General features: G+C 33.6%; 4 protein-coding genes across 6 annotated transcripts in view; 2 read left to right on the plus strand and 2 right to left on the minus strand.

Moving 5' to 3' along the window:
- The first annotated feature begins 38261 nt into the window (after positions 1 to 38261).
- LOC143222513 (uncharacterized) lies at positions 38262 to 95243 on the plus strand. 3 transcript variants are annotated; one of them, XM_076449120.1, is made up of 3 exons: positions 70392 to 70587; positions 89677 to 89825; positions 90537 to 95243. In XM_076449120.1, exon 3 carries the CDS (start codon positions 91420 to 91422, stop codon positions 94102 to 94104), a length of 2685 nt encoding a protein of 894 aa, XP_076305235.1. In that variant the 5' UTR covers positions 70392 to 70587; positions 89677 to 89825; positions 90537 to 91419; the 3' UTR covers positions 94105 to 95243. The 3 variants fall into 3 exon arrangements, with proteins under 3 accessions (XP_076305234.1, XP_076305235.1, XP_076305233.1); XM_076449119.1 differs by lacking the exons at positions 70392 to 70587; positions 89677 to 89825 and adding an exon at positions 38262 to 38520; XM_076449118.1 differs by lacking the exon at positions 89677 to 89825.
- A 7682-nt stretch (positions 95244 to 102925) lies between these two features.
- Positions 102926 to 106403, minus strand: LOC143222515 (protein transport protein Sec61 subunit gamma-like). The gene is made up of 4 exons (XM_076449121.1): positions 106274 to 106403; positions 105549 to 105651; positions 104680 to 104782; positions 102926 to 103086 (listed from the first exon to the last, which is right to left on the minus strand). The coding sequence occupies exons 2-4, from the start codon at positions 105640 to 105642 to the stop codon at positions 103077 to 103079; spliced, it is 207 nt and encodes a 68-aa protein (XP_076305236.1). The 5' UTR covers positions 105643 to 105651; positions 106274 to 106403; the 3' UTR covers positions 102926 to 103076.
- A 3252-nt stretch (positions 106404 to 109655) lies between these two features.
- Positions 109656 to 127137, minus strand: LOC143222516 (uncharacterized). Its single transcript, XM_076449122.1, has 3 exons — positions 126566 to 127137; positions 123122 to 123314; positions 109656 to 113036 (listed from the first exon to the last, which is right to left on the minus strand). The coding sequence occupies exons 1-3, from the start codon at positions 126970 to 126972 to the stop codon at positions 112152 to 112154; spliced, it is 1485 nt and encodes a 494-aa protein (XP_076305237.1). The 5' UTR covers positions 126973 to 127137; the 3' UTR covers positions 109656 to 112151.
- A 10324-nt stretch (positions 127138 to 137461) lies between these two features.
- Positions 137462 to 144179, plus strand: part of LOC143222517 (lysM and putative peptidoglycan-binding domain-containing protein 3-like) — a 7281-nt gene continuing 563 nt past the window's right edge. Inside the window, exons 1-3 of the mRNA XM_076449123.1 lie at positions 137462 to 137580; positions 137866 to 138517; positions 141717 to 144179. The exon at positions 141717 to 144179 is cut by the window's right edge and continues 563 nt beyond it. Of these exons, the coding sequence (XP_076305238.1) occupies positions 138065 to 138517; positions 141717 to 142253 (990 nt within the window). The 5' untranslated portion in view covers positions 137462 to 137580; positions 137866 to 138064 and the 3' untranslated portion in view covers positions 142254 to 144179. The remainder of the gene's footprint in view (positions 137581 to 137865; positions 138518 to 141716) is intronic.

The raw sequence follows: 144179 nt of genomic DNA on the forward strand, positions 1-144179 counted from the left end.
CTCTTACTTTTATAGCTCATCCATGGTCCCAAAATGCGGAGGGCGTTTTTTGTGCCAATGAGTCGCAAACAGTTAACCCTTATATCATATATTTGAAAACTCTACGGTCTTCATTTATTCAGTGTGAATAAAGAACACTATCTCCCAATATAAAAGCATTTTGTTATGGGTTGTATAGAAACTTAAAGAAACTGTTTCTTAAAGCACGTAACCGGAGATGCCCAATACTTGAAAAAGGACTAAATACAAATGTTTGGTTGAACGAAAGTTAATCACAGTAAAGTGTCTTTATAAACAAACTATCAGCACTTCTTTGTCATTGTTGAAATAGATGTGTATTCTGCGCAGTAATTTCACCGTTTTACTCAAGTATTTAGCAGTTTAAATATAACATTAATCTTTGAAGGGGTGATAAAAACTAAGGTTCTAGAGTTTTACGTTGTATTTCTGTTTTCAGTTTTAAAATGTCTCAGAGTTTTTGCCTGAATAATTAATTCTGACCCTTTAAAAGAATTTTAATTAAGTAAAGTAACACTAAAACTTCCAAGTTTTTCATTTTCATTCATTTTTAAAATATGTACGTTCGATTAAGTTCCTAAATGACAGTGTTATCGTATGCGATGCTGCTATTTTTCTTATTCCTAGCTTTTATTTGCATCGAAAGAAAACATTTTACTGCTATATCATAAGATGTCAATCATATTATTATTATGAAAGAAGAATGTAACGCTCACAATGTTGGAAAGAAAATCACCATCCTTCAAAATGCTCGAGTTGAGAACGTAATGTTAAAGTTAGCCAAATCTTTTTTGTGTAGGTTTATTGTGATTGAATGAAACCGCCTAGCGATTAAAACACAAAATTACACAGTTATTTATGAGAGAGTTTATTAATATATATATATATATACTAATTAGAGTACCCATTACCTGAAAATAAATTATACAGATTCCTGATTAATGGATGCATATCTTGGGACATGAAAGTTGCTCCTCCTATGTGTAATTATAAAAAAAAACACACAAGAATTCCTATAAAAAACTCAAAACAAAATTCAAAACTGTAAAACTGTGTATATCTCCCCATAAATCTAATTAACCTCCATACCAGTTTTGGTGAAGATCCATGCGAACAAGTTACATAGGCATACAACAGACAGTACTATTATATTAATGTAGATAGCAACTTGTATTAAAAACGTCCATAACAAACAAGTAAATGAAATAAACTAGGAAACTACATTTTAAAAATGTGAATAATAATTTTCATAAATTTGTGCCTTTATGGTGTTTTTAATGTATTTAGCGTGTGTACTTCTAACATCTTTTTATCATAGTTAATTAACAAGTGGTTTTAAACTATATGATCAACTGTTCTATCAATTTTGTCTTTTCCCCAGATGTTTCCTGAATGGTTTTATATACCTTTATATTATATATTTTTGTATCTATCTATCTGCCTTTATATTATATATTTTTGTATCTATCTATGTACTTTTATATTATATTTTTGTATTTATCTATCTACCTTTATATTATATATTTTATATTTATCTATCTGCCTTTATATTATATGTTTTTTGTATTTATCTATCTACCTTTATATTATATCTTTCGTTATTTATATTGTATCTATATCTTTAGCTAACAATATCGTATGATACTCGATATTCATACTTCTATCTTTTAATTTTTAGATATCTTTATTTACAGGTATACATATCTTGCTAGCCAAACTGAAAGTTAATATACTTCTTAGCAACACACTGTTTATAAGCGCCTGAAACGCACAGATCTGGAAACAATGGAGATGAAATATAGATAGTTACTGTTTCTTCCCAAGTGAAGAATTACCTCCTTAATTGGTCCTCCAATCGATCAGATAGAAGACAGATTATCCTCTAAACGTGAGTCATTCCTGTACGGCTCATGATGTCACTAGAAGATTGGTCATTTATTGCTAATCTCCATCTTAACAGTCCGTACAACGAGACAGGATTCTAGTAATGAGACTCCAATAGTGGGAAAACCTTTGCAGAAAAAAATCTTTATCCCCACTTCAAATACCCGATATTTATCTCTTCCATTCTGTAGAAGGTCGCGCCCAGAAAGTATGCTCTTAAAATTTCAACTCTGAAAATACTTGTTTCCTAGTTAATATTTCAAATGAGGAAGTCGTGTGCACATCGTATCTTCAGGGTTAAAAATGTTTATATCTGGTCGTTGTCTTCACTCTGGCGCCATTTTTAAGTGAGTCGCGTCTAATTGTATTTAATATGGTCATGTAAGTTTTCAAATACTTTTAGCTCTGAAAATAGTTTTCTAAACTAACGTTTCAGGATTAGACGTCTTTGTGAACAACATTTCTTTCAGGTGAACATTTTTATATTTGACATACGTTTATTTAAAAGCAAAAAATTGAAACTAGTTGTTAAGGCTAGAGAAAACTTATCCTCATCAGAAGTCCCGTTCGACTCGTAATCTGAGGGTCGCGGATTCGAATTCCGGTCGCACCAAACATGCTCGCCCTTTCACCCGTGGGGGCGTTATAATGTAACGGTCAATCCCACTATTCGTTGGTAAAAGAGTAGCTCAAGAGTTGGCGGTAGGTGGTGATAATTAGATGCCTTCCCTCTATTCTTACACTGCTAAATTAGGGACGGCTAGCGCAGATAGTCCTCGAGTAGCTTTGCTAAAAATTCAAAACAAACAAACTTTATCAGATAATTGTTATATCAGTACTTAATGTTACGAGATTACGATGGGAGTTATTTTTAGACAACTCTTTCGTTCAACTGAATTTTATTGAGTTATGTTTACGAGTCGCGTTAAGTATTTTCAACTGTTTTACAAGACCCTTTGAACTGTGTGATAAGTGTGCTTGAGTAGTCAACAACTTACACCGCGACTAAATATTTTAAAATGAAAGCTAAACGTCAAAAAGATAAAAAGTGTCAAATGAAATACAAAAAAACATCAAAAATAATTAACATATATAAATCTGCTTTTAATATTAAGAAATGCGAGATTCCCTTTAAAAATAATTCCCTCAAATCTCTTAATAAATATATATTTAAATTGTAATTTTTAAAAATATTCTGCTGAAATTTGAATTTCAATATCAAATAGAACTAGGTGCGACATGCCAGTTAGCGTATCATACTGCGTATCTGGAAGTCTATGTTTAAGCCATGATCCGCACTTTCACCTATGTTATAGTTGTAACAGTCGGCCACATTATGTGGTTAAGAGTAACTGTGGAAATTCAAGCAACTTTACTGTTTTGCATTTTGTGTTTTGCAGTTTTTATGAGCGTTGTACATTTTTTTTAGTTACCTATAAGTGAAGCAACTTTTGGAAATGGCGTACGCATACCATAACAGTTCTTCTATCAAATGACTTATGTAAATAGTGTGTTGTACACTACTATGTTTGTTGTATCCCAGCCGGCTTGAAGAGCTCTGGATTTAGCGAAACGCGTCGTCGGTAATGGATGTGAAAAACATAGTGTCTTTAGAATACTACTGTCACCGACTTTTCTTGAAAACCTCTGAGTGTGTAGTTGAAGAATGTAGTGTTTAAAATATTAATTTTTGTTACATTATGTAAAAACTGGTTGTACCACTGTATAACTTAAATATTCTTAAGTGTTCGAGTTTTTTTTTTCAATTAATATTTCAATATTTGACCTTAAGTATATCGAAACATTAAATTTCTGTAAGTCATCATACAATTGTCGTCTGGCAATCTGGTTTTATTTTCCCTTTTTCTAGAGTACTCATTAATAATCATAAAGATTAATGAAATTTCTTTTCAGACTGAGCGACGCCACTTATGATTTATACATTAAAATTATGCCCAATAAAACATTTATATCTGAGTTCTTCTGTCAAAAAGGCTCAACTGTTCGATTTGTCTAATTCTTGAAAATTCAACAACTGTGAGACACGATGGAGAACTTTTACTGCGTGCTTGCTTATATAAAGTGTAAAATCGATATTAAACAAAGAAAGTGGAAAGTATATCTGATATATTGGCGTCCATATAGCTGGTAATTATTTTCGGCGTTTTCACTGTGCGCAACGCCTGTAGCTTAATAGCCGTCGATAACAAATATCTTAAGTTGAACATTTTTTCCCTGTAAATGTATTTGCCGTTGCTGAGTGCTATCCAATAATCTTTTCTTTTCTTTTATTAACATCAGAAGACAAGAAACAGTATTTCATGTGCGGAATATACGTCGGGAGACGATCACATGAGATGTTTTTATATCCAATATTTCAGCTTGAGAAATAATATAAGGACGATAATGAAAAATCTGAATATCTTTGAAGAGAGAACCTCTGAACTTTTGAAAAAGGTCAACTTCTTCCGGACGACTGAAAACAAATAGTAAATGAAAATGTTTCACTTCTTCAGCGAAACTTCCTCAGTTAATATTCTAATTAAAAACACATCCCACATTTATTTTTTACAAAATCAGTGATTTCCTTCCTAAACTCATTATAAGGCGTTGATCTCCACTCCTGCTGACGGCGTAAGCCAATCATCCTTTCAGAAGAATAAAATTGTCTTAACCAGAGCATCAGCCATCTTGTTCAAATCTTATGTTTGTGCTGTCTTCTTCTATTGACTTCAAAATTCAGCACAAATACATAAAGATATTTCTAAAAAAGTGTTTATAAATCTATCTTATAAGCTTCCAAAACATTCGATTTATTAAAAAACATAACGAACAGAATTATCATGTGCTTGGCTTCATCTTAAATGTTGTGTAAAGAACCAAACTTCATTTATTCTTGCTTTTTTTATCACTGTAATACTTGTTTACAGTCGGTGTTAAAAGCCTTGCAGTATTAAATTTACAGTGGGGAAAGCTAAATACTTCTTATAAACCTCCTTTTTCTTCTGATAATTCAATAAATATTAAACGTTCTTGTATGACATATGTTTTATTAATTATACGAAAACAAAGTATCCAAATCGCTAGCTACATTTACATTTAATAGGCTTTGTGAATTTCCAAAGAGGATTTAGTTTTTTTACAATGCTTCAACATTTCACAAAAATCGTTATTCACTCCAGTTGATCTCGTTTAGAATTTCATGCTTGCTTATCCAAGTTTGTTTTTACTGTTTATGAATTTCAACATGGTCATTTATGAATCTAATTGGTTATATATTTCTAAAACAATTTTCTCGTAAAGTATTTTAAATATTAATGAACGTCTTTTGTCTTTGAATTACTGTTTGAACATGTTATTTATGGTTTAGTGTTTGTAAATCCATGCTCCTCTGAGTTGTAAACACTCGCGTAAAGTTTGTTTTGTTTTTTTTTGCATTTCGCGCAAAGCTACTCCAGGGCTATCTGCGCTAGCCCTCTCTAATTATGCAGTGTAAGACTAGAGGGAAGCCAGCTAGTCATCACCACCCACCGCCAACTCTTGGGCTACTTTTTCACCAACGAAATTTTCTGTTTGTTTCAGTGGGATTGATCGTCATATAATAACGCCCCCACGGATGAAAGGGCGAGCATCCTTGGTGCGAAGGAGATTCAAACCCGCGACCCTCTGATTACGAGTCAAGTGTCTTAACCCGCCTGGCCATGCCGGGCCTTCGTGTAAAGTACAATGCTTAACTAACGTAAGATTGTTGCTAGGTTTATTTCCAGCTCGAAGCGAATACACGTAGCTCTAGCAACTAACCCTAACCATGAAGAAATAAGATTGTTTCAATGCAGAAAAGTGCGTGTTGAAAAAAAAATTGAAGCAAACAAAAAATAAAGAACTAAATTTCTTTGTAGCGTGACGTAAGTAAAAACAGAAGAAATTTGGCCAATAGCTGTTGAAACATTTGTATATGGTATGAGTGGTCTCAAGCACAGCTTCTAGAGGATGGTTACTAACATGAATAACAGTTTTCTGGAACAGACAGGGATACCTTAACGATTAAATTTCTCAAACACTTCTCCGTAACTATCTGCAGAAAACAATCTGGAATTGTAATATTTACGAAACGTTATTTTTAAGTGGGTCCTATATAAGTCAATATAATACATTTCATAACTTAGGTGAAAAAAGGGATTTATATGAAAGACTCTAGCTATGGAGAATGTATAATAAGTTGTCTTTGTATATTAACATTGTCATACGTGTTTTGTTTTGTTTTCGGTATTTACCTTTGACCATGAAACAATAGGAGAGTTTTATAAACATTTTATAAATCTATTTGTGCCTCTGAATAAATTAAATCTACTTAAGCGTTAGATCTTTAATTGATAACAAAATACAAGACTACAAATATTTCTGTAACTTATGACGTCATCTAACAACTCTGGGTTACCAGAGCGACATTACTGGCGATTTTTGAAAACACAAACAAAAGAAAGAACTCTCGTAAATAATCTGTTATGTTAATTTTTCTCTTCATAACGGGTGAGTTTCTTTTTCTTGCAGCTTCTTTGTTTTGCAGCCACAAAAGGATATCTGTAATGTGTCTGTCACAGGAATCGAACTCTTAGTTTAGAATTATAAACCCTCAATATTGTTGCTTAGCATCTCGGATAACTTATTTTATAGATTGTTTTATATATAAAAATATTAGAATACACATTATAACGAGCACCTTTAACCATTGAATATGTGTTAAAAGTCTTTAAATAAATCGGTATCGATTGATATTATTTTCTTGTATTGTATTATGTTTTTAAAGGAAATCATTATCAACAGTTGCTATTCTTATATGTATTTTCTACTTCACTAATATAGGAAACTGTCACCGAATGGTCGAACCACGTTTTAAATACACAATTACATGGGCCGAGTGTGGTCCGATGGTTAGTGCGCCAAACTATGGACCTGTAGTTCCGTGTTACCTCAAACAAAAATTTCGTTACACACTATAGGTCTGTGAGTGCATTATAAGGGTGGTAGCCAAACTGATGGTGATTCTCTGCCTCTCTTTATGGTCTATCACTTCAAAACCAGGAAAGGCCGGCGCAGATAGCCTTTGAGTAGCTTTACATGAAATTCCCAGTAAAACAAATAAACGTAATATTATTTATTTATATATATTTATATGTATAACTTCTTGCGTAGTTAATATATATTAGCTGAAAGTCTAACCATTAAACATGCTCTGATAACTTTCTACGCTGCTCTAATGTCGATATGAAAACTGCTTTTATTTTACAAAAACAAATAATAATGATTATAATGGAAATAAACGACCTTATAGGACCATAATGTTGTTATTATTTGATTAAATGTTCAACGTTTCGCTTTATAGCTTCTTCAGGAGCGTTCACTAAAACCCAAACCAAAACTGACAATACAGATGGTTTATATGATAAACCATTTATTATAATATAGTATTTATTATTGAAACCACTTGAAACTCTGCTGTCAGTTTCGGTTTCTGTTTTAGTGAACGCTCCTGAAGAAACTATAAAGTGAAACGTTGATTATATATTTAAATATAAACATCATTTTGGTGTTATAAGGTCGTTTATTTCCAGTATTAATGTATTCTATATACCAATATGCACTACAGAAATTAAAAACGACCAGCTGTTACAGACACTGTAACTCCGTCACTTTTTATAATGTCAGAACGATTTGAAGGCGTTTGAATACACTTCAATATCCTTTAAATATTGTGTCCAGCTATGCAAAACAGAAATATAGCATATCACACTTTTTACATTTCTGGTAAAACAATTTCGTAACGTTACTTGCAAAAATATCGTAAAGAAAAACGACTTTCAACGGTAATGGTGAAAGCTTTCTGACCGAAACGTCAATCACTTCTCTACCCTCTTCCCAGGAATTCTAACAGATATTTTACGGAATAGACTGTGTGAATTGTGTTTCTCTGTGCCTAAGTAGTTGTGAACCATAATATGTTATCATTTTAACAACGTTTATATATAGAGAGAGTGAAAACACTTTCGCATTTTGAAAACAGTTATCACTGATGGTAAACAGTACGGTAAAAATCAAACATATTCTCATCATAAACTAGGTTATTATTTTCTGGTTCAGAAACCGAAAATATTTCCACTAATAAAGGTTTTTTTCTTCTATCTTTCTAAAAATTACTTTTCCAAATATCGTAAAAGTTTATCACCGTCTGTGAAGTAAAAGCAGTCGCTTCACTGAACAAACTCTTCAGTCAGATTCACATGACTTCATACAGAAAGGACGTTAGAATGGTAGAAATCTGCTTCAAAGTTTACATTAAATGATAGAACTAAAAAACGCGCCAAATGTGTGTGTTTATAGACTTCAACTAAATATTGTTTATATGGTAAAAAGAAGGGGGGAGCGACAACAATGGATTAGTTTGTTTTATATTTAAGCACAAAGTCATACAAAGGACTGTCTGTGCTATGCCCATCACGGATATCGAAACACGACTTGTGAGTCCACAGACATACCGCTATGCCACTGTGAGGACTTCCAACCGTTACTTTCTTTACTTCTGTAAGTTATTTTATTATTACATTTAGACATGGCCAAGCGTGTTAAGGTGTGCGACTCGTAATCTGAGGGTCGCGGGTTCGCATCCCCGTCGCGCCAAACATGCTCGCCCTTTCAGCCTTGGGGGCGTTATAATGTGACTATTCCTACTATTCGTTGGTAAAAGAGTAGCCCAAGAGTTGGCGATGGGTGGTGATGACTAGCTGCCTTCCCTCTAGTCTTACACTACTAAATTAGGGACGGCTAGCACAGATAGCCTTCGAGTAGCTTTGTGCGAAATTCAAAAACAAACAAATAAACAATTATTACGTTTGTTATTTAAGTAAGTCAATCAATACGAAACATGTTAAAAACTTTAATTCTTTTTCAGTTAATTGATACAAAATTACCTTCTCAGTGTTTCTAAGAGACTGGAATAGAATAAAGTTGTTTCTGATTTTTCCTTAAAGTGTCCATGAATATGAAACATTTACCTCATTTATTGGTATATGGTTAGTCTGCGTAACATATGACAAAACAAACTGTTGATAGTTTTACGTCAACTTTTCATAATTAGTTTATTAGTTTAAACACGTTATGTTGGAGAGTCGTAGGACGACTCTTTAAATATTTTCTTTCATTTAATCAAAGTATTTTTATTTCAGATTGTAAAATTTGTTTGTTTGAAGTTAATCACAGTGTGCTCTGCCCACTACAGATATTGAAACCCAGTTGTGAGCGGTATGAGTCTGCAGACATGCTGCTGAGCCACTGCTACTTTGATTAGTATTCCTATGCTGATAGTTAAAATTAAATGGATATTGTTCTCATGCTATGATGAGTGACGATAGAGCTCTGTCACTAAGGCAACTTCTTGAGAAGAAGAGAAGTCCTACTTAACAGCAAAGAAAAAAATCAGTTATTTCTACCAAACTTATTATTGCTTAGCTTGGAAATGTTGATACAGTTCAAATAAACAGAACATCTACACATTAGTGGAACGATCAATACAAACCTATAGTAAACAACACAATATGATATTTGGCATTTTCGAAGTGAATGGCACTTTATGCGACATGTGTCGTAAGCAGCCAAGTCGGAAATCCAAGGTTGAAGCACAGTCATCAAACCCACCATTTATATGGCTATTTTTAACAGGAAATAATAAGATTGACTTTTCATCATTGTATCGTTTCCAAAGACGAAAGTATAGCGAGTTTTCAGCGGTTTATTGGGGGTTGAACCTTGGACCTTCAGGATTTATATCTAGTCTCCAGACCTAGCAAGAAGAAAAACTCTGACTGTCTTTATGTTTCAAGCACTAACGATAATTAATTATTTTAAAACTGTATAAAGAGCATTGTAATTGTAAATAGTATTGTAATATTGCTGTTTTTAAAGCGCTTTACTAGAAAAAGCTGCTGGGTTACTCTTCAACTCAGGTTGTAAGAGCGCATGTCTTGCGTCACTACAGGAATTGATTATATTGCAAAATTTGCAATGTGCCTTCACAATTAACACTGAACAATAGCAATAAGCTTGTTGGATTATTCTAGTTAATCCCATTTGAGGATGTTTTAGGCATTTTTCTTTCATACATTAATTATTGACTTGTTGTACTTCAAGCTACCAGTAGGCAGTTGTTTAAAAAAAAACAACTGAATCAAAAGGCAGAATTTATCGCATCTAGGCCAAACTTAGTTATAAGTAAAGTAAAAATATTCTTGAAAAACACGGATTTTATTCATTATAAATTTATCTTTGATGTTTATATAATGCCTCAGTCTCAGAAACGGATTTAAAATTGACTCTTAAATCAGTTTATGGATAGAATTATTCCTGAAATATTCCTTGACTATTTTATTATTGTTGGTTTTTTCAAACTAACGCCATAAAAGTAATCTAATAAGTTGAGTTTATTCTGACTTGCCTGAATGAGTGTATTTTTAAGTTCATATAACCATGGCCCGGCACGACCAGGTGGATAGGACGCTCGACTCGTAATCTGACAGTCACAGGGTCGAATCCCTGTCACACCAAACATGATCGTCCTTTCCGCCGTGGGGGGCGTCATAATGTTAGATCAATCCCACTATTTGATGGAAAAAAGAATAGCCCAAGAGATGGCGGTGGGTGGTAATGACTAGCTGCCTTTTCTCTTGCCTTTCGCTGCTAAATTAGTGACGACTAGTGCAGATAGCTCTCGTGCAGCTTGGCGCGAAATTCAAAACAAACAAAATCCTGCACTCACTTTTATAGCTTTTTTTTATATACAATTACATTAGTTGAGTCTGTTTTTCATTTAGATGGTCTTACTCTTAACATAATAGGTATATAAGATATAATGAAAAACAGAATTGACTTTGAAACTATATAAATATAAGTAATGTATATATAACTCTAGACTAGAGTGCAGAGAAACCTCCAACTGAACCTCTTCTCCCAAAGCTTAGAGTCGGAGGACTAGAAATGAACCATCTACCAAGTTAAATAAGCTCTACACGATCTAACTGGTAACAAACGTACAGGCTTGTCTGCTTTGGACAAGTTGGTTTATTGGCGGGTAATTTATTGCTGGCGTTGAGAAATTTAGATTGTTTTATTTCCATAATAGTTGAGTCAGAATTTTCTCCATATTTTGGGCATTTTACTATTGTGTTGTCACGAATAATTGAATATATCTTTCTACGCTTTCTCTAGTACACACACAACATTTGATAAAAAGTAAATGTGTTCAAACTGTTATTCAAGGTGTCAGTTATCTGTATATAGTGGCTAATAATGAATTTCGTATACAAGGACATTTATACTTAACGGGCATCGGTAAATAACTTCTAATAATTTCAGTACTATCGAGATAAAAATGATTTCAAATTTCAAATAAATTAACCTAAAGAGGGCGTTTTTCTCTGGCAATTTAAAAACCATTAAAAAAAGGTATAAAAGTGGTTATGAGAATAAAACTTCTGCCCTATTCAATTCCAGCCTGCTGTATGATGGTTCAATGTTTCTGAACGTTAGGACACAGCAATGAAACACTTTATAACTGAACTAAATAAAGCACGTGAGCACTCTCGTTCGAAGGGTTTCCTAGTGTAATTAGTGTAAACAGCCGAAAACAACTCAAAAGGGAGAACGCTTGTGGTTACCATGGAAACAGGAAGGAAAGGCATGTCTGTTAACATCAACTTACTTCTGTGAAAGTAGGAGAGTATCACACATTCCATACTTTGACTAACTGAGTTATAGAGTTCATAGATTCCCAGAATGGGTTCATAAAAGATGACTTGATGGGAGTTTATACTTTGGAGAATACTCATGTACTTAAGGATAAGAGTCACGAAAGGAAGTGTATTGGCATTTTATAGAAATTGTTATTACGAATTAAACGAGAAAAAAAAACTATCCTCTTATAACAACTAATTTATTCAGAGCAATACAAGAGCTAACAGGAATATAAGATATCACTTAAAGTTTTCTCAGATATTATCCGGAAAATAACTTCAGATATACAATTTCCAGTTTTCTGGTTCTAAGTACTATTTTTCTTACCTAATATTTCGTGTTTTGTACGGAGGGTCTACTTCTCTGTGCAGCTTAAGACGTTTTTTTTTTTATTTGAGGTTGTAACTCGTAATTTGTGCATTAAAGTATTGTGATAAAATTACTTTTTTAAGACTGGTTTCGAGAAACATGGATATGGTGTTATGTACCTATATGAAGACTGAAATAACGAGCTGAAGTGAATATACTTGTAGATAATAATAATACTAAACCTTAAATACACTATCAGTAGAAAAGCTTTCAGAACAAGTTGGCTTCCATCTTTCTTGATTCTACCGACAGTAATAATAGAGATGTATTAATACACCATTTCGAATTTCCTCGTTTATTTCTGAGATTCGCATTACCTTTTCTTCGAGATTAAGCTATATGAAACAGTTTATCTAAAAACTGTCTTTTTTAAGTTGTAATAATTTATCAAACTCCGCCTATTTAGTTTAAATGGACCTCTTAACATGCATAGCTTTTCAACTTTTTCCCTCAGATAGATAAGCGCTCGAGCTACTACTTCTTTCTCACCGTAAGCTATTGTTCCTTTGTGAAATAACATTAGTATTGCTTCTTTATATAAATGAACAGTAAAACTGGTAATCGCGATTCATCTTCTACGTCGCTGACAATCACATTTAATTTTTCAGTTTCACTTCTATGGAGAGAAGAAAAACAAAGTGAAGAATTTGATGCACGTGTTATATAACTGGTACTATCCAGCTACCCGGATTAATCGGTATTTTACATTTTTGTTGCTGTAATTTAATGAGCTCGTTGATTAGGCTTCTTATGACCGACTGAATTCGTAATGGCATTACGTTTGCTAGTCACAAGACGAAGAGAGAAGATTAAAGTGAATTGAAATTGATTTTCCAACAATCAGTTATTTTGCTTGTTAATTAATAGCTTTATACAGAAGTCGTTTTTTTAATTACGTCAAAACGTTGAAGTAGGAAGTACCTCACCCGACACTAGCGGTAGAAAAATTTACTCTCCACATTCGAAAGTATTTATTTCCCATCGATTTGTTATAAAAGAACACGCTCAGAAATGATATATATCTTTTCATGAGTTTGTCTGAAGTAGGAAGAAATCAAATATATTTTTTTTCATCAGTCATTCCATCAAGAGCTATGTGCGCTAGCCGTCATTATTGTTGAATTGATATACTAGAGGGAAGGCAGCTAGTCAATAGTATCCACTGCTGACCTTATGCCTATTCTTGTCTAACTTAATAGTGGAATTTGACTGTTACTCTTATAACGTAATCACGGCCCTAAAATGCAGAGTGCGATTTTTTGGTGAGGAGAAAGAATGGGACGCAAACAATGAATCCACAAATCTATAGCTTGGTACGTTAACTAGTGAGCCACGTTCAGCCGAAGTAAAATAGATTGATTATGCTATGCTAGAAGACAGTTTTCTGAAAAACTTTGTGTAAGTTAGCATATTGCATATAACCCATTATATAACTTTGTGCTAAAAAAACACAGCTTAATGTATTTTACCATTTTTATATCAAAATGAAATAGATTACATGTTTGTGAAACTTACGATTGCCTTATTTTCATCACTTATGAGATAATGGTAAGTTCGCAATATTAGAACAAGAAACAGGTTAAGTAAAACAAGTTATTTTATATCACTGAAACCAATATCAGATATTATAACGTCTAGATAAAACACAACGATATTACTCATTTAAATACATTGTTTTTTCATTCAAATATCTCTTTATATTAACCAACGTTACTTTATTTACTCATGAAATTATTGCAACAAAATAAATTTCTTTCTAGAGTTGTAAGTTGTTTGTTTTGTTCGTTTCTTCATCTTGTTTACTTCACTCTAGTCTACCCTGAATTATGGGAAATGCAACTTCTGTTATTTAAACTTCAATCAATATTCAAATAAGTTTTCGATAACTTTAAATTTATTTACGTTTATAACGAAATTTCTATTTCCGTAGTAGTTAGCCTAAACATCCACACGAATGTTAAACTGGAAGCGAGCAAGATGTGAGAGGTTCAGAAGTACGTAGCGAAAGCCTGAAGGCTGGTGAGTGTTAGATCTCCATATTACATTATCTCTAGTTTATCCATAACAGAATCTTTATTGAAACTTAAATTCGACTAAACCAGTAGTTGTTATTGAATATTCACGTGAATATCTAGATTTGAAAGTAAAATATTAGCGATAAATATAAAACCAAGCTTTCATCACCTTTCGCTTGAGGGCATTAGTAAGTAGGAAACAGATCAACAGGCATGGAGGCAGAATGACAGGAGGAGAGACTAGCTTATGAAAAACAGTTTCATTAATGTTTTTCTTACTCAGAAGATTAAGTGCTAATGACTGAACGAAAGATAATGCGATCCTAACGGTTTAATTAAGTGGGCAAAATTACTTTCATCGCATGAAAATATATATAATAAAAAGTCTTATTAGAATATTTCTTGAGATGTAACTAGAATAGAGTGATTAAACGTAAAGCTCTTTTCGTATATTGTACACTGTATGTCTCAAAATTAGCTTTCTTCAATTAGCCTTGACATTTACTTATATGTTAAGGCTTTTTACACAACTCAGATACATTCACTCTTCACACCTAACTTCAACTTTACTTTATGATACTGACATAACTTCAAAACTACAATAGAAGAAAATAATTCGTACTTAACTGTTATCAGTCAATAATGTTTATAACTGACTGAAAAATTCGAACATTTTAAGGTTTACCGATTCATATATTTACTGATTCACTCGTAAATATGTTTAACCTAACGAAACGTAGTGTTTGAGAAGAGGTTTTAAAACATATTTACTGGTTTATCTATTAATAAATAAATAACAGTTTATACGAGAATATTTCTCCATACGTTTTCCTATGAATCAATAATAGATATGTGGACCTACAACGTTATAATACTGGATTCGATTCCCCGCAGTGTACAAAGAGCAGATAGCCCATTGTGCAGCTTTGCTTGAAACAAAAGTTTCCTCTCAATTGTTAAATTTTTATTCTCGAAGTGTGAGAAAGATATTACTATTTGCATATGCTTTAAAATTTTACAGTGTTTTGGTCATTAGATCTAACTTTGTTTTTCCATTTACGATCTGGCATGATTTCCATTATAATCTGGCGACCAGCAGTATAATAAAAAAACATTACATTTAATTTTTGGACATTTTTTCTTCAAAGTTTTAAAACTGTAAGTTAGTTATGTTTAGGTTTTGTTCTTTGAAGATTATCATAACTGTTAAATATAAACGTCTTTGTGACCACATACGTAAAAATAAACTTATTTCTAGTTTGAACCGTAGTATGACTGTTTTTACCAAAGACATGGAGTCATCTTTCAACATTGATAAAAAAAAGAAGGAAAACGCAGAAAAAATTGTTAGTCAAAAATGTTCTGACAAATTTCACGAACTATAAATCCTTGATGTAAAACAGCAAATAAACAACAGGAAATCAAATCTCGATAGTCAAAAAAGTGTGCTTATTGATTTCTTTAACTAACACTTGTCTTCGAGTGAAACAAAACTTGGTCAAAGTTCTAACTTTGCAATTGTTTGAAATTTCGCGCAAAGCTACACAAGGGCTATCTGCGCTAACCGTCCCTAATTTAACAGTGTAAGACTAGAGGGAAGGCAGCTAGTCATCACTACCCACATCCAACTCTTGTGATTAACCGTCACATTATAATGCCCTCACGGCTGAAAGGCATGTTTGGTGTGACGGGGATTCGAACCCATGACCCTCAGATTACGAGTTGAGTGCATTAACTGCCTGGTCATACTGGGCCCTTTATAATTGCTTCAAAACTCTTTCCAATTATAGAGATAAACAGTTTAATTATATTTTATTATACAAATAAAAACTAAACGAACAGACCTAAGTGAAAATAATTCCATTCAAAGGCAAAAAAAAATTAAGTTCCAAAAACTAAATGGATGTTCTGATGACTTCCGAACAATCCCAGATTAACTTGTCCATCTTCTTCCGAACAGCAGCCCTACCTTAAAATTGTTTGAATTTTTCGTTTCAGAGATCACTAACTTATTATTGAACCTATACTGTGAGAAACTAAAAGCACAAGAATCAATAAGAACGATAAAAAATGTAATTATATTTAAAATCAGATAAAATTATGTAATTATGGATATTTCTAATTACCTCTGTAATATGGACAATATTTTAAATTATTCGGTTTTCTCTATTAACTTTAATACAAATTTAATTTTCGTGCAAGAATATAAACTAGAAACCTTCGTATTACAGTTAAATCTGAATGTCCAATTTTTCAATGAATTGTTTAATTTTTCATATGTTTCAGCTTCTCTTACTCCTCTTAACTTAATGATCTGTCCCTCACTAGTACAGCGGTAAGTCTACGGATTTAAAACGCTAAAATCAGGGGTTCAATTCCCCTTAGTAGGCTCAACAGATAGCTCCATATGGTTTTGATATGAAAAACACACTTAATGGTCTATTGTAGATTCATAAGATTTGTTACGTCCCATTGTTTTGGCTTATTAAACTTACAAAATCAGAATCTTGGAAAAATCTTATCTAGATAAAAATTAAAGGATCATTTTTCTTACAGGTAAAATTATTCGGTGGGACAGCGGTGAGTTCACGGAATTACGACGCTAAAATACAGGGTTCGATTCTCTTCAGTGGACACAGCAAATAGCTCAATGTGGTTTTGCTCCAAAATATATAAATAAACCAAATTTTGATTGGTAACTGCCTAATAATAGAGGAACACTTCTAGAAACACCTTGATAACTACATAGGAAAAAATTTGTTCAAAAACTAGTAAAAAGTGCGATATGGAATTCAGTATAAGGCTAGTTTGGTTTAAATTTTGCGCAAAGATACTCGAGAACTATCTGCGCTAGTCGTCTCTGATTTAGCAATGATAGACAAGACAGGAAGGCAGCAAGTAATCACGACCCACCACCAACTCCTGAGATACTCTTTTATCAACAAACAGTGGCATCCACCGTCACTTTACAACACCTCCATAGGAAAAGTGTGTTGATAAAGAAGATTCGAACCGGAGACCTGCCAGTATGAAACTGTCTTCTCTACTAGTAAAAACATTAGGTAAAATTTGCTGATAAAGACAATCCATGATAACCGCATCAAATTTAAAATCTCTGACACTTTTTATATAGGATAAACTGTTATATTCCAACAGGACTGAAAGAACACTTGTAAGCTTCCTCTTATGAATACAAACACAAAGATAAGTACAATTACATCTTTGAAGTTTTAGATGTTGAAATAATTGAAAATAGAACATTATAAATTAAAACTCTCCTTATTTAAACCAGCAACAAGTACTGGTTTAACGTAATAAACGTAAGATGTACGTTTATTTATACACATTCTAGGTTTTGTTTTCCTTATTAGACTATCGTTTATTTATATATATGTGTGTCTTAAAGTGTTGCAAACCACTGATTTCTATTTAAAGTGGCCTGGCATGGCGAAGTGTTTAGGGCATTCGATTCCCAATTTGAAGATCGCGGGATCGAATTCAGTCTTGCCCTTTCAGCCACGGGCGCGTTATAATGTAATCACTAAAAAGTAACTGAAGACTTGGTGGTGGATGGTGTTGGCTAGCTGTCTTTCCTTTAGTTTTAAAATTATAAACATCTAGCACAGAGAACACTCATAGTTTTGCGCGAAATTCAAGTATTTCACTGCATAGAAAATAAAACCGTTAAAAATAAATCAAATATAATATTGTTTTTATTTAGAATTTTAGCGCAAAACTACAAAGCGGCTACATGCTCATATCTGTCCCGAATTTTCATGTGATATACGACAGGGAATGTAGCTATTCTACAGCACTCACAGCTTCTGAGCTACGCATTACTGACGTAAAGGAAATTTTTTTTGTCTGTCGTTCTTATAATGAATTCACAGCCCCAAAAATGTCGAAAACGTTTCTATGACAACGAAACGCAAAATCACTACAAGTAAAGAATGGAAATATTTAGTGAAATGGATTGGTTTCTAAGAAACAGGGGATTAACTTGTTCAATAACACTTTCTGTAAGAGATTCACCTGTTGAATAACACTTTTGTAAAGGATTAACTTATTGAATAACATTTTATATGGATTAATTTGTTAAATAACGCTTTATAGAAGAGATTAACTTGTTGAATAACACTTGCATAGGGGGTTAACATGTTGAATAACACTTTCATAGGGGATTAACATGTTGAATAACACTTTCTGTAAGAGATTCACCTGTTGAATAACACTTTTGTAGGGGATTAACTTATTGAATAACATTTTATATGGATTAACTTGTTGAATAGCACTTTACAGAGGAGATTAACTTGTTGAATAACACTTTTTGTAGTGGATTAACTTGTTAAATAGCACTTTTTGCAAGAGATTAACTTGTTGAATAATACATTTTTGTAGGAGATTAAATTGTTGAATAACACCTTTTGTAGGGAATTAACATTTATTGAATAACACCTTTTGTCCAGAATTAACTTGTTGAATAATACATTTTTGTAGGAGATTAAATTGTTGAATAACACCTTTTGTAGGAGATTAAATTGTTGAATAACACCTTTTGTCCAAAATTAACTTGTTCAATAACATTTTTATAAGGATTAAAGTTTTGAATAACACCTTTTGTCCAGAATTAACTTGTTCAATAACATTTTTATAAGGATTAAAGTTTTGAATAACACTTTTTGTAAAACATTAACTTCTTGAGTAACACTTTTTCTATGAGATTAACTTGTTGAATAACGCTTTTGGAGGGATTAACTTGTTGAATAACACTTTTTAGAGGAGATTAACTTGTTGAATAACACTTTTAAGGGGAGATTAACTTGTTGAATAACACTTTTTAGAGGAAATTAACTTGTTATATAGCACTTTTTATGGCGGATTAACTTGTTAAATAAAATTTTTATACAAGATTAACTTGTTCAATAATGTTTTTATAAGGAATAACTTTTTAAATAACATTTTAATAAGAATTAGAGTTTTGAATGTAACTTTTTGTGGGGGATTAACTTGTTGAATAACACTTTTTATATGGGATTAACTTCTTGAATAACGCTTCTTATAGGAGATTAGCTTGCTGAACAATACCTTTAGTGGGGATTAACTTGTTAAATAAGGTATTTTGTAGGGGATTAACTTTTTGAATAACACTTTTTATAGGAAATCAGCTTGTTTAATAACACTTTTTGTAGGAGAGTAACTTGTTTAATAACACTTTTTATAGAAGATCAGCTTGTTTAATAACATTTTTTGTAGGAAATTAACTTGTTCAACATTTTGTAAAGATTAAAGTTTTGAATAACACTTTGTAGGGGATTAACTTCTTGAAGAGCATTTTTATAGGAGATTAACTTGTTGAATAACACTTTTTAGAGGAGATTAACTTGTTATATAGCACTTTTTATAGCGGATTAACTTGTTAAATAAAATTTTATACAAGATTAACTTGTTCAATAATATTTTTATAAGGAATAACGTTTTAAATAACATTTTAATAAAATTAGAGTTTTGAATATAACTTTTTGTAGAGGATTAACTTGTTGAATAACACTGTTTATATGGGATTATAAGAGATTAACTTGCTGAACAACACCTTTAGTGAGGATTAACATGTTAAATAACGCATATTATAGGGGATTAACTTTTTGAATAACACTTTTTCTAAGAAATTGATTTATTGAATAACACTTTTTATAGGATATTAACTTGTTTAATAACACTTTTTATGAAAGATCAGCTTGTTTAATAACACTTTTTGTAGGAAATTAACTTGTTCAACATTTTATAAAGATTAAAGTTTTGAATAACACTTTTTGTAGGGGATTAACTTCTTGAATAGCACTTTTTATAGGAGATTAACTTATTCAATGACATTTTTATAAGGATTAGCTTTTTCAGTAACATTCTATGAGGATTAACTTGTTAAATAACACTTTTTATAGGAGATTAATTTGATGAATAATACTTTTGTAGGGGATTAATTTCTTCAATAACACTTTTTATCAGGGATTAACTTGCAGAATAACACCTTTAGTGGGTATTAACTTGTTAAATAACGCATTTTGTAGGGAATTAACTTTTTAAATAACACTTTTTTTAAGAAATTAACTTGGTGAATAACGCTTTTTGCAGGGAATTAACTTATTAAATGACACTTTTTGTGAGGATTAACTTGTTAAATAACACGTTTTATTGGAGTTTAATTTGTCTAATAACACATTTTTGTAGGGAATTAACTTGTTTAATAACATTTTTATAAAGATTAAAGTTTTGAATAACACTTTTTGTAGGGGATTAACTTCTTGTATAACACTCTTTCTGAGAGATTAACTTCTTGAATAACGCTTTTGGTAGGAGATTAACTTGTTCAGTAACATTTTATAAGGATTAACTTTTAATTAAGATTAAATAAGATTTTTTGTAGGAGATTACTTTGATGAATAATACTTTTTCTAGGGCATTAACTTCTTCAATATAACTTTTTATAGGAAATTAATTTGCAGAATAACACCTTTTATAGGGGATTAACTTGTTAGATAGCACTTTTTGTAGTGGATTAATTTGTTAAATAACACTTTTTTTCGGAGATTAACTTGTTTAATGATACTTTTTGGAGGGTATTAACTTGTTGAATAGTATTTTTTGTAAAATATTATCTTTATAAATATATTTTTGTTGTGGATTAACTTGTTGAATAACGTTTTTGTAAGGGATTAAGTTGTTTAATAGCACTTTTTATAGGGGATTAAGTGTTTAATATCGATTTTTGTAGGGATTAACTTGCTGAATAATATTTTTGTGGGTTTATCTTGTTATATAACACTTTTATAAGAATTAAAGTTTTATATAACACTTTTTCTATGGTTTCAACTTGTTGAATAATACTTTTTATATGGGTTAAATTGTTGAATAACACTTTTTATATAAGATTAACTTATTGAATAAAACTTTTTGTAGGGAATTAACTTTTTCAACAACACTTTATGTATGGGATTAACTTTTTGAATGATCCTTTTTGTAGAGGATTAACTTGTTTAATAACTCTTTTTGTAGGGGGTTAATTTGTTGAATATCACTTTTTATATTGGATTAAGTCGTGAAATATCGCTTTTGGTCGGGAATTAACTTCTTGTGACGAGAAAACCCACTTGTAGAAAAAAAAATATGTATGTAAAACGGCTGATATGAGTTGAGGAAATGTTATGTAGAGGAGCGAACAACGTTTTGACCTTCTTCGGTCATCGTCAGGTTTACTTGCTAAATAACACTTTTTGTAAGGGATTAACTTGTTAAACAACACTTTTTATTGGGGATTAACTTGTTGAACAACACTTTTTATTGGGGATTAACTTGTCGAATAACATTTTGATAGAAGATTAACGTATTAAATAACACTTTTTGTAGGAGATTATCTTGTTGAATAACATTTTTATAGGGGTTAACTTATTGAATAATACTTTTTTATAGTATTCTGTTTTTGTTTTATTATTAAAGGAGTTTAATCAGTAATTCTTAACACCATGTCAATAAAAGTGCATCACCTTTTAATTACAATTCACTTATTTAGCACAGATCACACCATATCAACAGTTGTTCATTTATCGTTAGCTAAACATACCGGCTAAGACCTAGATTGATATGGTTTGTTTGGATTTTTCGAAAAGCTACAAAAGAGCTATCTGCATTAGCCGTTTTTAATTTAGCAGTGATAGACTAGAGGGAGGGCAGGTAGTCAACACCATCCATCGCGAAACCTTGGACTACTTTTTTACATCGAATAGTGAGATTGATCGTTACATTATAAGCCCTTATGGCTGAAAGAGTGAGCTTGTTTAATTGGATGTGAATTCGAACCTGCAGGTTGCGAGTCGAGCAACCTAACTACCTGACAATGCCAGCCTTGAAAGAAAGACCTCGTCAGCATTCAATATCGTATACATAGCATGGTTGATATGTTATTAGATCTTCTTTTCATTCACCCATACGTACTTAGAAATACCTAAATTATATCTGGTAACCCTTAAATAGTCTTTTCCCTAATGCAGTATTTCCAGCACTGGGTCACACCCGGTAACTGGCAACATTAATTTACGACTAACTTACAAAATGGCATTATAAATATCTACAAACGAAACCCGATAAAGTAAACAAACGTGTTGCAATTTAAATATGTATATACACGTAGAGTGATTCCCATTGGTAATGGGTAAAGCTTCCTTCCACGTTGAAATACAATGTGTAACGTTAAACAAGAGCAAATGTCTCCTGCGTTAGTCAGAAATACTTGTATTTTAATTTGACATGTTGTTGTAAGTGCCGTATGTCTCCTCTTAGGTATACCCTTTAACATTTTAGTTTCCGTCTTACTATCAGCTGGATTTATCTGGCAGACGTGAGCAAATAAAATGATTAAACACTGGGCTTTAATTTAAGAAATTAACTTTAGGAGCCGCTGTTGTAAACCATTATCTCACGCATGCTCACAACCAACTTCTCTCTCTCTTTCGATACCGAAACCTACAGTTGTGTAACTATAAACATTACTTTTACTTGTTTATAGTTAAGCACAAAGCTACATAATGAGTTATCTGTGCTCTGTCAACCTCCACCACACGTACCGAAACCTGACTTCTAGCTACGTACGTTCGCAGGCATATTGCTGTGCCCCTGGGGATGAAGAGCTACAAACGCTAATGATATACGTTCTTGAATGTGTTTTAAGTATTGCAGAAACATGGAAAGTGCTTTTAACAGGACCCAATCAAAACTGATCAAACTAATTTTGCTAATTCTTATAACATTCTATCGTGACAACTTTCAGTAATGTACAGTAAGGTACACTACGACACAAAATAAATGCTTTGTAAATTTTACTGAAAACTACCTAAATTTACTTTTTATTTTGTCTTGAAAGACGGGCCCAGCATGACCAGGTAGTTAAGGCACTCGACTCGTAATATGAGAGTCTTGAGTTCGAATCCCCGTCGCACCAAACATGCTCGCCCTTTCAGCCGTAGGGGCGTTATAATTTAACGGTCAATCCCACTATTCGTTGGTAAAAAATTAGCCCAAGAGATGACGGTGGGTAGTGATGACTAGTCTTACACTGGTATATTAGGGACGGCTAGCACAGATAGTCCTCGTGTAGCTTTGCGCGAAATTCAAACCAATCCAAGATAAGAAAGAAGTTCCAGAACAAGAAAGTATCAGAATAATGAAGAAATAACAATGTCGTTTACCATATAGTTATAAATATAACTCGTTGTTTTAGTCATCAAGTGTCCCGGAGTAACTTGATATAACTTGTGACGGCTCAGTAATCAAAAAACAGTTTAAACTTGATCATACAGCTTACATAATTCTGTCTTGCGAACCGTTAAGTTCCACCATCTGTGACACCACATCAGCATTCGTCTCATTGTCACTTCATAAAATAGGCCCTGTTAATAAGTAAAAAAATAATAAATTATATTTGATACACGTTCCAGTAAATTCGAACAAATATATTTTGAAAAATATAAATTAAGTACGTTAGCATTTTTTGTAATTTACAAAAATTTACAATTTTTTTAATTCGTGAAATAAGTGTGTTAATTAATCAGATGTACTTTTGCAATCCCTGATTTATATACCGTGAAAAAATAAACAATACTGACTCATTTGAAATTCAAATACAGTAATTGGTTGAAATGTCTCCTACGTAAGTTTAACTTTAAACGTAAGTTTAAAAAGTGATTTCGATATAATAAACATTTTTATCAATGTATAAAAAAAGGATATGTTAAGTGAAATTTAAAACCTGATAATAGGGGGTTTGGTGTGTGTGTGTTTTTCGTATAGCAAAGCTAAAAAGGGTTATCTGCTCAGCCCACCAAGGGTAATCGAACGCCGGATTTTAGCGTTGTAAATCCGGAGACCTACCGCTGTACTAGCGTGGGGCTAGAGGATTTGGAGGAAATCTGTTGTTGTTTTTAAAACTGTTAGTCTCGGTAATGCTCATATGACAGTTTCTTTGGTATTATAATCTGTCGTTTATATAAAGTTCAAGAAATAATTTCACCTTGTGACTTTAACCTTTATAACTTGAGTACAACAAAATAGAAACACTTTTGTGAAAGTAATAGTTGATGAAGTCATTTCAATCATATAGATTTTCCAAATGAAACAGTTTTAAACAACATTGCGGAAAATATCAAAAATCAAACACACCACTTATCGAGAACAAAATCACAGTTTGAATCCAGCGCAAACTCAGTAAAGAAAGTTCTGATGTTTGTTTGTTTGCTTTTGGAATTTCGCACAAAGCTACTCGAGGGCTATCTGTCCTAGCCGTCCCTAATTGAGCAGTGTAAGACTAGAGGGAAGGCAGTTAGTTATCACCACCCACTGCCAACTCTTGGGCTACTCTTTTACCAACGAATAGTGGGATTGACCGTCACATTATAACGCCCCCACGGCTTAGAGGGCGAGCATGTTTGGCGCGAAGGGGATGCAAACCCGCGACCCTCAGATTAAGAAAGTTCTGAATCCCCGGAAAAAATGCCATACATGAAATTTATAAAGCTGACATGTCTCCCGATAGTACAAACTGGATTAGTCACTGAAAGTTGTTTAGCAGAAATGAAGCCTAAATGTGAAAAGAGCAAATAATGTAACACAAACCCTGATGAATTCCAAAGTTACGTCAATCTTTGTCAAGACTTAATTTTGACAAAGCTGCTATTTGTGGACTATAAATGATCAGATGGCATCTGTAGCCCACTGTGAACATGTTGATTTCCTTCTTATGCACATTTTAGAAAAAAAAAAACAGCTTATTCTATACAAGGAAAAATATCACCATTCGAAACTGTTTAGATAAACGCAAACGTAGGAGGTGTAGAGGCCTGTAATTGCATAACTCCTTGGGGACCTTCCACGTCTCCTGATGATAAAGTTTATAGTACAACTGATGGTGAGTGGTTAGTATATAAATCATGTGTTGTCTACACCAGAATGTCTCTAATAACATTGGTTGTCTTGACAACCGAGAATGTTGGGTGATTCCCCCCCCTGCATCTGTAAATGTAATGATGTTTGGAAAAACGAAGAATTAATAGCGGCAGTAGTTTGTTTGTTTTTGTGTTTTTTAATCAAAAACGTTTCTCCTAGATGCACTACTCTCAGTAATGCTAAGAAACAGTCGAATCAGTTAAAAACGTGGTTGTTGAGTTAACCGCCATATTTAAATAGATTTGTATTGAAAAGAAACTCAAAGTAAGTGTCCTATTTTATAAATTTGCATTATGATTTTCTTTAAAATGTCTTTAGATATGGTTACTACGTAGTTGCTGACTTTGGCTAAAGTATTTTACAATGATGACCGAAGCAGATGATTTTCAAGAAGTAAAAAGGCTTAACATGAAAATATTACCACTCATAACCACTCTTGATGAAGCTCACAGTTTATATGTACAGCATTAGAGACTGTAAGGAAAAGCAATTATATTAATTGTTGGAAATTTGGTTTTAATTTATAATTACCCATAATTCAAGTGAAATAAAAGAACAAATTATCAAATGAATGTCTTTCATGTTTCCTGAAAATACATCAGTGAAGTTTTGTTTTGAATTTCGTGCAAAGCTACTTGAGGTCTATCTACGCTATCCGTTTCTAATTTAGTAGTGTAAGACTAGAGGTAAGGCAGCTAGTCATCACCACCCACCGCCAACTCTTGGGTTACTCTTTTACCAACGAATAGTGGGATTGACTGTTACATAATAACGCCCCCACGGAAGAAAGAACATGCATGTTTAGTGCGATGGAGACCGTGAAGTTAAAGGTCGACATAATCAGGTTTTAACTTTCAATTTTGGAGCACTTAAAACATTATTTAAGTGACCAGAATGAATGTCTGTTGTAAGAGTATATCAAAAGAGCTTTAACCATATAATTCAAGGTCGCTATTAAAACGAATGAAATTCATCAAATATCACGATTATAACAGATTTCAATAAAAGTCATTTCGTAGATTTCATAAAGGATTGCCATTTAAGTAACAAAAGTTTAATGAAAACAAGAAAAGGTCATCAAATGTAACTGGGAAAGAACAATGTATTTGCAAAAATGAATAATTGAGAAAACTCATCTTGTAACATTTTTTTTAAGAAATAGCACTAATGTTATTTTGCAATGAAAAATCCTCATGTTATTTTGGAAGAAACAATAATAGTGTTATTTTTCAAGAAAACAATTACCGATATTATTTTGCTAGGAATAGTACCATTGTAATTTTGCTAGGGATAGTACCATTGTTATTTCGCTAGGAACAGTACCATTATTATTTTGCCAGGAACAGTACCATTATTATTTTGTCAGGAACAGTACCATTGTTATTTTGCTTGGAATAGTACCATTGTTATTTTGCTAGGAATAGTACCATTGTTATTTCGCTAGGAACAGTACCATTATTATTTTGCCAGTAACAGTACCATTATTATTTTGTAAGGAACAGTACCATTGTTATTTTGTCAGGAACAGTACCATAACAGTAATCATTTTGCAAGGAATAATACTAACGTTATTTTGCTGATAACACTGATAATGTTTTTTTATTGCAAGTAACAGCATTAAAGATATTTTGCAAAGCAGTGCTAATTTCAAATTCCTAGAAACAGCACAAAAGCTGTAATAATTTTAGAAAGTTCAAACTGATGATTATTTAAATCGTTTCTTATAGTTTATTAGTAATTATTTTTGTCATTTTCTCTGAGAACTGATTCGAATAAAGTCTTTGTTTCTAGTAAAACTATATGAAAGTTTAAGTACTCAGTAGCACGCAGAATTTATTATTTTCATATAAAATACAAGTAGTTATTTTTGTTTTCTTTACGAAAACACAAAACTTAATAACGTTAAAAATAGCACAGTCGTACGAAACGTACACAACATTGCGATAAGCATCACAGTAAAAGAGATAACAATATTTCATTAAAATAACATAACTACACATTTTATAACAGACCAGTGTTTTCCCCATAAATTAGTGAGTAGTTTCGGCAAAATTATAGCAGCTTCTAGTTGAAATAAAGAAGTTCAGTTAATATCCGTAAGTTAAATTACTGGTAATAAAAAAAAACTGTTTTAATGGTTTTATTGCCACTAAAGTATGATTAAAATTGTCCGTTTGTTTGTTTTGAATTTAGCTCAAAGCTACATGAGAGCTAACTGCGCTTGTTCTCTCTAATTTAGCAGTGTAAGACTAGAGGGAGGGCAGCTAGTCATCACCACCCACCGCCAACTCTTCGGCTACTTTTTTACTAACGAATAGTGAGATTGATAGTTACATTATAATGCTCCTAAGACTGAAAAGGCAAGCATATTTGGTGGAACGGAGGTTCGAACCCGCAACCCTCGGACTACAAGTCAATTGATTTAACCACCTGGCCATGCCGGGCCTTAAAATTGTTTATGTCATCATTGCATAAAGATAGTAAATGTGTTGCATGTCGTGCACCAAATTATTATCGTTTTATTTGTTTGTAGTTAAGTACAAAGCAACACAATGAGCTATCTGTAGAATGCTCACTAGGGGTATCAAAACCCGAATACAAACGTACAACTATGCCTCAGGAAGGAGTACCTTTTGAAAATGTGTAGTAAGTTTTGTTTGTTGCATGTAAGCCTTATAAGTCTCTCTGCGCATTAATTACACTCAAATGATGGCGTTAGAAATTATACAATTAACCATTGAGCACCTGAAGAACAGGAAATAAATACAATTCATTTTAGCATTTTTATATAATAGATGGTTACACATTTTATTAATATTTTACGAAACTGTAGAGACAGAAAAATTCGAAAACATTTTATTATTGTTTGCTTTTTTTAATTTCGCGCAAAGCTACACGAGGGCTATCTGCGCTAGCCGTCCCTAACTTAATAGTGTAAGACTAGAGGGAAGGCCGCTACTCATTACTGTCAACTCTTGGGCTACTCTCACTAGCTACTCTAAATGACACGGCTGAAATGACAAACATGTTTGTTCTGACAGGGGTTCGAACCCGTGACTTTCAGATTACGAGTCGAGCGCCTTAACCACCTGGCCATGCCGCGCCCCTTTTTGTTAAATGCATCACAAACATTGCAGGATTTATACGGCCTCACTATCAGTTCTGGCTCGTCATGGCCAGGTGGTTAGAACGTTCGACTCACAACCTAAAGTTCACGGGTTTGAGTCCCCATCCCACCAAACATGTTCGCCTTTTCAGCTGTGGGGACGTTATAATGTTATAGTCAATCCCACTATTCGTTGGTAAAAGAGTAGCCCAAGAGTTGGCGGTGGGTGGTGATCACTAATTGCCTTCCATCTAGTTTTACATTGCTAAATTAGGAACAGCTAGTGCAAATAGCCTTCGTGTAGCTTTGTGAGAAGTTGAAACCAAACAAATCAAGTATATATTGAATGAACAAGAACATTTGATAGTCCAAAGCTTTGGTTAAAGTCTAGCTGAAAGTTTTGGTAGTAAACTTTAAATTTTCATCTTCTGAATTTACAAAACACTGATAAAAGCTATTATTAAATTTCCGACTGACTTGTTAAAGCTCAAAGCCTATTTACAATCAGAAACGTAAGAATATGAAACTTCTAAATTATACGTTGTCTATATTTGTTTACGTGGAACGTTTAACATTCTCTTCATACTCCAATATTTTCATGTTTGTTTGTTTTTAACAAAATAGTTATAAATAGGAAAAACTGCTGCACCATCATCCATTTTATAAACACCCATTATATACACGATCCTGCATCAGTGACTCCTAAAACATCGTGTCATTGATCCGTATTGGGACTAATACAACATTGTGTCATTGATCCGTATTGGGTCTTATTACGGTACAATTCATAAACCCGGTCTTGTATCAATGACTAATACAACATTGTGTCATTGATTCTCACTGGGCCCCCATTATGGTACCATAACCTTAGCAATGTGAGCATCTTCTTTAACGCTGTTCATGATATATCAGTGGTGCTAATTATTCAATATATTCAGTTATTATAAAGCTTTCTATATGAATTTTTGAATATATCAATAGTACTCGCTATTTATTCAATATACACTGCTGGCCAAAATCTTAAGGACAATGAACATAAAGAAAAAAAGATGCATTTTGCGTTGTTAGACTCAACCACTTATTTGACTAGAGCTTCGAAAGATGAAAATAAGAAAAATACATATTCAGCATTTAATAGGGAAAATGTGAGCACTATGAAATTAGCCTAAATACTAGCAGGTCAAAAGTTTAACCATACCAAAAAGATCATACTGAAACGAAGCGTTAATCGGTAAACACGTAACGAAATTTCGTCATTTGTGTTCAAGCATTAGCGTTGTCAACATATCCCACTGACATCTCCTGTGTTACATTGGGTAAAAACATGGCAAAGACTAAAAATTTGACAGAGTTTGGACGTAGTAGAATTGTCGAGCTGCATGTCTCTGTCAACGTGTCATCGCTGGTGAGATTTGGCGAAGTAAAACTGCTGTTGCAAATTTCTTAAAAGACCCTGAGGGATACGGAACGAGAATTTCAAGTAGTCAGCACAAGAAAATTTCGCTGGCGTAGAGCAGGACGATTCGACGGGTTGTCCGGCAAGACACCAGCCGATCGTAGAACCAGATTAAGGCCCTTACGGACGCAGAATGCAGCTCAAGAATAATAAGACGGCATCTACAAGAGAAAAGCTTTAAAATCCGTAAACGTCTTCAAAGGCCACGCCTCGTTCCACAGCATGAAACAGCTCGGTTAAACTTCGCTGAGAAACACCAAACATGAGACGTAAAAAATGGACGAAGGTTTTGTTCTCTGACGAGAAAAAATTTAACTTGGATGGTCCAGATGGCTTCCAACATTACTGGCACAATAAGGATATCCCACCGGAGACATTTCCTACACGACATAGTGGAGAAGGTTCCATCATGATCTGAGATGATTCCTCCTCCCATGGAACAATGGAGCTTCAGGTTATACAAGAGAGTCAAACAGCAGCTGGCTAAATTGGCATGTTGGAGAGAGCATCCTTGTTGACTGAAGGCCCTCGCTTGTTTGGAAATGATTGGATCTTTCAGCAGGAGAACGCTAAAATCCACAATGTCCGCAGGACAAAGAACTTTTCATGGGGAATAACGTGATTCTTTTGGACCATCCAGCGTTATCGCCCGAAGTGAACCCCATTTAAAATGTTTGGGGGTGGATGGCAAGGGAAGTCTATAAAATAGACGTCATTTCCAAATATTCCATGATCTTCGTGTAGCCATCTTCACCACTTGGAACAACATTCCAGCCAGCCTTCTGCAAACGTTTATATCGACCATGCCAAAGCGAATGTTTGCAGTTATTTGTAATGACGGCCGTGCAACTCACTATTGAGACCTCTTGTTTAGCATTTTCTGCCCTGTTAAGGACTTATTTTTGGTGTGATCTTAAGCTTTTGACCAACTAGTATTTAGGCTAATTTCATAGTGAAGCTCTACTCAAATGAGTGGTTGAGTCTAACAACGCAAAATGCATGTTTTTTCTTTATATTCATTGGCCTTAAGGTTTTGACCAGCAGTGTGTTTAGTTATTATACGGCTCTCTATAGGTATATTTAAATACTTTAGGAGGTCGCAACTTCAGGTCTGAATGTGGCCTCTGTAGTGAAGGCGAAATGTCGTCTCCCATTCTTTCAACATGCAGTTGCAGTCAATTAAAACTTTCAAACCTGTTTCGTCTACTCTGCCCAACATTCCACCGAAACAAGATATTTGTCGTGTATGGTTGTTCTAAATATTGGTTTCAGCAAAAAGTCAAAAACAGGAATGGTACTCACCTAATTCCTCTTACATCCTGATAAACATGTGACAACAGTTTTATTTGTTGGATTATCCATGAATGTGTAATAATAGTGATAATTTCTGATGTTTTTCCTGTCGTTGAATTCCAAATATTTTACTCCATTCCAACTATTTCATCTTTGGATACCGCATTATATTTACAAAATGTCTACAACTTTCTCTTAATACATTTAATTGTTTGTTTGTTTTTTAATTTCGCGCAAAACTACACGAGGGCTATCTGGGTTAGCCGTCCTTAATTTAGCAATGTAAGGCTGGAGGAAAGACTGCTCTTGGGCTACCCCTTTCACCAGCGAATACTGAGATTAATCGTCACATTATAATGCTCCCACGATTAAAAGGGCGAGCGTGTTTGTTTTGTTCTCAATTAGTTCGTTCAAAGTGACTTAATAAACCGACGCTTCCAGAAGAAACAGATGGTAGAAATGTCATCTGTAAAATTAAAGGAAACTCAGATTAGTGTCCGAAACGTCCACTAATAAATATATGAAATCTAAGGTAACTCCGTAAGAAGCAGTTTCAACGATCACTTGCAAACTCTCTTTGTTAACCTGAAGATGGCCTAGGAAGGTCGAAACGTTGTTCTCTGCTTACCAATAAAAGTGTTAATACCAGGCGTTCTAATATAGATTTTTATTTAAAGAAAGTGACAGTCATCAAAAAAGTAACAGTCAGCTTCACCAAAGCGGCACGTGATTATGGCTTGCTTGCAGTTCTAAACTAAAGATAGCTGTTCCTGAATATTGAAATGTTTAACGGTTTAACCCTTGTATTGCGTATGGTTTCGTTCAGATTAAAAATTTCGAATGTCATGCTATATATTCTCCAAATAATACATACGCTGTATTCTAAAACAAACATGACTGTATTTCACCGACTCACCCGGTGGCACAGTGACATGTCTAAAAATCGGATTTCAATACCGGTGGTGACCAGAACACAGATAGTTCATTGCATAGCTCTGTGCTTAACTACAAACAAACAAACTCGTTTTCTTTTTCCTGTAAAAATTAAAATTTCAACACAAAGTAACTCTTGCATCATTTTAGGCAAACATTAACAATGTCTGTCGTTATTTAACCAGTGGAACTGAAGTGGTCTCAAAACAGCACAATTGTTATTATCCAATATTTTGATGGAAATAATTAATTTCATGAAATATTTCATTTTGCCAAGAAAAGTTAGACATTGAAGCTCAGTTGTAGTTAAGATAAGTTTGTTTTTTAACTGTTGGCAACCATGTTATAATTTCAATGAACTTAACTACAGGGTTTTATTCATTTATAATCTCATAAGCAGTTTAACACATAATCCTCAAACTTTAATTGCTGTCCGCTTACACATATAATAACAGGCTTATCTGTAAGATATACTCTATTATAAATATGTCAAGAATACATCAGTTAAGGGTAAAAAACAGAAAAATCGACGCTACTGGCACTGTGGAAAGTAAACTATTTTTTACCACCTACAGTCGATTAGTTTCGGTAATACAGCTACCACTAGATGAAAGTAATTATTAGTTTATCTTTCGCTGGGCCAAGAAACGTCGGTTTTTGTGTTTTTACCCTTAATATAGTAGCACAATGCGCTTGAAAAGAAATTATAATACATCTGTTTACAGGTTGTCTGAATTCGGGTTGTTTCAGTGCGTTTTAGCAAAACACTAGATTATTATTGTGCCTGTATAAAGTGATTTGCGTATAATATATAAAGCAATTATGTTTGAGAAATAACCTTGAAATTCGTTATTTGATTGGAACCCCGTCTTTTCTGTATCAGTTAAGAAAGTTAAACTGATTGATTGGATTTAAGTACAAAGCTACACAATGAGTTATCTGTGCTCTGCCAATCACCGGTATCGAAACCCATTTTCTAGTAGTGTGAGTCCACAGACATACCGCTATGCCGCTGGAGGAAGGGTGTAAAACGTAATCGTTATCTGTTTGTTTGAAATTAAACACGAAGATACACGATGAGCTATCTGTGCTCTACTCACCACAGGTATCGAAACCAGGTTTCTTGCGGTGTGAGTCTGCAGACATACCGCTATGCTTCTGGGGCGCATGGAATTTAAATTGAAAACTGTGTCTTTTCAGTTTAGGAACTCTGAGATTTCAAAACCGTTTCCGTTCTATAACTTTATATGTTTACAACTTCTGTTTTAAACAAGGTAGATATATTAAAGCAGCGAGATATAAGTGATTTGTTTTCGTAAGACATTAAATATACTATTGAAACATCGAGGAAAATGAAGTTTTGACCTTATATCACAGTTGTATCACTTAAAAAATAGTAAAAAAAAACGCTTAATGCACAACTATAAGTCATGTTTGTTGTTATTAGATGGATAATAACAATGTAGCCAATTGTTTGAATTATTAGGTTATTGTGTTCTTTATAAAGACTTTTGGCAAAGTTTCTGTTTAGATCCGATTTTTTTAGAAAAGTAGAATAAAAGAGGTAAAGTTTTTAGTTTCTGTATCAGTTAAGAAAGTTAAACTGATTGATCGGAGTTAAGTACAAAGCTACACAACTAATTGTTTGAATTATTAGGTTATTGTGTTCCTTATAAAGACTCTTGGCAAAGTTTCTATTTAAATCCGATTTTTTAGAAAAGTAGAATAAAAGAGGTAAAGTTTTTAATTATTTTTTGGCAAAATATGCTTTAACAGACATCAAATTAAATCTGCCAAAACAATATCTTAGTAACCTTTATGTAATGATTCGTCATTAGACATAATATAATGTGTTAGATTTCGTGTTGATCAAAATGGATGAAATTGTTCTTTCGTAAAAGTTATGTAATTTTCATCTTAACATATTTGGGACCCGGCATGGCCAAGCGTGTTAAGGCGTTCGACTCGTAATCCGAGGGTGACAGGTTCGAATCCCACTCGCCCCAAACATGCTCGCCCTCCCAGCCGTGGGGGCGTTATAATGTGACGGTCAATCCCACTTTTCGTTGGTAAAAGAGTAGCCCAAGAGTTGGCGGTGGGTGGTGATGACTAGCTGCCTTCCCTTTAGTCTTACACTGCTAAGTTAGGGACGGCTAGCACAGATAGCCCTCGAGTAGCTTTGTGCAAAATTCCAAAACAAACAATTCATACGGTAAACAACAAAATACTGTCCTAGCGGCACTCGACAGTTGCACGTGAATTGGGAAAGGTTGTTTTGGTGGGGTTTTACAAGGGGGGACAGTCATCCTCAAGTAGAGGAATTCTCTGTGAACCGAAACAGTCAAGAAACTTCATTATAGAATACATCTTTTCATTCTTTGGATTTTACAAAAATGTTTATATAGTGTAGCAAATGTATCAGCAAAAGTCAGGAAATGTTTAGAAATAGCTCTTAGAAGAGCTACTAAAAGGCTAGGCCTAGAGCCCAATAAGAGAGAAAAGTTTTAAAAAAATAAATAAAAAATTAAGAAGTACAAATGAAAGCGCCAAAAAGCAAGAAAACAAGGTAGTAATGGACGGTATACAATTACAACACTTTGTGTTTTTTGACGTGGTGCAATCTCAAAGTGGGTTTAGGCAACATTCCACCCATTTCTACTTGTTTGAATTTAAACTTTGATTCAATTGTAGACATGAATTGGGTTTTATCAGTAGCTAATATTTTCTAAGTACTCAAAAATAATTTAAATGTCGAAAAATCAGTAGCTTTGATATATTCTTTTGGCACACCCCTTACCAGTCAGATAGCTATGATATCTTCCATAAGCAAAATATGACTATTGGAGCTTTTCATCTCACTTCCGACATCACCCCCCCCCCGTTATAATGCAAAAGTTTACGACAGAGAAATTTAGCTGTGTACATTCTCTTTTAATTACAACAATTACCAAGTTACAGAAACAGAAGTAGTAGGAATGGCCGGAACGATAGCTACACCCCTTTAAAATTGCACCGTGTGTAAAACAACAAGTGCTGTAATAAAATTCCACCCGTCCCTACCTTGTCTCCTAACTTGGCATCCTCTTCCGACTTGTTAATTTTTTATTGAAAAAGGTTTACGCTTGGATGCCTTAAAGTCCTGTATGTATGTTCCATGTATTTTTTATATTATTACACATGAGTTACGAGAAGATTTATCTAAAGCCATTATCAGAGCCCTAAAATAAGACTTATAAGAATTAGACTGCCTCAGGTGTAAACATGTATATCGTTATACGGAAGCTAAAACATTTTCAATAATGTTTGAATTGCCTGAGACGTAATTTTAGTCCTACAGTGAAAACTGATCATCTACAAGGGTTTTAACTGTAAAATATGGATTGGTAACATTTTGTTCCAATAACTTTGAATATTCACATTTTTGAATCTATAGCACAGCAGACGTAATAAAAGAAGCAAAGGTTATTTTCTATTACTCGGGTATTAAAATAAATCTAGTTGATTTTTCTTTCAAAATTAACAAAGGATCAGCACAGTTAACGTTTTGTGTTACGTTATATGAAATCTCAAAAATATATTTTATTTTTAAAATCACATTTATTTTAATTACAATAGTAAGGCACAATAAATTGGAAATATTATAATATTTTAACAAACATTATCATTTTATGTAAAGATAAGTCATCCACAGTTTCCATTTTTTTAGATGTTTTAATTTTTTCTTGGAATTCAAAAATATAGTTTTTGAAGTAAAACTACAAACTACTAACAAATTAAATAACAACTAGTGTAATTACCTTTTTACGTTCTTGAAAAATAAAATAGTCTTTTATCACATATAGTGTTAAAATAAATAAAAAGTCACAAAAAATCTAATTACGACGTACGGAGTGCATATTACATTTGCAGTACTTCAAAGTAACCCCGGAGACAGCACAATGTGTGAAAATATTATACATTTATAACATACATTAGAACACTTATTCTGTAGTAATGTTATAAGTTCTTATACATTTATAACATACATTAGAACACTTATTCTGTAGTAATGTTATAAGTTCTTATACATTTATAACATACATTAGAACACTTATTCTGTAGTAATGTTATAAGTTCTTATACATTTATAACATACATTAGAATACTTATTCTGTAGTAATGTTATAAGTTCTTATACATTTATAACATACATTAGAATACTTATTCTGTAGTAATGTTATAAGTTCTTATACATTTATAACATACATTAGAATACTTATTCTGTAGTAATGTTATAAGTTGTTATACATTTATAACATACATTAGAATACTTATTCTGTAGCAATGTTATAAGTTCGTGGAACATATTAAAATAATAACAGTGTGGAATTGTTATTAGTTTATAGCACATATTAGAATAGTAATTACGCGAAAATGTTACAAGGTTTTGCGAAACGAAAGTCATATGTGTCGTATTTTAGTCCTGTAGAATTGCAAATATATATGCACCATTAAGTCATATAAGTTTATAATTATTTATATATGTATAATTTATTCGTCGTTCTTTAATGGAAAATAATATATCATAATTTACTAAATATTAGATAATAACTTAGATCAAGAAACATAACAACTCAGTCAAAAAAAATAATAAAATCACATCGGTCAGAAGAATGAAATATTATATTAAATAACATGTACAACTAATTTATAAGTGGTCTGTACGTTAGTCCGGCATGACCAGGTGGTTAAAGCACTTAGCACCTAATCTGAGGGTCGCGTGTTCGAATCCCGGTCGCACCAAATATGCTCGTCCTTTCAGCGTTGGGGGCGTTATAATTTCACGATCAATCCCACTATTCATTGGAAAAGAGTAGCCCAAGAGTTAGCAGTGGGTGGTAAGGACTAGTTGCCTTCCCTCTAGTCTTACACTGCTAAATGAGGGACGGCTAGCGCAGATAGCCCTCGTGTAGCTTTGCGCGAAATTTAAAAAAAAGGTTTTAGTTTATTTTCGCGAAACTAAGCCTATTATTTAATAATTTCTACACAAATATTTATTGTTATACCTTCACAGCTCTACCTTGTTTATTGTTATTTTGCCAAAATGTTTGATTTCACTTCCTCTCACACACGTAACAAAGGACGTTTGAAAGTATTGCTTTGCTATTCGAGGGCTATCTGCGCTAGCCGTCCTTAATTTAGCAGTGTAAGACTATAGGGAAGGCAGCTAGTCATCAACACCCACCGCCAACTCTTGGACTACTCTTTTACCAACGAATAGTGAAATTGACCGTAACATTATAACGCCCCCACGGCTGAAAGGGCGAGCATGTTTGATGCGACCGGGATTCGAACCCGCAACCCTCGGATTACGAATCGAACGCCTTATTTTTGTCTTTCGTCATTAAAACGACCCGAATTGGCTTTTCGAGATGGGCATATCTTTAGCTGAACGGAGTAGCTTCATGAATTCTTAAATCGAGTAATGTGCTATGTTGTAACGATTTAACATTTTTTAGCACAAGTTTATTAGCTTACTGTAGTACCAGCATTATATCTGTATTGTATAACCTTGTGATAAGTGTCTAACTGACACGTTGAGACGATAGATGTAGTCTATTACAATACCATTATAAAACTTTTAAAGCTTCTAGCATTTTGCTCAATTAATTTAGAATTTCAAAGCCAATTTATGTAATGAATGAGTTAAGAAGTGTATTTTTCTCTCTCTTATGAATCTTTACATTACTTCTATACAACAGTTTTTCTGCTTAAACTCCTTGTCTGTCTATTATTATTTTCATTTAATCTTGCTTCTACAATATGCAGCACACACCGAAACAGAAATCAAAGAAGATTTTTTTTCAAAGTATTAAACTTTCTATGAAAGAGTTCTAACTCAGTTGATTCTCAGCCTGTATAATATAATTTTGTCTGATTGTAAAATCAATGAAATTCGCCAACGATTTCTCTATATTCAATTTCAGTTTTATCTTTCCTCTGCTATTCTGTGGTGAAATAGACAAAGCTACAAACTTTTTTATTTCCGTTTTCGTTTTGTTTTTTCTTCTTTATTCCTTTTGTGATGTGTAGAGAACTTCTGAAATGTTCGACATCAAAATAAAAAAAAATGAGAAAAGCCATTGTCTTTTTTTTTACTTTAAGATGCGGCGTAAATTCAATACATATATAGAATGATATAGATAGAATTCTGTATATTAAAACACACAAAGGATTGATAAAAATGAATACTTCTATGCATATTTTTATTTTACTCATTCTTATTAATGTACCTGTTATCTACGTTTTTTTGTTTGTTCGCTTGTTATTGTTTTTTGTGACATCGGACTAAAATAAAGCGTCCTCTAGTGTTCATTATTTAAGATCTGGCAGGTCAACAACTACAGCACCTAAATTACATAGCATATGTCTGAGCAGTGGTGAGGCATTAACTTATTGGTAGATACGAACTGCCACGAACTGGATGGTTGAGGTAAACCCTCTTGAAGATAACGCAGAGTACGTCTTCGATCTAACAACGATTGGAGAAAACTGTGGAATAGCAATCACTGCTATTCAGGACACTCACTTCTAAGAGATAGTCTTCATCTTTTGATTAAATTTCGATAGAAATAGAACGTGAATACTGTTTCTGACGTCTACGTATATTCTGCAAACAGCTTGGTCTTCAACGAATTGTAAGTATAAAATATTGTTTATATTTCCTGTTTCGTCAACGTAACGATACAGGCTGGATTAGAGGTTTAGCCGGTTCGAAGAACAGCGTATATTATCAGTAATTATTCATGATTTTCTAAAAACACGTAGGTGCAAAAAGTCTTCATAAAAGTAAAATAGAAACCCTATAACCCGAGCGCTTTCGAAAGGTGGACATTTCTTCTTCAGCGGCAAACTCCAAGTTTGATTAAAGGTCTGCCTTTCGAAAGCGCTCCGGTTATAGGGTTTCTATTTCATTTTTATCAGTAATTATATCATTCGTTTTCGTAAATTTAAAAATGGGCTTCCTATTGAAGTCTAGCTTATAAACGTGTAAGTCGAACACTAACTTAGGGTTTTTTTAATTATTTTTTGAAAGTTTTCAGTGCTGACTTACGGATGGAACAACTTTTAATGAACAAAAACAACTTCAGATAAATGTTGTTTTTACTCGACGTTTCGCTTACGCCTTTTTCAAGGCTCTTTATGATGTTCAAAGTTCTTTGTTTTCTTCATTGGAAGACGTTGTTTAAAAGTATTACATTTACAACGGGAAGATCAACTCTAGGAACCATGGCGTGGAACTCACGTGCTGAGACAGAATAAATAAAGTTCACACCATCAACTTTGCTCTGTTTCCTCAAAGTTTCATATAATTTCCGGAAGTATGGCTCATTCGAACTCAGTTTAAGCCTAACCTCTCATAACTTCATACTCCACACTGTAATACGCTGAATCACAAATGTTTTTTGTGGTTTTTAAATAATTGCTTTGCTGAATAAAGTATTCTGTCTTGAAACTTGAAGTCGTAATAACACGCACTGTTTGTTACAAAGTGAATCTAACTACCATGTTTTTAATTACTGTAATGTTGTATTTTTATAAAGAAAGTTTTTGTCTTCCGTCATTGTAACAACTTGAACTAGCTGTACAGGTCTTTTAGCTCAACGGGTTACATTCATGAATTTTTAGATCGAGTAATCTGTAGCTGTACAGGTCTTTTAGCTCAACGGGTTACATTCATGAATTTTTAAATCGAGTAATCTGTCATGCTATAACAATTTAACATTTTGAGCACAATTTTATTAAAATCAACATGTTCATTAGTTTGCTGTAATCGTTAATTTTCCTATATGTATCTAAGACATAGTTTTGTGTTACATAGACTATAAAACATTTTCGATCAAATATATGAACCTGACGATGACCGAAGAAGGTCGAAACGTTGTTCGCTCTTCTATGTAAAATATTTTCTCAACCCAAACGAGCCGTTTTTGCATATAAATTTCTCAACAAGTGGGTTTCTCGACATCACTGATTATAAAACATTTTATTGGGTCTTGTTTGGGAATTTCGCACAAAGCTACTCGTGGGCTATCTGTGCTAGCCGTCTCTAATTTAGCAGTGTAAGACTAGAGGGAAGGCAGCTAGTCATCACCACCCACCGCCAACTCTTGGGCTACTCTTTTACCAACGAATAGTTGGATTGATCGTCACATTATAACGCTCCCACGGGTGAAAAGGCGAGCATGTTTAGCGCGACGCGGGCGCGACCCTCGGATTACGAGTCGCACGCCTTACGCGCTAGGCCATGCCGGGCCTTATTGGGTCTACACTGCACTTTTCATTTGTTTGTAATAACGTTAGTTTTGAAAGTCGAAGTAGCTTTCTCTTTCTAATCTGATAACACAAAACAGAAACTGACTTGACATCACCATATATATTTATTTAAGTGCATTTCATTCAAGCCTGTCATTAACAGTAACGTTTATTGACTGAAACTGGAGGATATAATTAAATTATGAGACAGTCGTTTTTTCTGTTAGCATCTTTCGTAGCTGACAAAATTGTTGTTAGCGTCCATCAAGTGAAATTTTACCGACATGTCACGTGAAGGATGTATTACTAAACGTATAACTTTAACAAACTGAATTATTTGACTTTTATAGTCTACACGACAGATTAAGGCAACACTTTAATTGCACATTTGTGATGTTAATGTAACTGTTGATTAGTACACAACAAAATTTAGATAACTGCAAGTGAACACTTAAAATATCAACATATTAATTGGTTAACTTAGAAACATATCTATTACATTTCTAAGTATTGAGGTAAATATTGGTTAACATTCTTAGAAAGTCAGGCTTGACTGATATTAATACACTCCAAAGATCAAAATAACAATTGGGTAACACGTTAAAAATATTAAGAGAAGTGTTGGTTACACATTTCAAAGCTCAAGATGACAACGGAATAACACACCTCGAGAGCTAAGGTAATTATTAATTAACACACTTCAAATACGTGTCGTGATCAGTTAGGACTGTTTATAGAGTTAGCTGGTGAGATAAGGTGCACGGCATGGCCAAGTGGTTAAGACACTCGACTCGTAATCCGGTAGCCGCAGGTTCGAATCCCCGTCACACCAAACATGCTAGCCCTTTCAGCCGTGAGGGAGTTATAACGTGACGGTCAATCCCACTATTCATGTGTAAAAGAGTACCCCAAGAGTTGGCGGTGGGTGGTGATGAATAGATGCCTTCCCTCTAGTCTTACACTGCTAAATTAGAGACGGCTAGCGCAGATAGCCCTTGTGTAGCTTTGCACGAAATTCAAATCTTAGGTGAGTGTATTTTGTTTTTCTAAAGTATTCGGCACAACGGTAGTGTAACAGAGTAAAATACTATAAACGTTCTGAAGGCTTGGGTCAAATGTCAAGGTCAAGCAGTCCAATTAAAAATAGAAGAGACAGAAGATCAATTTAACTTGAAACTATTTATTTCTATACAAAAACAAACATTAATTGTTTTTTTACCATAAGTCAAAAATCATAGTTATATTTGCAACTCGAGAACGGAAAGAACTCAGAGAGACAAAATTAAGTTCACGGTTAGGGTTGTTTCCTATGTACAAGTAGAATGATTTATTTTATTTGACCTTATTACTAGCTTTAGAATGTGTATTGCTTTATGAAAGACACACACGGTTGTTTCCCATGTACAAGTAGAATGATTTATTATATTTGACCTTATTACTAGCTTTAAAATGTGTATTGCTTTATGAAAGACACACACGGTTGTTTCCCATGTACAAGTAGAATGATTTATTTTATTTGACCTTATTACTAGCTTTAGAACGTGTATTGCTTTATGAAAGAATGTTGTTTCCCATGTACAAGTAGAATGATTTATTTTATTTGACCTTATTACTAGCTTTAAAATGTGTATTGCTTTATGAAACACACACACGGTTGTTTCCCATGTACAAGTAGAATGATTTATTTTATTTGACCTTATTAGTAGCTTTAGAATGTGTATTGCTTTATGGAACCACACACACACACACAGAGAGATGCAAGTATTATTCTCTGTTTTGTTTTGCTTTATCTGGCTTATGTTAACTGCCAAAACAAAATGTTTTTGTCGCAAGAGTCAAGCAACATGGAAACTTATTAATAGTTAAAGTGCTGTGTTTTAATGTTAAATAATGTTCTACATATCGATATAGGTTATCAAATGTAATTTGTTCTCATTGTAAATGCATAAGTCACAAAGTGATTGTAATTTGGGAACCTCAATCACCCAATATCACTAACATATGTAAACATGACATCGCTTGAGGTGTTGTTGTTTCAGCGCAAAACTGCACACCACAGAGACTCGATATCTAGATTTTAGCATTGAAAGTCCTAAACTTACCGCCGACCTGTTGGGAGCCGTCTCTTAATTTGTTTTAATGTATTTTTATAAACTCGGGTAAGACATCGGCAAAATAAATATTTCAAATAAACAAACAAAATATTTTGTCTTATGAGATTTTTTGTGTATTTTTATACTTCGTCAAATAACTTGTTTTTTTCTGTATTTTGTATTTACTTGTATTTATGGCAAATCTGCTAAGGCCGTATTTTCCGCGGTGCATAATTTCAAACTACTGAGCAAAGGGTGAGACCGGATGTTTATGATTGGAACTAGGGTGAGACCGAATGTTTATGATTGGAACTAGGGTGAGACCGGATGTTTATGATTGGAACTAGGGTGAGACCGGATGTTTATGATTGGAACTAGGGTGAGACCGGATGTTTATGGTTGGAACTAGGGTGAGACCGGATGTTTATGATTGGAACTAGGGTGAGACCGGATGTTTATGATTGGAACTAGGGTGAGACCGGATGTTTATGATTGGAACTGGGGTGAGACCGGATGTTTATGATTGGAACTAGGGTGAGACCGGATGTTTATGATTGGAACTAGAGTGAGACCGGATGTCTATGATTGGAACTAGGGTGAGACAGGATGTTTATGATTGGAACTAGGGTGAGACCGGATGTTTATGATTGGAACTAGGGTGAGACTGGATGTTTATGATTGGAACTAGGGTGAGACCGGATGTTTAGGGGCTATATCCTCCTCTTCCAACACACACATTTTAATTTATAAGAAATAAATTGAGTTCTCAAAAATTGTATAGATTCACGCCATTAAACTTTAATACAGCACTTTACAAGTTTTATCGTGAATGCAAAATATATGTTAGCTCAGCAGCCCAGATCACGTATGTATATGTACTCTTTGCATACATTATCACGTGTTTTTCTTAACCATTTTATTTGTCACATTTCAAACAGGGCCCGACATGGCCAAGCGTGTTAAGGCATGCGACTCGTAATCTGAGGGTCGTGGGTTCGCATCCCCATCGCGCTAAATATGCTCGCCCTTTCAGCCGTGGGGGCGTTTTAATGTGACGGTCAATCCCACTATTCGTTGGTAAAAGAGTAGCCCAAGAGTTGGCGGTGGGTGGTGATGACTAGCTGCCTTCCCTCTAGTCTTACACTGCTAAAGTAGGGACGGCTAGCACAGATAGCCCTCGAGTAGCTTTGTGCGAAATTCAAAAACAAACAAAAACATTTCGAATAATTTCCTATTAACAACGACATATTATTATAAATAAATTTTGGTTATTTGAAACCACTGAGTAAACGTGAAGGAAGCACTTAACAGTATATCAAAGTCACATAGAGCGCATTGATAAGTAACTGATTAAAATCATATGCCTCACATTTCGTTGAACAGAATCTACCGAACTACTTTATACGCCTGTGCACGTACAATTATATGGTAGATGTTATGTTGCATATTTTCTTCTCATGCGTTCATTACTTTAAGGTGGCTATATACTCCATATTTAAAAACGTTTACGATCATGTTTTTTAAGTTTGTAGAATTCAAAGAAACTTCTAAAGCTCCAAATAAAAGGAAACGATCCTTTTGAATTAAAACTTTAGAAATTTGTTGCAATAGAAAATGTTTATTTTATAAGAAGTAGAACGGAATGCGTTCCTTCACTTGAATGGTCGCTTTGAGCAATATACTTAAGCCTCGTACAAATTCTTTAGAAACTGTGCTTCTACAAACTGTACCCTTTACTCTCTTTTTTCTTCAGAGTATAAATCGTCTCCACTTACTACTTCTTATACATTACATTAATGACACCTGAGAGTTAAATTCCATGCCTCAGCCCGTAGGCGAACATTCTTCATCCTTATGTCTTAGTTGGAATAAAGAGGCTTATGTTTTGGACCGATTTACCCATAACGTTTTGAAAAATTGATGAGAAAAGAAGGCGGAAATCATTATTTATTAAAGTTACTTGAATTTCGGTCTATTCACTGGAATAAATAAACATCGATTATTCAATATTCTTATCCAACGATTTTATTGATGGTAGCACACCATTTGAAACACAACAACCTGTTTGTTTTCGTTTCGTGCTTGTAAACACCAATAATATTAAAGAGCTATTTTGGTAGAGATAAATTCTTTTGTTACGTACATTACATACATTTAAATATGGTTTTAGACTACTGGTAAGTTGCAAAACTGGATGGTAATATAAAGCACGTATGTTACATACATTTAAATATGGTTTTAGACTACTGGTAAATTGCAAAACTGGATGGTAATATAAAGCACGTATGTTACATACATTTAAATATGGTTTTAGACTACTGGTAAGTTTCAAAACTGGATGGTAATATAAAGCACGTATGTTACATACATTTAAATATGGTTTTAGACTACTGGTAAGTTGCAAAACTGGATGGTAATATAAAGCACGTATGTTACATACATTTAAATATGGTTTTAGACTACTGGTAAATTGCAAAACTGGATGGTAATATAAAGCACGTATGTTCCGCTCTCGAAGAACAGAAAATAACTTGGTGTTTACATTTTCCAGATACAACACACGTGATGTTAACACTTTATTGCCTCTTAGATCAGTACGTTAAACAAATAGATGAGAAACATCAAAATATAACAGACATGATTAAAAGTACTGAACTGTGCTGTTAAAATAAGACAAAAAGCAATTTATTCACAAAGATTTTATGTTACTCTTCACCCATTTTACAACTTATATCCAGAATATTCCAAGTAACACAGTTTTTAGTTTTCCGAGCTTTATAATACCCATACGTTTGTTTTATCTATCTAATAAATCAATGCAAGATATATATTATTATAACGTTTCATTATCGGGTGATGCACAACGTTAAATATCTGATTATAGGTTCGCATCCCCGTCGCGCCAAACTTGCTCGCCCTTTCAGCCGTGGGGGCGTTATAATGTGACGGTCAATCCCACTATTCGTTGGTAAAAGAGTAGCCCAAGAGTTGGCGATGGATGGTGATGACTAGCTGCCTTCCCTCTAGTCTTACACTGCTAAATTAAGGACGGCTAGCTCAGATAGCCCTCGAGTAGCTTTGCGCGAAATTCAAAACAAACCAAACCAATCCACCAATAAGGAAAACCAGCGAATAAACCAAATAGCTACCGACCAATCAGTCTGACCAGCTGTGTTGGCAAAATTCTCGAAAGAATAATAAGTAATAGACTCTCCACATTTTTGGAGATAACATCAAAATTACCAGAAGAACAGAATGGATTCAGAAAATTTAGACAAATCATTTAATAAGATTAACCGAAACCATAATAGATAGTTTCAACAAAAAAGAATGTACAGTCGCTTGCTTCCTCGATATCGAGAAAGCATTCGACACCGTTTGGCACGATGGTCTAAGGTTCCGAATGAATGAAATGGAACTACCGCGAGGAATTATTCGCTGGTTATCTAACTTTCTGGAAAACAGAAAATGTAGAGTAAATGTTGAAGGAACATTTTCTGAATACTTTACTCCACAAGCTGGTGTCCCCCAGGGAGGGGTAGTTAGCCCTATACTCTTCATCATGTATGTAAACAATATGCCATTGAAGGATCCAAATCATGGATTCTCATCACAGTTCGCAGATGATGTGGCAATCTGGAAAAGTGCTGCAACACCCACGATAGCAGCTACAAACATACAACCACAATTAAATAGAATTAGTAAATACTGTGAAAAATATAGAATTAAAATAAACACAGCAAAAACTCAGCTGGTACTCTTTACGAAATCAACAAAACACAGAAAACAACAGCTAGAAATATATATGAATGGCACTCTACTCCAGGTTGCCCAATCAGCAAAATTTTTAGGTCTGACTTATGATTCAAAATTAACTTGGATCAATCATGTCAACGAAATTAAAAATAAAATTTGGCGAAGAACCAACTATGTTAGGAGTCTAACTGGTAAACATAGTGGAGCATCTACAGATAACATTTTGAAAATATACAAAACATATATAAGACCAGTAATAGACTATGCAGCTCCAGCATGGGTAACTGTAAGTAATAAAACAATCAAAACTAAACTACAAACAATACAAAACACACTTCTCACAACAGCATACAGAGTCCCGAGATCAACATCATCCAAATTCATTCACAATTACTCGAACATACCAACCATATCAGATAGACTCCTAAATATTACAATTAGATATTTTAACAAAAATTGGATGAAAAATGATTTATTATGCGAACTAGATAGGTACCTCATACATGATGAAGAAAATCCTAAATACCTCTCCCCAATTAACATATATTTTAAACATAAAGAAAAATAAAGTAAAGTAAAATATGTATGTATATAAAATTTAAATATTATATTTATAGTTTACATATTTATGTATTTTAAAATAATAATCAGATAAAAAAAAATAAATAAATAAATTGCCACCAGCTAGCTTGACTACTGTGAATAATAGACTATAAATGGACATTGCCCTGAAAAGGACCTAACATACAAACAGTTAGGGAAAATAAGTTCAGGAAGGAGGAAGAGGTCAAAGTGAACCTGACCCTCCAGGGCAAAATACCCAGATACCATTGGAACGATTGAATGAGTAATTAATTAGTTTGTATAAAACTGGACAAGATGGTTGGACGTGAGGTTTCAAGAAACGTCACGTGTCTCTTTATTGTTGTTTATATTAGGTAAAAAGTTGATCAAGTTCCTTTCGTTTATCTTAAAGATTTTAAAAGGATTTGTATATGATTTTCGTACGCTTTAACAGAACATATTTGTTAATTTTGAAATTCCAAGTTGAGTTTTCATTATTTCAAATAAATAACACGAAATAGAAACCGGCTTGTCATCATAATATGTTTATTTCAATACGTTTTACAGCAGCTTGCGACAAACGGAGAAGAAATGCGTGTGATTAGGTGTATAACACCTCACATAGCTGTAGTCGCTGCTCCCTTCGTTATCTTTTACTTGGCTGGCTTGGAACATGACTTTTCGATTACTATCAACTCTAATTCTCTCATCAATCTAAGCAAAACAAATAATCAAGTGTAAAATATATAAGAAATGTAATAGAAAAGAGTGATAAAGAAATAATCCAGATATCTTTAACTCCGGCTTTGCACAGCACTATTCTTAAAACTAGACGTGGAGGATTCGTGTCTCTTTCACTCTAGAGACGTTTCGAAATACCTATACTACGTGTTTCGTAATGTCGGTTTCAGCTAATGACCAGGTTAAATTCTGTCATGAGTGTATATTATTCTAAAATTTCTCATTTTTCACGTCCTTAAAATACGCTTTTTTATAGCGTCGGTAATAATAGAAGCAATATATGTAAAAACTCAAACACTGAAATTAAAGAGATGGAAAAACAATGGTTGAGTGGAGTCTATAGTTATTCCTACGCCATGTATACTTGAAGCTAATGTATAGGCTTTTTTCTGGGCAAGTAGAGACTGGCTTAAACAACCTTCAACCATTTTATCTCCCATAATATCCATTTCTTTTCCATAGAAAAAAATAAAACAAATATTCAACTCGACAATTGGCTGCATTCTTTATAAGAATGTGTTATTTGCTTATTGTTTAAGCTAACGTTTCCATTATCCAGCAGAACGTTTTAAAAATTCAATTTATTGCATACGTATCTTCTGTTAGTTGGATGGAAAAATCTTTTATTAACTTCAGCAGCGTTCACATTTTTTTCAACCCATTTCTCTTTTCTTCTTCCTGTTTAGCATGTATCCTTCCTTACATGACAGAAACGTAAACAGATGTTCATGTGTATTTTTGCAAGTGTGTACTGTCTTTTTAACAAATTCGTGAGAAACCCACTTGAAGTAAAAGAGTTTTTTTTTTAATTTCCCACAAAGCTACTCGAGGGCTATCTGCGCTAGCCGTCCCTAATTTAGCAGTGTAAGACTAGAGAGAAGGCAGCTAGTCATCACCACCCATCGCCAACTCATAGGCTACTCTTTTACCAACGAATAGTGGGATTGACCGTCAGCCCCCACGGCTGAAAGGGCGAGGATGTTTGGCGCGAAGGGGATGCGAACTTGCGAGCCTCAGATCACGAGTCGCACGCCTTAACACGCTTGGCCATGCTGGGCTTAAGTAAAAAAAAAGTATCTCAACTCTCTCTTTGTTAACCTGAAGATGACCTAAGAAGGTCGAAACGTTGGTCTCTACTTTATTTTAATATCATGTCTTAAGATACGTTTTAACAAATTGTTTATTTTTTTAAATTGTGTTAAAATAATATTCATTCCTTCTTTTGTTAATTTATTTTTAAAAAGACTACCAAGGGAAAAAATGAAAAGCTATAACGTCAACTTGTTTTCATTAATAAATAGATGGTTTCTGGAAATTCCAACTTCCTGAGTTTAGGCCAACTTTACGATTCAGATTTTATTATTTTCGCGAGTTGATATTAAGCCAACTGTCCATTTTTATTGTGTTGAAAGACCAATGTTAGGCTAACCTTACGATTAAGATTATAATACTTGGATAAGTTAGTATCAAACCAACTTTATAACTCAGAATTTATTTTCGTAACAGGACAATGTAAATACTTATTTGTGTTTTTGTAACGAACTCTTAGAACCAACCCAACAGATATAACTATTTTTTTCATAAAAAAGCTAATTCTTAAAAACATAAATACTTTCATTATCCTAACTGTAAGAATTAATTGATCTCTTATTCCACTAATTCTTAATAAAAGTTACTTAGTCCTAAAACAGAGCAGACATCCACAGTAGCTGTAGTCACTGCTTGCTGAGACTTTAGCTGCCTAAAGAACACGGCTTTTCGATTAGTGTTAATTCTAACGTTCTCGACAAGCTAGGTAAAAAAAAACAAAAAAACAACTCAAATACGCGAATAGTTTTTTTACAAGAAGTAACTTTTTATTATTTTAAAAATAATGAATGCTTTCATTTCACTTACTTTTAGCATGAAACTAAGTAATGGATACTATACGTTAGTGTCCCTTTATTTTCAGTGAAAGTTTATGTATATCTTCATGTTTTTTCTACTGTTTCAGCTTATTTGACTTTCCATTTTACTTTAGTTGAACAAAGCGGATGTCTTGGGTGTTTGTAAATAAAATATTTGAGAATTATTTGTTAATTAAGACAATAAAATCATGCGGACCAAAAGTGTATAATTGTCCTCAAACTTTTAGATTGATAATTCTATATAATTAAAACTACAGGTTAAAACTATTATTGGTATTTAACGTATTTTTAATACGAGTGGCACTTTATGCGGCAAATGAACTTGTTTTTTTGTTTTTCTTTTAATTTCACGCAAAGCTACACGTAGGCTATCTGCTTTAGCCGTCCCTAATTTAACAGTGTAAGACCAGAGGGAAGGCAGCTAGTCATCAGCCAACTCTTGGGCTACTCTTTTACCAATGAATAATGGAATTAACCGTAACTTTAACGCCCCAGGGCTGAAAGGGCGAGCACGTTTTGTGTGATGGAGATTCAAATCTGCGACCGTCAGGTTACGAGGATCGTTGGCCTTAACCATCTGGACTAAACATCTAGATCAAAAAAGTTTAAATTTCAGGCATAACCACCTCCAATTTGGAACGTTTGGCCACATAGCGAAAAAATAATCAACAACGCCCATAATTTTTATTTCAAGCACCCTTAATCGAATAGGTGAATTGACTATCATAGTTAAAGCGCTCCCATAGCTGAAAGTATAAAGGGTGATCAATGACATATCTTAGACCAAACGTTCAACCTCCTTATCTGTAGTCTGGAACTGTAACTACCAGAACGTACCTGGATCGACAAGCTTAAATATTCTTGCATTGCAAATACTAAACGAATGCGACTTCTTTATCCAGTGAAAATGGACTACACCATAGTACAGTTAATTTTTCAATATCTTATATTGTAATTGATTGTCATCCAACCAGTCGGAAAGTTTTACCCCTGTTTCAAGCTTATAAAAATACAAGATGTCATACTGTGCCCAAAAATAAACTCTAACAGAAAAACACCACTATTATCTACACGAGTCACATAAAACATTCCTGTCAGACATGCATTGACGCAGAGACAGCACCGTCACGACCACAATAGAAAAAGAGCAATAAAATAAACATACAAGAAAATAAAAGCCTAATTATAGAAAATCAACAATCAAAATCATTTGTAGTCGAACCAAACAATCCAGAAAGAAATCTTATCTTCGAAGTCGTTGAAAATAAATCGTGGATTTTAAAGAGAAGTACAGAAACCCCTAAACAGTACAGTCACTATCACACTCTTAATAGAAGTAGCCAAAGAACATTAGATACCCGTGGTACCATATATAATCCACATATTAATGAACCCCTATATTACACAAGCAAGTTATTAAATATATATAAAACTGAGAGAAATAAAAGTCCCCCATACCAGAACTTAACTTACATCAGTCATAGGATAAAATTCATGGACATAGCTAACGGAAAGAAGAAAAAACACTCCTACAAGCTTCTATTAAAACAACAACCAAGTAGAAGGGGAGGTTAAACTCCAGCTGACCCTCCAAAGAAACATATTTTGTCAAGTTGTAATTATGTAAATTCAGTAATGGATTCAAGTAGTGAAATATGGAATGACAAGCGTACAGAAATGGAATTTTTGGCTTGACGAGGATACTTCATATTTAAATTGCGCCAGGGCTCAAAGTTTCAAAACGAACTGTATGGGAGACACCAACGAGTACACGTGAAATTAGCACTATTAATAAGAACAGTGGTCGAAATAAAAAAGCTAAATTCTTTAAAAGTGGTATTCAACATTTCATGTTGTATTTACACAGAAGTGAATGTATTGTTTGTTTGCGTTTGTTTTTAATTTCGCGCAAAGCTACACGAGGACTGTCTGTGCTAGCTATCCCTAATTTAGCAGTGTAAGACTAGAGGGAAGGCATCACCACCCACCGCCAACTCTTGGGCTACTCTTTTACCAACGAATAGTGGGATTGACCGAAACATTATAACGCCCCCACGGCTGAAAGGGTGAGCATGTTTGGTGTGACGGGGATTCGAACCTGCGACTCTCTGATTACGTGTCAAGTGCTTTAACCACCTGGTCATGCCGTGCCAAGAGTTAATCTAACTTCGAAGGGATTGACAACAATCAACGCCAGTTCGTTTGAAATGGGAAAAGGTAATGGTATCATAGACAATGTATAACACTGAATCATGGTATCATAGAGAATGTATAACACTGAATCATGGTAAGGAACCATTAGAAGTTTACACCTGAGTCAATGGTTTTGATGGCTTTTATAAAATTGATGGGTCACCCTGCCTAATTATTGGCTGATTCTATCATTATATCATTTCTTCAGGAAAAGGGCTTGAGAAGCTAGGATTCGTTTCCAACAGAGAATTATCCCAAGCATACAGTAAATATGGTGAAACAATACTTTAAAGATCGTAAAACTTTATTTTAGCTTGCACAAGAATGGGATATAATACTATTAATACTGCATGGGCTCATGTAAACAGTGGATAGGTCAAATAACAGGAAGTAACGTGGATAGGTCATATAACAGGAAGTAACGAAGGGCATTTGAAACAATATTCAAGAATCATTGTGAAAACAAGGCATAATGTTTTGTGAAAAACAAAGGCGTTACATGCAAAATGTGTGTTCAGTGTACAACTAGTTTTCTTATTTTCTGTTTTATAATATTAATAACTTTGTCATCTTTTTGCCATTACTCGGTATTTGTAAGCCTTTTGTGTTTATCGCTTGTGGATTTCTATAATTAGTTCTATCACTGTTTTTATACGTATAATAGAATGAGGAACATCACGAAGAACGTAACTGTTCATTTCTTTCGAAATCTGAAAACATAAAGACCCAACTAAAAATAAAACAATTATAATTTCAAATACTTCCTTGACAGAAACTTATATATATAATTCAATTACCAGGTACTTTTGTGAGATATCTACGTGTATATGTGGTATTAATTACCTGACGAAGTTGACCACTCATCATGTGAGAGATAAAACAATAGGTGATTTTAATGTCAAATCGGAATTTCACGAGCGTGTGTGCGAGAGTTGCATACGTGTGTATATATTTGTGCTGACAGAAGGAAAATTTTTGAATAATGATCTTTTGATGATGTTTTATCAGTCTTTCCAAATAAATGCACACACAGTGGACGGTTATCCTCTACAGAGCTTCTCAGGTCGATTTCCCATAAGCATTCTAGTTGGTCGTGCATTTATAGATAAGACACGTTAAGACTGGAGAAGTTTCTGGAGATGTCCTCTACTTTTCACGGGTGAACAGTTTGTGACTATTATTAGATTAGTTTTCTCTTCATCAGGTGTGTTAGTATACATTAATTTTAGTACGAGAATCTTTATATATTTATTGAGTATCAAAGGAGAATGTAAACTTTCTGTTTCAGAAATTCTGGTGTTTAACGCCATCTGGTTGCATTTGAATACGGGGAGAGATTTTTTTAATCTTTTTTTCAGTTTTGATTATTTTTATTTCACATATTTTTAGAATGCCCTACTCGTAGCACAGCGTTATGTCTGCGAGCTTCCAACACTAGAAGCCGGGTTTCGATACCAATGATGGGCAAAGCACAACTAGTCCAACGTAGCTTTGTGCTAAAACATGAGAAAGGAACTATTTATCATATACTAGCGACCGCTGGGTACCAAGCTACAAAACTCAGCTAGCTTGTTTTTAATTCATATGTCCTCTGAGAGAAATCGAGCCCCTGGTTTTAGCTTTGTAAATCCGTAGACTTAACGCTGTCCCATCGGGAGACTTACCTTTGTGAGAAACTAAAACTAAATGTACTTCCCCAGGATCCCCAAAAATTGTTCTGTTTCAAGAGTAAATAAAACCAAAATTAAGAGTAACAAATATTTTTATTTCTTGCTTTTCAATTTCACACGTACTGCTGTACTGTAGCCTATAGAGTGTATAATCCTTCTCGTGATTTATGGCAAGCGAACGTTTCACTGGCATCATGATAGTACAAACTGGGACGCTTGGTGTCCCTTTCGTGACGTCATTTTAGTGTACACTGACTAACTAGCAGACAATACACTACTGTATAGTGGTGCGAGAGTTAAAACAAGTGACTCCTCCAGGAAAGCAAGCAATATGGAAGTTACTGTATATAAAACTTTCCTCTTAAAGTAAAAAAAAAAATGATCAGAACTGGGAATAGGGTTCAAATTTGAGTTCATAATTTAATCTATGAAAACATGATCTGTCCTTCACCTGATGATAAAGTAGAATTTTGAGGTAGCATGATGGGAAACAAGAAATTGCGTTAATTGTTTCTTGAAGGTATTGCATACACCATTGAAAAGTCCTACGTGATGATAATATATTTCAGTTGGGAGCTATGAGCAGTGAAAAATACATGACATTTGGGAGAGGTCAAACACGTTAATTGATTACCTCTTTATGTGACCTTCTTCATTGTCTGTTTAATTTTTAAAATATTCTGATCTGGTAGGAATTTCATTTCTATTATTAATTTTGTCCTTGTTAGCATGAAACCTATTTTTTGTAGCTCCACAGAATTTTTTGGTTTGTTTGTTTGTTTGTTTTGAAATTTCGCACAAAGCTACTCGAGGGGTATCTGTGCTAGCCGTCCCTAATTTAGCAGTATAAGACTAGAGGGAAGGCAGCTAGCCATCACCACCCACCGCCAACTCTTGGGCTGCTCTTTTACCAACGAATAGTGGGATTAACCGTCACATTATAACGCCCCCACGGCTTAGAGGGCGAGCATGTTTGGCGCGACCGGGATGCAAACCCGCGACCCTCAGATTATGAGTCGCACGCCTTAACACGCTTAGCCATGCCGGGCCGTTTTGGGTTTGACAGATGGACTTGCGTCAACAAGGACTGTCAAAAGACCCATCATAATCGCATCCACAGATGCTGCACAGGTTCCAACCTAAAAATTTTGGAACTTTGCTCACACAGCCAATCAAGAGAATGATACTGGTGGATGATGACGTGCCAAGAGTAGCAAATTTCAAAGCTCCAATCACGATCAATTGGGATTGAAGATACCTGATGAAGACCTGTTGGGTATTAGTTTGAAAGACAAATGAAACAACGGGCAAAGAAGACCCACATAACGGACCCGTTGATTACACATCAAGAATTACTGTCAATGATTGCGTTTTTACTGATGATAAGGTCAGTAATATCTTGATCAGTTTAAGTCAGATTCAAAAAGTGTAACTTTTAATCATTGTACCTTGTCGTATGCAACATCCAAATATATACATTTCACCAAGGTCGAATGAATTCTGAATTTTTTTATATCTTATCTCTGGCTACTTGCTTTAAAAAAGATAGTCGTGTAAATAACAGCATCACCTAAATAGTGAAAATTAGAGAAAAATAAATACATTTTCCCATCGATTCGGTTTATACATTTTCATGTTCTACTTGAAATCATCTAAAGATATTATGCGACGTTTCTTGTTTCTTACGTTTAATTCACAGCAAGTTTTGAAACTAATATTTTGTACAATATATGGGATTTTTGGAATGCACAACCTTTTAGGCACGTTATCGGAATTCAACTCCAAGTCGAGGGTACAAGGTTTTTTCATCCATAGATAAGGTAGTATTCTATCTTCTAGATCACCCAATAAATCTGATGCTTTGCTATGAACGCCAAAGAGTTCAGCCATGTAATCCATTTATCTCTATAGGGCACTCTGAAAATGTTACTTTCCTGATTCTTTGCAAAAACACTGAATTGTAAACGTAACCAATTTATTATCCTGCCAAAGGAGACGAGAAGTTTAGCTTTCAAGGGAGGAAATCCAAGTTTTTCTTTTTCCAAGCAGAATCTTAATCCTCTAAATGGTTTCTTTCCTTTTACTCACATCAGTGGGATTTGTTATTGGAACACATGACAAGATTTTATTATTATGCTGTTTTCAAATTAATATTAGCCTACGTTAGTGTTATTTGTTCTAATACAATCGTGTTGAAGAAAGGTTGGCATGAGTACCTATGTTCGTTTTAATCTGACACATGAGCTAACTTAACAGATGAATTCCAAGAAATCTGACACACAAGCTAACGTAACAGATGAATTTCAAGAAAAAAAACTCACCTAGATAGTTCTTTTGTTTACTCAAAACGAACTGTATTTTATCCACGAGAAAGCTCACGAATACTTGGTAAAAAAGTGATGTTCGAAAATGTCCTTATTTTAAAACTGAAAAAATTCTATTAGCAGTTTTATTAATTTTGTTAAATGTTCATTCTTTTTCATCCTGACGTTTTTACTAGAAGATTAAAATTCTATGATGATTAAAAAATAAGCCAATTAAGAACTTAGTTGGATTAGTTTTTTTTCTTCCTTAATGCAACTGCAAATTCAAACATCAAACATTTACACGTACTTTAGAGATTGAATAATAGGATTATCTTTGAAACTTTCTAACTTCTAGATTGTGCTTTATAAACGTGATGCGAAAGTGATTATTCATGAGTAATAGAATTCTATTTGAAGTATGTTAACGTTCAGATTTTTTTTACATGAAAAGCTACAGTTATTTATTAATCATGTGATTTTATTTAAAACTTGCTAAATAAATAAAATTATATTTTTAGTTGTAAAAAGTTTATTGAGCAAAAATAAGAATTAAAATTACTTAACTGATACAGAAGTGGTCATATAATTATTATTACTTAACTGATACAGAAGTGGTCATATAATTATTACTACTTAACTGATACAGAAGTGGTCATATAATTATTATTACTTAACTGATACAGAAGTGGTCATATAATTATTATTATTTAACTGATACAGAAGTGGTCATATAATTATTATTATTTAACTGATACAGAAGTGGTCATATAATTATTATTACTTAACTGATACAGAAGTGGTCATATAATTATTATTACTTAACTGATACAGAAGTGGTCATATAATTATTATTAGCCATATGTTCATATTTATTTATTTAATAACATAGAAAAGTTAAACAAACAAAATATCATGTTTTATAATATAATACGCGTTTTTCGTCGCCTATTGTCCAACGAACAGTTTGTTTGATGGTTTGAATTTCGCGCAAAGCTACATGAGGGCTATCTAATTTAACAGTATAAGACTAGAGGAAAGGCAGCTAGTCATCATCACCCACCACCAACTCTTTAGCTACCCTTTTATCAACGAATAGTGGGATTGTCCGTCACATAATAACGTTCTCACGACTGAGTATGTTTGATGCGACGGGAATTCGAACCTGCGACCCTTAAATTACAGGTCGAACGCCTTAACCCACCTGGCCATTCCGGGCCTACCAACAGAGTACTTTTCACATGTCTGTGTCTGTAATTAAAGCATGGATACAATAGTCTGAACAAATCATGTTCTCTGTATGTATAACTTTTGAAGGTCAGCACATTGTGACCGTAATTAATGTACATTTAAAAGAAGTCACAATTTCCAACATTTTCATGACGTGTGAGTCCAAAAACATTTGTGACTCAACTTTTGAAGTGAATTATTGAACAAAAAGTGGCTTCATACTGTCGTATACAATTCATTAAGTGTATCTTTGAACTGCGTATGTTATAAATTCGCTCTACTGCATACATGTGCATAATTTAGGTAATTTCTTAGACATTATATAAAGAGCAAACAAAAGAGCATATTTCAAGACTACGAGTTTCGTGTAATTATTCTTTCCGTCATTAGTGTAAATATTTTAAATGAAGAATACACTGCATATTTGTGCAGTAAAAATGGTATTTTTTGTTCTGAAAGAAGAACTCTTGTGTTACACAGGCTAACCAAACAAATAACAGAGAGACAAGTACAGAAACTTAACATACTGGATACTAAATACGCCACAATTTAATTAAAGTAAATGGTCCTCCTCTCGGCACTTACAAAAAGCTATTTACATGTAGATAAGACAAAGGGCGAAGCATGAGAGATTTTTCAAATATAATGTGCTTCAAGTATTACTCGAATGTCTGCAATTTACCTACTGAATTATCTGTGAAAATTATGTGATTCATACTTTGATACAGCCATACTTCATTTATTTACACATTGCTACAGCCATACTTCATTTTCTTCATACATTGCTACAGCCATACTTCATTTTATTTACACATTGCTACAGCCATACTTCATTTTATTTACACATTGCTACAGCCATACTTCATTTATTTACACATTGCTACAGCCATACTTCATTTTCTTTACACATTGCTACAGCCATACTTCATTTTCTTTACACATTGCTACAGACACACTTCATTTTATTTACACATTGCTACAGCCATACTTCATTTTATTTACACATTCTTACAGCCATACTTCATTTTATTTACACATTGCTACAGCCATACTTCATTTTATTTACACATTGCTACAGCCATACTTCATTTATTTACACATTGCTACAGCCATACTTCATTTATTTACACATTGCTACAGCCATACTTCATTTTCTTTATACATTGCTACAGCCATACTTCATTTTATTTATACTTCGAACCCGTGACCCTCGGATTACGAGTCGAGTACCTTAACCACCTGGCCATGCCGGGCTCACGTAGCAATGAGTGAGTTTAGTTTATACAATGACAAATTAGTAACTATAATAAGTGAAACAAAACTAAAGTTGTTGTTTTTTTATTGCGCAACCACTTATAACTCGTAGCTAGTTATGTGTATATGTACGTGTGTTTGATTACTGGGAAAAAGTCCCAAACATATCGTATATATATAATGAGTTGTTATAGCCAATAGAATATTTGAAATAAACGTGGTGATTGTTCTGCACTTTAATTCACCAATTTCTGGGCAATAATACCATAAAAAGTTTTCGTAAGTTTGCTAGTTTGTTAACCGAATATGAGGTGTATTATATTATCGTAACTTGCATTGCCAACGCATTAATGCTCACGTAATTTAATATTAAAAAATGCACGATTATCTAGTGTCCACTTTTTTATTAGTGTAACTGGACTGTGAATCCAAAAATTCTTAATTCGCACCCATTGGCGCAGAAACGTGCCGCACTTTGAAGGCTGTGATTGCGTTTCAAGAGTGACAATCAGATTTGTGAAGTTAGAGTATTCCAAGAGCTGAAGGTGTGTGCTGTTGGCTAGATGTTTTATCTGTCATTTCATAGTTAATTATGGCTGTGTGGAGATAATACTTTGCTTAGCTTCCTGATATACGTTTGAAATAAAACAAGGAAATGTTAAGGCTATTAGAGTGCATCGGAGCACCGCTCTGACGTGTAAAATTTGAACTGATGAGTCTCAACACTTAAAAACTAAAAATATGTGTGTAAAGAAAAGTTGACAATAAAGCCTTAAACTGTCTTTCATAACTAAACACTTAACGAAAGGGCATTTTTATAGTCATTCGTTTTGTCAGGATAGAGGAATGCAAAACATTATAGTAATCAAGGTTGCTGATAATATAGTACAGTTAGATAGTAAATTAATAAGTTATACGTTTTTAAATCTCTTCTAATGTTAATTATTTTTATTTGAAATACGGTTGTTGTTTTTGTCTTGCTGCTTAAATTAAAGAAATTTGAGTTACGTGTTTTCTCTCGTTATTATCTGCGTATTCAGTTTGTCTTTAATGAAACTTGTCGCAAACAATTAGTGTTGAATTGAGATTAACCTTTGAGGTCTTGACCTTTATGGTGAATTTTGATAAATGTTAGCACATCTCAGACCATAAAACTTAGTACTAAATCTCTACAAACAAACCATTTTCACCAACCATGCTTCATCATATAAGTGCATAGAATTGTTGCATAAATTAACTAAGAGGTGACAGACGTTTAAATTATTAACTCTTGCCTGGCAAGCAAAAACATGCTTACAAAGTTGTATAAAAAAGGCTTAAAGAGCCCTATAAGAGCTGTTAATGAATTTATACTCTAGTTAGTATAACATATTTCGTTGTGTAAACCTTTACATTTATTTTACAGTCAGTCTAGAGTCTGTCGAATAAAGGACTGAAACCCTTTCGTATTTGAAGCCCACTAATACAAAATCTGAAGTGCCATGTTTAAAATATTCTTAATTCACAATTTAAATTAATTTACTCCGTGCTAATTTTTGGCTCAAGGTGTATTCAACCTGTACGCCACCTTATGAAACACGTGCGTTAAACAATCGGTTTAGGAAACACAAAATCCACGCTCAGCCATAACTGATTTATAACTGCTATTAAGAGGGAGTGTAACCAATCACCACAACTAATCGCTGATGCAACTAATGTTAAGTCGAATAAGGTATTTGACTGTTACAACGCACCCACAGCTTAATGTACAGATTGCATTCGGTGATATGTTGCAGCTCGAACTCTAGACTTTCTGGTACACAAATAGTCATTAGATCACTTCCAACCCTGCAAACTAAAAGTACGTGCAGGTTTTCACGTATCATTTTATAACTGTTGTAGAACGTTGTTCAGTTGTTGTTTTTTTACAGGCTTTAGTCGCATCGCTCATTAAATTTATGTTGTGAAATGTAACAACTGTTAAAGATATAAAACACAGTTCTGAAAAAAACAAACTAATAACTGACATAATAATCCGGTAATGTGTTACTCAGTTTTGTTTTGTTTTCAAAATTTCTCGTTACAGTAAGTGGTTAACAATGTTCCTCCTTACAATACGCAGTTAACTACGTTTCTCGTGACATAATATTGTTAACTAAGTTTATCATTACATAAAGTGATTAATTACTGCCGTATGATCAGTCCATATTTAAAGATCTTTATCCAGTTTCAGAACGTCGTATGGGTACATATGAGAAAGCCCACAAACAAACATTTTATGATAAAAATAAATAAACAGTTTAACATTACACATGCCCGGTGACAGAACTGCAAAGTGACTGCACAAAGACAAAATACTTGTTCGTATGTGACATGTTTTACAGGATGGCGTGAATTATGATGGTTCTAAAATACACACGTACGGAACATCCAAGGGGCTTAAATTTCATATCAGGTTTAGCAATGTACAATAGGATAAATTGAATTTATCACGAAGAAAAGTATTTGTTTATACATGTGTACGTGTATAGTTTATAATGGTAAATTAGAATTCGGTACATTTGTGCATGATGTTACACACGAATGAGGAAATAAACTAGCTATCGAACACATAAAAACTTTAAAATTATTGACAGTTTTTAAATGAAAAGTTTAATATGAGACGGAAGTTTGTTTCAAGTTACCAACTGTTTGCACAATTCCGTCTACGTTCACTAGTTTTATCCGGTATTTCATGTAAACATTAAAAACGTCTGTAAACGTTCTTCTATTGAGTCGAGTGTCGTTCAACGTGTACAGAGTTTCAACGCGTAAATAGCTTATTTTAAAAAAATAATCCTGGGGGCGTTTCTATGAAAATATTTTTCCGTTCTCTGGTTTTGTTTAACTGTAATACTCAGGGTTGTGAAATTCCTCAAAACGTAAAAGTGGTAAAGCGTAAAGTAGAAAGAAGCAAGAAAAACAAACTTTAAATACAGAGCAAACCGTCATAGGAATATATTAAGCTTAGTTTGTTTCAGAATTTAGCGAAAAATTACATAAACCAAACAAGCTCGCCCTTTCAGCCATGCGGTCCTTATATGTGATGGTCAATCCCATTATTCGGTGGTAAAAGAGTAGTCCATAAGTTGGCGGTGGGTGGTGATCACTAGCTGCCCTCCCTCTATTCTTGTACTGCTAAATTAGGGATGTCTAGCACAGATAGCCCTTGTGTATCTTTGCGCGAAACTAAAAAAACAAACAAACATACAAATACACAAGACATACCTGTGCATAATCGTCCCGTGTTTTAAATGATAGGCCATAACGTAGACAATTACATCCAAAAATTTGGATACTCTTTCTGACGAAAGATTGGGGTTTCGCTGTCACACTTATATCTCTCTCACTGTTCCAAATGTTTGAACGAGGTTTTGCAGCAATAGGAGGAGAGCCACGGACACTGAATTCACAGTCTGGGTACGATAACCAGTAAGACACTCCTGACTAAATTGAAATGAAAAAAAAAATAGTCTGGTTGTAGGTCATTTTATAACTATCTTTTGCTTCTTGTATGTTAAGTATGATAGTTGCACTTAAGAGGTTAATACAGAAAGTTATTTTAAAGTAAAAAATATTAGACTAAATTGGTCAACCTTCTGTGATGCTATAAATAGGTGGGAAGTGTGTTTGTTCTAGAGGAATGAACATTGTTTCAGGGAAGTGTGTCCAGTATCCGTCTGACATTATTATTATGAAGACCAAGAAATATTTCGATAAAGGTTTATTTTTATGAAAACTCATACCAAAAACTACTAAAGTTTACTAATATGAATATTTCAGTGCCTCTGTGATCCTTTTCCCTTTATAATAAATGTTTAAACGTTGCCTTTAAGTTACATTTTCTTACATTAGCATGACTCTAGCAGCACTTCTACGATTCTTCATTCACCTTTTCCCTTTATAATAAATGTTTAAGTTACATTTTCTTACATTAGCATGACTCTAGCAGCACCTCTACGATTCTTCATTCTCCTTTTCCCTTTATAATAAATGTTTAAACGTTGCCTTTAAGTTACATTTTCTTACATTAGCATGACTCTAGCAGCACCTCTACGATTCTTCATTCATCTTTTCCCTTTATAATAAATGTTTAAACGTTGCCTTTAAGTTACATTTTCTTACATTAGCATGACTCTAGCAGCACCTCTACGATTCTTCATTCTCCTTTTCCTTTATAATAAATGTTTAAACGTTGCCTTTAAGTTACATTTTCTTACATTAGCATGACTCTAGCAGCACCTCTACGATTCTTCATTCACCTTTTCCCTTTATAATAAATGTTTAAACGTTGCCTTTAAGTTACATTTTCTTACATTAGCATGACTCTAGCAGCACCTCTACGATTCTTCATTCTCCTTTTCCCTTTATAATAAATGTTTAAACGTTGCCTTTAAGTTACATTTTCTCACATCAGCATGACTCTAGCAGCACCTCTACGATTCTTCATTCATCTTTTCCCTTTATAATATGTGTTTAAACGTTGCCTTTAAGTTACATTTTCTTACAATTTAAGGTGTTCTAGTGATGGTAATGCTTTGATCATAATAATTATTATTATAACGACCTAATGAAATACCACGCAACTGTAATCTTCTTAAATTGTAACAGTAATAATCATTAACTTCAAAATTACCTTATGCTCTAATGGTATTCCTAGTGTATTAAAATAATGTCTGTTCCAGCAAACAATTTTCTTTTAATCTCTGTATTTAACTCAGTTTAGTCAAATGCGTTTACATGCTTTTTACAGATGATACACTGCTGGCTAAAATCTTGAGGCCAATAAACATAAAGAAAAAATATGCATTTTGCATTGTTAGACTCAACCACTTATTTGAGTAGAGCTTCGAAAGATGAAAATATGAAAAGGGAAAATAAAAATAAAAAACTTTTTTAGCATTTAATAGGTAAAATGTGGACACTATGAAATTAGCCTAAATACTAACTGGTCAAAAGTTTAAGACCATACAAAAAAGAAGTCCTAAACAAGATAGGAAATGTTCAACAAGAGGTCTCAGTAGTGAGTTGCACGGTCGTCATTGCGAATAACTAACTGCAAATATTCACTTGGACATGGTCGATACAAGCCTTTGCAGAAGACCGGCTGTAATGTTGTTGCAAGTGGTGAAGATGGCTTCACGAAGATCATGCACTATTTGGAATTGACGTCCATTTCTATAGACTTTTCTTGCCATCCACCCCCAAACATTTTCAATGGGGTTCAGTTCGGGCGAACACACTAAATGGTCCAAAAGAATCACGTTATTCGCCATGAAAAACTCTTTATCTTGCAGGCATTGTGGATTGCAAAATTGTCCTGCTGAAAGATCCAGTCATTTCCACACAAACGAGAGCCTTCAATCAATAAAGATGCTCTCTCCAACATGCCAATGAAGCTCCATTGTTCATGGAAGGAGAAAGCATCCCAGATCACGATGGAACCTCTTCCACTATGTCGTATAGAAAATGTCTTTGGTGGGATATCTTTATCGTGCCAGTAACGTTGGAAGCCATCTGAACTGTCCAGGTTAAATTTTTTCTCATCATAAAACAAAACCTTTTCCATTGTTTGTTTGGTGCTTCTCAGCAAAGTTTAACCGAACTGTTTCATGGTGTGGAAAGAGGCGTGGCCTTTGAAGACGTTTACGGTTTTCAAAGCCTTTCTCTCGTAGATGTCGTCTTATTGTTCTTGAGCTGCATTCTGCGTCCGTAAGGGCCTTAATCTGGTTCTACGATCGGCTGGTGTCTTGCCGGACAACCCGTCGAATCGTCCTGCTCTACGCCAGCCAAATTTTCTTGGGCTGACCACTTGAAATTCTCGTTCCGTATCCCTCAGGGTCTTTTAAAAAATTTGCAACAGCAGTTTTACTGCGCCCAATCTCACCAGCGATGGCACGTTGACAGAGACATGCAGCTCGACAATTCTACTACGTCCAAACTCTGTCAAATTTTTAGCCTTTGCCATGTTTTTACCCAATGTAACACAGGAGATGTCAGTTGGAGATGTTGACAACGCTAATGCTTGAACACAAATGACTAAATTTCGTTATGTGTTTACCGATTAACGCTTCGTTTCAGTATGGTCTTTTTGGTATGGTTAAACTTTTGACCTGCTAGTATTTAGGCTAATTTCATAGTGCTCACATTTTCCCTATTAAATGCTGAAAATGTATTTTTCTTATTTTCATCTTTCGAAGCTCTAGTCAAATAAGTGGTTGAGTCTAACAACGCAAAATGCATTTTTTTTTCTTTATGTTCATTGTCCCTAAGATTTTGGCCAGCAGTGTATATTGAATAAATAGCGAGTGCTATTGATATATTCAAAAATTCATATAGAAAGCTTTATAATAACTAAATATATTGAATAAATAGCGAGTAAGATTGATATTTTCAAACATTCATATAGAGAGCTTTATAATAACTGAATATATTGAATAATTAGCACCACTGATATGTCATGAACAGCGTGAAAGGAGATGCTCACATTGCTAAGGTTATGATACCTTAATGGGGACCCAGTGAGAATAAATGACACTATGTTGTATTAGTCATTGATACAGGACCGGGTTTATGAATTGTACCGTAATAAGACCCAATACGGATCAATGGCACAATGTTGTATTAGTCCCAATACGGATCAATGACACGATGTTCTAGGAGTCACTGATGCAGGATCGTGTATATAATGGGTGTTTATAAAATGGATGATGGTGCAGCAGTTTTTCCTATTTATAACTCTACTCAAATAAGTGGTTGAATCTGACAACGCAAAATGCATATTTTTTCTTTATGTTCATTGGTCTTAAGCAGTGTATGTAGTTCGGAAGTTACTTCTGTGTTTCAACTAACCAAATCCAGCGCAAAAAAGTTTAAAAGTAAAAAACTAGATTCACTGTGTTCTTTTGCCAAATGATTTATGTGAAATCAGTATTTATATTGAAAATCAGATTAACTGTAGATAGTATATTAACAATAACGCAAAGATGCGACAATGATTTTAAAAGGAACAGTTAAATCTGTCCAGTATTAGTAGTTCATGTTAAATAATCATGAATATATGTTTAGAAAGTGGCGTTAGTCCTAGTTCTTAGTTTCTGAACTGTAATGATTGAAACTAGAAAAAGTATTGATTTCAGGTAACTCTTTCTATAACCAGATAAGCTATTTTAGAGCAAGAGAAATAGAGAAAAAAGAATGCAGTACACATAAGATTAAATTATTTCATTTATTAATTAATAAAAAAATGGAATATATATGGGGGTATACATCCCCTTCATTTTAGGTGGGGGGTATGGTGCATACAATCATCCCCTACAGTTTGGTCTGTTGAATTGTTTTATTGCATCACAGGCCTACAAATTGTGTGTTTGTTCTTGTGATTTTCATTTTCTTACCAATCGAATTACATAATTAGGCCTAGATGTAGGCTTTTTCAGTAGCCGAAATGTACATCTTTAATATAGGCGTGCTTCTAAGCTTTTCGATCTAAGCGATAGTTCATAAGTATCAGTCAGTAGGCCTAAGTATACATGCAAGTATCGTGGCAACACGATTACTCTGTGATTGCATGTTTACAGCTTTCAGGTTCACTTAATCAGAGATTACCAATTTGCAAATTGAACAGTCCACATAAGTGGTTGCAAAAATCATCCACCCATCGGGTGTAAAAAATTTACGCCCCTGGTCACAGACATTTATGTACTCACCGGAAAATACCTGGCATGGCCTAATAACATGTGTGTTAGGGTGTGAATCAGGATATTTACAGTTTGAGTCGTGATCTTTGAACACGTTTAAACCTGATGTTGTTCTTGTTGGAAATACCAAATACTTCTTGGAAATGTTATTGCATTCATAAAATAAGTTGTTTGTATTCGTGTGTGTTCTAGTTCATTATTCGATATTTTTATCTCCATTTGTTATTTTAAATTTTAGATTATTATTTAAATTTTATGGCTTTGTTTGTTTGTTTTTTTAATTTCACACAAAGATACTCATAGACTACCTTCGATAACCGTTCCTATTTTATAAGTAATAAACTCAAGTAGTGGTTTATCGACATCATCCACTGCAGACTTTATAGGCTGTTCTTTTACCAACAAAAAAGGGATTGACTATCACATTATAACAACTTCACAGCTGATCAGACAAACATGTTCGATAATGGAATTGGAACTCGCAACCCATCGCTTGCGAATCGAGTATATCATGTTATATTCCGTATCATCTTCATGAAATATACACAATTATGTAAAATGGGTTTCGTTTCATTTATTATATAACGTCATTTTAGGAACAAACAAAATAATAAAACCCCACACTCTGACAAATAACATTTGTATTCTGTGTATTGATACAAAAATATTAGATGTTCTTCACTTAACATTTTATCCAGTCATAAAATTTTGAGAGCGGAGTAATTTTAAACCTTTTGTTAACATATTTATCTACCAATTGCTCTGTGTATCTACCTCTTATGTATTCGTCTTTTTAGGTTTATGTATCTACATATATATTTCTATCAATCTCTTTAGGCTCGGCATGGCCAGCGCTCAGGGCACGCGACTCGTAAGCTGAAAGTTGCGCGTTCGAAACCCAGTGACACCAAACGTGCTCGCCTTTTTAGAAGTGGAGGCGTTGTATGTGACGGTCAATCCAATTATTCGTTGGTAAAAGAGTAGCTTAAGAGTAGGCGGTGGGTGGTGATGACTAGCTGCCTTCTCTCTTGTCTTACACTGCTAGAATAAGGATGGCTTGTACAGCTAGCCCTAGTGTAGCTTTGCGCGAAATTCATAACAAGCAAACAAATCTATCTCTCTATTTATATGTATATAAATATCTATCTGTTTGTCTATTATTTATATTCATCTGTCTTTGTCACGGACATATTATGTACTAAATCTTATCATTCTGACGAAATATGCATATATTATGAATTACAATTTCACATATTCTTTCTCCCACGTAACAGCTTTTGTAAATCACAAAGTTTTGTAAAGTGTCGCTTTTACTTTAGAAACGTTACTGTAGTGTTAAAATCCTTGTTATCATATTGAAAGCATGCGGTAATTTTGCTGCGTAAAATACGGTTGTCATCAACAAAGACACGTTCGCGTTGTCCTTTAATTCGCGCCTCCAGTGAAATATTTCACGAGAAAGTTGCAGTTGTAGCATTCTGGTTACGACGCTTTAGGCTTCAAATAACGTACTAGAAGTGTTATGCCATGTTTGCAGAACAACTTCATTTTCAGGATTTCTCTGAACGGATGAGCCATCCGTGACATCTCTGGTGGTTATCACGATGAACTAGCCGTGGCATCTCTGATTATTAGGATGAACTAGCCGTGACATATCTGGTTGTTATTAGATTGAGCTAGCCGTGACATTTCTGGTGATTATTAGGATGAGCTAGCCGTGACATTTCTGGTGATTATTAGGATGAACCTGTCGTGACATCTATGGTGATTATTAAAAGAATTTCCGGCGTGAAAGTAGACTGTATGATGGTATATCACTCATACAATATCTGCTACACCCAACTCTAAAGACGTCTTTTGTCCAACACTGAAAGACATGATAGTGGTTGAGAGTTTGAACAATAACTGTTTCGGTGTCAACAATAATAAGTTGATAAGTTGATGTAGTGTGATTTTCATAAATTTTATTTGTGTTATTACATATCAAAAATAGGTTAAAGATTATTTAACACTGTATTTTTTTCTCTCACGATCTATTTTTAGTAAAAAAAACATCTTTTTATGCAGATGATTGTGAGAAGGTAAAATGTACGTGTTGATAACCGTTATGTGACCAACGGTTACAACTAACGTTAAGTGCTTCGAAGTACAAAGTGAAATAGGCCCGGCATGGCCAAGCGTGTTAAGACGTGTGACTCGTAATCTGAGGGTCGCGGGTTCGCATCTTCGTCGCGCTAAACATGCTCGCCCTTTCAGCCGTGGGGGCGTTATAATGTGACGGTCAATCCCACTATTCGTTGGTAAAAGAAAGCCCAAGAAATGGCGGTGGATGGTGATGACTAGCTGCCTTCCCTCTAGTCTTACACTGCTAAATTAGGGATGGCTAGCACAGATAGCCCTCCAGTAGCTTTGTGCGAAATTCAAGGACAAACAAACAAACAACATGAAATATCTACTAAGATCCCAGTTGGCTCAGTAACAAGTCTGAGGGCTTATTAACACAAAACATATTTCGATACCCACTGTAAGTGGAGAACAGATAGTCCAGTGTCTGGATTAACAAAAACAAACATGTAATAAACCTTCATGGCGTCTATTGAATTTGAAAATTGTTTATGTTTTATAATTCTGTCAAGAAGAGACCCTAAATGGTAAATACATTTGTTGACTATATCACACTTAATGGAAAACTTGGGAATCGCTTTGAAATAAACCTATCATCTTATTTTATGCAAAATTTAATTGTTGGACAAGTCATAATAGTGGCCAATAATTCGATATATATATATAGCTCTATCAGTTTTGTTTGCTTTGACTTTCGCGCAAAGCTACACAAAGGCTATCTACGCTAGCCGTTCCTAATTTAGTAGTGTAAGACTGGAGGAAAGGCAGCCAGTCACCACCACCAGCTCTTGAGCTACTTACTCCTTTACCAACGAAGAGTGGGACTGTTGTCACATTATAACGCCTCCAGGGCGGGAAGGGCGAGCATGTCTGATGTGATGGGGATTCGAACCCACGACCCTCAGATTACGAGCCAATCTACTATCAGTCCAATGGGAATTAAAAACTGAGCTAACTTGTGGAATAAAAGGTATCGGCGCGGATGAGATTTATTAGTTTGTGTTTACAAACTGGGAATCCGATAGTTCATGGCTCGCATCCTGTTATTACACGAACACGCTCCGAATTTTGGGATCGTTTGTGCATTATAAAAGCAACGGTTAAGTCCCATTGTTCGGTCTGACGAGATTTCGCCAAAAATTGGTAGTGAATTCAGTTTACCGTCCACCCTTCCTCTTAACTATCACTTCAAAATTAGGGGTGGTTATGCGCAAGTAGTCTTTGTGTAGCTTTGATTAAAACTCCTGAAACTTAAAAAACAATATACACGGGACACCTTGCATTGACTGATCACAGTAGTTGTGACACAGAGAACTATAAGTTAGACTACTTGTCTGGAGAGTTTTAACAGTCGCCCTATACTGAACGTGTCTTATCTGTCGCCTTTCTAGAAAACATTACCATGTTTATAGAAGAAATATTAACAGCAAAAACATTGCGCATCGTGTCCCACATCAGATTCATTCACCTTGCTAAATGACGCAATACTTCTGCTAACGTATGTCAAGTTCTTCTGTCCAAAAATATCATACCGTGACTGATTCTTTTTGTTCAACCAATTATTGTTTTCTTTATATATATATATATATATATATATATATATATATAAAGGAATTACATACAGGAGAGTAATGGTTTTCAAGCGTTATAATAAGAAAATCATCTGTTATTTAACTGAAAATTTATAATCGCTAAGAAAATAAAAGCTGTTATAGTGCTAATAGGTAAAATAAATTTTACTTTCGACACATGTCATTTGATACTTACAGGGATCTGATACCAACCAGAAAATTATATTACAAAGTCAGAAAACATCACTGAGTTTTACTGTCGTCTCTTGGGATTCAACTCCTCTTTCGAAATTGTTAAAAATAAAAAAATATTGAAATATGTATTGGTTGTTTTTTTTGCTCTAAGGTTTCGAATATAGAAAGAAAAATGAAAAATTGAGATAAATTTAAAAGTATATTTGTTTTGAAGACGATACATAACTAATACTGTTAAATATCATTTGAAAGCAGGATCACAACATAATTTATTACTACGCTTTCTTCGTGTTTTATAAACCTACATCTAATGGTAATGTTCAGATAGTAAAAAAGACAAAAAAGAGCTTTCATGGACATCATCGAAGCTGATAAAACCCTAAGCCTAATGTAGGATAGAAGATATAACACTTCATATTGGAAGAACGTCTATAGCAATACATACGTTATTTGTGCCTGAAATATTTTCCAATATTAAAGGTTAAAATTCAAAGAACTTGTCTAAATATTTAAAATATATTAAAATACTTAATCGTGCAACGTTGTAATGTACACAATTAGAAACTGTTTTTAAAGACCGGTCTATTTTAAATATGTAAACTTGTTGTAACATGGTCATGCCTTTTCTGTACCTTTACGGTTGTGTGGTATTTGTTTGCACGCTCCTTAGAAACGTAGAAAGTATCATTTACTACGGTTGATCGGTTTTAAATAATGATTTAAAGGTGTATTATACAACCTTAATCGTTTGAGTATTTTAATAGATTTTCCTACGTATCACTCAGACTCCACCCCCCTTACGACCCCTTCAAACTTTCGTTTGGTTGACTGTTAGAGCTTAGAGTTCCAGTGATATATTCACGCACAGACTTGTATACAAAGGCGCCCCAGACACTTGTGACACGGTGCTCGGTGAGAGACTGCGCATTGATAAGGATCAATGGAACCTATCTCTCGCAAAACGTATTTGAAAACGAATGAGCTTTAGCCTCAGTAACTGGTCGCACTCAGAGACCTTACAGCTGTCGTGTTGCTTTGACAAGGTGTATTAACAAATACAGACAGCTTCCATGTGAGTGTAACCAGGAATTGTTATTCCCGTCGTCTTGGAAGTCGATAAAAGAATCAAGGTAATCAATTTCCCTTCGTAATATGACGAATGTTTTCATTCTTTTCTAAAACGTTTCTCTTACACATTTCGCAAAGTGCCAAACAAATTGTGCGGGCACATTTATAACTTTCACACTAAGTATCATTTTCAAGTCGCTTCTATGCACTCGAGAAAAAACAACAGCTTTTCCGATGTGAAAGAAGTCTGAAATATGTCGATAAAAAGAACTAATGTTATACATCAAAACAGTTGGATTAAGTATCACCAGCAGAAATTTAAAATAAGTCCATTAATTGACGTCAGTAAAGCGTTACCTAAAAATATTTATGTTTAATTAATACGCAAGGAAATAAATAACTAGGTAAAGACTATCCTCGTCAACAGGGTGTCGTATTTTAGTTGAAAAAACTAAACGATATGTCAAGTTGTTTGAATAAGAAAACTTATTAATTTGTGATCTTAATACTCAAATACCTAACGTTGTAATTTAAACTTGGTAGATCGACATCTTGTAACATACATTACAGAACCAGAGCCAGGTAGGGGCGCATAATTTAACATTAGAGAATTAATCGTGGCTAAATTGGTTTTCCACCTTCCTCCCAAGTTGTTCTGAGACATTTTTCCTCTGACATCAGATCCACTTTCTTCCTAGAAAGACTGATGTTGGTATAGCTGTGTAAGTGTTGGTATCGACGTCAATCATTGACAAGTCTTGTGTTAGCATGAGGATATATCCATCGTGTTCAGGTTAAACAACGGTACAGTGAGTAACTCATACCTACTGAAAGATATGACACTCTTGTATTCCTTATGTATTAGCACTTTCTCAGCCTTATTCAGGCTACTATCAGATTTCTTATTGGATCATATAATGAGAGTTTTCTACGTTTAGAGAACAATACTATCCTTAGTATTATTTGTTTGTTTTTTTAATTTCGCGCAAAGCTATACGAGGGCTATCTGCGTTAGCCGTCCCTAATTTAGCAGTGTAAGACTAGAGGGAAGGCAGCTAGTCATCACTACCCACCGCCAACTCTTGAGCTACTCTTTTACCAACGAATAGTGGGATTGACCGTCACATTATGATGTCCCCACAGCGAAAAGGGCGAGCATGTTTGGTGCGAAGGAGATCCGAACCCGCGACCCTCAGTTTACGAATCTAGTGCTTTGACCATGACAGGCCAACCATAAGTATAGTACCCACATTTGTTTCTGAGTGTTTTGATAGAGATAAGATTTACTTTGTTTTTACAGTTAGAATCTCGGACTTAATTTTGCACAACATTTACTGTCTATACTTTTACTACCGCGACAATTATTTTTACTTGTAAAGTTAGTCAGTGCATTTGACAAGACGACAGCTGTTGTTGCTTTTCAGTGTTAAAAATACTGTTGAATAGAACAAACTATACAAATCTGACAAATACCGACAAAACAAAACAGGAACGTTTTGACACGACCACTAAATAAAGCCGGTGAGAACAAAGTAAGTTGGAGTTTCTTACCGCGATCATGAATGCTTTTATACTAACAAGCACTAAAGTTTGTAAGTTACTAACTTATATCAAAACCCAGGAGATGTCAAACTATGTTCAAGCTTCTAATTGTATGACTCACATTTTGTGTAAGTTATTCAGTTACCATCGACAAGTGGTGCACATTTTGGACAGTTTCAATTTACTAACGTTTTATATAAGTTATTCTGTTATCATTAATACGTGGTGCACATTTTGGAAAGTTTAAGTTTACGATAATATAAATTATTCTGAAATAAATGTTTCGCGCTTTTGGAAAAGGCGTCTTATGAAAAGAAACATTTTCATGTTCACTTAATATTGATACAGTTGCACTAAATTATCTTTATAATCATAAACTATGTATGGTTTTAATGTTTACACACTGCACACTAAAAGTGAAATGGTGATCAAAATTCATCATGTGACTTTTATGGTAAGGCAAAACCACTGCCAAACTAATATCAGCCACTCTTCTGAGTAGATAGTACATGCCATTTATTTCATACGTTATGTAAACTGAAATTAGTTTAATCATTCAGCCAGTGTCTTCTGTCGTCTCACATACACTCATCTCAGTTATCATTTGTACATGAATCGCAGAGTTTAGAATACTCCTAAACCAAAAACAGACCTCAAATGGAAGATTACCAAAAAAATAGAAGCCAGCCAATTACAGTTGACCCTCACAAACTAAACACATGTCTTTCAAGGTTGTCATTAGCAGAATTTAAAACTGTTTCCAATATAACTGTCTGATTTTCTGAAACTATGATCATTATTCACAACACAAGCAGATAGCATTATCTGATTGTTCTGGTTTCTGCAACGTAAGATACCAGTTCACAACGTTCGCAGTCATAAATGGACACCATACAACCAGACATAGAGAAACATATTACACTCGGTCAGCCTGTAAGTCCAAGCCACAACAAGACACAACACATTAGTACAAAGTTGAGCAAGATATTTCTGTACAATGTGTTTCTTTGAAGTTAAGTACAAAGCAACACAATGGGCTACCTGTGCTCTGCCCATCAGCGGTATACGTCAGCAGACATGCTGCTGTGACATTAGAAGGCAGGTCGTATCAACGATACAAGCTTGATTCTAAAAACTAGCAATTTCTTTTTTTATATACTATTCACTACCGTCATGATAGACAATTTGCATCGCATTGAATCACTTGATTGTTCTACCTGTCGCAACATTCAATATAAAGAACCAAACAAAACCAAAATGTGTGAAATCATGTAAAATACACAGTAAACTCCAGCATTAATGTGTGACTAATAGTAATATTGATTAAATATCTGTTTAAATTATGATGTAATCTCGTTAGTAAAAACTCTGTCGCCTTCGAAGTCACGAATCTATATGCAGTTTGATGCATCATTTGTTTTAAAAAAAAGTTTTAACTACAACAGTGCTTTTAGGGTTAAAATTTAGAAATGTTAAATAGCCAACAAAAGGCAATACATCTTGCAACAAGTCTACTTTTAATGGTACCACGAACTTACATGTCATGCTTCCCACGTGATACATTGCCGTGAGATATTGTCTTTAAAATATGTGCTTCTCTACATACATTCTAAAGAAACAAGGTTTTAAAAAGATTACGATATCTAGCAGTAGCTAGCCTTGTCTAAACTAAACTAATTAAACTACACTTATTTGAAAGTAAAAAATTGATTGTTGAATAAGAGAGGTGTGTAGGGTTGACCACCGAGTTTGAAAAAGGGAACCAAACAAGGTAGTGGGTATATCACTTGATCTAATACTCACAAAGCAGACTAAACCGTTTTGACTTTACATGAAGAATACAGTTCCGACATTTCTGGCTTCTGCACTTTATCTATCGAGAAATTGGTGTTCGAATATAATCTCAATTTTCATCATCATACCTTACATTCACTTAACTTTAGAATACTATTTTTATGAATATTTTTACAATAGTGCAATATTTTCCGATTAAAAATTCTGGTTTTATATGTCTTACCAGTGATGAAGCCAGCAATGTATGGATTTTATTATCCACATTGAGAAGATATAGCTTAATCTGCTATGTAAGTGAGCATTGGCTGAAACAAGTCATGTGTTTTACTTCCATTCCTTCTCGTTCGGTTTTTTTTCTTCAAGTTCAGTAACCATCTATACACTGCTTTTTTATTTAGCAATAATTTATGTTTCCTAATACATGTTTACTTGTTTATAAAATGTGGGTTACTAGGTTATAGAATTTATTCTAAAGTTTTATAAATTTTCTATATAATAATAATAATAAAATTGCTAGTTAAAGATCCTGAAGACTGTTTTGCTCCTTCAAATGACGATAAAATTATAGTTACTACTAGAATTATGTAGACACTAGGCCTGTGGAAGAAAGTTTGTTTGTTTTTTGAATTTTGCACAAAGCTACTCGAGGACTATCTGTGCTAGCCGTCCCTAATTTAGCAGTGTAAGACTAGAGGGAAGGCAGCTAGTCATCACCACCCACCGCCAACTCTTGGGCTACTCTTTTACCAACGAATAGTGGGATCGACCGTCACATTATACACCCCCACGGCTGGGAGGGCGAGCATGTTTAGCGCGACGGGGCGTCCCACGACCCTCGGATTACGACGCACGCCTTACACGGCTGGGAGGGCGATCCCACTATTCGTGGTAGCATGTTTAGCGCGACGGCAGCTAGGCCGCCAACTCTTGGGCTACTCTTTTACCAACGAATAGTGGGATCGACCGTCACATTATACACCCCCACGGCTGGGAGGGCGAGCATGTTTAGCGCGACGGGGGCGCGAACCCACGACCCTCGGATTACGAGTCGCACGCCTTACGCGCTTGGCCATGCCAGGCCTATGGAAGAAAGATGGTGATAAACTAAAATAAGAAATTTCGATTTTGGTTATTCCTCGGTTTTCGACTTCAAGACTCTATGGATAGCTGAAAAGCGGCATATACACTTGAAATAGAAGTAGCTCTACATATCTAGTTTATAATGACCTGTAGAGAAGAAAATGACCTTTATATTGATTTAATACGGATATCCTTGCCATCCCCACATAGAGAGTGACAGCGCACTCTCTGATAGTAATGATTTTAGAGTAACACAATGCCGTAAGTCAAAGATGTAGAAAGCCTAATCCAGGTCACGCATATATATGTATAACAAGCCTTTTCTATATCAGTACTACCATTCGTTTAATAACTACAAAACAAAAGAACTTCTCAAGTCGGACGTTTTCTTATAGTAGGGTCCGGCAAGGCTAAGCGTGTTAAGGCGTTCGACTCGTAATCCGAGGGTCGCGGGTTCAAACCTCGGTTGCACCAAACATGCTCGCCCTTTCATCCGTGGGAACGTTATAATGTGACGGTCAATCTCACTATTCGTTGGTAAAAGAGTAGCCCAAGAGTTGGCGGTGGGTGGTGATGACTAGCTGCCTTCCCTTTAGTCTTACACTGCTAAATTAATGACGGCTAGCGCAGATAGCCCTTGAGTAGCTTTGCGCAAATTCAAAACAAACAAACAAATCTTATAGCAGAGCCACATCGGGCTATCTGTTGTGTCTACAGAAGGCAATCGAATCATTGGTTTTAGTGTTGAAAATACCAAAATTTACCACTGTCCCAACAGGGGACCTTCTAAAAGCACGAATAAATATAATACGTACAAACGTTTTATTACATCATACATAAAGGAAATTACATGTTGAATTACACAAAATTTCAAATCCTCTTACGTAATGACTGACGTAACAGATGTAAAAACAAATCATTTTATATAACTGTAACAATACTCAGCTATATTAATGGATTTAGGCAAAAATGAAACTTGTAATTTTCTTATTGAAGTTGCCAAATAAATTACAATATATCTTGGCTGTTCTCTTAATTTTGAATGATTTTTCGTGAATTTCTCCGCAATTTCTCTTAATTTTATATTTAATAATTTGCTATATCATGATACCCGTGAGTGAGGAAACAAAGCGCAGAATGTAGATGAATATTTGAGGTTTCTAAACCTGGCATGCAAATATGTTTTTACACCATTATTGTTTACCAAAACATTCTACTGCCAGATAAACATAACACTTATTGTTCAACGTTTTCCAGCTTCTTACAAAGTCTCGGCAACGAATAATCGATTACTGAAGCCCCAAAGTGAAATGTTGAAATAAACACTTTGCGTGTGTGTGTTTTCTTATAGCAAAGCTACTTGGGGCTATCTGCTGAGCCCACTGAAGGGAATCGAACCCCTGATTTTAGCGTAAATCCGTAGATATACCGCTGTACTAGGGAGGGGACCACTTTATTCGCCAAAGATTGGTTAGTGTATCATATATTTGACATCTGTTTTACTGCCTGCGGAATTACATATCAAGGAAAGGCATACAAAATTTTCTTTGTGAATATTAGTATGGTCCTTTAGACACGGTCAATTTATTAACAAATATCTGTCTTGCATAGTAAAACAACAAGAGAAAAAAAGAATCAGTGGTGGACAGGCTTATAAAATGCCTTCAAAATCTCACTGATGGCTAGAGGGTGAAGGAGTGTATGGCTACTCTTTTTGAAGAAAATATTCGAGCTAGATTGTTAAACGCTGTCAAATAAAAATGCACAGTATTTCTAAGGAGAGAATGCTTAATGTTCCCCAAGAAAATATAGAACTCTCAAAGAGAACAGCAACGATTCCAAAGGTACACCCAAAGTCAAGTGGAACAAACGTGCTCGTTTGTAAAGTGAAGTCTATGGTTGTGAAAGAGAGCCCTCCGATTCAAATGGCCACTGATATGACACAAGATATATTTTCCTGTAACATTAACAAGAATTAATAAGAATTTAAAGTTGATAAAGATAACAATTCGACTAGTTTATAAGCTCTCAATCACGCCTTGAAAGTTGTTTTAAAAAGAAAGAGGCCAAAGGAACTAACAACACAGTATCCTTTTTTACTATATATTTGTAACCAAAGTAACTAACAACACAGCAATCCTTTTTTACTATATATTTGTAACCAAAGAAACTAACAACACTGCAGTCTTTTTTTACTATATATTTGTAACCAAAGGAACTAACAACACAGTATCCGTTTTCACTATATATTTGTAACCAAAGGAACTAACAACACAGCAATCCTTGTTCACTATATATTTTAACCAAAGGAACTAACAACACAGCAATCCTTTTTTACTATATATTTGTAACCAAAGGAACTAACAACACAGCAATCCTTTTTTACTATATATTTGTAACCAAAGAAACTAACAACACAGCAGTCCTTTTTTACTATATATTTGTAACCAAAGGAACTAACAACACAGCAGTCCTTTTTTACTATATATTTGTAACCAAAGGAACTAACAACACAGTATCCTTTTTTACTATATATTTGTAACCAAAGAAACTAACAACACAGCAATCCGTTTTCACTATATATTTGTAACCAAAGGAACTAACAACACAGTATCCTTTTTTACTATATATTTGTAACCAAAGGAACTAACAACACAGCAATATATATTTGTAACCGTTTTAACAACACAGCAATCCTTTTTCACTATATATTTGTAACCAAAGGAACTAACAACACAGCAATCCTTTTTTACTATATATTTGTAACCAAAGGAACTAACAACACAGCAATCCTTTTTTACTATATATTTGTAACCAAAGGAACTAACAACACAGCAGTCCTTTTTTACTATATATTTGTAACCAAAGGAACTAACAACACAGTATCCTTTTTTACTATATATTTGTAACCAAAGGAACTAACAACACAGCAGTCCTTTTTACTATATATTTGTAACCAAAGGAACTAACAACACAGTATCCTTTTTTACTATATATTTGTAACCAAAGGAACTAACAACACAGCAATCCGTTTTCACTATATATTTGTAACCAAAGGAACTAACAACACAGCAATCCTTTTTTACTATATATTTGTAACCAAAGGAACTAACAACAACACAGCAGTCCTTTTTTACTATATATTTGTAACCAAAGGAACTAACAACACAGCAATCCTTTTTTTTACTATATATTTGTAACCAAAGGAACTAACAACACAGCATCCTTTTTTACTATATATTTGTAACCAAAGGAACTAACAACACACAGCAACTCCTTTTTTTACTATATATTGTAACCAAAGGAACTAACAACACAGCAATCCTTTTTTACTATATATTTGTAACCAAAGGAACTAACAACACAGCAGTCCTTTTTTACTATATATTTGTAACCAAAGGAACTAACAACACAGTATCCTTTTTTACTATATATTTGTAACCAAAGGAACTAACAACAACAACACAGCAATCCTTTTTCACTATATATTTGTAACCAAAGGAACTAACAACACAGCAATCCTTTTTACTATATATTTGTAACCAAAGGAACTAACAACACAGCAATCCTTTTTACTATATATTTGTAACCAAAGGAACTAACAACACAGTATCCTTTTTTACTATATATTTGTAACCAAAGGAACTAACAACACAGCAATCCGTTTTCACTATATATTTGTAACCAAAGGAACTAACAACACAGCAATCCTTTTTTACTATATATTTGTAACCAAAGGAACTAACAACACAGCAATCCTTTTTTACTATATATTTGTAACCAAAGGAACTAACAACACAGCAATCCTAACAACACAGCAATCCTTTTTTTTACTATATATTTGTAACCAAAGGAACTAACAACACAGCAATCCTTTTTTACTATATATTTGTAACCAAAGAAACTAACAACACAGCAGTCCTTTTTACTATATATTTGTAACCAAAGGAACTAACAACACAGCAATCCTTTTTTACTATATATTTGTAACCAAAGGAACTAACAACACAGCAATCCTTTTTTACTATATATTTGTAACCAAAGGAACTAACAACACAGCAATCCTTTTTTACTATATATTTGTAACCAAAGGAACTAACAACACAGCAGTCCTTTTTACTATATATTTGTAACCAAAGGAACTAACAACACAGCAATCCTTTTTTACTATATATTTGTAACCAAAGGAACTAACAACACAGCAATCCTTTTTTACTATATATTTGTAACCAAAGGAACTAACAACACAGCAATCCTTTTTTTTTACTATATATTTGTAACCAAAGGAACTAACAACACAGCAATCCTTTTTTTATTTGTACTATATATTTGTAACCAAAGGAACTAACAACACAGCAATCCTCAACTTTTTTTACTATATATTTGTAACCAAAGGAACTAACAACACAGCAATCCTTTTTTACTATATATTTGTAACCAAAGGAACTAACAACACAGAACTATATATTTGTAACCAAAGGAACTAACAACACAGCAATCCGTTTTCACTATACTAACAACACAGCAATATATTTGTAACCAAAGGAACTAACAACACAGCAATCCTTTTTTACTATATATTTGTAACCAAAGGAACTAACAACACAGCAGTCCTTTATTACTATATATTTGTAACCAAAGGAACTAACAACACAGTATTCTTTTTTACTATATATTTGTAACCAAAGGAACTAACAACACAGCAATCCGTTTTCACTATATATTTGTAACCAAAGGAACTAACAACACAGCAATCCTTTTTTACTATATATTTGTAACCAAAGGAACTAACAACACAGCAATCCTTTTCACTTCACTATATATTTGTAACCAAAGGAACTAACAACACAGCAATCCTTTTTTACTATATATTTGTAACCAAAGGAACTAACAACACAGCAATCCTTTTTTACTATATATTTGTAACCAAAGGAACTAACAACACAGCAATCCTTTTTCACTATATATTTGTAACCAAAGGAACTAACAACACAGCAATCCTTTTCACTATACTATATATTTGTAACCAAAGGAACTAACAACACAGCAATCCTTTTTTACTATATATTTGTAACCAAAGGAACTAACAACACAGCAATCCTTTTTCACTATATATTTGTAACCAAAGGAACTAACAACACAGCAATCCTTTTTTACTATATATTTGTAACCAAAGGAACTAACAACACAGCAATCCTTTTTTACTACATATTTGTAACCAAAGGAACTAACAACACAGTAATCCTTTTTCACTATACATTTGTAACTAAAGGAACTAACAACACAGCAGTCCTTTTTTACTATATATTTGTTACCAAAGGAACTAACAACACAGCAATCCTTTTTTACTATATATTTGTAACCAAAGGAACTAACAACACAGCAGTCCTTTTTCACTATATATTTGTAACCAAAGGAACTAACAACACAGCAATCCTTGTTCACTATATATTTGTAACCAAAGCTACCAACAACACAGCAATCTTTTTTTCACTATATATTTGTAACCAAAGGAACTAACAACACAGCAATCTTTTTTTACTATATATTTGTAACCAAAGGAACTAACAACACAGCAATCCTTTTTCACTATATATTTGTAACCAAAGGAACTAACAACACAGCAATCCTTGTTCACTATATATTTGTAACCAAAGCTACCAACAACACAGCAATCTTTTTTTCACTATATATTTGTAACCAAAGGAACTAACAACACAGCAATCTTTTTTTACTATATATTTGTAACCAAAGGAACTAACAACACAGCAATCATTTTTTACTATATATTTGTAACCAAAGGAACTAACAACACAGCAATCATTTTTTACTATATATTTGTAAAATGCTTGATGCAGCTCCAATGGACTTTTGTGCCTTTGGGCAACTTAAGTAAGGCTTGGAAGTGGTAGACTTAAGACATTAACCGAGTTGTGTGAAGATGCACAAAATAACCCGAATGCTCTTCGGAAAAGTAAAATCTCATAGGTACTTTAATGCAGTTTCCCTGTTATCCAAAGTAGAAGTACAGGGAACAAGACTGTCTGGAAAGCTGTGGTATTTAGTGATAGCATATAGTACTTAATCGTCAATGTCCTTCACATCATGTCAGATTCGCTCTGATTAAATTACTGCGATATATAAATAAGCTTTAACCTTCGTTGTATTAGAAAGCGGCGATTTTGTCCTTAATTTACAGTTAACAAAACACGGAAGAGAAAAATATCCAAGTTATATAAGACTTCGTAAACCCTAATGCTTCACAGTTGAGTCTTATAAACATAATTGTTTGCGGAATTTCGCACAGTGGTATTTTAGAATTATGTGTATCAATAGTCACTGCCACCTTCCATCAACTCTTGGACTAGTCTTGTCGCATTGAACAGTGAGATTTGACTGTCACTCTTGTAACGACACTCTAGCCTTAAGTGTGAAGCACGATTTACTTGAATGCGGGAAGAGAGAGAGGAGCGAACCACAGAACTCCACATCCACATTCTAGTACATTCTAACCATTTGGCTATGATACATTTTAAGGCAAAGGTATGACAGTTTGCTAAGTAATGTACAATACGAACTACGTATAATTTCCGTTATGATGAATTTGGTTTTAAAAAAGGAAAATATTTTTCGAAAATTTTACTTTCAAAGCAGTTGCAATGGTTTCAAAAGTTCGTATTACATTTATTTTGGATTATGTAGAGAATTTCGACCACGTACTGTGGTACTTTCTAATATCTTGTTATAACGAAGTTTGCAATGTATGTGCCCACAACTCGAATCTCGCACCGATCATCACCAATCATATAACCAGGCAGTATTTTTACATCTGAACAATGGAAATTTCCACAAAAATAACGTGTTTCAAATTTAACTAATAATAGTTACAAACAAGCAGAATTAGATTTTATATTTAATTCATAAGAATTACAAAAAAAGAGCAGAATTCAAACACAAATAATCAAACAACAAACTATAAAAAATATTTGTTTTTCTTTAGTGAAAATCTCATGTGTTGCAACAGAAAAGTAAGACACTTTCATTAATAACTGTGCCTACAAAGATGGTTTGGTTTGGTTTTTGGAATTTCGCACAAAGCTACTCGAGGGCTATCTGTGCTAGCCGTCCCTAATTTAGTAGTGTAAGACTAGAGGGAAGGCAGCTAGTCATCACCACCCACCGCCAACTCTTGGGCTACTCTTTTACCAACGAAAAGTGGGATTGACCGTCACATTATAACGCCCCCACGGCCGGGAGGGCGAGCATGTTTGGCGCGATTCGGGCGCGAACCCGCAACCCTCAGATTACGAAGCGCATGGCCTTAACGCGCTTGGCCATGCCAGGCCCCGGCCTCCAAAAACTTCAATAAAAACTACAGTGTTACGTAATGCTGTGGTGATAGCTCATTTTTAAATTTCGATAAATTATTTTTCTCGTGGATGTTGGACATTATTGAACATCAAATATGAGTACATTGTTGTAGAACTATCAGACATTTTCATAAAAAAACAACAATAGTCTTCTGGAGGAACAAGCAGCTATATTTGCCCATAGAGAGGGTATTTTTTCTACTTTACAAAATTAACAAACATATTCTTTATACACGAACGAATCTCTTTTATTTTAATTTCTTCATATGGAGTAAAATATTTAGATCTCTTCGGAAAGAACGATAACAAGATGTCTCCAAAAAATAATAAATTTTTTTCGTACTAAATTCAACTGTACCAATCTAAAACTGCAACAGAAAATAACATGGGACGTTTTTTTATTATTATTATTTATTTACTAATTAGATGTTCATCTGCCAAGTGACATTCAAATCGGCCTGGCATGGACGAGCGCGTAAGGCGTGCGACTCGTAATCCGAGGGTCGCGGGTCCGCGTCGCGCTAAGCATGCTTGCCCTCCCAGCCGTAGGGGCGTTATAATTTACGGTTAATCCCACTATTCGTCGATAAAAGAGTAGCCCAAGAGTTGGCGGTGGATGGTGATGACTAGCTGCCTTCCCTCTAGTCTTACACTGCTAAATTAGGGACGGTTAGCACAGATAGCCCTCGAGTAGCTTTGTGCGAAATTCAAAAACAAACAGACATTCAAATCATCAGAAAAAAGTGAAAAACCTTTATCTTATTTACAAGTAAGGCGATTCTGATCGCTCAATGGTAAATATAAATGAAAGTTTCTAATGCTGAAAATCGGGTTTCGATACCCCAAACGGGCAAAACACAGAGAGCTCATTGTTTAGCTTTGTGTTCAATAACAAACCTTTAAAAATAAAACTTTTAAATATTCAAAATAAACATGTTTAGTTTACTTGTTAGTGTTGTCGTTCTCAGTGTTTGTAAACAGCATTGTATCGGATTCGTATATTAAACATTAATAAGTATTTAGCTCCCCCCAGTGGCACAGCAGTATGTTTGCGGACTCACACAGCTATAAACCTGTTTCGATTTCTGTAGTGAGCAGAGCACAGATAGCCCCTTGTGTTGCTTTGTGCTTAATTCAAAAAATAAACAAACAATAAATATTTATAATATGAAATTGTTATTTATGTCTAAACAAAACAATATTAATTTGATATCAAGGAAAACGTGTAATTAATTAGTTTTTATCTCTATTTAAGCTACTGTATACAAAAGTTTCAGATTCTTATATTATTATTGTTTATAATTTCTTTTTGAATACTATTTTTTTTTTCTGTTGCTATGTTAGGAGTAAAAAACACAAACCGAAGTATTTTGGCACAATGAATGGTAAAATATTCATTAATAGTTATAGCTGACTCGTTTCGGTAATACAGTGACCATCATCTGGGAAATATCTGCGGTAACCATCAACGAGACTGGAATCTACGTTGTATTTTTTACTTGCTGTATAAGCATTGCTTGTTGAAAGGTTTTGTTTTTAATTTCGCACAAAGCTACTCGAGGGCTATCTGGGCTAGCCGTTCCTAATTTAGCAGTGTAAGACTAGAGGGAAGGTAGCTAGTCATCACAACCCACCGCCAACTCTTGGACTACTCTTTTACCAACGAGTAGTGGGATTGACGGTGACATTATAACAACCATACAGCTAAAAGAGCGAACATGTTTGGTGCGACCGAAATTCGAACCCATGACCCTCGGTTTACGAGTCGAACGCCTTAACATGCTTGGCCATGCCGGGCCTTGAATGTTGAAAGATAAATCTTATATTTTTAAATCTAACTTAGCGACCTGACACAGAAATCGTGTATTCGAACTGTCATCTTTGGATCAAAAGAGGAGTACATTAATGCTAGAATTCAGAAAGGGTGCATTGTGGTCAAAATGACGCAATTCCAATGCTATTATTGAACAACAGGAGTTGCTTTGCACAATACTTGAAATATTTGCTATGTCGTGGACAAGTGTATTTTCGAATTCAATGGTTTTACCTTGATCAACCGCGAAAAGATGAACGATGTATCTTCCTTTGCTAACGAAATATTGATTTGTTTGTCGAAGACTACTTGAGCTAGTCGTTCGCGATTTTGAAATGATAGACAAGAGGAAAAGCAGCTAGCTAACACTGCCAACAAATAGTGGTATTGAGCGTCACATTATAACGCTTCTTTGGTTGAATGGGCGAACATGTTTAGTGACTAGATTCAAACCTCCAACCCACGCTTGCAAGTTAAATACCCATATACCAAGCTATACAAAAGCATAAAGTATCGAAACAGGTAAACGTTCTTACTTGATTGTATTATAAGTTTATGTTTTTTCTGTGAAATCTCTCCTGCATTTTTGAATTATTTAGAGTCAAAAGATAAAATTCCCACTTCGATTTTCAGTAATTAATTACTAGTCACTCATTGTATGTACATCATATATATATATGATGTCGGATACATTATATTAAAACTATGTTGGAGCTTCATCAGGTCGTTAAACCCTTATGTCCTGTCATGCTCCTTCTGACGGCCTTGCATCTTAACAACAGTCCTGCAGCATAGTTTCTGTTATAAAAGGATCTGTGGTAAAGTTATCTTCTCAAAACCCCACCACTCTTTCCTGTTTGCTATCCTCAAGCAATCTACTGTACGAGGGCCTGGCATGGTCAGGTGGTTAAGGCACTCGACTCGTAATCCGAGGGTCACGCGTTCGAATTCCCCTTGCACCAAACATGCTCGCCTTTTCAGCCATGGGGGCGTTATAATGTAATGATCAATCCCACTATCCATTGGTAAAAGAGTAGCCCAAAAGTTGGTGGTGAGCGGTGATGACTAGCTGCCTTTCCTCTAGTCTTACACTGCAAGATTAGGGATGGCTAGCGCAGATAGCCCTCGTGTAGCTTTGCGCAAAATTCGAAACAAACCAAACCAATTATTTCATCCATTGTTGTACTTTTCAACATATTGCTGTGTCTATTGCTTATTGTCATGTGTTAGTACTTGTCTATAAAAAAAGTTCAATTTCCTGGACTTTTTTATAAAGAAAACAATAACATAGAAGCACGATCATTACTTTAAAATGGCACAAGATAAAGCGATATTAGATTTTACTGTAGAAATGAAAGGGTGCACTAATGAGAAATTTTCAAACTTGTAGACAATTACTTATTAGATTCTAGTCAAGACTGACAACGATATATAGGCATAGTAATTAGCTTTACTGAAGAACAGAAAACAATAATGTTTAAAAATCACAATAATATATTAATGACTTCTGGAACGAATAAAACAACCAACGAATTCATGGATTAAGTCCCCCAGTGACTTAGCAGTAACTTGGTGGACTTACAAAAACAATAAACCGTGTTTATGAACAGAGCACAGATAACCTATCGTGTAGCTCAGCACTGAAACTTACCACTTTAAACAATTCTGCGTCAATATTTAAAAAATAAAAGTTCTTAAGATGTAGCCCTGCACTTTTTTTTAAACTTATTTCCCACTGTAATCAAAATATGTTTTGTGGCACTTGAAACGAGCTCGAGATGTTCTGTACTAAATCTCATTTCTGCCAAATATTGCTCTTCACCAACAAGAAAATCACGTGCTTTGCTCGTGCAGAGCGAGCAAACGTGTCACGAATTCGCAACACTCCTCACCAAGCGAAATATAGTTGCCCGAAAATTACGTGAAACACAACCAGATGTATCATTCTGCAAATTATGCATATCTGACATTGTATGGAATTCTGATTTATGGCGTAGCATATAAAGAGCTTGTTGGTAATGTTTTCTGTTTGTTTTCGATTGATCACGTGCTCTCGCTCATCTCCGTGCAACTGTTTACATTACGCATGAAAATTGCATTCCTTGTGTACGTGTGGTTCTCTTCCAAATTCATTAAATTACATACGTATTTCTCTTGCTTTACATTTTCATATTATTACACTCACGATCTTACTTACGCAATGTTTTATAATTCAAGGAGCTCTGCGATTGCTCGGCAGTAAGATTATAACACTAAAATTCAGAGTTCGTTTCCTATAGCAATTACAGCTAGAGAGGCTTTGAGTACCTTTGCTCCATGACAAATAAACAGAAAAATTAAATGTAGGTATTTCAAAAACAAATTTCAGTCTTTGATGTGAAACTCCAGTCAACATGACAAACGATTTTTTGTTTGTTTTTAAATTTCGCGCAAAGCTACACGAGAGCTGTCTTTGCTAGTCGTCCCTAATTTAGCAATGTAAGATTAGAGGAAAGGCAGCTAGTCATCACCACTCACCGCTAACTCTTGGGCTACTTTTTTTATCAACGAATAGTGGGATTGACGGTTACATTATAACGACCATACAGCTAAAAGGGCGAACATGTTTGGTGTGAAGGGCATTCGAGCCCTCGACCCTCAGATTACGAGTCGAGCGCATTAACCACCTGGCCATGCCGGGATCCCATTACAAACGAACCAGCCATTCAAACAGGAAACAATTTTCTACATCACTGTACACCACACTGGAAATGTTATCTAGCAGTGATACCCAACCTTCTTTCGTCGCGTATCACGAGTGAGAACTTTGAGAAAGCAGAGAATCATGACACAAATAATATGTTTGGAAAATTTAATAGTAACTTATATAAATAAGAAAGTAAATCGAAAAGAATAACTGATACAGTAGGACGTTGTATTTAACACGTTCTTAGAAACTGATTTTAACTGTTAATTGTTGAGCCAATATGTGATATCTTCATGGTTCCTCGTTTAAATGCTTCTCCGTTATTGTTCAAAGGTGAGGCAGCAAGACTCGAATGTAGAGATTTGGCAAATGGAACATGTTGGTAAATTCACTCCAATTCTGAAGCGTGAGGTTCACTTTATTTCTAGAGAAACATATTATTTTCTTTTGTTTCTTCTTGTCTATCTTTCTGTTTCTTCCTTACTCTTATCAATCGACCACGATTTCTTCATTTCTCAATAAATTGACTTGAAACTTATCCGATTTGTTCCGTGATGCAATACACCCAGACATATTTTTTTATTTTTTCTAGGCCCTTTTACAGACTTTATGGAGCGAAAAATAAAGTAAAACAAAGCTATATTTTTTTCAGTTCCTGTGCGGCCATATATACAACAGTCTAGATGAAATGTGGCAAAAATGTAAATTATGACCCCAATTCATTTGCATAAAAAAGTTGGATTAGCCTATTTTGAACCTTTTCAGGAGGTCATAGCTCGCCAAAACGTATAATCTGTTGTGTGTGTTGTTGTTTTTTTTGCAAATTACTTTGCCATATGCTGACCAATTTACATAAAAATTGATACACAGATACTTTTGTACAGGTCACCCAGATATGCCAAGCATATCTTTGAATGGCTGGTTCGTTTGTAATGGGATCCCAGCATGACGAGGTGGTTAATGCGCTCGACTCGTAATCTGAGAGTCGAGGGCTCGAATGCCCTTCACACCAAACATGCTCGCCCTCCCAGCCGTGGGGGCGTTATAATGTGACGGTCAATCCCACTATTCGTTGGTAAAAGAATAACCCAAGAGTTGGCGGTGGGTGGTGATGACTAGTTGCCTTTCCTCTAGTCTTACACTGCTAAATTAGGGATGGCTAAAGCAGATAGCTCTCGTGTCGCTCTGCGTGAAATTTAAAACAAACCAAACATTACGGAAATGCTGGGTTTATTGGGGTTCTTGTATTATAATATTGATGGATAATTCATTTTCATATAGAAATCTCAATACATAACTAGTTTTGAGCTATACACAGATATCTTACGGTTAAAATAAGGTTAAAAAACATCTCCTCGAGTCCCGTGAAGGGTTTTTTTCTGTCCTGAGATATAGAAATTTTCCTGATGTACTTATAGTAGTTAAAGCACATGACTTATGTGTGTGTGATGGAAACTAGCGTATTTGTAACTTTGTAATTGATAAAAACATTTTAGCCAATCACTCTTCAGATCACATTCATCTGTTGTTTGGTCAACGTTTTTAAATAAATAGTCTCGAAAATGGAAGATTTAGTTACATAGTGCTTGTAAAAAGTGTCTTTGAGGTTGTTTGTTTACTGAATTTAGCTCAAAGCTACAAAAGGCTATCTGCGCTAACGGTTCATAATTTAGCAGTGTGAGACTAGAGAGAAGACAGCTAGTCATCACCACCCACCTCCAACTCTTGGGCTACACTTTTACCAAGGAATAGTTGGATTGGCCGTCACATTACAACACCCCCACGGCTGAAAAGGCGAGCATACTTAGTGTGAAGGAGATTCGAACCCGCAACCCTCTGATTACGAGCCGAGTGCCTTAACCACCTGCCCATGCCGGGCCCGTGTCCTTTAGAAGAAATGAAACCCTGAAAAGAAAGAAAATGTGTAAACAATTGTGTATTATATAGTTTAGTTAGTACAGTTCTCACACCACTGCTTCTCACAAGCTGGATATACTAAGTAAACGCATGCTGTAAAGAAATAGATGTGTTACCAAAGGTTAAATTTTGTGTAGGAAATTCTATTTTCTAAATACGTTTTGAAACTCCATATACTTTAGACTTTTTGGTAAGATATGCGATTAATACTGAAAGATATAAAAGTATTTAATCTTAATTCAAAGAATTCAGTTTTAACACTTTTTATCAGCGATCTTTCTATCGAGCAGAAGATGAATACGTCGAGAACTCTCACATCTTGCAACACAGTGAAAGATTCAAAACAACATTGAGTATATCTATCCACAAAGAAAGATTTGAAACAGTCCTGAGTTTACTAGTCTAGAAAGAAAGAATTAAAAGAGTCCTGAACTTACTAATCCACAATAAAATAGTCTTGAATGTACCAATCTATGACAAATGTCCTGAAATAAGCTTTAATTCACCAGTCCACAGCTTTCGAAATATTTATAAAGAATTGTTTAAAATATGAATCTAACCATTCCACTATCTTAACGAAAACATCACAAAAGCACGCATGCCTCTACTACATGTTGTACTTGTTATCTTGTCTGAGGCTGCCGATCAAAATTATTTTTGTTCCTCGAAAATGTTTCGTTGTTTTTTTTTTTCAAGTGTTATCTGAAGCACTGATAGAAATTATTTTTGTTCCTCGAAAATTGTTTTTCCTTTTTATAATTGGTTTATTTTATGCCTTTTTTGTTGGTTTGTTTGTTTTTGAATTTCGCGCAAAGCTACTCGAGGGCTATCTGCGCTAGCCCGACCCTAATTTAGCAGTTTAAGACTAGAGGGAAGGCAGCTAGTCATCACCACCCACCGCCAACTCTTGGGCTACTCTCTTACCAACGAATTTTTCTGCTTGTTTCAGTGGAATTGACCGTCATATTATAACGCTTCCACGGATGAAAGGACGAACATGCTTGGTGTGAAGGAGATTCGAACCCGCGACCCTCTGATTACGAGTCGAGTGCTTTAACCACCTGGCCATGCCGAGCCTCTTCTTTGTTGGAAATTAAAGTGATAAAAAATATTTTTTTCTGTGAATTACACTTGAGGGGTCTTGCTTTACATATTTTATAATATTAATAGTTTTTTTGTCAAGAATAATGTTTCTTTCTAAAAACAAACAAATTCCTAAAACGTACTGTCTAATAAAATAAAATTAAATAATTGATCCTTTCGAGAATGTTTTCCAGTTCTGTTTTATATACAAGAAGATAAGAAAAAAGTTAATTCCTAACCTTAAAGTGGATTACAAAATTCCTACAAGTGATATGACTTTTTTGTTTTGATGTCTCGTTATGGAAACTAACATACCTGAAAAATATGTCATTGTATTATCCACTGAAATGGAGGTAAAACTGTATCAAAAAATGTATATATTATTAAAAATGGTGGAAGCTACTTTGTTACTTGATTCATCTTTTATTTCCCTCTATAAACATCCCAAAAAGAATCTTTAGTCTCTTCATGATGCATCTTGAAAAATGTATATGAATGGAGTTTCGAACATATTTACTTTATTTTCCTTTTAATTTGCAATAATAATAAACTTCATCTGATAAAGTATATTGTATAGAATAATTCAATTATCAAATAAATAGTAATAATTACGAAGGAAGAGTGAGATCAAACAAAATATCAAAGTATTTCTTCATTTTATCAGTTGTATCTGTATCATTGCAAAATATTTGTTTTAAGAGCCTTCCTTTTCTTATGTATTTCTAGGTTACGAATGATGATGAAATATCATGAACTACTATTTAAACACATCTGAACCACTGGCGAAGAAGCGGATAAAACTAAACAAGAAGCTGAGTACAGCTATGTCATCATCAGTCTGGTTAAATAACAGAACCATCTTGAAGATTCAGTTTGGTCCACTATAAAATGTGAAGTTAAATAATGAACTTATATGGGTGGCTGTATAGTGTTGAGGAAGGTATAACTGGCTTCATCTAATTAATGTAACTTTCGCTTTCCAATATAGCTTAGAAGCGCATGACTGCAGCTAACTCGTGAAGATAGATAAATAGATTTTTTTAGTATTTCACTGATTATTAACTTATTGTACCTTTAGGCAACCGTTAAAAACCTATTAATAATATTCCCTTCTATGTATCTACAATCTGCTCAATATGTTGTAAGAAAAGCTATCCTGTAGATGTCTTTAAATTAATTCGACTGTTTTCAGTAATCGACGTTTGGTTTAACGATCATCACAAGTTATTGGTTGGCACACTAAAAACCTAACACTTCCGATACTGAAAGCTAACGACGGGAAATGAGGTTTAAGTGAATAAACAGACAGATTGAGTGAATGAATACAATTCAATATAGAAAAAAAAAAAGCTAAGTTTATGTTTTCCACCGGAAATACGTACCCGGAAACCACTGAGTTTGTGTTAGCGGAGGTGGGTGTATTAAGAGAACCGATAGGCGATGTGGTTGCTCGTATTACTGTTCTGTAGAAACACTTTTCCTCCGTTACTCGACAGCTAATACAAGAAAAAATGTGAAGGTTTAAATATACAATAAGTAAAAATAGTAATAACAACTGCTTCTTTGCATTTTAAATGTAAAGAGGTTTAAGTGGTCAGAATTTTCAACCATGGCATTCTATTTGTTGAATAATGAAGGTAGAAAACCATTACTTGGAATCCTGTGTTTCTTATTGATTTATCCATTGTTCTTAGTGAACTCTGAACTTGACTGTCCAAGCTCTTGTTTTTGTGACGACAAGGAACAGTTTGTGAGTTGCGTTGGCGATGGATTGTGGCACATGCCTTCTAACATACCTACGTCAGCTGTGAGACTTGAATTGCGAAACTATATAATTCCAACTTTATCAAATAAAGTTCTGAAGAAATTGACTGAATTGCAAGAGCTTAAAATCCATCAGTCCAAAATTCGTTACATCGAAAACGGGACTTTCCTTGGATTAAAAAATCTTCAGCGATTAGAGTTAAGTCTAAATCTTTTAGAAGGACTAAATGTCGCCATTTTTCTTGGACTGAATGATCTGCGATACTTAGATTTATCTTCCAACAAACTAACCAGTACTGAGGAGGCTTTTCAAGACTTAAAGCTGGTAGAACAATTGAATCTTAGGGACAACAAACTAACCACAATAACATCATCAAGTCTAGACGGTCTTCACAAGGTTCAATATCTTAACTTGGATTCTAATAATATCTCTAACATAGAGGTGGGGGCTTTCCAACACCTGACTAACCTTGCCCACTTAATTCTCAGCAACAACCCCTTAACCCAGTTGTCACGTCTTGATTTTTTTGGCTCCAGACTCCAATATATTGACTTCTCTCACGTAGGGTTGAAACATGTACCACAGAGTCTGACAAGGTTTGTACGGGATCTGAGATTGGCCAAGAACAATATTTCACAAATAGGAGCCGGGGACTTTGACAGCTATCCTTACCTTGGTCTTCTTGTCCTTGACGATAACAACATAACAAAAATAGAAAATGATGCCTTTGGCAGATTGGAATATCTCGTGCGTTTATGGCTGAATGGTAATCTTCTTGAGAAGATTCCTTCTAACTTACCATCTTGTCTGAGTGCTTTGTACATCGAAGAAAACCACGTGAAAAATCTTCCTGCCCACAGCTTTCGTGGACTGAATAACTTGGAACAGCTTTTTCTGCAGAGGAACGATATTGAAGAACTGGAAGTTTGTGCATTTTGTGACCTAATTCGACTAAAAATTCTTGACTTGCAAGCAAATAAAATTCAGAACTTGACCAAGGGAATTTTTGCGAATTTAACAAGTTTAGAAAGCTTAGATCTTTCGCAAAATAAATTAAGGATTTTGGACTCTCAGTGTTTCACTGGTTTAACTTCCCTAAAAACTCTTCAGATATCTCGTACTTCTACGTTTATTGAATTTGACGATTCAGTCTTCGACACCCTGAAGAACCTGGAAACCCTTGAGTTGTATGACAGCGCCCATTTTTCAGTTGAAATTCTAAACTCCACGCGCGGTCTGCACGGTCTTCGAAAACTGAAAGAACTTAACATCATGCATAACAAATTAATTTCTCTACGGCCAGACCTACCTTCTTTTTTCCCTTTAATAAAAGTAATTAAAATGAGTGGGAACAGATGGCACTGTGATCGGAATATTTTGTGGATGACTAAATGGTTAAAAACGACAAGTATTCAGTTTTTTCGTAGCTATGATATTAAATGTGCTTCACCTACTGAGCTAGAATATAAGCCTATCATGCTATTAACCGAAAATGACTTTATTGTTACTACTACATCAGCGTTAGAGCTAGGAACTACTATGGAATACAAAAGCATTAAAACGTCTGAAAGCGTAACTACCACGGGTCATTTCATGGCAAGAATCTATCCATATGGACCTTTTGTACCAGTAAGCATGACGCCAAGTTCAACAAAGGTACTAATGGAAGAAACGTTTCCCGCGTACACAAGCACGAATGGATTTGGGGATAATATTTCGACGACTGTGACGTTTACCTATTCGCACCAAGTCTTCAATGACAATAAACAACGAGGAAAACATGCGGGGGGAAGGAACAGCCCAGAACAGAGAAATGTCACATTTGATGAAGACGATGGTAAGTTACATGAAAACTCTAACCAAAGTTATGTAGAAAATACTGTGACAGAAAACATACATACAAATACGGCTTCCTCGCACAAAGAAACAACTAATTCCATTAAAATTAATACAAGTTATATTTACAGCACACTTTCTTCTATAAGTCTGAATAATAAAGACAAAATCTCGGAGAAAAATAAAAAATTTTCTCAAGCATTAGGCTTAGGTCCGACAACAGAAGGATACCAAAAACGTCTCTCAACTTCTAAAGAATTTTATTTTTCGCCTGTAGCAACTCCGCATAACTTAGCACATAATAACGATAAAACTATTGCTATTATACTGCCATCTAGTTTAATTGGAGGCATCCTAGTGGTACTGATTGGGCTACTGGTTGTCATAGCAGTATTCAGGTGTCGAAAACGACCTGATGCTACTGGATGTGATGTACACAGGAGTAGCAGCAGTATCTCTTATTGTCCGCAGCGAGACGAGGTGTCAATCCTGACCATTTCAGAAGGAACTGTGGACCTCAAGACAGAAACACATCACGGACTTGGAAACAAACTCTATTATCTAATGGAAAATGGAGATATTCACAAAGATCCAACTAAAGACGCAATACCCGAGCCACAACTTCAGGATATGCTTTCGCAACTTCCTGGAGAAAATGGGCAAATCTGCGTCAGCGAGCACGCGGCCTCGTGATTGTTTGTACGATCTCGAATTTAAATATAATATATTTTGTTGAGTTATCCCACGACTTCATAAAATAAGATCACAAACATAGAAATCATTGATTAACTACGTCATAATTAGTGTTGTCAGATGTTTTTTTCTCCTTGGATCCAAATAACACACGTTAATACTTAGCTAGTATTATATAAAAATGTTATAAAAATTATGAGATTCAATCTTGGCTCTATGTATAAATCGTTTTAAGCTAGTAAGGATAAATTGATTCACGGCCCTTTTTGCTTATCAGTGAGGTAAAATATTTCATACTTTCAATTACATATTGAATGATAAAATAAAATAACATGTCCTTGCTAACCTAAGGGGCCTTCTTTATTTAAGCTCTTCATCACAGTTATAAATATCTGTAATGTTTATATGTTTCAAAAACCAGACGAATTACTAAGGTATTTTTGTATTAAACAATGAAGTGATAATGATTGAATAGTCATTTTGTAATACGTGAACTCTAGACAATCTGTTCGTATTGAAATGCTCTTAATGGCTGAATTTTTTAACTTGATTTTAAAACTCCATTCGAACAAAATCATAGGTCACGATTTAAAAGAAGTTGAAACTGCTAGTTAAATATAACGTTTCTGTTAAAAGTTTCTGTCAACTGTACGTGATACCAGTTTAGATTGTTTACCATAAGTGGTAGCTACAATTACACATATATCTTAATTACCTATTTCTCTTAGTTTTATACTTTATGTGTAATGCAGTTATCCTCAATTGTTTTTTAATTATAATTACAACGCTGATGCTAAACAGGTGTTAGAACATTGAATGTACCCTACTGGATTATATATTATTACCGATTTAGAAATCATTGTTGTTTTTAACAGTTCCTTTGCTAACTATTTTCAAGATTTTCTCCATAAAAATAAAACGCTTTAAATACCATATTTTTTGTTAAATATTTTACTACTGGTAACAGGTTTTAATTAACAAACATAATCAGGCCTAGAACGAATCGGAACTAGTTCTTAAAGCGCAGTGTTTATAAAGTCAAGCATTATATTATAAATGTTGGCCTGATACCAATCTGTATGAAAATGATACAATGTTTGTACACAATGAGACCAATAAATATATTTAGTAATGACCAATTTTGACTATAGGAATGCTATATAGGTTAGTAAATATAATATGATGTTTTCAGTTTGTGTGAAATATTATACGACACAAGGACGAAACGACAAGAGTTTACAAAATTCATGCATAGGATGTTTTGTTATAAACTTTTCTTGCAAAACTACATAAAATGTTATCTGCGAATAGCCTATCTTAATTTTGAACTGACAGAGAAAGGACAGCCAGTCCACAATATTCACTGTCAGATATTCGCTTGTTCTTGTTTGGTTGGCCAGTGAGTGGGAACTTATCTCTTTTATAGCTCACTCAATGCGTGTTTTCTTTGTTGTTTGGTTTTGCGGCATCGGGTCGCGAACCATGATTCCTCGGTCTAACAGTCTGAGCATGCTAATCAATTGGCCACTGCCAGCCAATATCACAAAAATGTCTTTCCGAGAATTATCATATCTAAAAACTAAAAAAAAAAATATATTCGACAAGTTGAACCTCTTCGTTCTTGTTTGTTATGAAGCACAAAGCTACAGAAAGGGCTATCTGTGCTCTGCTCACGACGGGTATCGAACCCGATTTATAGAAGTAAAACTTTGCAGACATACCGCTGTGCCACTGAACCTCTCTCCTTATTTTAAAACCCGAATCGGATGAACCTAAAAGGTGCTGTAATTTACTGACAGAACAAACATTTATATATGTACATACATTGTTTCTTAGTTTGTTTTTAATTATTCGTGCAAGAAGATCACCCAAGGTCTGTCTGCACTAGTTTTCTCTGAATTAAACGTAGGGCAGCAAGTCAACAGAACTTACCACTAGCTCTTAGACTATTCTGATCTAATCGAAACAGAGTGATTACACGGTCACTCATATAATACATGCATGCCCACAGAATGAAATCACAGTTTTATTTCTTTTTTTTTCTTCTCTCTCTCTTTCTCTCCGTGGTAAGAGGACGAGAAATACGGATGATATATTCACAGTCCGACATGTTATCGTCTGGCCACTGAGCTTTTAAGTAATCTTTAAATTAAAGAGAAACGTTGATAAGTTTAAAACATTATTAAACTGAAGTATCAACCGCTTAAATAAATGTATTATTTATTATTTTAAAACTGTCAGTTATGATTCAAAAACAAACTTCCATTTCTCAAAGACGCGTATCTTGCAAATTGTGTTAGCGATAGAAATGTATACATTTTTATATGGATACTTTAAATTATGTAAACTTTTATAAATTATTGTATTTAAATATCAAGTTTGACAACATATATTTATTTTATTAGTTTGTTATTAAAGAAACACACATCTACAATGAGTGTCCAAAAACTTCCGTATTTAGCTACTGTTCCGTGAAACCAATCTGCGCACTACGCCTGGTCACAGGACGCTCTACGTAATTAATAAGATCCATCTAAAAAGCGGCAAACGTAATCCAGTAGTGAGCGTTGCGGACTGTGAGTCTGCGGTGAATTGATCGCGTACTCGTAGCGAAAAGAAACACCGCACCCCACACTTGGGATACATTATAAGGTTTTCTATCAAATTCCCACCGTTCGATTAAATATTATAAAGTTGTCAATCAAATCCCCACTGTTCTATTAGATATTATAAATTTGTCAGTCAAATCCCCACTTGTTTAATTACATATTATAAAGTTGTCAGTCAAATCCGCACTGTTTAATTAGATATTATAAAGTTGTCAATCAAATCTCTACTGTTACATTAAATAGAATTAGCGGTGGGTGCTTTTAGGAAGCTGCTTTCCTTCTAGACTCTTAATTTGAAATTAGGAACAGCTATCATAGATTGTCTGTAATAACATTAACCCAACATCCGAAAAGAAACAAACAGCTGTGAACACAATTGTCTGAATGGCACGAACAAATGTATTCACAGTCGATACAACAATGGCAGCCCACAATCCAGAGTTATCCCTCCAGGATATGGTAAAATTGATAAGAGTATCTGTTAAGACAGTATCCCGTTTCAACCCAGAATTGAGAGAGCGAAAGAAAACATTCAACAGCACGCGCACCTCTGGAAACAAAAGTATCACCACTGATAGGTATTGCCAACGAATAGGACACATTGTTCAAAGTCACGTGCATGAAACATTTATTAATATCGTGGTTACGTTCAACAGTGGACAGGAATGCGCCACATCCGTGAGTATGTCGCAATATCGATTGAACATAATTATATTTGTTAATTTTTCTTTTGTTTCGGATATTCTTACGTAGCTGTACAAGCAATACGTGCGCTGTCTATAATTTTGAACTGATAGACTAAAGAAGATGCAGTTAAGCAACAACACTCAACGCTAAATTTTAGGATACTCTAATAAAGCAGTGAGATTTGACTCAAACTCTTATGCCACAACCAGGGGCCCCAAAGAGCAGAGATTGCAATAACTCTAGACCACGAATCAGAGACGGTCAGCTTCGCAATCAAACATACTAACCACTAAGCAATGACCAGCCATACTAACCACTAAGCAGTGACCAGCCCAAGATTTGATTTAATACTTGCAATGTATTGCCCAATGGATCCTACTTCGAACTTTTTCAAATAGGTATGAGGGGTTGAATCTGATAGATACCTCATTAATCATTGGATTCTCAGTGTATCATGCCAGTAATTTAGTCCACTGAAGACGGTGTGATGACAATAGAATGTCGAACAAATACGATTTATGGCCTTTCATCCCCTTTAGAAACAAATTGACCGCTACGAATTATACAGTGATCCTCGCTGACCAGATACACCTAATTACATTACATATGTAACCAAGCAATAACTGCCTGTTTTCGAACGATAACGCCGCCGTCAATCAGCCTTGGGTGTTAAAAGACAACTGGATTTTTTGTGGACATAACATTGACTTCATACATCTCTCACTGGCCAACACAGTTTCTGGATTTTAAACGATTAATCTTCTTTAGGATATAGATTATCACAACGTGAGCTATTTACTTAGCAGAACTATGTTCCATGCTCCTAAAAAACTGGTATCAAATGTCATTGAAAGTCCATCACAATCATTACAGCTTTTGCAATTTAAGCCATGTTGAATTTTCTACAGTCATCTAGGACAGAGATGATACATTGTGTGTATCATGTACGAGACTGACTGGTATTAGATTAATATTTGTTGTTGTTTTTGTGAGGTTTAACCCATAGCCTTAATGAAACACATTGACTAAATGGTCGTACAACAGACCTCAAGGTTCAGCCAGACATAGTGGTCACTAATTTGACCAGAGAAAGAAGAAACATTCAAAAGCACTTGGAGAAGTCAGAGATGCAGAGTGGAAAGTTATTGAAGTGTCTACTTGTGGCTTTGTTGGTATCATTATTTCTTATATAGGGAAGATGTTCATATGAATGGCCTACTAAGTGACGACCTATTTAATGATTATATAATATAGCATTTTTAAATTTTTTTTACAGTACACACAGTATAGGTCTTTTTGGAACGCGCGTGAATGATCGTGATAAAGACATCTTATTCAATTAGAAGCTCCCTAGAATTCGTTTGCCACATTTCTGACCAAATAATATCCAAAGACGATATTATGGCTGACCTCAACGTAGGTTTACTTTTCACCAAGACACCTGCTAAAGACACCATGGAAATAATACACGGACGATTAAATGGCGACATCTCACTTACAAAAAAAAATGTCTATCAGCATCCCAAACATCATGGTCTTGCTGGACATCTGCCTTGATGTTAATCACTATCTTTGGAATAGCCAGTTTTATAGTATGTTAAACGGTATTCTAATGGGTTCACTTGTAGCAGCATTTTTAACACATCATTTTAATACCATATCTTCATCAACCTCGTATATGGGTAAAATATGTTATTTTATGGACCCATAGCCAGATGGTTAGGGCGCTCGGCTAATAAGCCGAAGGTCGTAAGTTCGAATCCCCGTCACACGAAACATGTTCGCCCTTTCAGCCGTGGGGGCGTTATAAGTGACGGTCAATTCGTTGTTAAAAGAGTAGCCCAAGATTTGGCGGTAGGTGGTGATGACTAGCTGCCTTCTTTCTTGTCTTACGCTGCGAAATTAGCCCTCGTGTAGCTTTACTCGAAATTCAAAAATAAATAATATGTCCCTAACGTGTATACTAACTAGGGAAGCACTGTCTCTTCTCTGGCACACCGTAATTAGTTCTGAGTGCATAAGTTTTAAGTCGATGCATCGAAGAATCTAGTTGATTCTGTTGTTGTTGTAGACAGTGGACGTAACGTAATATAAAACTTTTAACAATAACTTTATGACAAACGCGGGTACTCGTAAAAACGAAGTGACTATAAAACAGTGTCTTCCATAGCTGCTGTTGAATAATAAAAGATCTCTCGTAAAAAAACGTCGTGGTATTATGATAAGAAATAGAGCTTCCGAACACTATGTTGCTATATAAAAATTCTGATTTTCTCCACCTGCCAAAGAATAGTTTCAACTCTTTACAAACACCATTTTAATGAAATTGTTGGTGCAGGCAAAAACACCATTAAGTGAATTTAAAAACCTTTTTACGATCTAGTTGATTCTTCCATACTGATTCACAAGAACATTTTCCTCAACTTTATATTTTTACATATTCATATTTCCTTTCACGAATGTCTTTTATCGATATCAGTTCATTACAAACCCACCGGCCTCCCAGCGGTGTGTCAGAGAGTTTATAACCAAACATCAGGTTTCGAAGCTTGTGGTAGACGTAGTACAACTTGTATAACTTTACAACAAACCCACCAACCTCCCAGCGGTGTGTCAGAGAGTTTATAACCAAACATCAGGTTTCGAAGCTTGTGGTAGACGTAGTACAACTTGTATAACTTAACAACAAACCCACCAACCTCCCAGCGGTGTGTCAGAGAGTTTATAACCAAACATCAGGTTTCGAAGCTTGTGGTAGACGTAGTACAACTTGTATAACTTAACAGCAAACCCACCAACCTCCCAGCGATGTGTCAGAGTTTATAACCAAACATCAGGTTTCGAAGCTTGTGGTAGACGTAGTACAACTTGTATAACTTAACAACAAACCCACCGGCCTCCCAGCGGTGTGTCAGAGAGTTTATAACCAAACATCAGATTTCGAAGCTTGTGGTAGACGTAGTACAACTTGTATAACTTAACAACAAACCCACCAACTCTTCTCATCTACACCATAGATTTCAGTCACTTTCATATCCTCATTTATCAAGACTATGTATACTTTACTTTGATAAAGCAATTACGAATCAGAATATTAATAAATTAAAAGTTTCTTTATCAGTCCCTTCCACTTTAAGCCTTTAACAGAAGAAGCGGTACAATAAGCCATTTGCCCCGTAAATACAACTTACACACCAAAGTCTACAAACTCTCATAAATACCACTAGTTTCTGGACCAACAAATAAAAAACAAATATCCTAACTGACGAACAGTTTCCAAAATCTTTACAGAACTTTATATTACACGCAGCGATCTGTAAATATATATATACGCACTGCTCAGGTTGTTGTTTTGAATTGAGCACAAAGCTACACAATGAGCTACTTGTGGTCTGCCCACCACGTGCATCGAAACCCAATTATTAACGTTGTAATTCCGCAGACATGCCGCTGAGCCACTGATAAGTAGGTTGTCTCTAAAGACGTTGTTCACGAACACATATCTCATGAATAAGAAATAATTATATTACAATAACGCTTGATAGTGTACCTCCGACTTCTTTATATTTGGACAACAATTTGCTTCCTGAACTGTGACCCAAGTAGAACGCTTCTAAAAACGTTAAATATTTGAATCATGATTTTGATCTCTTCGTTTGAACAAGAATGTTCACTTCTTTATATTTTACCGTTTCTCCTTCCTCACATTTCACTTATTTTGGTTTGAATCTCGCGCAGAGTTACACGAGGGCTGTCTGCGCTAGCCGTCCCTAATTTAGCAGTGTGATACTAGAGACAAGTCAGCTAGTCATCATCACCCACCGCCAACTCTTGAGCTACTCTTTTACCAACAAATAGTAAAGTTGACCGGCACATTATAACACTCCCCCCCCCCGACTGAAAGGATGAGCAGGTCTGGTGTGACGGGAATTCGAACCCACGACCCTCGGATTACGAGTCGAGTGCCTTAACCACCAGGCCACACTGGACCCATTTCCCTTATATCTATTCTATACTGGCTTCAACTATCTTGGTTTTTCTCTTTAAAAAAGTTAAGCTAGGGTTTTCTTTATTCACTAGCTCGGTGACGTCAAGTTATTTATTAGAACGAGTTATTTTTTAACACACTTGTCTTTATTTTTATATTTATTTTTGTTTGATAAAGCACTTTTTAAAGTTATTTTTATTGTCAATTAATGCATAACGTTATCACACGTTACACTTTTTACAGTGGGATATTTTAAAACAGGTCTACGACGTTTCAGTCACCAGTATAAATATTCTCAAGCACATCGGTTTTAACCGTATAGAAGATAGATGCTAAAATCCTCTTTACCGTTAAACCCTGGGTACCTGGGGGATGAACGTACCAGTGATTAAACCTTCGTACCTGTTTTTAAAATGCTTCCTTTCTGTAAAAGCTGTAACTGGTAATAAAATAATTATGGTGAATAATTTGTGTTATAATACCAATACCTCACATTCCTATACCTTCTTTGTGGATGTTATTATTCACTGCTCACAGACAAATTTTTTACTTTTGTATGTCTAATTTGTTGACTTTTATGTTCTCCTTACTTCATTCAGTTAAAGGTCCGGTATGGCCAGGTGGGTTAAGACGTTCAACTCCTAATCTGAGAGTGGTGCGTTCGAATCCCCGTCGCACCAAACATGCTCGCCCTTGTGGACGTTATAATGTTGGGGTTAATCCCACTATTCGTTGATAAAAGAGTTGCCCAAGAGTTGACGGTGGATGAGTGGTGATAACTAGCTGCCTTCCCTCTAGTCTAACACTGTTAAATTAGGGACGGCTAGCGCAGATAGCCCTCGAGTAGCTTTGTGTGAAATTCAAAACAAACAAACATTAACACGTCATGACTTTAATTCACTGTATTTATTTACAATTTTTTATCTAATGTTAATCAAGTAACTTATGTTACTCCTCACACTTATTGTACTTTGATATAAAATTATGGTTCTGAACCACACGTTTTTGTTTTTCTTATTTTAAATGGTTGTTGTGCCTTCACTGTTTTAAAATTCGTTTTTACTCATTGCAAAACCGATTAATTTTGAAAAACAAATCAAATCTAAAACGTTATTATATTTACAATAGTTATAATATTTTTATCTTTCGATTAGCCGTTTTCACATTTACTTGTGCTATAGTTTTTAGGTACGACACTAAAATTTTAGCTCCATGTTTAACTCCAAACTTAAATACTATAATCCCTCAAGTTTGTCAGCGAGCAACCGTAGCCATGTTCACAAAGAAAAGTATTCTGTTCATGACAAGTTTTGAAACACGCGTATTGTTCTATAGAGTATTATTCTATGTTTTTATCGTTAGTTTCTTTCATAAAATGATTTTAAAAAACAACGATAAACCTGAATTCGAGTTTATCACAATATAAAGTCACATGCCGTGGCGCCATCTACTAATGTGATACGAAATCATTTTCTATATCATCATCTCTACTTTTTGCAATAAGTAATCTGAATGATACACAATTCAGAAAAACATGTCAATTAAAATATTTATTCAACATTAGTAATCCAACAGAGCTCGTTTCCATTACACAGGAAAAAATACAAATAACATTATTTTTCCAATTATGAATATTCTATATTAAAAAAATAATGTTGGTCTGGAAAAACACTGGATTGCTTTAGATCTTATGTACCCCTGTGGAAAAAAAAAAGTAAACTATTAAAAGAAACGTTGTTTTAGTTTATCATAACACCATTAAGTAAAACAGTCTAACAAAACCCTTACAAACTAATGGTTTTTTTTAACATCACATGTATTTATAAATTGGATAACATAATACTGGTCAGAATCACTGGCCAAAGCACGATGTTTACCTTTAGTCACAAATCTCGTGAAAGTGATTCCTTTAATTATATTGATAAAGCAAGCCATATAATTATGTTCAGCATTATACTACTAATGAAAATATGCTTTACCGCCTTATCCAATGATGCAAACCAGTTAAAGTTTAACACAGAAGAACAAACTGCAAAGATACCAGAAGAACCGAAAAAATCATAACCAGTAACAAAATAAAGAAAAGTGTCAGTGAAGTACAAAACTTCTCCATTTTATCTAAAGAGCATTACAAGTTTTCAGTTTACATAAGATCAATATCAAACCCAACAGACTAGCTGATGTTTTAGCTTGATACAGTATCATGTAAACACATTCCAAAGAGCCTGTTTACACACGCAGTGCCAGTTCTCTAGCATTCCTAATATATAGATCTTTATGCAGCCATACCTTCATTTATACTATAATTTGATTTTTTAAAAGCTGTGAAATCTTTATCATTACTGTTGTTACTACAATCAATTTCCACGACCAATTTTTGGTGATCCTATACCTAGTACAAAATGTTATCCAATCTGCCTGTATGACAGGTGTTAAAATATCCAACATTTAAAAGACTTGCATGTTTATGAAAATAAATTACAATAACACAAGTAGATGAATTATTTTTCAAAACCCTAAGCATGAAACATAATTAGTTTCAGGCTTTGTTTGACTAATTTTTAAATCATGGTATTTAAAGAAAGATTCGTTAAATGTTATTATCATTCAGATGTAATGACACACAAAATCACCAGATCAAGCTTTGCACCAATACAAGGAGTTACACACTATAACAGATATATTTTAAGTAACTGATATAAACAGCATTTCAATCTAAAATATGTTACATTCCTAGCTAACCTTATAAGCTTTGGTAGCAAGCAAGCATTTTAAGTATTTAGAGTGAATCAATTCTAGATATAAATCATAAATACTCACATTGTATTGGGAAAGTGATAAAATTAACCATAAACTCAGTTACTCAGTGTTTAACATTGACAAAATAATTGTTTTACTGGTATTTATCAGTTTTGAATGAAAATCAAAAGTCTTAATAATACATCAAACAACTGATTCTGATATCATAAGATGATGAAATATGCTTTTAGATGCTTGAAAGAAAAGGTGCTTATATCAACAAAAATATATCTGATGTGACAAAACTAGTGACTTTCCAATAAAAAGTTCTACTTCTATTTGTTGTTGATTTTTTCAGTTCTATGGAATATGTTCAATTTGCAATATCTGTAAAAATGTTGTCTAACCTAAATAAAAATAACTATTTAAACAAATCATAGTATGTCTGCTACATGATTAATGTACATTTTTAATTAAAAAGTATAAAAAAGGAATTAAATTAATGTTTATCTAATTTAGCTTTCAAGTTTTCAAAAGGTCACATGTACTTACACAATAATATTGTTGATTGGAATGTGGATGAGTTTCACAAAAAAACCAATAAAACCCATAATTCCAAATCCAATTGCCGTTGCTATGACAATCTTCTGGAATTCTATGAATAAAAAGCATAAATTACAGATTTTATTATTTTTGTATCCAAATTGTTTGCTGGTATTTCTTAAACTTATAAACCTCATCAGGGTTTCTTGATTTATGCAATATTTTTATTTTTATTGCACAAAGATTTAGAAGTTCCATCACATGATATTCAAATATTTAAATTATTAGTCATTTATTGTTATTCTTGGATGAAAAAAAATTTACATAAAATAAATATTTTTCTAACTTCAGTCATCTCAAAATCTAACTTAATGAAAGTCTATACCTTCTAAATAATGATTTGCTTAGTCTAGTCTTTGAAAACAAATTATTTATTATTGATTAACTAACATTAAATCTAAAATTTAGAGTATTTTAGTTTAAAACTTTCTAGTGAAAATGACATTATTATTACCATCAAACAATATTTTGAAAACACAGAAAGCTAAAGAAAAATATAGGTAAGCTGCCTATGTAGGTGGTGAAATATGGTTAATTTTTTAACATAAGAATGTAAATAAAAATATATTTTTTCTCATAATCTATTTTGGCAGGTTTAAAAAGCCAAGAAATGCAAAATAAACTGCAACAATACTTATATAATATTAATGGAATATTACATTAATTTATTAATAAATTAATACAACAAACTTAATAAATTACAGTTTAAGATATTATTCAATAAATCTATAAAAGATGTAAAATAATACTCTAAAACTGTTAACAACAGACATACAAAACAGCACAGTAATAACCTAACAAATTCAATACTTCTATACCTTTTCTGTCTGGTTTTGTGCACCTTTTCACAAGTCGAATTGAGTCCTTCACAAACTGATGACAAGGTTCAATTAACTGAGTAACTTGATCCATAGTTCTTCACTGAAACAATTTTGTTTTGAACGTATTTAATGACTATAAACATCTGAAACTCTGAAAGTATCATTCCTTTTAAACATCCAAAATGCATAAAATCATAACAATGAATCTTCTCATACTGCATTCCCCATGTAAAATACATGTACAAATTAACTGTTCTTTGCCCTTTGCAAGGCCGACAATGGTTAATTTTAAAAAGTTGAAAACAGTTATGTTTTTTTGATTTAACTACTGGCAATGTAGAAATTTATGAAAAAAAAAAATGTTTGAAAAAGTTCTTTGTATACAACAATTTAAAATAAAAATTAACACAATGATATTTATATTCTAAAAATTATCAATGTTAGTATGATTATTAGTATTACTATACTAGTATTGCTACTACTGAATTTCTTAACTTTAAACTACGGACAGCGTAATACTAATACTAACCCTACCATGGTAACAGTACCATTCACAAAATGCCAGTAAAACACTTGAAGGGGAACTTATTAACATTACTTGAAGTTAATATAGAAGATGTTAATAGGATTAACGAATAATATCAGAAAATACTGAAATTTTAAACATTCAACACCAAGCGAGTTTTTTAAAGAAAAGATTTAAAAAAATTTAAATTTCCTACCCTGGTCACTTCTATCCTTCTTCGAAAAAAGCCACACCGTTAGAGGTCGCAGAATGCCTTTCAACGTCAGCATGTGCCACGAAACATGAAATTAATTTAAAGGGGGTCGCTTCTAAATATATAAGAAATTAAACTTTTAAATAAAAATTATCTTTAAAAACTATGGTAATAATTTATTTACTTGGCAAAGTTTTGAGCAAACATTTTTTTCAAGCCACAGATACCTTCGTATTTTCTACTTATACGTTTACAAATGGGACTAATATATAAATGATAATGAATAATCTTTGTCAAAAAAGCTTTTTCAAAAGGTGATCAAAAATATATTTTCGCCTCCTAATCAATATTTAAATATTATGTAAAAATACATATCGAATAACAGAAAGTAAACATTATAATATGCTTTGACTCAAAAGTGAAAAAAAGAAAACAGTAGTAGCTACAGAAATGTATATATATATATATATATATATTATACATATAAAGCGAAATATGTTCAATGTTTGATCGCTAATTCCTTCTATACTATTTGACCAATCTGTATCAGTCGTAGCATGATGCCTTCTACGGCCTCCAGAAGCAACATTGGTTAAATAATATAATTGTAACTACACATTTTTCTCCAGTAAATGTGATGTAAGTTCCGCATTTAGTGCAATTAAATTCACTACATTACGGTGGTTCTTGTAAATTTTAAAAGCCTTTGATAATAACACCCCATAAACACTAACTTTTGAAAGTTATTAATTTTTTTTTTTCAAATACGTATCTATAGTAAATGTACACAAACAAATTCATTAATCAACTGCAAGAATAAAGTTAAAATCTACCTCTACTTAAAAATCGTGGAGTAAATTTGTATTCTTAATTACAGGTTTTAAATGTTTCTTTCTTGCAAATATCACTTTAAGTAAAACACTATGGTTGAGAAAGCTTACCCTATGGTTTATGTTGATATTTAGCATTTTCAATCTGAACAGCTCCTTATTCAATACAGTGGATAAATGACCGGAAGGATGGTAATAAGTCTGCAACATCAGTTTCCTATGTCACTCCTTTTATCGATATGAAGAAGTCACAGTTAAAACGCTCCAACACCTGAGAATGGAAACGGTGTTAAACAACCTATCATGGATAGAATTTGGATTTTCGTCTAGTCTTATGTAGGTCAATAAAAAACAAAATCTTGAATAAAATTGTTAACAGTGGTTTTGTTGTGAAAATTTGTCAAAAAAGCAAAAATAAGCTTGAATAAAATATTATTTAAGACTAACTAAAGATTTCTAAATACCAATAATTTGATAGAATACCTATATGCAAGCGAGAAGTTTTTTTCATTGTAAGATCACACATTGCGTTTATTCTGTAAAACAGTATAATCACTATATAAAGCTCTAACGGAATTACTGTTATACATTTATTTTGATATTTACGTTTGTTTCAATTTAATGCGTATAACATATAGTTTTAATGTGCATTGCGCAATTCTCGCATATTCTCTAAATTTTTAGATGATTCTCTAGTGTAAGAATATATGTTTAACGAAAACACTAGCGTATTTTTGAATATTGTTGCCAAGTAAATTTTCGAGAAGTTTGCCTAATAAGTATAAAAGCTAGCCATCGCAACACGCGGAGAGTCCGTTATAGGATAATATTCGTTAGCTGCAGCCTGTAGATTACAAGGGAAAGTATAATTGTGATTAATGCTTATAATCGGAAACTACAGAATTTGACCAGGGACGTTTATAGATTTCGAACATTACAATTGTTTGTTTGTTTGTTTTGAATTTCATACAAAGCTACTCGAGAGCTATTTGTGCTAGCCGTACCTAATTTAGCAGTGAACTAGAGGGAAGGCAGCTAATCATCACCACCCACCGCCAACTCTTGGGCTACTCTTTTACCAACGAATAGTGGGATTGACTGTCATATTATGACGCCCTCACGGCTGAAAGGGCGAGCATGTTTGGTGCGACGGGGATTCGAACCCACGACCCTCAGATGACGAGAGGCACACCTTAACACACTTCGCCATGCCGAGCCCGAACATTACAAACCATTTGATTTCAGTGAATTAACTTGGGCGTTGCTATTTCTACGAGGAAATGAAAATCTTCGTTGGTGAAAAGTCAGCTTATAAGCAGTGTGAGGCCAGCCAAAAATAGACAGATAGTTAGTTTTAAGCGAGGTATAACAATATCAACTCAGAATTAATTCGCTTGTCGTGGACTTGGAACGTCGATAAAATATTCAGTCTAGACCAGATAGAATACCCGGTACAGTTTGTGAGTTTGTAAAACTATTGTATATAAACCATTATTTCTAATAACCGTTGTTATAAATTGGATTATTGTGTGTAAATTAAAATATATTTGTATTAAGAAAGGAAATTGTGTGTATCAACCTTGTTGGCAAATATCGTAAATTTGAAACATATCGAAATTCAATTAATTTCTAAATTAAAATTTCCGTCTATTAGAAATCGTAATACATAATTTACGTAACATAATAAACTGGGGGCTCTCGTCCTCGATAAATTATAGTTCGTAACAAAGCTCAGAAACTTTAACTCAGAGTAATATCACATATATAAGCACACACGTTGTGTCACTTCAACTACAAACAATACTGCAACATTCATAGGCGTTATAACAGCAACAATCACTTCCAATCATTTTGTGGCAGTGTGAACGACAACAAAATACCGTGAAATCGGCACTTCTTACTGTTTTATACATATATAGGAATAAAATCTAGTTCCGTTGCAGTCTTTAAATGGTAACAATGCTTTCGATTTAGTCATTTTAAAATCCAATAAAATAAGCTGTTATTGAAAACATCAAACTTCACATCTATGAACTTGCTCGTGGTTATGCTAGTCTGGGTATAATTACCTCTTTCTGTGCTAAAGTTGATTACTTTTATGTAAATTTTATTACATTTTCTTTACTTACTGCATATTTTGTAGTTAATGTCTTCTTATTCATTTTTAGTCGAATTAGCTTTAAAATTACAATTTCAAACAAGCGTTTCTGATTATATTTGTTATGCTCGTTTGAAATCGAAAACAATAACAAGTTTCCCATTTAGCTGTGGGTCGCCCCTACAGCTAATGAGGATGCATGCAGTTGTTCTTTACAGAAAGTCGTGCTTAGCTCAGCACAAGCTAGTATATTGTTTTTTAATTAGGACAGAAGTTTTCATGGCTGTTTAATAGTGTTGAAAGATGCAATATAACTGTGATGTTATTTAAGTACAAAACCATAGTCATATATTTTATTAATGGTAGGTTCGTACCCTCGATAGTTCCCATTTATATTTAGCATCCATAATAGATTTTGGTGTTTTATATAGATTTGTATATGAAGAAAAAACAAGCATTGTTTGTATTTGAAACCTTTAATTTCTCCATCATAAACATAGCATAATAATAGAAATGACCATCGAGAATATGACATTACCAAAAATTTCGTATTCTTACCCAAAACAAAGTTTCCTTTGACAATTATAACCTTAATCCCATGTAACTTCTACTTCATTATTTATACTTAACAAAATGGATAACGATTTTCCTTTTAAGATATTATTATAGAAATTTTCTTCTTACTACTTATATTGACTTTTTATAAATTCAAGAATAACTTGTTGTTTTTTTTCAGAGTATTTTGTTGCGCTACAGTTTACTATTTTTAAATTTCCTTGGTTATTACTTTCATATAAATACAAATTCTGATATTTCTACCTTATCTAGTTAAACTTTGCAAATTGCCTGTAAAGGTTTATCACATTTTTACCATAAATATAATCAAATTATGGTTTAGAATTACAATGATCTGTAGGTCATTCATATTCATTGCTCAATTTTTTCTTGAATACACTTTTTTATATTTGTAATAGACATCAGTAAGTATGGAAAGCCTACAGTCTTCAAATCATTATTTTGTAATGCTTTTGGGCCACAATCTTAGCAAATATACAAGTTTTCTAATATGTAAACTACAAGAAGTTATAAGCCCTTTCTGATAATTCAGTTAATACAAAGAGAAAATGGCATTTCATAATCCTTTTCTTATTAACAGGTGCTTTTTGTTTTGTATTATGCACTTTATAATTGTTTATTTTATACCCAATTGTTTGTTTTGGAACAAAGCCTCATTGTGCCATTTACTGTGTCAACCTCAAGGAACTCTGGATCCTGGATTTTAGCATTGTAAGTCCATAAACACATCTCTGTTTTACTGGGATCTTTATAGTTGATAGAAAAAATGAAGAGACTGCTGGAAGTCACACAGTTTATTTCCCATTGTAATAACTGTATTATTTTTAAAGTAACAAACAATGTACTCTTTGTATCACTACATTATAGCTAAAGTTTTACTGGAGGTCTACGTTTGCAACGATTATTCCTTCTGATAATTTTCTTCACACTAAGCCTAAAAATATTCATTACATACTTAGTGAAAGTGAATTTGCTATATTGTCAGCTTGAGAATGTTTATTTACATGTTTTGACTGAATTTCTTTTTTAATAAACAGTAACAAAAGACATAAATGATTTGATGAAAATGTGAAAAATGATAAAACACCATATCGTTTTCTTGCAGTTAAGCCTCGTTTTTATTTCTTTATCTAATGAGCATAATGTATTAAAAATTTTCAAAAATTACACAAGTGTATGAATGTCTCTTAGCTTCTTTAGTTCACAATTTATTTTTCCAAATTTTAAGGTAAATATTCCAAAAATATAAAAAACAGAGCTTTCAGTAAAATTTTTTTACTCCTATAAAACTTCATTTAATATTATAGAAGACAAAAAATTTTAAGAAATTATTGAATAATGTTAAATGCAGTGCAGTGTCTATAAGTTTTAATATTTTATTGAAGTAATAATCACAAATATTACCATGTTCATGCAACAAAGTACCAGTTTTACAACCTAAATATACATTTGCATATATATATGTAAAAATAATAAATCAAACCAACATAAAAATCACACTTTCTCTTCTTTGTAGCAGAGGAAATATATTTGTTTTTTCTATTGTTTACTAGTTTGTATGTAGCACCTCTATTTGTGTAACATATGAATCTTGGCAAATTCAGTAACATTTCAAATTTGAATTAAAACAATAAATAACACCATGTTTTAAAATGTTTGAATAAAAGGAATATTTTAACACCATTTTAAGGAAAATTAACAGAATTGTTTAAAATACTGGCACAAGCACATTACAAGAGTTTTTATGAAACTTAAGTGAAAAAAAAACAACCAATTAATTTATGAAGCTTGAAATTTGTATTCCTTAATAACCACATTATTACATACCTTTAAGAAAAGACTATTTCCATTAATATTACAAAACTGTTATCTTCATATGCCATGAATAATAAATAAAAATTTGAAGAGTTCATTCATGGCAATTTAAAAATAAACCATGATATTCTTAGAATGGTATTTATTGTAAATGAAGTATGCTATTCTTTTTGTCATCTTCTAATTAATTCAAAACTTTATGCAACTGATTGTCACAACTTAAAGTTCAAATATTTACTGTCACTACCTTTTCTTTAATTTGTTGCATCAGACTATCTGGATTGTTTCTGTGATTTGTATGTCAGATCTATTTGCAACTACATAAATAGTTCTTCAACTTTTAGAGTATTTCTTTTCAGTCATGGTTACAGTGGTTCATTAAATATTTCACTTTCTCAAACTATATATCTTAACCATATACTTGAAACTAAGTTCATATTTGAATCACAAAATACTGTAGGTATAGAAAAGAGAATTTGGCATCTTTAAATAGCAATGTTACTTTATTTAATAATGCTTTTAAAACTCAATTTACATGTACAAAACTGGCAAGAAACAATGTCTATATTGGTACTCTGTAAAGAAATTCACCATCCTCATCATAAAAACAGTCATCAACTTTATAAAGAACTCCTTCCTTTCTTAAATGATGAGGTACATGAATCTTTCTTTGTATTCTATCATGTCTACCAAAGGGATGTTGATATCCATGCTGACTATCATAAATGTACAATTGGGAGATGTTACCTTTTTCTGATATATCTGCCTTTAGCTCAATGGTTTCACTACTGTTAAATTTAGGTACCAGTTCAGGTTTGGGTTCTATTTCCTCTTGGTTAGTTTCTACAGGACTTGGTGTTTTTGGTCTTTCCACCATTTTACTTTTTATCCACTTCTGATAAGCTTCATCACTTTCAGTTTTGTGCTTCTTATTATTAATCTCATTCATTAGATTCATTTGGAACTGGCTTTGGGTTACTAATGTATTAGAATAATACTTTCCTTGTTTGCTAAAGGAAGTAGCTGTGAGGAGGTCATCAACAGGTTCTTCAACTGATGATGACTTGGAACCAATTTTCACTTGTATTGTTGGCCTCTCAACATTACTACTGTATTCTTTATCAGATTTTTCTGAGTGATTAACAGAAGTTTCTTGTTTTTTAATATCAACATAAGGTTTTACAATTGACAAAAATGAGGTTCTCTTAGTGTTCTTATTGGTGGGAACACTTGAAACCATTACTTCTGAAGATTTGGGTATTGGGAGACTTTTATTACAAGCTGCATGTTCAGGTAATAGCTTTCCTTCTGACCAGAGCTGCTTAATTAGGGGGGAAATTAAACCTTTTTGCTCACCAGTTAATATCTTCCAGTTACGTAGAACAGCTTTGTCATGCTTCCTGATCCTGTCTTTTGTTGCTGATGTAAATTTGCTCTTTAAAATTTTCTGGAATGTAAGAGAAGACATAAAATCTGCATTTTGTCTTTTCAAACACATTACCAAAAAACTGTTTAATAAAGAAAAAAATACAACTAGTTTTCTTCAGCATAACTGGACATTCATACATTGGCAAGATTTTCATGTACTATCTAAAAATAATTGTTGCAAAATGTTAAACATTTGCCTTTAAAGTAGTTAATTTTCTCTAATGTAAAATATTGCCTATGCAGCTTCAAGTTATTTAACTTTCATATTTTGAAATAATCTGTTCTATGTATTTTACTTTACTATCCAAAATTATTTTTAATGTTAGTAAACCACTGCTGAACTTTTAACAAATATGTAGATTAATAGGTTTATTTATGTTAATAGTACAAAATATTATATGACACAAACCAGCTGTGAAGGAGAAAAAAATATTTATGTTCCTGTACATTTCAATTATTTGGTTAAATGCTTATGTCATTTAAAACTGCTTGCTAACAGATTGTGAACACTTGATTTCTATTTTTCAACAAACAGACTAAGTCACATAATCACCAAAACACTCTATGACATATAAAAACAAGGTTAGACTTAAACTCTACCATATCTGATTTATATTCAATATGGTATGTAACACTGTTTCACAGAACAAAAATAAAATAATGGACTATGTAGTATAAGATAGATAAAATAAATATAGAAAGCAGAAAAAAAGAACTACTCACCTGTATTACTTTATTTTGTATCTAAAAATATTTTTTCATACTGTATTAGTGTCATAAAAAAGACAACTGGTTCATTAAGGACATCCTTCTGACTGTATTCAAGTGCCCTCTATAGTAATATGCCCATAATATAAAAAAATAAAACATATAAAGCTGAATTCCATATTGATCACACTAAATTTCTGAATGGTAAGGCCTCCCATTTTATTTGGTGTATGCAAGACACCGATGTTTGTGAGATGAACATTGCCATGACATGGAACATTGTTAACAGGTTTCAGGAGGTAGAGTAGCTTTCACAAATTTTCAAAGTACTTATTTTCAGAGTTTGAATTGTTAAACATTTCACACTTAAACATTTTCAGAGTTTGAATTGTTAAACATTTCACACTTATTTTCAGAGTTTGAACTGTTAAACATTTCACACTTATTTTCAGAGTTTGAATTGTTAAACATTTCACACTTATTTTCTCAGTTTATTGGATTGTCAAAGACTGAAATGCAAACCTAGATGAAAACAAAGCAACATGTCACCACTTGTGTTGTATGACTGTTTATGTGACACCCTAATCCGATACTCTCAAGAGCAACAAAGTAAGCACACAGAAATAAGCCAACTGCTCCAAGAACATGATGTGGAATTTATCAGCTTATGTATCTTACAATGTTTACAATGAGTATTCCACAGAGTGATGTAACTGCACTTTGAATTCATGAAAACATTTATTACAGTATATAGTTTGGAGCCAATCCAATAAATATTGCAAGTGTTTGAATATTTGTCATTCTTCTGGGATACTTGAAATTTAACAGTATACCATATCAGCATACAATGATAACTTCCCACTTTATCAAGTGTCCATTCAGAGAATGAGAACAAAGACACTGTTTTTAATCGACAATATTGATGTGCCCATTACTATGAAATTTATTTTGGTTATAAATAGTAGATTAAAAAGAAAGAAACTGAAAAGGTCTACCCTTAATAGTGTAGTGCCTGTTGTTTCAAGGTTCTCCTGCACATTTGCTAATATTCAAATTTATTTTTCACACTTTAATAGTATTTTTCAACACCAGTGCAGTCTTCAAATAAGTTTCCTTATGTCATTCACAATCACAAGTTATACAATACATTAAAAATAATTTTTTCTGTCATTTGGAAGCTCAAATATCATTTGTTAAACAATGTTTACAGTGTTTAACGTATATTAACATGTATAAACCATTGTTTTCCTATTTGACCTGGCCATCATGCATATTAATAAAACTATCAAATAGTGCATAACATATTCAATAAAATCAAGAAATAAAGCAGGGAAACATGCAGTATTATCTGTATAGCTAATTATACAATCACATTTTTATGTTATGTCCATTAGCTTCATGTTGCATGGTCAACCAAGGATGGTTTGCCACATTACTATTTATACACTCTGAAGGAAACATTTAATCAGTACAAAGTGACCTAGCTCATGATATTTAAAGAATAAAGATGTACAGTTTATCACCTCAGATCAAATACCAAAGTTTCTGAGCCTAATACTGTAGAACTGAAACTTTGCTCCAAAGTGAAAAAACACTCAACATCTAATGGCAAAGTAATCTGAAATAAATGCTACCAGCAGTATTTCCAATATAAATAATGTGGTGCACATCATGATACAGTCATTGCAGTTGATGACCACAATAAACATGGTTGAGTCCAAAGATGAGAAGGTAAACAAGAGGAAGTGAAGCCAAGTCTGTTATCTGTCCTAAACATAGGAATATGTTACTTCAGTTAAATCCATGACCCAGATGCTTATAAATCAATATTATTACTCCCGGTAGAGTAACATGTTTCCAGTCACCTGAATAAAAAATATTTTTTCACATATTAATCAACTGAATGAACCTTAGCTGTATGTCCACATGTACAAAACAGGACCAATATTCTGAATTAAATGAAAAGTACAGATGCTCAATTATTAACAAGGATAAGTTGCCCAGACACAAACTCAGAGATTAGGAATCTTACAAGATTACAAAGATCTTGGTTTGATGACATATCATGCAGCCTTAATGCTTTCATCACTGAGGATGTACATCTATGCTTTCGGCATTTGTTCACGTGCTTACAATACACATCATGTGCACCCCCAACTAGACAATACACCTGACCACCATTTGAAATGCACATTTACAATAGTAAATGTAACCATGAGCATTAAATACAGTTGTCTTATTTCATATAATATATGCAAGTATAAGAGTGAAATTGACAGGTAAGAGCAGACGTCATTATATTATCCTTGCTCATGAAAAATCATAAGATGGTATAAGAAAATCTGTTATTCATATATTACAAATTACTCTACTAAATTATTTTATAAAATGATACTGTATAATAACCACATGGCAGAAATACAGGAGCTTTTACCACCTCCAGTAACAATTTCATCAGCAAAAGCTAAAGATGATGAACATTTAACATCAAAATGCAAAATTGGTTCAAGCTGAAAAACAAAGGACAGTTATGTAGTCATAAGGGAAAAATGCAAAGATTCAATTCATAAATGTGAAGCATGTAAAGAATCACCTGGTCTTTGTTTGGATTCATGTTTCAAATTGTACCACAAAAAATGTTAATGTACCTATCATATAACATGTATAACACAAGTACATAGTTCAAATGGATCTTTGTCTTTTCTTTGAATAAAATTATATTTCCACAGATTTTATCCAAATAAGTTTCTAGATCCACATGTACATCTACAGCACTTCACCTCTATAATCTTTATACAATTCTTAAGATGCACATGTGCATCTTATATTTCAAAAATCTCACAATTAAATGTTTTAATTATATTGCTATTATTAATATTTTTTAAACTGAAAACACAACATTACTGTACTAAAGCATATCAGCACCTGTCACAGATGTTGCCAAGCACTGCAGTTGTTAACATGTTAAGCTTCCATACTGGCTTATCAAATAAGATTCTATAAAATAATTTACGTTTACAGGATTTTCCTTCCATATACAACTTTTGTCAGTGACTTTTTACACTTTATTTGAGGTTTAGACACGTTAGACAACTGACAAATATACATCTGACAACAGGAAAAGGTACTGCCTGCTGTATTGTATTTAAGTTTGTAAAACTGTTGTATATAAACCATCATTTGTAATAACTATTAGTAATAACCGTTATTTTAAACTGTATTATTTTGTGTTTGTACATTAAAATATATTTGTGTTATAAAAGGAAACTATATGCATCAATCCATGATGATGAGAAGAGACTATTCTGAAATAAAAGTAATAGTGCATAACAAGTTACACAAACAGCTGTCTGTTGTGTGCCCATATGAATATCAAAACCCACTTTTTAGTAATACAGATCTTCACACATAACAATAAGCTTCTGGTGGGATCATACATTTGATAAACATGTTGAAGACATCAGAAATTTGAAACAATCCCATGATGTTCTATTGCAGACAGCAGTTTTAGAGATGCAAATAAACTTATGCTCCACCTTGGACTTAAAACACAGATACTGTGTTCTCTCTAAAGGATGCAAGCAAAACATAAGTGAAAAACCCAATCTATCATGATTAGTTACCACAGTATGTTGGGTGGTCAAGGCTGTCAGAAATTGCATCAAGCAATGGAAAATACTGGATATAATCTTCATAGGTGATTACATCTAGTTGTTAGTGTCTTTTCTAATTGTTATTCCCATAATCTTTGAGTAGATTATTGTGGAAAAAGGTGGAAGCCCACGAAAAAGCTTTAAAAATACCAAAACTACCTAACAGTTACCTTTCATTCTCTTACTTTGTGTGTATTTTAGCTTGAACAAGCAGAAGTTAACATTTTTATACAATGAAAATATTTCCAACAAATACTTACCCCAATCACTTTAGTTATTTCTTGATGATTACTGCCATCAATATGCACAAAGTTTTGTCCACCATTAGCCTTGCATTTCCACCTAACTCTACATTTGCATATGGCCAAGCTGCAATGTAACATTCAAGTTAGTATGCAATAACCCTCCAACAAAAGAAATGCAATATACCCTCTGAGAGTAGCTGACTCCCTCTGCACTGTAGAACTCAATCATCACTTTGATATTAGGCAAAAAGTAAGCACTGGAAGAGGGAAGGATGAATGAGAACAGTAAGAAGAGGTATTTATCAGAAATATATTTTCAGTATAGTAACATGTTAACTTCTGATTCAATACCTTAACTTTTATCACATTAGCTAGAATCCCAAACTGAACAGATGGAGGAATCAGTGCAAAAGTATTTAAATGAGCACCCTTCAAAAAGTGTTCAAAGAGTGCCCACAGAGTGTAAAACCTTAATAAATGGAGTCACACCCATGAGAGACTTCAACACATTAATACCATGTATACTTTTTATCCATAATGAAGAAGTGATGCAAAAAAATGCAGAAAGAACCACATCCAAGAAAGTTAATGCATGAATGGCATAATGTGGCAAAAGTGCAACAGACTATAATCAGTGAGTCAACTCCAAAACCTGGTGGCACCAGAAATGGCACATCCAGATCACAGTAAATGGAGTGTATCAGGAATGGAGGGGTGGGCAGAAATCTCCTCCCTGCATTACTCATGACAGTCCATGTGGTCAGTATCCAGTTGAGGAAGAAATGACCAAATAGTGAAAATATTGAGTGACAGAAGTGAGCAGCATGGTCCACATGTCAGCCTGAATGATCTATTTCAACAGACATTGAAAATGAGTAGCCAGGTATATGTTGTACTGGTAGATCTGGTGAGAGGAAGTCCTGAAAAAAAAACAATGGGTATGGGAGGATAATAAAGAACAAATCAAACAGATGAGTTGGTGAATCCAGCCTGCAAGTGTTTTGGGAAAAAGTCAAGGGAGGAAGAAGAATTCCAGAGGATAAAAAGACATGAACAGGAATCACAGAAAGAAACTGCATGCCACACAACACCTAAAAGCCCAGACAGGACACTACAGGCAATCTAGGTTGAATGGAAATGAAATATGAATGGGGAATAGGAGGTACAGAAATCTGCATGAAAGTAAAACTATTCTCACAAACCACTCAGGTCTTGAGAAGAAAAGAATAACTGGGATCAGAACTAAGGTTTAGGATATATGTCAAGGGCAAACACATCCAACCAGTGATGAGTAAAGGGCAAAGGAGCAGTAAATAGGTATTCAAAGACAGGTGGTATAGCATACAAACATTTCAATAACGAAAAGGTAAGGGTATGCAGAATGACATTACAATTTCAATTTGGCAAGGGTGTGGGGTAAGAAGTACAGAAGAGATAAAATAAATGAAACAAAAGGAAGAAAATAGGAAAAGAACATACATATGGGGGAAATGAAAGATGCAGAATAAGGCTGTCGTATAGCCAACAATGGCCAATATAAAAAGACTATTATCAAACAGCCATGTGATGAAATCAGAAAGATGATGGATACTGGGATAGAAGGAAAGAAAACTTACTGTAGAGACTAATGGTGAAAAATTTGCCATTTTTACTGATAAACTCACAAGGAAAGAGGATTGGCTAAGCTGGAAATAAGGAATGCTACATGTGTGGAGAGTCTGGACCACCTTGCAAGGGGCTAGGCAAAAACCATGCAAAAAGTTAGTATGGGAAAGGCAGGGTGAAACACAGACATACAAGTGAAGATAGAGCAAGACAGAACAGAGATGATGACTGAAGCAGTTGAAGTAATGGGAATCATGGTTAGGTTCAGAATGGGGCTAAAAGAAGGGCCTGACTGGAATGGACTGTATAATGGATAAAACCTTGGGAATAACAAAGATATAAAGGGCAATCCTAACTGGAGGCATAGTCCAACAAAGCCAATGGATGTGGAACCAAGGACAAAAACAGAGCAAGTTTGATACTGAGGTGGATGGAAAATCATTCAGCAGAGTATTACTCCACTGTAAACACAACCACCAGAAGACTTGAGAACATTCTGTGGAGATAATCTTGTTGGGACAAGATAAATAATCCACAATAAAATTGAGAGTACCAGGGACATGACAAGCCAAGTGGTGAACATGTTGAGTATGGGGCCAGAAAAGGAGAACTTATATTTTTAAACAAACAGGAGATGAATGGGCATCCCTTGTTGATTAATGGAAGAGACAATGGTTGAATTGTTGGAATGTATCATGATCAATTTGCCCCACAAAACTGGAAGGAAATTATCTGAAGCCTGACAAACTGCCATGAGTTCCAGAAGATTGACATGAGATCCTTACTTGATTAAAAACCAATGACTAGGGACCAATTAAGAGTACAAATATGCTTAACAACCCATCATGGAAATATTGGCGAAAAGCTGTAGATCTAGTCATGGAGGCAGAAGACGAATTCCAGCCAAGGTTTTTGTCCCTGTTAAGCCATTAGGTAAAACTGACTTGAAGAGATGGAGGAAGGAGGATAAAAGATCCCTTACAAGATTCCATTGACCTTGCAACTTTCAATGGAGTACTCTTATGAGAACATGGCCCAAGAAAATAAGGGCTTCCATTGAAGCTCAAGTCCCCAAACGAGATATAACCTTGCAAACAGGAAATGAATAAGAGGATTGAGCCTACAGAACAAACAGCTCTATAGAATACAACCAAAGAGGGAGAAGGTTAGGTTTGACTGAGATGGGAATTGAAAAATTCTGAAGTTGCTGACATATTGGGTCAGGATAAGAATGGACTTCTCCACCTTGAAAAGCCACCCCCAAACAAGCAGCTTCTAAAAGAAACTGTGTTTTGTTGCATGAAGACAAAAGCAATCAGTTTTCCATATAATGGTGGAACAACAGATGAAGAGACTGTAATATACAGGCAAAAGTCTCGACCACACCACAGAAAATGCAGGGAGTTGAAGCCACACTAAATGGAAGGGTACAAAATTGAGAGTCCTATATCTAGATAAGGACAGAATGCTGGGGAAATAGGACTGTGAAGGTGCACATCCAATGTATCTATATTCATCTGTGACCCATCAAAAAAATAAGAAAGACTTCATGATGAAATGGGCAAGGTTTATGTAACAGTTCAACTTGGAAGGATCTATGAATGGACTTCAGTCTTCTTAGAGATGACAAACAACTGGAAATAGAACCCCAAAGTAAGATGATCACTTGGGTTGATAATGACCTTGTAAAGAAGATCCAGAACCATCTTGAAAATATACTAGCTGGAAAGGAGATTTCAAAGAGAAGAAAAGGAAACAAAAGATGGGCTAATAGAATAGCCTTTTCATGAAATTCCAACAACTTGGTAATTTCCAAAGCAGTCTGATGTAGAAAGGTGGCTCATGTATAAATCATGCAAATACATGAGGAGTAGATGCACCTAAGTTAAAGGTGTATCTTGACCCAAAAATTCTAACAACAAAATAACCAGGTGTGGAGGGAAAGGACCCAAGAATAAAACAAAGGGACTAAGTCATCAAAAGAGCCTATTTCCTGCATTATTTAATTCAAATTATTAAAAACATTAAAACTTCTAACATTTACATTACCTGTGAATCTCGAGAGGACAAAAGGATGATTCACTACAGTACGACTATGCAGTATTCAATATCCAAATCTCACTTCATTTGTCACAAGGGGCTACAGGTTCCAGCTGTCCAAAAACAAAACAATAAAAAGAGAGAAAAAAAAAAAGAGAAGACCAAGGAACAGCAAGACTAGAGACAGTGGCACAAGTTGTGTAATTTGTGCTTGTATGAACATTAATCATTGTCATTACCACACTGTCCTGACCATGTCATGTGATCCAAATAAAGTGTTTTTGGCCTGTAATTAACTACAATGCTGCATAGTGGCCTATCTATGTCCACCGTGTGTATTAAAACCCAATCTTAAGCATTATAAGCTCTCAGAATTAGCACTGAACCACCAGGTTGTCAAATAAAATGTAGGTTACACTTATTTACAGGTTGTGTCATTTGAATGTTATTCAGAATCCCTTGAAGTAGAATGTGTTGGATTTTTCTTTTTTACAGAAATAAAGACTATGATTTTTCATGCAACTTTGTAGATGAGAAGCAGACACTGGCCTTTACAAGAATATGTTTTCAAATAATTAGTTTTGAGGTTTTACCCCAATTATTAAGGGTAACTACTTATTTATCAAGTGCATATTTTATATATATATATATTTAATTCCAATGTAATTTCTAAAATAATGATGCCTAACACAAGTTTCTGGCAAAAATAATTTTTGAGAAAGATTAATTAAAATTAATCAAGCTGTATTAAATTTAATGTACATCAGAGTCATTAAGGTGTCACATTAAGGAATTTATTTTTCCATGGAATGGCCCAGTGACATCATTTTACATAAATTTTACGTTATGTTAAAAAACTGAGCTCAAATGATATTTTAAATTTTAATATTGAAGCCTACCTTATTTCTCTACAAAACTCTCCTTTGACAAGATATATAGACAACAATGGAATCTTGTTAATTTCAAAACAAAAGCTACTTACAATGTTAATCCAAGAGTTACTTAACCCTAGATTTAATGATGTATTCTGTATGGATTACATTTGCTTTTTAAACCATTAAAATCACCAACTGTTTGTATACCATTTGCAACTGTAAGATGTGTGTATTGTACTATGTAGTTTTACTTTTGCCTGTTACAACACTCATCATCATGAATTTACCATAAAACTGCACGAGATTCATTATCATTTGGAGCTGTAATTTTACAATTCACTTAAATACTTAAAAGTATAGCTATTTAAAAATTAGTACTCAGGCTGGAGCAAACATATTCCCATATCTACATAGACAAACCACAGTAAATTCACAATCCTTGGTTTACTCTTAAATGAAGCTACTAACAAAGTTCATGCTCTGTTCTTTCTTTGAATTTTAAAAGTTGAAAATATTATAGCAGTACACAACCTTCTGGTTAAAGCTGCTTTTCTTAGCTTAATGGCAAAATATTATAGCATTCTAAGTTTTAATACTTCCCAGGAATGAAAAATGATATGGAAGAAACATCACATTTGTTTAAGTAGTCAAGTAAAAAAATGCTATAGCAGTGAACCATGAACAATATTATCAGTCAGTATCTAAAAATGTGTAATGTGGTCCCTACCTTCATCTCTTCTGTGCCATCCTACACTTCTGGAAAATTTTACAAGAATTCTTGCCATTTAACTAAGAAAATGAACTCTTGACCAGAAGATGAGTGCACAGTCACTACATCTTCAATTATGAAAACATAAATAAAAAACACAGCAAGAACTTCCAGTGTCAGTTAAGAGGATGACTTAAAAATTCAAAGAAGCTAGAAGTCATATGAAATTTATTCTTCTAACAACACTGCAAATATCAAACATAACTGACCTTAATTCCATCAACTGAAATGGGAAAACTCTCTGCTAGCTTCACAGGTGTCCACTGTTCAGGATTTAACTGATTAAGATAACGAATTTGTTCCTTTGCAGCCCAGGTCAGCATGTTTGTCTCTGGCTGTTGTTTGAAGTACTTCCTTTCCACAATATTTCTTTTTGCTTTCTTCTTGTGAGTTTTATTCTCTCTGAAAATATCTTCCACTCAGAAAAATTACCTTTTCAACTGAAGTGTTAAATATCATAGAAATTAATAATGGCATCCTTGAATCTAAGGGTAAGATAATTAGTCATTTGGGATAGTTTCTTAATGCCATTTCATTAGTATTCAATATAACAAAATAAAGTTTTAATGTAAAAATTTTAAGACATTTACAAGTAAAAATTCTGCACAGAAGGCAACTTAAAATGTTAATTCCTATCATGATTCTCATACGGTATTGTATGGAAATTACTTTTTCGTAACTATGCAAGTTCATCTACCTAAGTATGATGCTGTTTAATAATTGTACTGAATTAATAATAAAACTACTTACAGTTCCAGAAGCATGTGGAAACAGGATATTGCAATGACAGAAATGGAAGACTAAAGAAAACTTAATTTTAATAATCATAATTATTATTACTGAAACAGGCAAAGTGGATTTTACCTAATTATTCTAAAAGAAATAAGCATGTGCTTGAAATTCTGTAGATTTAAGAATTTTATGTATAGTTTAATATCACCATATGACACAATATTTTCGATGAACAGAACAGCATACCACCTACTGAAAACAAATATATTTTCTTTAATCTTTACAATTCTATGCACTTAAAGGATAAATTAAGATGTTCCCAATTTTAGTGATTTCACATACTGTTAAGACAAATTCAGTTATTACACTTGATTTCAGACAACAATGAACAATCAGTGTATGTGCATATTAATAAACTATGTATATTATATAAAAACACAATATAAAAAAATCAGGTCTAGTAGTTTACAAAATTTTTTCAGTATTAATTTTCACACTTATTATTAATATCAAATTAAAAGTGTCAAATGAAATGTCCAGTTATCACAACTATGACACTATGAAACTATTTAAGAATTATATATTAGGCTTTATTCATTAACTGAATATTCTATTATATAAATAACTGACACCTTCTTAAACTGATTATTCAGAACAAAAAGTGTTGATGTATTAATCCAAGTTAAAATTAAAAGTAAGAATAGTGTATTACCTGACACACATCACTGGATGCTGTCCACTTAAGATAATGAAATACATCAAGCAAATACACAAGTGTATCATTTAAATTATCAATACTTGAGAGACTTAAACCTATTATTAAGAAAATTCTAACAAGAATATGAGTATCTATGATCTCTACTCACAAAATATACTACATAACTTCTAAAATAGTACACTTTGGAATCATTTATCTGATTAATTTGTGTATAAATAAGCTTCATCTGAGATTTTGAGGTTTATTTATCTCAAAAATGTATAAAAAATAAGGTTTTTGACAGATATTTTTAAAAACTGGTTGTATAACAAGTATTGAACATTTAATCATTTTCTGGATAGTTTTTTTTTAATACAATTAAAAGTGAAAAAGAAAGTTTTTCAACCTAATAATCAGATCATTCTCCACCTTGGAGGCACCATTTATTATCACAATCAGAATATTTCTATCAAATATAAAACATCAATTTGGGATTCAACAGTATCACAAATAAGAACTCACCCAATAATTTATATTTGCACTTCTCAAAGATTACCCAATCAAACATTTTGTGTCAAACTAGAAAAATTATATTTCAATATCATCATTGCTTTTGTTATGGGAATTGGTTGAAGTAAACAACTAACTTGTTTTGTTCATAAACTATATATTTTCTCTCTTTCAGTTAGCTTAATTAATAATACTGGTTAAAATGTTTGATACATATATACACATTTATTATTATTGTTTGTCATCTTTACTCTATAAAATTTGATAAGTCATTACACACTAATCATTGTATGTTTTTCTTTCATGACATTGCATATTCCTAGTTATACCATTAAATTACATATTTACTGTTTTATGAAAGTAGCTTCCTCTTATCAGGATTTAATTATTAAAATTAGCAAGTAGCTGTAACACTGATAAATTTGACGTTTGTTTTGAAATTTGCACAAAACTACACATGGGCTATTTGCAACAGCCATCCCTAACTTAGTAGTGTAAAACTAGAGAGAAAGCAGTTTGTCATCACCACCCACCACCAACTCTTTACTCTTTTACTATCATATAGTGGGATTGACTGTAACATTACAATGCCCCCACGGCTGAAAGGGCAAGCAAGTTTGGTGTGACAGGGATTCGAACCCATGACCCTCAGAATGCGAGTTAAGTGATATTCCTAAACAATATCAATTCTAAATCCAAAGACTGGGTGTCAAACCTTAATTAACATCTTCTATGCACTCATGCTGTAATAATACATGCAATACAAGTTCATATGGAACAAAACAGACTGACTTTTCTCCAAAGAAGCCATATTACTGCCTTGGTCTTATCTTATCATTCCATATATTCAAGAGGTTATGCCATCTGAATATTGTCAAGACTTCTTTGGTATGAAAGTAGTAAAATTAATACATTGTTTTCACAGCAAATGAAAAGTATTACTATCCTGTATCTTTGTGTGCAAGGAACAGAGACATATATATATATATATATATATACATGTACATACACACACACACATATATATATATATATAGAGAGAGAGAGAGTTTAACCTCAAGAACATTTTTGATAAGGAATAACTGTGCCTGTTTTTCAAATGTATTATTTTATCTCTTTTAAAATTTTTATACAACTTTCCATACAAGGCTTTTAAACCCATGTAGATATTACACATAAACCTTCCTTCTTTCTTTTTTTATCAGTGCCCATTAAAAGTCAAGACATTAGTAACTGATCATAGTTTTTACCTTTGTAATTTCTGACCATATTACATGATCAGTTTTATTGTTTTGCTTGAAATAACACTATATCTTTAATTTAAGGTAACTTGAAGATGTCAGGATTTCTCTTTCTTGGTAATTTTTTCATGGTGTAAGTAAATATGCTAGAGACTGGGATTTTGGATCACAATTCAGATTTTAAAATAATTTTCCTGTAGATTTTCCACCTGAATAGTGAAATAAATGTGAATATTTGGGGTGAAAGTTTAAGAAAATACATTCCACTAAGTTCCAGTATTAATTGAAGACTAAATTGCAAAATAAAAGTATTTGTATTTTTCAAACAAAAAACATCTTGGGTATGCAACTCAAATACACAATCTTTTAAGAAGCTATTGTTTCAGAACTTGATCACAGACCAAAATATTTTTGCATCTGAATGCAATTAACTTGTAAACTGACAACAAACCATTATAAGTTTATATGCTAACCTTTGAAATTCATCATAAATCTCGTCCGAATGTTCAAGAACACTTTCTAAGTCCAATCCTTTCTCATACGATTCTGCAAGTTCTGGATGAGTAGTTAAATCAATGTGGTCAAGATCTTCTACAGACATGGTACTCATGTCATTCAAGTACTTATTCAACTGGGTGTCTAACCCATCCTTCTGTGATTTGATCTTTACTTTACTTGTTGTCCTACTACCACTCTGCTTTATAGAACGCTTCGACCCAACAAACGTAGCGAATCTTTTCTGATTAAAACTAAGAGATTTTGATAACAAAATAGTTTCCAGATTAAACATGTTCGTTTGTGCAATTTTTATATTAAAGAATTCTTTCTTTATAGCCCATAAACTATGATTGAATCGATTTAAAAGTTTAATAAAAATCATGGTACAATCCTCGCACCTACATAAATAAAGTTTAAACTTTATATCTATCTTACTACTCTGCTTCCACTACTCATCATTTTGCACCACGATAGTCCTCTAGTGGCAAAACGAAAGTTTCACTCAAGAAACTAAGAAATGTAATTCAAGTCATTGAAAATGGCGAAATTCAAATTTCATAATTCGTTGTAACAAACTTAAATATTAACGCTTTCTTTTATTATTCAAAATTAAATTTTGTTCTGAAAATGGCAATTTTTCTCCTTGCAACCCTGAATTACAGCAATGTAAGTCCATAAAATTACAAAACAGTTGGTAATTAAAGTTGTTATATGAAAACAGAATGCTCATAATTCAATAAACTTTCGTTCAATCATTCGAAAAAAGTGAGAGAAAAGTTTCTTCCAGATCAATTTTGTGTACTGAGCTCGTTAGAATGTATTTCAATTTACCCCTAACAAGAATAATCATCAATAGAAATTTTGGAATAGGCGGTTGGCGTGCTTTTTTACGGTCTTTTGTCACTCTTTGGTTATTTGTTTATCGCACAAAACTATATTATGTACAGCTATCCTAATTATGAACTGATAAATAATAGGGAAGGAAAACTAGTGTATTGTAAGTAACACTCATCGTCAACACTTGTCCGATCAAATACGAAGGTTTATCTTTACTATTATAGCGTCCCCACGTCTCCAAAATGCATGGCATGTTATTGTAGCAAAAATACATAAATTATTATCCTTGGTTTCACAGTTCAACTACGCTAAGCGTGAACGATCATGAGTATATTCAAATTCTGTAGACTCACTACATTGGCAATGATAACGTTTTCTTCTTTATCATTGAACAAACCATCAGTAATTCTTGCTTCTGTTTATTCTGGGTTAATGTGAAAAGGGAATCCTCCAGCTTTACTCATTCAATTGCTTCAGTTCTTTGTTTTATTTTCATATTTTCTAAGTAAAGGTTTTGAGCAGCTACACATCCATTAAGGTTGCTTCATGCTAGTGTGTATCTAGCTGTTTTGGAAGTAATATTTAGATGTGTATTTATAGCTATTGTAAAGAATTATGCTAGATTATCGAGTATCGCCTACATTACAAAGCATCACCTTTAAAATGTTTGAGCTTTTCACCTCGATCATTTCCATTATTTACAGTACTAATTTAGCATAACCTCTTTAGCTCTTACCAAAGCATATTTTGCCTCAGCCTGTTGCACATAGAAATACTTATCAGTCAAAACCTAGGTTTACATACGTTTATCATGTAATATTTCTGTCCTGGAAGTCAAGGATGTCTTCACCCACTATTGTTAAGAATGATATGATTGTTTTTATCGTTATAAGTATAATTATTAGTTTGGTTTGAATTTCGCGCAAAGCTACACGAGGAATACCAGTGTTAGCAGTCCCTAATTTAGCATTATAAGACTAGAGCGAAGGCAGTTAGTCATTACCACCTACCGCCAACTCTTGGGCTACTCTTTTACTAACGAATAGTGAGATTGACCGTCACATTATAACAACCCCACGGCTGAAAGAGCTAGCATGTTTGATGTGACTGGATTCGAACCCACGATTCTTATATTACGAGTCGAGTGCCTTAACCACCTGACCATGTCAGGCCCTTATAGGTATAACACTGGTATGACACTATCTTATTGATTGAATAATAGCTAATCTTATTGTAAACTATCAAACATGAATGTACTTTGGTGCTCTTCAGTTTCACGTAATCAAAGCGAAACAAGTTCATAATCTTTGCATATTACGCCCATTTTATTAACTGCTTCCAATACTGTTTATACAAAAGTATGCTACTTGGTTAAATTTGTGTATAAATCAAAAAAGAAACATTAAAAAGCTTTACTTATTTTCTTATCATAAAAATCACATTACACAATTAAAGAAACGTTTCCACAGTACTTAATAACAATTTATACTTTTTACTAATCTTCATTATAATAAAAATAATAATTAAACTTTAACTTCACTTTAGTCTTTTTTATTCGTAAGTTATTATAAATCATCTGAATCTTCTAAAATTATAATAACTGTGTCCACCATCAAAGATCTGATGTTGACATGTATTTGTATTACACTCTAAATAACTAAGTTACAGTAAATACATATCTACATATCAAAATTATCAATGTATTCTTACGTTTTCCTGATCTTAAAACAAAGCCATAGAAAAGTTTTCAACTTTGGAGTGCTGTCCTCCTTGAATTAGTGTACCACATAAAACAAAGATCAAAAACAAATATGCAAAAAATTTAGCACTTGTTCACGATTATTTCAACAATATATTCCATAAATTGTTATATCTAATCCTTCATGATCTCACTTATTGTTTTAATGCTACTTTACATCATTTTATTCAACAACCATATTGACCCAAGACAAAGAAATAAAACGAATCTTTTAACTCCAAAAACATTTTTACACTATTCCGGATCCCTTGTACTCCCACCTTGGATCGCTAATGCATATGTGTGATCATTGGGTTACATTTAGGATTGTTTCATGCTTCCTTTAGAATAAATAACAGCTATTACACGAGCATTCTGCCTGTCACCAAGATCTTTTCCATCATCAATGTTATAGATTCACTAACTATCACCTTGCACAATATTAATGAATCAAAATCTGATTAATATTCCAGTTTACTAATCAACAAACCAACCGATTAGCTTGAAAATTAAGAATCGGAAATCATTTTGAGTTTTCCGATGTTTCCAAATTTCTAGAAAAGTAATTTTCTATACACAAGGTGGAGCAGAATGCAGTGCAAGTACTCTATGAAATAGCAGGTAAATTATTTGGCTAAAAAGTATACAAATATTAATATGCCAGTTTTATCATACGATTTTCATCACATTCAGTATATTTCGAATTCTGTTGTCAGGAAATATATAGCTTGAGAAGGCAAAGTACATCATAACGTTATATTTGTATACTACATAATAATATGTAGTACTCATTCTATTTATTTTACCATTATTGAAGTATATCGAAAGTTTGAACAAATTATTGATCCATTAGTCTTACATCAGTTATGGGTAAAGTTTCGGAATATATATTTAAAAATGCTTTGCAATGTCACTTAACAAAGTGTATAATTTTATTAGATAGGTGACATGGTTTCACTATAGGAAAATCTTTTACCATTCTGTGAAGAGGTTATTGCTTATGTAGATGAGGGTAAAGGTGTAGATATGGTGTACCTGGAATTTCAGAAAGTATTTGATAAGGTGCCACATAAAAGGCTTGTAAAAATTATCCTTCTAGGTATGGGGGATAGGTTGACTCACTAAATAGAAAACTGGCTGGGCAGAAGAAAGCAGAGTATTGTTACAAAAGGGCTTCAGTTCAGTCAAACTGGATCAATGCCACAAGTGGGAAACATCAGGGATAAGTTTTAGGACCTTTACTCTTTATTATTTACTTCAATGAGATATATGAATGAACAATTTATAAATTATTTAAATTTGCTGATGATATCAGCTGATGGTGGCTGTTCTTGTTTGTAAAGAAGATGCTGTTGCTTTACAAATGGATTTAAATCATTTAGTGAGTTGGCCAAGTGAATGGCCCATGAGTTTAAATTGTAATAAATGCAAGGTAATACATATGGGTTATCATAATTTGAATTATTAGTATAATTTGAATGGATATAACCTCAACAGTGTTACGAAAGAAGGGGATCTTGTTGTAATAGTCGTTAAGTCTCTAACGCCCTCCAAGCAGTTCTATTGCTAGTGGAAGAGAAAAAGAGATTTTAGCTGGTATCTAAAGAAATGTAAAATACAAGTCTAAAGAGGTTATAATTACATTGTTTAGGTCATTGGTTAGGCCACATTTAAAATGATGTGTTGAGTCTTGTGCTTCTTACCTTAGAAAAAACGTGTAAATGCCAATATAGTATTGCCTGGGATGAAGGGTTTGTCATACGAGGAGAGGATAAAATCGTTCAAATTGATTTCTCTTAAAAGAAAGAAAAATTATAATTCATCTGATTGAGGTGTTTAAGATTGTAAAGAGAACTGATAGTGTTTTTGTATAATCTTTTGTTCATATTTAACAGTGAGAATAGTAGGACTAGGGGATACAAGCATGAATTTTGGCAGGGTAGGAGTCATCTTGAGCTAAGACAGTTTTATTTTTTAACAGGGTTGTTGGCCTTTAAAATGAGTTGCCTTCAAATACTGTAGAGAAAGTAGATTTAAGTGATCTTAAAAAACTTGTTAAGTAAATGAATGGTAACGACTGGTATTAAGATTTTTTTAAATTATTTTAATTTACTTTACAGAATGTAACAGCTGAGATGAATCAATTGGTCTCATGCTATTCCAAAGCGTTGTGTTATGTTAAAATTGGAATATTCTTTGTTGGTTGAACTACGATGTCAAGTGATTTGATAGCTGATCAATTCTGCCAGAGAATAGATATGACAAAGTGACTTTGTCTACTAGACAAAGAAATGATTCTTAACTCCATGCATAGCTTCTTTGTCCAGTTCTCTCCTTATTTCTTTCTAGTGAATATCTGCTTTTCTGCTCCTTGTTTTTGTGATAAAAAACCTTGACGCTAAATATTAACTAGGAAGAAATAAAGACTGTTTCACCATCATCTGTGGTTGTACACACTAAACTTTATTTTCTTGCATAAATAAAAATGCTATTTATTTTCCTTAACCTATATATTCTATTTTTACACTAAAAGTAGCACTCGATCGAAAATATCTCAATCACAAGAACTATCGTATATTTTCTTGGAAACTCTGCTATTATCGTAGATAATTTTATCTGATTCTTGGCAGGATGGCCTCGTAATCCAAGGGTCGCGGGTTTGATTCCCAGTTACACCAAACATGCTCGCTCTTTCAGCCTTGGGGACGTTATAATGTTACAGTGAATCCCACTATTCGTTGGTAAAAGAGTAGCCCAAAAGATGGCGGTGGGTGGTCATGATTAGCTGTGTTCCCTCTAGTCTTACACTGTTAAATTAGGGACGGCGAGCGCAGATAGCCCTCGTGTAGCTTTGCGCGAAATTCAAAAACAAAATACTTGGGAAGAAACTGGTTTTAATTAAAAATACCATAGAAATCCATTTAATTAACTTCGTTCTAGCTGCTTTTTTCCCTTTGATGTTTTCTAAAGATAATACCTGATTTATTCGTGAAGAATGTTCTTGTAATGCTAGAAGTTGTACAAGAATGTGAACATATATGTATTTCTTTGGTATAGAACAGGGGTGTGCAACAGGCGGCCCGCGGGCCACAACCCGGCCCGCCAAGCCATTTAGTGTGGCCCTAGTTGTTGTAATCTAACCATGTGGCCTTATCTGTAATCCAACGCAAATGGAATATTTTTAAAAGCATCGATCCTACGGGATTCCCAGGCTTCGACTCGACAAACTTCTAAAATTATCTTTGCTAGAGAGGAGCAGGCCGAATTCGATTGGTCGGCCTCCTTAGGGCATGAATAGGTGACGTGCACTAGCACTATTGTCTACGACTCAACGTCATGTCCTGAACCTCGCCTTCGCCCGCTGGCGACAATTTTCCCTAACCTCTGCTGTCCGTCATTCATTATTGGTGAAAATTTTATTACCTTTACAGTTACTACAAGAGATTGAAGGTAAATTGATTATTATTTAGCATATTGTTGTGACTTTACTGAATTTATTAAAATTTTTGCTTTCAGATGCATCTGATTCTATGTACAGTGTGACCTCGTTATTCGCGGGGTTACGTTCTTTACCCTCCCGCGAATAGCGAAAAAACCGCGAATATTGGACGCAGTTTTAAAACGTATATGTATGCGATTATATACTATATGAAATGCTTCCCAAACACTAATGATACTTATACTCATTGATGCAGTAATAATGTAGCAATATTGCATACTGTTATGTATTTCACTAAATTGTACCGTGCGTTACCGGGCTGTGCTTTGCCGTTTGCGCTGTTGGGGAAGCTGAGGCAGTCAGCCAATAGCAGTCAATCTTGTTTGGTGAAGACGACAATTGATAAAACGGCTTGATTGAGTAAATACAACAGAAATCTCCTCGAAAAGCCCTTTCAGTCTCTGTGACCTACAAAACGCAGTTCGCGCATAACCCGCGAATATGCGGGGCCGCGAATGGCGAACCGCGAATAGGCGAGGTCACACTGTATTTTGCTATTCTCAATTAATTTAAGTACCGGAAGGCTATGATCGGATGCCAATTTAGAAACATGTGTTTCTGTTCATAAGAGGTTCCATGTGTAAATAAATTCTATGTTTTTTTCTACTTTGCTATTTTCGTGAGAATAATTTTTGTTTTGATTTCAGGGCTAGTAAAATGTCAGCAGTTAAGAAACGAAAAATTGAGGGAAGGTTATTCAACAGTGAATGGTGCACAAAATATCTTGTTGTCCCACATAATCAAGGTGTTGTCTGCCTCGTCTGTCAAACTACAATTGCAGTCATGAAAGAGTACAATATTAAGCGACATTACGCAACTAAGCACTCCTCCCAGTTTGATGAAATTGTTGGTCAGGCACGAAAGGACAAAATTGAACATTTAAAAACATCCATTGAAAAGCAACAAGGTGTTTTTGCCACTTTCAAGAAAAATTCAGAACTGGTGACAAAACTGAGTTTTAAGCTTTGTGAATGTATGGCAGAAAAGGGAAAGTCTTTCAGTGATGGAGAATTTATTAAAAATTGTTTAACAATATTCACAGAATATGCATGTCCAGAGAAAAAATATTTGGTGGAGCAAACTAGCCTTTCCCGCTTTACTGTCTCACGCAGGACAAAAGATCTTTCAGAGGACATCAAAGAAACTTTGAAAGAGAGATTGAATTCGTGTGAAGCTTTCAGTCTGGCTTTGGATGAAAGCACTGATATCAATGACACATCCCAACTTGTCATTTTCATCAGAGCTGTTACTGCAGGCTTTGATGTTTTCGAAGAGTTTTTAGATATGGCAAGCCTTTCCTCCACAACCACAGGACAGGATATTTGTGAACAAGTGCTTAAGGTTGTAGAAAAGTTTGAACTGAATCCTTATAAATTATGTGGTGTTACAACAGATGGTGCTCCTTCCATGACAGGTAGGACAAATGGATTCACCAAGAATTTTTTAACTGCAATTGGAGCACAAGACGTAGTTGTAAGCCATTGCATTATTCACCAAGAGAGCTTGTGCACCAAAGTTCTGGATTTTGCAGAAGTCATGAAAAATGTCGTCCAATGCGTAAATTATATTCGAACACGAGGATTAAATCATCGACAATTTAAAACTTTTTTAGATGAGCTGGACAGTGAGTATTCAGATGTTTTGTACTTCTCTGCTGTACGTTGGCTTAGTATAGCTGCTACTTTGAAGAGATTCTGGAATCCGCGAGAAGAGATTAAGTTCTTCATGGAGAGCAAACGTCAGAATGTGGACTTCTTGAGCAATGAGAACTGGCTGAATGACTTAGCATTCCTCACAGACATTACACAGCATCTGTCTGATTTAAACTTAAAACTACAAGGGAAAAGTCAACTTGTGAATAAGTTGTTTGAGCATATTTGTGCTTTTGAGAAGAAATTGGAACTTTTCCAGGTTCAGTTGAGAAGAGCCATATTGACCCATTTTACATGTCTTGCAACCAGGAAACTGGAATTTCCTAATCTGGATTGCACCAAATATGGAACCAGTGTACAAAAGCTGCGTGATGAGTTTGCAAACAGATTTCCAGATTTCAGACAAACTGAAATTAGATTGAAATTGTTCGCTCAACCTTTTGATTTGGCAGTGGAAGACAGTCCTGATGATTGCCAAATGGAACTCATTGAACTGCAGGCTGACATGGACACTAAAAGGAAATTCTCTGAAAACAGTTTGCTAGACTTTTACAAACTCTGTGTACGTGAAAAGTTTCCCAATTTGTCCCGTCATGCACAAAGAATTGCCTCCCTTTTTGGTAGCACCTACTGCTGTGAGCAATTTTTCTCCAAAATGAAGCTCATCAAAACCAAATGTAAAAGTCAGCTGACTGATGAACATTTGACCAGTCAGTTAAGAGTGGCAACCACTTCTGTCAAAGCTGATATTGACAAGCTCTGCAAGGACTCTAAATTTCAAGTGTCGCACTAAAATGATCACTCATGCAAAAATATAAAATATTATTGCTTGCATTTTGAGAATTTTTTTAATTTATTGTGCATGTACACGAATAAGCTTGTTTTTTAAGTGGCCCCGCTTGATTGATGAAGTTGGTTATATGGCCCACCGACGAAAAATGTTGCACACCCCTGGTATAGAAGATGACGTATATACTAGGCAGTTTCCCTATGTTGAATGAGACTTACAATCACATGGTTAGCGCTAGTCACTACAGATAAATCCGACTTTTTCCGTTGTGTAAATATTATTAAATTTAAGCAATATCATTGATGAGAAAACATCTAAAGAATCAAGAATCTTGAGAGATGAAATCAGTTAATCATTACATGTGTCCTGTAGACGGCGACTATTCGATATCCAGGAAGTAACTAGTTAGTGTTTTTGTCCTTGATTTAAATTAAAATCGTTTTAATTTTGTGTTTCATATCATATTCAATCTGTTTATTTGTGTTCTTAAAATTCGATAAATTCAATTAAATTCGGTTTTCTTTTCCACAACAAGTTTGGGGCCAATTGGATTGGTATTTTTTAGGCTAAGAACTTTTACACTTGGGTCTAGTCTTGACCCTCAGATTGCGAATTAAATATCCTAACCACCAGTTCATGCTAGGCCTTCACTAGTTAAATTCTTTAATACTTCATAAGTTGGCCCGGCATGGCCAAGCGTGTTAAGGTGTTCGACTCGTAATCCGATGGTCGCGGGTTCAAATCCCCATCGCACCAAACGTGCTCGCCCCTTTCAGCTGTGGGGGGTGTTATAATGTTACGGTCAATTCCACTATTCGTTAGTAAAAGAGTAACCCAAGAGTTGGTAGTGGGTGGTGATGACTATCTGCCTTCCCTCTAGTCTTACACTGCTAAATTAGGGACGGCTAGCGCAGATAGCCCTCGAGTAGCTTTGCGCGAAATTCAAAACAAACAAACTTTATACGTTATTCTGCTGATCTTCCTGTTAGAAATCGGACCTGCCTAATAGTCTTTACTGAAATCGTTTTAACGTAAAAATACAGCAATGCCACTAAACACACTCTGCACCTTCAGGTGTGGGCACGTTAAAAAGTGAAAGTCAATTTGATTACTCAATTTAAAGAGCCAGACATAACTTTCATGACTGGTAGCTGAGTATTATCCCTTTGGTCAGTAATGTAAAATTATGGAGAAGCATATATGAGGTAAAAAAGGTTTCTGGCTTTACAATTTATTTAAAGTGCACATAAGTTGCCTTAAAGGCTGGAAATTCTTATCACAAATTCTGATCAGCATCTACAAGTTGATATCAACGAAATTTAAAATATATCACAATTACGACCTTAATAATTTCCAAAGCTTAATAACTCGTTCTACATTTCGTACTTGTAAAATATTTTACTTCTTAAAGAAGTAAAGTTTGTGTAAGACCACAATAAGAGATCTGCTGTTTACATTGCGGGAAATAAAGCCTAGACATTGTAAGTCTGCAAATATATCGTAGGTCTAGCGGGTTGACTTATAAAAAGTTAAAGTAAAGAAATATTAAAAACTTAAATCTTAAAATTTAAACTTGTAATATAAAATAATTAATATAAACAAAAAATAGCATTGTTCTATCTTTTAATGCTTAAAATAGCAGCCATGAGAGCCATGCCTTCAACTCTAAAAATAAAGAGGTAAAAATTTTATACCTGTAACCTTAGATTCAGATAAAGTATTTTGTTTGTTTGTTTGATTGGGAATTTCGCACAAAGCTACTCGAGGGTTATCTGTGCTAGCCGTCCCTAATTTAGCAGTGTAAGACTAGAGGGAAGGCAGATAGTCATCACCACCCACCGCCAACTCTTGGGCTACTTTTTTAACAACGAATAGTGGGATTGACCGTAACATTATACACCCCACGGCTGGGAGGGCGAGCATGTTTAGCGCGACGCGGGCGCGAACCCGCGACCCTCGGATTACGAGTCGCACGCCTTACGCGCTAGGCCATGCCGGGCCATCAGATAAAGTAAAAACGAAAAGATTGTTTTTAAGGATGAAATTGCAAAGTTGGCTGTCAACTTTCACCAGTAATAGACACGAATCCTTAAAAATAATGCAGTAAAAGTTTTGATATCAACTGCAAGAAAATACACAAGTTTGAATCTAATATCTTTAATAATTAATCCAAATAAGATATTAAATTTGTTTGCGTGTTGCTAAGCGCAAAGATAAAAAACTAGTTATGGATAGTGTGTTAGTTAAATGGATCGAACCTTTGAACTGTAGTGTTAGAAGCTCTTTGGTCTTATCACAGAGCCATCGGAACAAAAAGACTAATTAAAACTGATTAAAAGTTGAATAACTTTTTTAATAACATTGCATAGAAAAAAAAGAAACTAAAAAGAGGAAATTAAAGTGAATTTATCTCTGTGTTAAATTATATCACCATTCACCAGAGTGCGCAATGACACGTAAGGGGTGAAAATGTGGTAAAAGGAATTTATGATTATGGAATGAATTATTTTCTTCCTAGTTTAATAATGTATAAATGTGGTGTTAAGATGTAATAAAAATTAATTTAAAACTCATATGATCAACAATTGTATTATAATTTATGACGTTTTAAAGTACAACATTGTAAAATAGTTTAGTTAGTGACTGTTCAGCTAATGCTTTTAGTAGTATTTTATTATGAGTGCTATTAGTATTAGATAAATAGTTTATTACAAATTAAGCCCAACTTCTGTATTCATAGTTGTATGGTTTTCACTTAGGTTGTCACATCTATATCAATTAGAAGAAAATTCTGAATATAGGGAAAAGAAAGATGTGGAAGCTATTTTAAAGAGAATCGGTTAATAAAGATGTTAAATAAGTATTTTGGTGTTTAAGATGGTAATATGAAGATTTGACTGTTTTCAATTTAAATGCACTGTAACACAAATTTAAAAAGAGAAATTTCCTGAAACTCTCATGGCATTTCATTCCTCTAAGAAAGTGAAGTATTCAGTGTTAAATGAAGACCTCTCCAGCAGTCATGAAAACAACATTAAAGATAATTTCAAATTTAGCCCTTTTCTGAGTAAACTAAGTCGTACAAGATACCTAAAAGGGCATGCCAAGAGTAAAGATGCTTCATACAGCGATAGTGAAGAGTATGATGAGCAGCTTTTTGTCTTTGATACTGAATATGCTGGAGATCATGAAGAATGTTGTACTGATCTATTGGATACGGCACATTTCCGTCAACGAGGGCAGAACAAAAAGTCCAATAAGTCAAGTTTTCATCAACCATCCTCTAAAAATTGGACAGAATCAAGTCAGACAACCCTTCAAAACAAGTTTGACACACTTAGGGACTTTCTTGAGCATAAAGTCAAAAAAGAAGATACATTGCAGCATTTGTCACTTTTGTACAGTTGCCCGGTAAGTTGATTTTAGTAGGTATTGTTCATGAAATACACATAAGTGTTTTCCTGTAGCTGTTAAAATGAAGAACCAATAATCTAACTAAGAAATTAGTTTTGTAATGTAGTTATATATTGTAACAATATCAGTGACTTCATGAGTATGAATTTAATAGATTAGTGATACTATTTAGAACAGCTGCATATATGTAGAATTTTGTTTTATGTATCAAATATTTACTGAGTTCAGCATAATGTTAGGTAAAATACTTAGAACAAATTGTTATCACTGTAAATAGAAGATCTTATCCATAAATATAACTAATATTGTGCACGTAAATGAACAAACATACCAGAAGAGATGATATGTAATTATAACTTCTTCTTAATAGATCAATGTTAGTTATATAATATTAATATCATGGATTTGGGGACAGTCAATCAAGTAGATTTCTAGTTTCAAATGGACACACAAATATATACATTTTTGTCAAATAATGGTTTAGATTATACAAATTAGATATTCAGCCTTCATGTTTTTTGAAGAACTTTCTGTGGGATAAAACATGGTTAATAATAAAAGCAAGTAATAAAACACTGCAACATAGTAAAAGTACAACATTCTGAAAGTATTTGTATTGATATTAACAGAGTATATGTACTTATGTTTCTTATCGGACAAAACACACACACACATATATTTGTATCGTGTGTGAAATGGCTGAGTCTTTACCTTTTCTCTTCACTTTTTGAAGAGAAGAAATTTTCAATAACCCTTCCCATAAGAATTTTGAGAATTATTAGAATTGACCTGAATCATGTAAACTTTGCCCATTTAGTAACTTGAACATCTATTTAACAACTGATTAGTTACAGTTTTAGTTGTAATAACACAGATCTGCAAACTTAAACTTCATAAAAGTTGTTTTGGTTTTAATAATGGATTTTCCATAATTCAGCTACAATGATTGTAAAATAATATTAATTCTTTCTATCTTGTAAAGATGTTTTAAATCAGGAAGAAAAAAATTATTATTTTGTTTACCACAATGAACATTATTATGTTGGCTATGTTTGGGTTCTAGAATGATTGATAAGACTTTCACATTGTGACTGTTCCAGAGAAATCTATAGCTATATTGCCAACATTTTAAGCATAACAAAATTTCATCCAATTTCAATGAAAATGATACACTTTTGTAAAAGTACACATGATTTTTTGAGAAAGATCTGTACATGATGGAGAAAAATAGATAATTTCAGATTTAGAATACACAAATTACCATAGAATATATAAACATTTCAAGACAATAAAACTATCACAGGCCTGTGTAATCTGTACTTGGAAACCAACTTAAACACCATGATGGGAAAAAAAGAATCTTCGTGGTGACTAACTCACTCAAGCTATCAAACAGTCCTCTTTTGTTAACACAAAGAAATAGAATTTTAGAGTTTGTTATTTATTACACAAATTGGTTACAAGCCAAAAGAAGTAATTACCTCTATACATAAGAGTATTTTGTGGGAAATACTAGAATTAACCATAATCATGTAAACTTTGATCAGTTGGTAACTTGAATAGTTATCTACAAGTGATTAATCACAGTTTTAGTTATAATAACACAGGCCTGCAAATTGGATTTGCAGTTGCTGAAGAAAAACATTATGAGACTGTAGAATTCCTGAAAATAGTAGAGAGAGAGAGAGACCTTCCAAAAATAATAGATTCAACTCATATAAAAACAAAACTTTGGTCTCCTTAAGCAAGAAGAGATATTGATTTACTGGTAAAGTTTCAGAGGTGAACTGCTAGATAATTCCAGGGATAGAAGGGTTATCTTACAGGGATAAGTTAATTTAACTTGTTTTCTCTCTAGAAAAAAAAAAGGTAAAAGATGATATTATTGAAGTCTCTGATATGTGCTATATCCTGAAAATAATAAGATAAGAAAACACAAGTTCAAGGTTTGGAAAGTACAGGTTAGGCTATAATAAAAACAGTTTTATTTTTCTAGCAAGGTGGTTAAATGTAATGGAAGCTAGCATTTTACAGAAGTTTAAGAGAATAAGTAATAATGGCTTGAAAGGTAAAGTTTGAGTGTAAATTTTACTTTTCTTAAGAATGGGTATTAACGTTTTACCATTAAATACCAAATTTTCCTTAGTTTTGTATAAAGTGTGTTAGTCCTTTTTAGTGCATTCAGATGGTATTATATACAAGTGACTGTAGCAAAAGGAAATGATATATATTCTTACAATATTTTATTTCATTAGTTAATTTTCTTAAGTCAGAATATAGAATTCACACCACATGCAACTATAACACAGCTGAAACTGCAGGTAAAAACACCTGTGAAACAGCACGTTTATACAAGTGTAATGGTTGAACAACATAGAAAAAAATATTTTGTCCAATTTTAAATAACTAATATAAAATTATGTCATGTTTTATTTTTCTTAAATGTTTACAGTGCATTAACTTAATATACATTTGTGCACTGGTCCTAAACAAAAGTAAAATTCTTATAGTTTATTCATGTCCTTTTTTATCATGTTCTCAATATCGTAAATGTCATTATTTTTCCATCTCAATCATTTGTTGATACTAACTTTATTAATATTTAGAGTATGCACACCTGAAAAATAAAGTTGCCATTTTATAGAAATGTATTGATGCCAAGTTTACATATTTTTATTATAATAAAAATCTTAATTCTTTCTTTTAATTTATTAAACAGTTAGTTTATGCTAGAAATTAAAATAATTGACCATTAAGTGTCACACACAAATTATTTCAATAAAATCAGGAATAGAAATGGATAATTAGGGAATTTCTTGACTGATTAATTGTTGGGCTCATTAATCAGTTATTCTCATTTAAGTTTATTCTTCCTATTTCAAGCTTTATTTGGAGTTTTATAAATAATTTTTTAAACTACACTTTGTTAAAAGTGATAGACATCTTAAGATAAAACAATTCAGAATTTTATTGCACAGTAAATTATATCATGTAACTAATCAATGCTGTAATTAGGAAATAACAAAATTTGTTAGCAACAAAAAAAACTTTCCTAATTTTATATGTAATACTGGAGCTGTCAAATTTCAGTCTTAAGATGTAACTTGTATTTCTAGCCAAGTAAAATTTTTAGGTATGTGTTGCCAGTGTGTGCTGCTTATGTCTTTATTGAAACAAATGTTTTTTTTTTTAACAGGTTTCAGAAATTAAGAGAGCAAACAATCTACAAACTGATAAAGAATTATTTGCAAGACAATCTCTGATCATTCCTGTAAGGAAACACAGCATTTTAACAGAGATCCTTCCGTATGCAAAAAGCTCTTCATATGAGGCAAGTTCATTAAGAATTATTGAAGACAACACTATACATAGTGATACAGAACGGACAATATCTATTGGAATTGGCCAAACACTTGCTGAAGAAAAACATAATGGGACTGTAGAATTCCTTAAAGCAATGGATAGAGACCTTGCTAAAATAAGAGATTCTACTCATACATATAAAAAGTCTTTGGATGATGTCAAGGCTACTTTGACATCTCCAAGATTTGCTCCCATTCTTGAAAACCCAAAGGAGACAAGCATTTTCAGTGGTATTGACTGTGGTATTAGTTGGTGGAGTCTTTTAGTGGTCATTTTTATTATTGGAATAGTGGCCCCTCTTGTTTATATGTTGTATTATAAAGTCTTTCAACCTAGTGGTAATAACGGAACTATGTATTTTAATAGATAATGTTTTACATATCGTAGCAGATGCAGTTTTAATTAATGTTGAAAATACAAACTGTAGGTATATTAATTAAATATCAATTGTAACATATTTTAATAATTAAAGTTGTATGTGCAAGATAGTTAAAATAAGATGTATATAAATCTGGCTTTAGTTGTTTAAAACTGTGTAAAGGAACATTTCTGTTTTAGCAGCATTGCAAGATATTTATGAAGACAAACAATAAACTGTTATTACCAAAGAAAATATTTAAACTTGCAAAGAAGAATGTGGATATTATACAACGTAAAATATTTTTTAAAATATGAAATCTAAAGGAGTTGTTACATTCCTTTGAGAACTGTGTTCATTCAAGATGAATATTAGCCATTTAATATATATATTTTATAAGGTAAGTGCCATTTATTTTAAAAAAGCTTAAAACTGGCAACTTTTTTTAAATTTGTTTTGTAACTTTAAAATATTTCAAAGGATTGATTTTGTTATGATGTAAACAATTATCGTAAAGTTTTGTTAAGAATATCTTAAGTGTATTACAGAAGGACCAAATTTGTAAAATCTCTCAACTTAGAACTGTGGCTTTTCAGGACAAAAAAATTAATATTTTGAATAAAAAGCATTTAATTAACTATAAAAAAATTGTGTGTGTATATAATATATTGAACATGTTTTAACTTTATATTAAAAGCTGCTGACCTCTCAACATTGAAGTTGGAATGGAAGTTTGTAGTTGCTTATAATACACTTGTGAGTTTTTAATGGTTTGAATGAAGGCTTGGTATTCAAAGTTATAAAAAATGACATTAAACTTACTCATACCGTATAAAGATTCATAATGTGGTTATATAAAGTGGTTTCACTTGCACTAATTTTCTTTTGTTGATTATTTCACTGATATATAAAAAACTTCATTAGTGAAATGTTATGTTCCTTCAGAAAATGTTTCTCATATTGCTCAGTTCAAGTGTTCCTGTTATCAAGCTTTTCATATTTTCAAAGTTAGTTATCAAAGTTAATGTATTTTAAGTTCTTTCACAACATCTAACTTGAACTTATATGTGCACTGATCTAAAGATCAGAACTCTATAGATTAAAACAATTCATAGATTGACCTGTAATATACTGCTGCACATCAGAAGGCAGAATTTTAACACAGTCATGTGATCATGACATTTTGTGCAAACTCAGTTTCTGAATTTCTAAACTTGTTAGTGCTACCTGATTTATAATTTTTGACTTTGTCTTTTGGTAAATAGTTTCTGCTATTCAAGCAGTTAGCATGGCCTATCAAAAGGTTTTCATAACTTTAATAAAAGTTAAACTGCTTTGGATGATGGAATTGCATAAATTATATGTAATATTCTATTAAATATAATTCTTTTAGGCTTTTTTTTCTTTAGGCAAGGGTTACATAATTTTTATCTTTTTTTGTGTGTGTGTGCATAAACTGCATAATCAATAATTTCATTGTGCATAATTTCTGATTTTGGGCCAAATAAAAATTGGGGCCATCCATAACATATTTGTGTGAAAATGACCACTTTTATCACATGAACCAGCACAGTGTCTTCCATCTTAAACTTAAAGATAACATTTATTTAATTTGGCCTTTTTAATAATTTAGTTTGATACACAAAATACCACTACGTTAGTGAAATGTTGGTGAAGTTGTGTGATTCATTTTGTGTGTTTACACTTGATGTTTTGACAATATGTTTAAATAAAACTACATCTGTTCCTAAAAATGAAAAATTTGGTTTTCCATACATTATACATTTTTTGGGTAAAATATGATTATAATTTATTAATTATAAAAGTGTTGACAGGTGTTAAACATGAAAACTGGATCTTTCAACTTTTGTATTATTTTTATCAAAGCACTACAGAAAATTACTGAAACAGAAGAATATTTTTAGTGAAAGTAGAGAC

Source organism: Tachypleus tridentatus, chromosome 8 (genome assembly GCF_004210375.1).
Source record: "Tachypleus tridentatus isolate NWPU-2018 chromosome 8, ASM421037v1, whole genome shotgun sequence".
Classification (NCBI taxonomy): domain Eukaryota; kingdom Metazoa; phylum Arthropoda; class Merostomata; order Xiphosura; family Limulidae; genus Tachypleus; species Tachypleus tridentatus.

Excerpts from the sequence above, each read along its gene's own strand:
- LOC143222513 (XM_076449119.1), top strand. The coding sequence starts at position 91,420 with ATGGCATTCTATTTGTTGAATAATGAAGGTAGAAAACCATTACTTGGA.
- LOC143222515 (XM_076449121.1), bottom strand. The coding sequence starts at position 105,642 with ATGGATCAAGTTACTCAGTTAATTGAACCTTGTCATCAGTTTGTGAAG. Across the intron at positions 104,783-105,548 it reads CACAAAACCAGACAGAAAAG|AATTCCAGAAGATTGTCATA; the intron begins GTATAGAAGTAT and ends TTTTATTCATAG.
- LOC143222516 (XM_076449122.1), bottom strand. The coding sequence starts at position 126,972 with ATGATTTTTATTAAACTTTTAAATCGATTCAATCATAGTTTATGGGCT. Across the intron at positions 123,315-126,565 it reads ATTTATGATGAATTTCAAAG|AGAGAATAAAACTCACAAGA; the intron begins GTTAGCATATAA and ends AGATATTTTCAG. Across the intron at positions 113,037-123,121 it reads TTTCAGTTGATGGAATTAAG|AAAATTTTAAAGAGCAAATT; the intron begins GTCAGTTATGTT and ends CTTACATTCCAG.